The 144179-nt window shown below is 34.5% G+C and overlaps 5 protein-coding genes and 7 pseudogenes across 11 annotated transcripts; 6 read left to right on the forward strand and 6 right to left on the reverse strand.

Annotated features, from left to right (window-relative positions):
• Nucleotides 1-2660: 2660 nt before the first annotated feature.
• On the reverse strand, nucleotides 2661-3348 carry LOC120119858. Its single transcript, XM_039139659.1, has one exon. The coding sequence runs from the start codon at nucleotides 3248-3250 to the stop codon at nucleotides 2822-2824; it is 429 nt and encodes a 142-aa protein (XP_038995590.1). The 5' UTR covers nucleotides 3251-3348; the 3' UTR covers nucleotides 2661-2821.
• Nucleotides 3349-9176: 5828 nt separating this feature from the next.
• On the reverse strand, nucleotides 9177-19016 carry LOC120119408 (probable LRR receptor-like serine/threonine-protein kinase At1g07650). Of its 6 annotated transcripts, none has more exons than XM_039139217.1 (25): nucleotides 18797-19015; nucleotides 18291-18483; nucleotides 18079-18150; nucleotides 17753-17821; nucleotides 17474-17545; nucleotides 17311-17382; nucleotides 17129-17200; nucleotides 16965-17036; nucleotides 16815-16886; nucleotides 16632-16703; nucleotides 16471-16539; nucleotides 16045-16104; nucleotides 13642-13707; nucleotides 12942-13007; nucleotides 12827-12862; nucleotides 12662-12705; nucleotides 12154-12530; nucleotides 11883-12078; nucleotides 11377-11526; nucleotides 11121-11239; nucleotides 10837-11047; nucleotides 10483-10720; nucleotides 10192-10342; nucleotides 9634-9904; nucleotides 9177-9453 (listed from the first exon to the last, which is right to left on the reverse strand). In XM_039139217.1, the coding sequence occupies exons 1-25, from the start codon at nucleotides 18918-18920 to the stop codon at nucleotides 9425-9427; spliced, it is 2973 nt and encodes a 990-aa protein (XP_038995148.1). In that variant the 5' UTR covers nucleotides 18921-19015; the 3' UTR covers nucleotides 9177-9424. The 6 variants fall into 6 exon arrangements, with proteins under 6 accessions (XP_038995148.1, XP_038995147.1, XP_038995149.1 ...); XM_039139221.1 differs by lacking the exon at nucleotides 9177-9453 and adding an exon at nucleotides 10098-10138 and having other exon boundaries at nucleotides 9858-9945; nucleotides 10176-10342; nucleotides 18797-19016; XM_039139216.1 differs by lacking the exon at nucleotides 9177-9453 and having other exon boundaries at nucleotides 9563-9904.
• Nucleotides 19017-19748: 732 nt separating this feature from the next.
• On the reverse strand, nucleotides 19749-52276 carry LOC120119251 (annotated as a pseudogene).
• Nucleotides 52277-52951: 675 nt separating this feature from the next.
• On the forward strand, nucleotides 52952-68777 carry LOC120119409 (annotated as a pseudogene).
• Nucleotides 54305-55228, forward strand: LOC120119410 (cysteine-rich receptor-like protein kinase 28). The gene is made up of 3 exons (XM_039139222.1): nucleotides 54305-54557; nucleotides 54641-54791; nucleotides 54874-55228. The coding sequence occupies exons 1-3, from the start codon at nucleotides 54469-54471 to the stop codon at nucleotides 55204-55206; spliced, it is 573 nt and encodes a 190-aa protein (XP_038995153.1). The 5' UTR covers nucleotides 54305-54468; the 3' UTR covers nucleotides 55207-55228.
• LOC120119252 lies at nucleotides 56183-57122 on the forward strand (annotated as a pseudogene).
• LOC120119253 (probable C-terminal domain small phosphatase) lies at nucleotides 58359-59267 on the forward strand. Its single transcript, XM_039139092.1, has one exon. It carries the CDS (start codon nucleotides 58422-58424, stop codon nucleotides 59265-59267), a length of 846 nt encoding a protein of 281 aa, XP_038995023.1. The 5' UTR covers nucleotides 58359-58421.
• Nucleotides 68778-81339: 12562 nt separating the features above from the next.
• On the forward strand, nucleotides 81340-83271 carry LOC120119255 (annotated as a pseudogene).
• A 4642-nt stretch (nucleotides 83272-87913) lies between these two features.
• LOC120119256 lies at nucleotides 87914-89023 on the reverse strand (annotated as a pseudogene).
• Nucleotides 89024-93627: 4604 nt separating this feature from the next.
• Nucleotides 93628-96676, reverse strand: LOC120119901 (annotated as a pseudogene).
• A 32818-nt stretch (nucleotides 96677-129494) lies between these two features.
• LOC120119257 lies at nucleotides 129495-131798 on the forward strand (annotated as a pseudogene).
• Nucleotides 131799-131983: 185 nt separating this feature from the next.
• Nucleotides 131984-136320, reverse strand: LOC120119412 (probable alpha,alpha-trehalose-phosphate synthase [UDP-forming] 7). Of its 2 annotated transcripts, none has more exons than XM_039139224.1 (4): nucleotides 136310-136320; nucleotides 133268-135313; nucleotides 132889-133162; nucleotides 131984-132748 (listed from the first exon to the last, which is right to left on the reverse strand). In XM_039139224.1, exons 2-4 carry the CDS (start codon nucleotides 135247-135249, stop codon nucleotides 132437-132439), a joined length of 2568 nt encoding a protein of 855 aa, XP_038995155.1. In that variant the 5' UTR covers nucleotides 135250-135313; nucleotides 136310-136320; the 3' UTR covers nucleotides 131984-132436. The 2 variants fall into 2 exon arrangements, with proteins under 2 accessions (XP_038995155.1, XP_038995154.1); XM_039139223.1 differs by lacking the exon at nucleotides 136310-136320 and adding an exon at nucleotides 135608-135729 and having other exon boundaries at nucleotides 133268-135382.
• Nucleotides 136321-144179: the final 7859 nt, after the last annotated feature.

Raw genomic sequence — 144179 nt, forward strand, 5'->3', positions numbered from 1 at the left:
CTCTGCCCAGAACCTCTTTTTAACCCGAAAATCCATTCATTTTGGATTAAATCCTTCATGTTTCATCCTCTTTTTCCTTCTTAACTCTAGTACACATACTTAAACCAATATATACTCATTTATTTCATCTTAAACCTTAATATTCTCTCATCTTTATTAACTTCAAGAATCATACCAGATTTTTAACATGTTTTAAATCTAATTCTAACACTCCATATTCCTTAATTAGATTGATGACAAGTCAAATTCCTTCTCAAAATTCACTTACTAACTCTTTTCCAGAATTTCCTTTAAAAACTCATTTTCTTTAATCTTTCATAACTTCTTTATCTTTTGATTTTAGAACAACTTAAGCTTTCCATAAGCTTAAGTATTACCTAATGATCAAAACCCACTCTTAAAATTAACAAATAATCAGCTAACAAGGAATCTTGCCTTTGCAAGTTTGACTCTTCTCTCTCTCGTACATGAAGAAGAAGAAGAAGAAGAAGATGAAGAGAATATCTCTTCATCCTTATCCCCTCTAACATATATATCCTTATCATATCTATTTTTAATTCATTTATTAGTCAAATGACCATTTTGCCCTCTACTTCATTTGATAATTACTAACAACTTTTAGGATTTATTTCCAGATAAATCATTGAACTAATCCATTATTCTACTTTAATCACCAAATTTCTGAAACTTTACCATTTAGTCACTAACCCATAGTTTGGGATGTTACAAATTATTTGAAGTAAATTTTACTTTTTACGGTTTTGACAACCGCATCAATATGTGATAACTTCTCTTTTTATACCCGATATCTTTTGTAAAGAACCTATTAGGAGTTTTTCCTATTTTAAGACACCGTCAAAATTATTATTATTTTTTGCCACTTTAGACACTAATAAATTCACATCATTTCCCTTTATTACTCTTTTTATTTTTTATTTTTTTTAAAACTCATAAAACTTCAACACAAAATCCAACGGTTATTTTTGAGTTGTGAGTTTGTATGCTTTAAGGGGTTTGCTGTATTCGTCTAAAATTTTAAAAATAAGAAATATTTATTTAAAAAAGAAGAATAACAATATCTCAAAATTAACTATCAGATAATCATTAAAGATGATTATATGAAAATATTTTAGTTTTAGTAGTGTCACGACTTATGATCAACAACCGCAAGAGAAAGGTTAGGATATTTAGAAAAATGAAAATAAAAATATCACATCATTATGACATAAAAAGTTTAATAATAGAGTGAGAAAACACAATTTCAAAAAATTTAATACTATAATTATGAATTTTACAGTTTAGTGATCAAAAGAAAACTTGATCGCTATTTAATGACCGATGGTATAATTTATCCTTTAATCATTTTTCTAACTTAGTCAATATGTGACACTAATTGAGTCAATGATTTTATAATAACGTTGATAATAAAGATAAAAACTTAAATTGGAATATATCCCCTTTTAAAATATAAAAATTTGAAGCACCTCAGCGTTATTGGCGCAATGAATAACCTCTTCTCGTGAATATTCATGAAAGTGGGTGAGAAAAGCAGTTAAATTTGTATCTCATAAAAAGGTCTTGGAAATCGGGACACTTGAACAGAAAACACATGTAGCCATCTTTAAGCTTTATCGTTATTCCTCATGAATGCGATAAAAGGTTTCATCTATATTTATAGCGCCACCCTTTTCTTTTTCCTACCCGAAATTGCTGCAAAGAAGCAGGAAGGTTCCATCTATCCCAAAATTCCGGTCTCCTATACACAATTTGTTTTACTCTCTCACCAATGAGCCTAATTCTTACGTTTTTCGTTATACATTTCAAGGGGGAATGTGCTTAACACTAATCATTAACATAAACAAAACGTCTAAACTATGCTTATGTCTTGGAAATCACATGTCCAAATTATTGTGCCTAACCATCCTCCCAACAGCCTATCCATATCGTTAAAAAATAATTAAAACATGACATTTATAAATACTTTACGAATAACTCATCAAATGATTTCAATGATAAAATAAAATATTTTTTCTAAAAGTCACAAGTTCGAGCAGTTACGTTTACATGATGCGTGCGTTATCAATTGATTATTTTTTTGAATAAATATTTTAAAAATATATTTTATATATAAAACCCATCCAAAGATTTTAGTGATGAAGGAAATTGTTATTTTCCCTGAATCTCTTGGGTTCGAGCAATAATATATGCATATTGCAATCAATTGATTTATAAAATTTTAAACAAATATGTGAAATGAAAAATAATAATAAAAGGGTCATTACATAATAAAATTGGAATGTTTTATACTCTCAATTCTCAAACTTATCCGGTACAAGAAGGCAGAGTAGATTATCTAAAACATGTAGCTAACTGGCTCTGCCTTTATAACGAGAAACTAAAAAGAAAACAAGGTGTTTTAATGAAAACAACGATCTTTTTCTCACATTAAACCCATGAACCCACTTATGTCCCTTATCAAAAAAGCTCTCTCTCTCACCACAAAAATTGGCTGTTCTCCTTGGGGAAAACTTCAATGTCAATACAAAAATCTCTGACACCGGCGTTGTTTTTCCGGCGAGACGGCGGCTGTTTACTTGAAACAAAATGTCAAAGCTAAGAAATTTAAGCTTTGCACGGAAACTAAAGACAAAAACCAGATAATTAAGAAAAGATAAATTTTATTAATTGTTCTGATTGCATTCTTTTTTTTCCTGTAACAATGAATAAATTAAGAATCCCAAGGTGGAAAAACATGAAAGGACCCAGATTATACAGAAGGAAATCAATCTCTTTCTTCTTCTTAAATGAATACTACTAAGAGTCATGCTTCCAAAAATCCAGTCATTCTGAGAACTGAGTTTCGAACTTGACTCAAATCCCTTCCTTTAAGCGTCCTTCCATTGCCCGTACAAACCGAAAACGCCATTTTCCTCGCAATTCTCCTCGCTAAAACCGCATGGGGAGACTCCATTTCGCCGTCGTCGTATTCCTCGAATCCCACAGCTTCGCCGCCGCAATGGAAAGGAGCAGCACCGCCGTGATGACGTGGAATGTTTACAGGAAGCGAACTGGCGGCCGCCTTCTTGTCGGAATTGTAGTTACTTGAAACACGGCCGTTTTTGTTGAATCCAGGGTAATCGAAGTAACCATCGTCCTTACCAGCAGCAGCATCCTCGTCACGTGTGCTGTAATGGTTGCTGTTTTGGTCGGAAAACAAAACCTCGGACTCTTGGAATTCTTCCTTCGCCATGAAAAACAGATCCAATTCAAATTATATTTTATTTAGATCGAAGAAATTTGTAGAGGAATCAGGGAAAAAGGATAGAGGAATGGAACAGTAGCAAAAAATGAAAAGGAAAGGTATTTATAAGTATATCAATATTATTTTTTAACAAAAGTCAGTATATAGAATAATATATAAATATTTATACTTGCTAATTTTTAAATATTTCCAATTCATTAGATTATTCTATACTTAATTAAATGGGTAAACTATAAGTTTAGTATTTGAACTATCACTTTTGTTTTATTTTGGTTACTCTATTAATTTTTTCAAAATCATATTTAACGTAACGTTTTGATTTTATTTTGTTCATACATCATTAAAATATTAATAGAACTACTGATGTGATAATTTTTAATTTTTTAATTTTTTTTTCAAAAATGATGTGACACACCATTATTAATGTTTTAACGGTGAATTATTAAAATAAAACTAAAACATAACATCAAGCATAATTTTAACACAAAAAAGTAATTAAGATGACCAAAATGAAACAAAAGTGAAGATTGAAGTACTAAACTTATATTTTACCCTAATTAAATATATGAGTTTGCGTTTCAAATATAATATTAACGAAATATTTTTTGGGGGGGGGGGATGATGACGTCATTAACGTTTCCTTCCCCATGTTTTTGTACTTTTGTGTAAGTTAAATATTTCTTTTGTTTGCTCGTTTGATAGCGTGAGCGTTTTGTTCTGAGTTAGTCACCTTTTAATGGTAAATGTAAAATCAAATAGAAAAAAAAAATTAAATAAAAATAGAATGATTCTTAGTTCTAAAACTAAGTAAAAATCAAAATTGTCATCGATTGAACTTTTATTTTTATCTTACTTTTTAGAATTTTTAAGAATTGACTTTTAAGCATTTTTTATAAGTTTTTTTTTTCTTTATTCAATTATTTAAATCTAATTTTATTTTTATCAATTGACATTAAAGTAAGATAGTTCACCAAAGATGATTTTGAAATTTGAATATAAAGTTATTTATTTCATAACGTCGTCAAATCTCACCTAAAGAAAATATAAATAAAAGTACAATCAAACGATCGAGAAAGAAAATAAAAACCATGTTCATTAACGTAGAAAAAAACATGTCACAAATAAAAAATTATTCTTATTAAATAAAAAATAAAAAAAATGACAAACGAGAATTAACATCAAAATATATACTATCACCGAGTAAATAAAATAAAGGAATAATCTGATCTATATAAAACAACCCAAACTTAAAACAAATATACTTATAACTACAACGTGGGGAGAAGAAGTTTATTGCCATTTCTTACGACCAATTTCAAAAATAAAATACTTCAGGTGTGGTTGATATATTTATATAATTAGTTTTAGCTTTGGTTGTCCAAGTTGAATTCGGCTGCCTAAAACAAAAGTTTCTGTAATCTATTCTCTCCTTTACTTGCGGCTTACGGTATATTTCCACGTGTAATTTAATTTTCCCCTTTTATTTATTTTTTGTCTAATTATTATTTGATTATTTCTTTTTTAAACCAGGTATGATTTTTGAACTTCTCCACTTATATTTTTTAGTACTTCTTGTTCTAATTATTAGAAAAGGGAAAGATGAGTGTAATGTTTAAACTAAATTGAAAAAAAAAAAAATCATTTGTCTCTAAATTTTACTCGTGGAATTTATACAATGGCATTGTTTTTAAAGTATATTTAAATACAAAAGTTTAATTAAAATAATAGGCGACACTTTATTCATATATTTTAAATGTTTTTATATATGTTTAAAAAAACAATCAACAATCATAAATTTAAGAAGAGTCATTAAATGCTCAGCGTTGGGATGCTACCAATACCAAACCCAATTATAGATGATAATCAAAATAAAAATTTTAAGTTTTAGAATGAGTTAATTACATTATATGTCCTTAACCTATAATCTTCATTTTAAATTAGTCCTTAAACATTTGAAAATTCCAATTTTATGCCCAAATCACGGCCCTCGGTCTAAACTAGTCCTCAAGCTTATGAGCAATCCAGATTCATCCTCAAACTATCAATATATGCTAATCACACCCTTGTTTAGGGGTGAGTAAAGGTCGACTCGACTCAAAAATTGATTTTTTTTACAGTTTCAAGCTATTTTAGTCAAATTGAAATATCGAATCGAGTTGAAATTTAAAACTTTTGAGTCACTCAAAAAATTAAAATTTAGATGAATATTTTGATAGTTTTATGGTTTGGCCCCCTAATTTCCGAATTCCTTCAATTCCTCCTCAATTTTAACTTAATTTTCTTACCAAATTTGAACCACATGCTTCTAAACCATTTTAGAATATATGTGTATATTCAATTCCTCTTTTTATATATGATTATAATTAAATTTATTTAAAGACTCAAATAACTCAACTCAACTCACATTTTATAAACTCGACTCAAAAATTTTTAAATGAAGTTTGAGTTATAAAATTTGACTCGTCAACTCGAATTGACTCAACTTGATTGAATGCTCACCCCCTATGTTCATAAAACTACCATAAAAGAATTTAACTGCTGAATGGATGTGCCCCCTGTTGTTTGGATTAAAGCCAACTCGTATGGTGTTGTGAGAACAAACAACAACATACATGGTGACTGCTGGTGGTTTATTATGGAATTCTAACGAAGATTATATTTTCAGATTCACTCGGAGTTTGAGAAAATGTTCGGTTCTGATGCGGAACTCTGGGCTATACATGACATACTTCCCCATGCTTGGAGGTTAGGATATAGACGAATTGTGATGGAGACAGATAATCTTGAGGCTATAAGAATTTGTAATAATTCATCTGATGTCCTAGAGAACAGTGCTTTGGTGGCTACTATATCGAATATTCAAGATCGTGATTGGGAGTTAAAATTTATACATGTTCGTTGAAATCAAAATGCTGCTGCTGATAGAGTGGCAACTTTGAGTCGTGGAGCACACATTGGAGGAATTGAGTTTGTGGAATCCTCGACGAAAATTCTGGCAACACTACATGAAGAATTAATTGTTTCTGTTCTATCAAAAAAAAAAAAAAGAATTTAACTGCCATATAAACACCTATGTGTATTATGTATTAATATGATGTGACATAAGTGATGATTAATGTTAAGTTTAAATAAAATGATAATTTAACTTTGAAATATAGAATGATTTAAAGTGCATTTTCCCCTTGCCCAAGATTCGGGTTTTTAATTGTTTTGTTATGCGGTTTTCTTTCTTTGCTATTTCAGTTTCTCCTAGGGAGTGTTCTCAGTTTCTTGTTCTGTCTTTTTTCGTCTGATCTGTGTTTTGGTTTCTGCTGTGTCACATGGGAGATCTGTAACGAGGTTTGGAGGATTTAAATTTGAGGGAGGAAGAAGAGGAAGTTCTGACGCTTGATCAAACGGATGTTGAATGCCTTATATCGTTTGACAATTGTTTGGTGGGGATGTTTTCTTACTAAGGGGAATATTAAATTTCAGGAAATGAAAACGATGTTGGCTAATGTATGGCATTCAATAGGAGGTATCTCAATAACAAAATTGGGGGTGGCCGATACTTGTTTCGGCTTTATCATGAAGTTGATGTTAATCGAATTGACAAGGAAGAGCCTTGGTTTTTTAACTCACATATGTTGCTCATGCATCGTTCACAAAAGGGAGAGGACCCGATGGGAGTGGAGTTGCAGACGGTGGATTTCTAGGTTTTAGCAAACGATTTGCCAGTTTGTTTCGTGTCGGAACATGTCACTAAACTGCTGGGAAATTTTGTGGGGACTTTCTTGGAGTATGATTCCACAACCATATCTATTGGATATAGAGGTAGTATTCGATCCGGGCTCGTTTAGACGTTAATAAGCCATTGAATAGGAAGAAAAAGTTGGCATTACAGAACGGGAAATTCACATATGCTTCGTTTCAATAGGAGAAATTGAAGACTTTCTATTTTCTATGTGGTAAGCTAAGTCATGGGGAGGGCTTATACCCACTGCGTATTCTTCGAGAGAACCAATAATTTAATTTCCAATGGAATGCCTCTTTAAGGGCTTCACTGAGAAGAAAGAATTATACCCCTAAGTCCATGGTTACGTGAAGAGGGGATGGGGGAGATTCGACTGACAATGCGGGAAGGTTGAGTTGTGATTTCGGGGACAGTACAAGCTATATTCCCGCTATCGGCGCGAGGGGGATAATTCCAGTTACTGATGGTCCAAATTCCTCTAGTGATGTGATTATGGAGGGAGCAGAAGAAGAGGATCATATTTCAAAGCAAGATGGAGTGAAAAGACAACACAGTACTCCATCGATGCATGCTTTAATAAGGAAAACATTTTCAAAGCTGCTGTATTGAAACTGAATTGCAAAGGTTATATAATATGAGGTCTTTTTTAGTATTAACATACTTTGTGCACTTCTATTTGTTTATGAGTTAAAGAAATGTGATTCTCTTATTTGTAAGTTAAAGGGATATGAGTCACGTAATGTTGATGTGATCTCGAATTATATTATGATGTTTATTTTTTTTTGTATTTTTGATGTTTTTATATTATTTAAGATTATATTTGTTATCGTACCTACATATAATATAATAAAATTATTTATGTGACACTATGTTTATCGGCTTATCTTTCAAAATGTGTTCAACAACATTTTTTTTATCATAGAAGGACTTGAAAGAACCCATCCAAGCCATGCATTATTAATGAAGTTCATTACCCATTGAAGGAAAAAGCAGAAACGAATCTTGTCGGTTCTATCATGCTTTTGGCAGAAAGATTGAGCTTCTGGACCATCCCTAAAACCCACCAAAAATCTTCATAAGATTCATTAGCTTACTCAAATGAATCAGAATTTGGAAATTTCCATCAAACACATTCCATGTTTCAGTATAGACAACCATTTTGTTGGTTGAGGTTCAAGTCCTCCTTTTAGTGTTATTATTATTATTATTATTATTATTATTATTTGAGTGTTTTATCCCCCCCAGACAATCCAATATAAATAATGTAAAATATAAAATCCATCCAAATAAACAACTAATTATGGGGATATAAACAAATTTGTCCATGGAGAGTCAGTGGCCTATTAGCTCGGTTGGTTAAGAGTGTCGTGCTAATAACGTGAAGGTTTCATGGGCCAATTGTTTTCTTTTTCACCGTTTTTCCAAATGGCATCGTTTCCCTCGGTACTTGCACAATGTTTATTATTTCTGCTGATTAGGGAGGCCAATCCTCCGGTTGGAACTTCGAAGTAGTATGGAATCTTGCTGACCATAGTAGATTTTTAGTGCCGCGCTGTTTTTGCAGTGTAGAGCAGGAAAGGGACATGGTTTTGCTTTCAGGCTGGTTATAGGAAACACATTTTGCGTTTAGCTTTATTATTGTTATAATGTTCCCTTTTGAAGTTGGTAATGCTCTCTTCTTATGGGAAATAAAAATGCTTAGATGTTTGCTCATTAACTCTATAAAAGTTAAAGACTTGTGCTATTTCAAGTTTTCATTCTCTCTTCTCATGTGTTTTGTTCTGATTGGCCTTAAAGTCAACGTTGTTTATACTTGAAAAATAATACGTTTATTAATTTTTTTTTTTACTTTTCATATAGCAAGATTCTTGAAATCTCCTAGTTGCGTTGGTATGATTAAGGGTGTGTAAATTCGGATATCATATTCAATCCAATCTGAAAATTCAAATATCCGAAATTTTAGATAACTAAAATAATGATCCGAATTCGATTAGGAATAATCGAATATCCGTCAGATATCTTAATTTTTCGTAGAATATCTAAATATCCAATGCATTATTCAACTCGATCAATATATCTATATTCCTACGTAGAAATCAAAACACATTAGTAATCATGGCAAATTGTCTTATTTTGAACTTTTAAACAACTTGTAGTCCTTGCACATATATATATATATCCACTCGATCAATATAGGTTATTTTAAAGCCTACTTTTGGAAACAAGCAAGCACTATAGCTCACACGGATGAGGACGGTTTTGTTATTGTTTAGATACCGATCTCATACATAACCTCGACTTCATCTGCAACTTAAACACCATAGCGTACAAACTAAGAACAAGAGCTACTAACCTGTGAGCCATAGTGTTCACAAACAACATGTCTAGAAACTGGAAACCTTTCCTTGATTATTGCATCTGCATCATCACTAGGAGCTTGGAGCATCTGGACAAAAGCCTACATGGAACAATATGATGATCGGAACAATGTATTGAAATGACCCACATGCATAATTTAATTAATAAAAACATCCATGGATCTTAAAACAAGATTGACCATATTGAAACACAATCCCACATTCTTATCACAGGCCTTGAAGCATAGGTGCTGAATCTGAAGACTGACTACTAGTCATACCATTTAGATGTATTTGGTGGAGTTGCTCTCTCAGGACTCCAAATCTCTCCTCGTCACGAAAAATACTTGGATCCATGGTCACTTCAGGAACTAGGGTTCGACCTTCGAGCATGTTCACCACTTCGGACATGATTGGTCTTAGTGTTGGTGATGAATTACTGCATAATAAAGCTACTTTTATCATTCTAATGGCGTCTTCCTCATTGAACTCGGTCCCCAACCTTGAATCCACCAACTCGATTAATTTCCCAGTTTGTTGTAATACGAGAGCCTGATTATAAATCGAAGAAAATCATATAATGGAAACTATGAGGATCCAACGATCCATTACGGTATATACGAAGAGACTTCAACTCATACTTGTGAGTAGTCTCTTACGAGAAAAAATAAAGACACTTTTGGGCGCAAATATCCATGGTATAAGAGCTAAGATGGAAAACTAACGAAAGCATTATGATAGTAATACATAGGTGGACAATGGACATGTTCATGATGTCTCAACTTCAATGATAGTCTGAGAATGTCATTATATTTAAAACATCCAACATAAAATCTTACCAAATCTTGAAGGCATACATATCCCTCTTTCGATCGGTGCTTTGAATTGTTCTTTCCAGCAATGATTTCGAGTGTTACAATCCCAAAGCTGTAAACATCTGCCTTATATGTCAGGTAGCCCCACAATGCATATTCCGGTGCCATGTATCCTCTGAAAAATAGGATCTATAAGCACAATCTCAAGTACATCAAAATTTCTTTGCTGTTTTCCGCATTAGATTATGCGGTTAATGATATCTGATTTGGTAAGTAGATCCTTTAAATGAAAAACGGGGGAGAAAGGCAGCTCACATGGTTCCAGCGGCTGCAGTGCTCATATGAGTGTTTTCCTCCTCGACGAACTTGGCCAAACCAAAGTCGGAAATTTTAGCATTGAGATCCCTATCAAGTAGCACATTGGTTGCTTTGATATCCCTATGAACAATTTTTAAACTCGATTCCTCATGTAGGAAAGCTAGTCCTTTTGCAATGCCGAGACAAATTTTCTGCCTAGTTGGCCAGTCCAATTTCAGCTGGCTTTCATTAGGATCTGCAATTAGAACACTCAGACAAATGCAACACTCTAAATATGGAGTTCCCATAGCTTTTCTTCATATATTTGTTATGAAACTGGTGCAAAATTAGAGGAAAACGGTATTGGCTTACCGGACAAAGCACGAGCAAGACTATTATTTTCCATGTATTCATACACCAACAACAAATTAGTTCCTTCGATGCAACATCCATACAATCTGACAAGATTAGGGTGTTGTAACCCAGAAATCATGCCAAGTTCATTCAAAAATTCACGGTCTCCTTGCCTTGATATGGTGGAAAGTTGTTTGATGGCGATAATTGTACCATCAAGTAATACACCCTACAGTGCAGATATAAAAATCATTTGCATCTCAACAAGTAAAAGAAAAAACCATGAGATACAGGAGAAGTACCTTGTAAACAGATCCGAAACCACCTTCTCCAATCTTATTTGCAGGGTGAAAGTTGTTAGCAGCCGCTTTCATTTGTTTCAATGTAAAAAAACCGGCCTGCAGATCTAGCCCCCTCAGTACTTTGAAAGAGAAGAGGGAACATGGTGAATTACAGTCAGCAAGCAAGCCGTTCAAGCATGTCCTTGTACAAATACGTTACCGCAGACTAATTATGTGCTTGTAAAAAGGAATCTACGTTGAAGTTTATCTAGAGCACCTTGTTCCCTTGACATCTTGCCTCCCCCAAAATAGCCTCTCCTCCATAAAATGCCTAAGATCAAAACAATGAGGCACAAAGAAGAAACTACAGCTCCCACCACAAATTTCATCTTTATATTCCATTCCTTGGAGACTTGAGGCTTCGAATCTACAAGAAAAGGAGGACAGTAAAAAGGGTGATTCTTAAACCACTTCAACTTGAAGTAACACAATATATGCATCTATTGATAGAATGCCAAATGGATTCAATATTTCAAGAAATTAGCAGATGGAACATTACGGAACGGTTAAAGAACATGACGTATGTGTTAAGTTGCTGCATCGATTTGCTCAAGTTCATGCTAAATTTGGTTTCCTCATCTCAATTTATCCACATGCAGTCATGTCAATCAACCCCAAAGTACTAATAAAGTTCCACAATAATGAAATGCTAGGAGATAGAGCAGGAATGGTCATAAGTTTGCAACTAGAAACATGAAGGTCTGGTTAGAATACAGATCTTACCCGATTCAACTGAGATAGCTGATATTAAAGGACCATATACTCCTCTTTTGGGGGAAGAAGTTGTCCCCTTCCCAGCCCAGTGAAACCTTATGCTTAAAGTTTTGTCCGTAACAAGAGCTTTAAAACTCCTAATTAATTCCGTGTCAGCAACTTTTGCTGCATTTTTAATATTAAAATCCTTCAGTTCAAGTTTCTCCTGCAACAAAAAATTCGATCAAACCATTACCAGTAACATGCAGATTGCGTACTCATGCATAACATAACTACCAACCTGGATATAAACATTAAACACTCGCCTTCCAAGACTTTGGAAGGAGCTATTGTCCCTGATAACTATCTCTGCAAAGTGAAGTTTGACTGTATAACTTCCATTTGCTAAGCAGCGAATATAATAAGTGAGAGAAAGAGGAGACAGGCGTGCTCTTGTGTATAGTTCGGAGTTGTTCATCTTGAGAATGGAAACGTTTTGTGCTATATAGTCCTTCGATGTTACGGAGGTATCCCAAAAGTGTCCAGTGCTACTTGTTTCCCAAGTCTCCCTGAGAGGAAAATATTTTGCAGGCCCTCCTAAATCTTCATCCCCGTCATAATTGATGCCTCCAATTGTTGTTGATCCTCCACCACAATTTATATGTACCGAATACCAATCTAGAGTGATACATTGATAGAGATCAGGCTAATACGATATGTTATTTCAAGAACCCCTCTCAATCACAGAAGGCTCTCTCTAAAGAAACATTCTCAGAGTCTACAGTTGCATTTTAAACCAAAGAAATTACCTTTAGAACATGGAAAGTTCTTCAGGCAGTTACCTTGTCGACCTCTGGATTAGAGAAGTATGACAAAGAATCATCAGACTTGTTAAAGAGTGATCCAATGGGGAAACAGTAAGAAAAGCTAAAGGTGTGTAGCCTATTTGCACAGTCAATAAGTTATACACTTACAAGTTGTTGCTTCCTGAAAAGCTTTTGAACAAATTCCTGATAAAAACAAACCAGTCACCATCACCTTTCGAAAATGGTATTTTACCAAGGTAGGGAAAAGAAAGATTTTCCTTACAGATGTTCTGTACAAGGAACTGGCTCCAAACTTGAAGAGATATTATTGTATGACAGATCTATCTGACTGAAAAATGCAAGATATGTATTATAACTAACTATAAATCGAAGATTTGGGGCACATTGATGGGCATTAATATTTTCCAGAACTAAAAACAATTATAACTGATATGAAGATAGAAGGATTTTGCAGATAGGAGATAGCTGCCAAAGAATCTTTGTAGCATTAGGCATTTTCCCAAGCTTTTTACCATTCAGCCTCTAAAATGGACAAAAGATATCACTTGTACATACAAAGTTTAAAAGTAAATTCCTTATGTTTATTTTTAATTAACCTTGGGATTCAAAATATAAATTCTACCAGCATGTGGTTGTTAAATCACCTAACATTTGATGTAACCTTTACAGATCCATTGGCTTGGAGAGGGTTACCAGTAATTCAATCTGCCAGAAACTTCACGGACGATGTCTGCTCGTAATATTTGGACCAGTCTAACATTTTTGATGCAACATTTCTTATAGGACTAGATTCTAGTTATATTGTGATCACAAAACCAACATCTTTTTTTCAGTCGATAACAGGGCTTCATATCATGTAGTTGAGCCTTAGAGGTCCAAGACTGTATTGCAATGATCATAAGCTTGAAAACGTGTAAAATCAGTAAAAAATTGTAAAAGAACATTAGGACAGCAAGACATACTAATGGCTATCTCTCGTATTTATCCATTCTGTAATCGGTCCAGTGAGTAAGTTGCTTGTCAAATACCTATTAGATAAAAAAAAAACATAATTAAACCACAATTAAGCACTTCTGCTTGTACAAAACTGAGAATCTACCACAAAGGGAATAAATGAATAAATGATGAAATAGTGTGTAGAAGTTGTTGACAATTAGGAATTTTATTTCACTTAGAAGTTTAAATTATTTATAATTTATATTGTACGATTAGGATTCAGTTTCTTAGGAGATAAGACTCAGTTTAGGAAATAAAAATTAGAAATAAAAGAAGTCTAGCCTATAAAAATAGGTTGTGTTTTCTATTTTTTTCACTGAGAAAAAGAGTTCAAAAAGAGTTTTCTATTGCTCAGAGAAAAATAGTTCAAAAATGCACTAATCATCTACTGAGAGATATGTAGCCTACGAAAAACTGTTTCCATCATTCAGAGCATTCGGCACATCACTTGATAGCGTATAGACTTCAAAATCTGTTCAGGAAGCACTATCCAGCATGAAAAAAGACTTTTGAAGAAGAGATTAAGGCCTTAGAAAGTAATGGCTTGTGGATTCTCACAGAACTACAAGGCAAGAAAACAATAAGTTGCAAGTGGATATTCACAGTCAAATAGAAAGCAAACAGAAGTGTTGAAAGGTTTAAGATAGACTGGTGGCAAAGGGATTCACTCAGTCATATGAGATTGATTACTAGGAGACATTTGCTCCTGTTGCCAAACTAAACACAGTCGAGTACTGCTGTCCTTGACAGTAAATGAAGAGTGGCCATTATATCAACTAGACATCAAGAATGCATTTTAAATGAGGATCTTGAAGAAAAAGTTTACATGAAGATACTTCCAATCCTAGAAAGTTATGCTAATGTTTACAAAGTGTGCAGACTTGCAAAATCACTATATGATTTAAAACAACCTCCTCATGCATGGTTTGATAGGTTTACCAGAGTAGTGGTCAATTATGGATTCAATCAGTGTCAAGCAGATCACATTTTATGTGTGAAAACCTCATCAAAAGGTAAGAAGACCACTCTTATGACAAAAAGAATCATCAAGCTAAAAGGTCGACTTGCTACTGACTTTAAAATCAAAGATATTGGTAATCTCAAATACTTCCTAGAGATTGAGGTTGCTCGATCTAAAACAAATATTTTGATTTCTTAAAGAAAGTATGTTTTGAACTTGTTAACCGAGATTGGAATGCTTGGGTGAAAACTAGCAAAAATTCTCGTGAATACTAACATAAAATTAATGAAGAATGATGGAGTGACAGTTGAAAAAGAGCAGTATCAAAGACTAGAGGATAAGCTAATCTATCTTCCACACACAAGTTCGAACATTGCATTTTCAGTGAGTATCGTTAGCTAACATATGAATGATCCACGAGAAAAGAATCTAGCGGCTATAAATTGAATCCTAAGATACCTAAAGATGATACTAGGTCACAATTTACTCTTTAAAAGGAGTAAAAACCGTGAGGTAGAAGTATATTGATCCAAGTTGGGTTGAAGAGTTACTCCATTGTTTAGGGTAATCTTGTTACATGGAGAAGCAAAAAAGCAATCTGTGGTTTCAAGAAGAAGTGCATACGCTAAATTTTAATCTCTTGACTCGGGAATTTATGAAGGAATATGGATTCAAATATTGTTAAAAGAATTCAAGGTTGACTCTAAGGATTATTTCAATGTGAAAAAGTGGCTATCAATCAATCATAAGCATTGACAAAAATTGTGTTAAACATGACAGAATAAGGCATGGTGAGATTGGCACACTTTATTTCAGAAAACGTCAGCAATGAGACCGTTAAAATGAGCTACATTCCTACTCAAATACAGCTTACGGATATTCTTGCTAAAGCCCTTCTAAGAGATAACTTTGATGGAATCAAGTCCAAGTTGGGTTTGTATAACATATACATCCCAACTTGAGGGGGAGTGTATGAATTTTACTTCACTTAGATGTTTAATTTATTAATAATTTATACTGTACGATTAAGATCAAGTTCCTTAGGAGGTAAGATAAAGTTTAAGAGATAAAAGTTAGGAAGAAAAGAAACTTTAAGGACACCAACTAGTAATACATAGCCTATAAACCCAGATGGTGTTTTCTATTTTTTTCAATGAGAACTTGGGTTAGGAGTTTTCTCTCAGTTTGTTCATGTTTTATTCTCTCAATTTCTCACATTATGCTAACATAAGAATCAAAAGTTCCAAAGAACTAAAACTTTTTTGTTAACATTGACTTTGTCACATAGATAGACTTGTGAATGTATTAAGTTCATGAGGAACAACAAGCACAACTGTCCATATCATTGAGTTCAAAGATGTGATTTAGTGTTTCATGATTATGCGCCTCGAAAAGTCTCATTACTTACGTGAGTAATGCTTTTTCATTTCCAGAAAAGTTCCCTTCCAACTTGTTGAAGCTTAGATCTCTGGAGAAAAACCAAAGTCAGCAGGTATTCAATGACTACCAAGATAAAATCTGCAGTGATGGTTTACCCAACAAACTGATATCTATGAAATATGTAGATGAGTGCGGTAACAGAGTGTAGTCATAAGAAAGCACTAAACTAAATCATAATATACATATTTTCTGTAGTTCTCTAATAGCAGCTAATGAGGACATTACAGCAAATATTGTAGAGAGCAAGTTAAATTTTTTATATATCCTCCAAGCTCTAAAGCTTTGAGTTCAATAATGTTTATTAAAATCCACAAGAATGAAAAATGATATTTCAATTTCTAAATACGTAGGCAGGTAACGAATGCAAATTGAAATCAAACAAAAGAGTAATTACATGGTTTGCAACGGCATTTCCCATATATATGGTGGGATTGGTCCAGATATATTACAGCTCCTCAACATCCTGCAATTAAAACATCCTTATTTGAGAACAATTTACTTACAGTGGAGATTAATATGACCAAGAAGAGTTTCCCAAGAGAAGGAATTACTTACAATCTGCTTAAGTTTTTCTTGTTTTCTAGGTTTGGAAATCTTGAACCCTCTCCATGTAAATCGCTGATTCTTCTGAAGAAGATTGCAACATAAAGAATTTTTTATATGAACTTTGAAAGAACGTGACACTGCTGCAAATATTATGTCCAAAAGTACTAGAAGGTATCAAAAAGAAAAACTCACATTTCAACTAAGCCATTCGACAGACTTAAGTTGGAAGGAATCGGCCCTTCAAACCCACCGGCTTGAATCTCTCTGTCAGTGTAACAACTCAAATTGGAAATTTCTCAATGAAAGACTCACAACATGTAATTGAAACAGAATGAAGCTTACAATATCTGGAGTTGCTTCCAATTTTGAAAAATGTTGGGTAACTTTCCAGTGAAGTTATTACTGCTAATCCGACTGAAAAAAAAACCCGATATTTAAATTAATAGTAATTGGCCAATTATACATTCATAAGATTATAATCATGGATGATTCTAAAAACCACTTACAATTCCTTCATTCTGACCAAATTGGCAAGGGCCGTAGGCAACTCTCCTGTGAGATAATTAGCATTAAGAATGCTGCATTTACCAAATAAGAAGATTAGTCCATCCTTAACTTGGTCAAAGCTTTCCTGGTTACATTAAATTAATCATTTATGCATATGTAACAAGTGAATAAAAAGACTGACAAAATTTCCATGTTAACCAGTTTCCCCAGTTCGGGGGGAATAGTTCCAGAAAACAGGTTGTCTTCAAGACTCCTGAAACGTGATACCATGAGAAACCTCAAAATTATATGCAAGAACAAGGGAAGTAACAAAGAGAAAGATAAGTATGAAAGATGGACTATACAAAACTCTAAGAGTTGCAATGTTCCCCAAATAGCTTGGAACTGGCCCGGATAAGCGGTTCTGAGAAATTGACCTGAAATAAATTCATGCACATTCAGTTCAAAGTTTGGCAGCCAATTTCTATGGAAGCCACACCCAGCCTTGTCCATTTTGTCCGAAAACTTCCCGTTTTTTTCCAACAAAAATGTTTTTGTGGGATAAAACCATAAAGCTTTCGAGTCAAAACTGGCTTGGTTCTCTACACTTCCTAACCATAATCTACATTCAGTGAGTATCTTACACGAACTCCAGCTTCATAGTAGCCCATTCACGAGGTATCGTACCAGAGAGAAAGTTCCTAAAGAGAACACTGAAAGGAACAAAGGGAGTTTTACATTACATGAACTGAAAACCAAAATCTCATTCTAAAGAGCCAATGTATAACAATAACTATAACCAGGGATTTAAATAGCGCCCTGCCATATAACAGTAAAGGTGCCATCGGAAACAGTTATTGCATGGCTGCGATACTCGCAATAGCACCCGTTATGTCCGCAATTGCAGGAAACGCAACCCAACCGCAACCGCAGTTTAAATCCATGATTGTAACCTTGGCTACTCTCTTACATGTCTTTGAGGTAGGGTAGCTTCGCGAGTGAGCGTGGAAGAACACCACTTAAATCCTGCTCTGTGAGACGGCTGTTCATAAGAATATCAAAGCTTATTAGATACATTTCCGATTTCAGCTGATCAAAATCTCTGAATATATAAAAACAAAGCTACATTCAAGGAAAATGAAATAAGGGTTTTTGTTTCTATTACGATCATTGAAGACATACATGGTATAAATGTGGCATTGACCACCATTTAAGGTGCAATTGCAGGTGACACTGCTGTTTTTCATCACCCTTGGCCGAGGAACGTTGGATGGCAGTGGAGGCGTATACCAGCTCGACTTATTATTGCAAGGGTTCTCACTGAAATTCCAGTCTTTCTTTCCAAGCTCTGCTGCTATCTCATGAAGAGCTTGTACTGCATGGTGAAAAAGAAAACCCCATTATTTAGCAAACAAGCCTTGTTGCAATTAGAAAGGTGAAAATTTTATAATAAATGAAATCCTTAGTTTTACTAAATTGGATAACGTTGAAAATATCAGGGAGAAAGCCATATCCAGTAAAAGACAGACAAGCACATTAATTGACTAAATGAGTTATAGGCACATTAATTGAAACCATGATGGAAAGTAGTTAAAATCACAAACTAAAAGGAGAAACTCAGTACCATGGTATGCAAACTAATAGAAGATAAAGATTATATTTTAAGTGAATTTTAAACATGAACGTACTTTCATCATGTGGAGGACGAGGTGGCTCCATTTGAGATTCAACTTTGTTCTTCGATGCCATGAAGACGAGAAGTAGAAAGAAGCCAAATATGTAACTGGTTTGAAAGCTAGTGATTCTTCCCATGGCTCTTCTTCTTCTTCTTTTCCCCTGGTTTTAGATGCTCAACTTTCTTCGCTATATCCTTCTTATCTGAGTTTCAAGAACAATCATAGGTTCCATTATTGAGGGTCAACTTGGGCAATTTTTTTTCTTTTTTATGGTCAACTTGGGTCAAGTGGGAAAATAGTACTTCTGACATAACGGAAGTTAATATCTACTTTAAGGCACTGTCTTGGTGGGCTACTGTTACAAAAGATTGAAAGCCTTTTCCCAGTCCATTACCGCGTGCCTATATGATAATGCCATGAATATGACACTTACCATGGGGAATAAGCTTTTGCAAGTGATCCGGTAGAGTTGTTAATGGCCGTCGGCAGCACGTTTGGTGGCATAAACCACCTGACCTTTATTGATTTTTACAACAAAGTTTGTCGCTGAAATTCTAATCCTTTCCAAGTTGTGCAGCAATCTCATGAACAGCATGTACAGCAGACCCAAGATACTATATTTAACCATTTATATATTATTTTATTTCTAAATTTAGTTAAAATCCTACATCCATCCTGAGTGCATATCCTTTCTCACCTACAAAATTTCATTGATTTGATCATTATGGGCCCCCAGAAAAGATCTAACTTCAATTTTCAAATCAATGGAATCTTTTGCAGTAGGTTAAAAAAAGGATATGCAGAAATGAATTTCTCTGAAATTTCTTCTTTTGACACACAGCATGATTCCTTACATTTCTAATGACTAGTTTCCAGGAAAACCAACTACAATATTAATGTTCATTGATGTGGAAAAAAGAAATTAAAATAAGAACATTACAAGAATCTAATTTGTCAACTGAAACCCATAAATTTATGTTAAACCAATCATATTCAAAACGTGATGCTAAAAATATGGAACTATTTACAAATCCAAGGGCTGCCGGACTGTTGCAGTCAACAGACCTGTAGATCCAGGTAGCTCTTGGCGAGAAAAGTCATTCAACTAACATTCAACTGGAAAGGAGTCGGTCCCTACTATTAACAAAATCTTGAATCTGGTTTGATTTCATTGGTGTTATAGGATGTAGATGAAGAGTAGAAGGAATGAACAGTAGTTGAATTTTGGGTTTGGCTTGCCCTCGAACTTTGATCTTCCTTATGTCGAAGATGATCTCTCATGGCCTTGAACCTTAAATCTTCAGTATAGCTGCCTTATTCAGGTATCGAGTCGGGAACACTTGTTCACCCTTCAAGCATGTTTACCACCTCGGACATCGTAGGCCGAAGTGATGCCGATGCATTTGTACACAACAGAGCTACTTTTACCATGAGCTCGACTTCTTTGTTTTTGACTTTGGATCTTAACCTCTCATCAAGAAGTGCTGTCAAGTTTCCCGATTTTCGCAAATGGCATGCCTGCAATACAGATGCATATATAGATTTATCGTCATATTTCGGTATAGGATAAATCTGCAAACTAGTACAAAAGTCGTCCGACAAAAGAAGAAAGAAGATAAGTACACAATCCAAGAGAAAGACAAACTCCTCACTTGGCATAAAGTTATTGGTATTCTTCCCACTAACAACTTCCATTGTAAGAACTCCAAAACTGTAAACATCTGCTTTATGTGTTAAGTGGCCCCATAATGCATATTCTGGTGCCATATATCCTCTGCACATTAAAATGGTGATGTGTTAAGCAAAGCATGGTCTTTACGTATGTAAAGAAAGTAGGTATAAAGGTATTGAAGTTCGTTGGTTAGTTAAAAGGTAAGGAACTCACATGGTTCCGGCAACTCAGGTGGTGACGTGGGTCTTCTCCTCTTCATCGAGCCTAGCCAATCCAAAGTCGGATATTTTAGGGTTTAAGTCACTATCGAGAAGCACGTTAGTAGCTTTAATGTCTCTGTGAACAATATTGAGTCTTGATTCTTGATGCAGAAAAGCCAGACCTTTAGCTATACCGATACATATCTTAAGCCTTGTAGGCCAATCTAGTTCAAGCTGATTGCATTCTGAACCTGCATATTAAGTCAAGGAAGCATGCGTTACTGTATTAAATTTTATCCATGAGTGTAATAACCAATTTTTGTCCCCCATACTACTCCATACCTTGCTGTTCCCAAAGCTGTGCAGTTTCTCATGCCTGTGTTGGTCGACCACTACCATCAACCCCCATACCGTGCAGCTTCCCATACTCTGCTCACCCACGCTGTTGCCTGCTCCACCAAAGCCACGACTGCCCATGCCCCCATGCTTCCATCTCCACGTCAGCAGCCTCAAACGCAAGCCACCACACTATATATCAACAAAAGTCAGAAAACGAAAAGGGGGGGAAAAGGAAATCGAGAGAGAAAGGGAGACGATTTTCGAAACAAAAAAAGAACGAAGAAACTAGAGAGGCCGTGGAAAGCTTACCCTTTTTTTGTCCGACCACCGTGGTCCTCCTCGTCGGAGCCAAGCATCTTTAAGTTCTTAGAGGGTAACGCTCCTAAACTTTATATCGAAGGGAGATGAGTTTTGTTTAAGGGTCGTTTCTAGGTTCGGGATCCGAGAGGTTTCGTTTTGAACCATTTTCTTTTGCAGCGGCTATAGGGGTGGAGGAAAAGAACGGTGGTGAGGGTTGGGGAGAGCTCTCTCCCTTTGTTTTGTAAGAGTGGCCGTGGGAAAATGAGAGGAGATAGTTTAGGTTGAATAAAAATGGGTTAATTACCTTTTAAGGTTTTGAGTTCTTGCTTCCTTGTGTTAGAGTCGACTATTATTTATGAAGTTCTGACTTTTCCTTCTCATTTTACCTATATTATGTTTTAGTCCTTTTGCTTGTTTATATATTTGGTGCATGATTTTAATAATTTCTGTTTTAGTCCTAAATATAATTTTGTTTTTATTACCGTTCCAATGCTCCTGCCATATGGTATTTGTATCTGTATCTGTATCATGACTCCTGCTATGTTAATTGTTAGGCATTTAAAGTTTTCATCTTCTCTATTTAGTCACATGTTTATAAAGCTTACCTAGTTTATTTTTTTCTCATTATGATCTACCATGTTTGTATATTTACATTCCAGTCCATGTTATAATATCCATGTATATGTTATAGAGTGTAAGTACACATGTAATACTTTTTTTGTTATTTGTTTCATTACATGCACACATCGTATCCTATATACTTATATACATATATTTATTAAATCTATTCTACCCTTGTTATATTTGTGTTTTTATATATATATAAATTTGTATATATTTTCTTTGTCTTCTGGTTGCATAATTAATATTTGTAAGATCATGAATATTTTTATAATTTCAATGTCTCTCACTCGAATATTGTCAAGAATAACGATTTGTAGAATGGGCGTAGAAAGCATCACTTGATCGAAGTTGTGTAATCCGATACGACGTTCGAACAAATGTATACTTGAAATAAAATTGATTTTATTCTTTTATTTTAAGTTAAACAATGTGATGCATGTTGCTAAATAGCAATTTAATTTCACGCAAATGTTGATTGTCAATTTATATTTTTAAACCTGATAGGAATATTCTTTACAAATGAGAAATAATCGAGTTAGCTTTTCCGACAGATGATTGCTAATTTGAGATTTCTTTTCGAGTTAAATAATTTTCTCTAATTAATTGATTTGAAACAAATTAATCAATGTTCGATAAACAGATCATACTTAACTTTATATTCGATTTATATTTTCCACCATTTTGACAACGTGTAAGCGATTCAGTACCAGTTTTTGGGCGTTGTGGGGTGTTAATCCTTCCCTACGCGTAACCGACTCCCAAACCTATCAAATCGAATCTTTGGTAAACGCAGACCACTTCAGTCTTAAAAAACGATTTTTCCTTAAAATTGTTTTAAAAAGACGTTTGGGTATTCAGCCTACTTAATCTAAAGGTCGATGGCGACTCCATTTTCATTTTTATTCAAATCAATTCAAAAAGCGCCAAATCTTCCAAATTAAAGCTATGATCATTTTTAAAACTATAAATAATGGTTTCACCTAAAAATGGTTATGACATCTTGGCGACTCCGCTGGGGACGTTTTTAGAGAGTCAGGTTGTAGGTCGTTTACACATTGTCATTGTGGTGGAAATTATGAGTTCGAGTCTTTAGTTAACTTATGATCCTTTTATTGAAGTTTGTAATTACTTCATGTTTTTGTTATACTAACATTTTGATTTTTTGTTTTCAGATCTGTCCAAGTTTTTATCGAGTGGTTTCGTTTTTGTAACATCCTCAATATTGGGTTAGTGACTAAATTATAAAACTTCAGAATTTGGTGACTAAAGAATAATAATTGAATAGTATTATAATTGGTATAGTGTTAAATTGTAAGAAAGAATGAATAGAAGGGTAAAATGGTCATTTGCATAGGAAATAATTAAAGAATAGATATATTTATTTTAGCTACACGTGGAAGAAGGAAGAAAAACATAAGCTTCCAGAATTCTCTTATTCTCTTCTTTCCTCCCAACGTGAAAACTCATAGCAAATGTGAGATTTCTTATAAGTTGTTTGTTAGTTGAAATTTAAGGTTGGTTTTGCTCCTTAGATTCTAATTAAGCTTAAGGAAAGCTTAGGTTGTTGTAAAACAACAAGATGAAGAGTCTAGGAAGAATTAAAGTTATGAGCTCTTAAAGGGAATTTTTAAATAGAGTTCATATTTGAAATTGGAGGATGAATTTGACTTGCCATCGACTTAATCAAGGAATATAACGTGTTAGAAGTGTATTTAGAACATATTGAAATTTGGGTATGATTCTTGAATTATATATGAAGGATATGATTTTGAGGTTAAAGATGATTTTCATGGATATAAGTTGGTTTAAGTAATGATGGTTGGGTTTAATGACATAATAGGGGTTTAAAATAGAGGAATTGAGTGAAAAATTGATGATTTTCGGGCTTAAAATGCAATTTATAGGTTGTGTGCATCGATGCACTCTTAAATAAGGAACATCGAATGTCATTAATGCATCGATGCATAAGGACTGCATCGATGCACCTGTTTAATATACAAACATCGAATGAGATTTATGTACCGATGCATAAGTAGTGCATCGATGCACCTGTCAAGGGATGCATCAATACATGGTGTAGTGTATCGATGCATACCATCATTAAAAGTTGGAAATAACTTTCTTTTTAGCCTAAGGAGTGATAGTTTAGAATATACTAATTAATATACTGATTACTATCAATGTATTACTATGTAGATATAGAACATAATTTCGTTCCGGAACAAACAAAGGAATAAGATCAAGTCGAAACAAGCAAGGCCAAGGTGAGTGCATTTTATAGTTAAAGTGTATAGAGATAAGACTTGTGATAAGTCTATCTCTGATAGTTGAATTCATGATTTCATATTCATGTACTTGCATATAGGTATTATTTCTATAGTGATTTCATGCATAATTCATTATGTTTTAATATTATATTATGTGAACGAATGTCTTACAAGAGAAACAATTCAGGTATGTGGATTAATGGAAATGATTATATATGTGTTTATATGAAAAGTGATGAAAGAAATATGAAATGAAAAATGTATTCATATTTAAGCCTATGTTATATGATACGCGAGCTATAGGTATAATTGGCATGCCAAGAGTCGAGGGATAATCAGTGGTCCTTCGGGACACAGTGGTTCTTCGGAATAATCAGTGGTCCTTCGGGACAAATATTCAGTGCCCCTTGAGGGAATTATACGAGCTGTGGTGACAACATAGTACACAACCTCTATGTACTCACATACCTTTGTTCTCAATAATGTACATGGGTAATCCAAAGATAAATTAAAGTGCAATTGACATGAGAATGTATGTGTTATATGTACATGTTATCATCATATATATTATAGTGTAATCGATACATGAACATTGAAATGTCCTGATTCATGGTAAGAACGCATGTTCATAAATTCATGGTTATACATGTGAATACATACATTTATGTTATGCCTCACTAAGTCTGTGACTTAGCGTGTAAGTGATTTACACATAGGTACCAAGAATCAGGAAGAGCGAAAATAGGGTGGCAAGAACAGCAGCACTGCTAGCGGATCAGATCAGAAGTAACTGATAAAGTATGTATTTTGTCGTGTATAATATGTTGGCATGTAAGTAAAGTGTCAGTTATGAATGCTCTGATCAATTTTGGTTATTTTGGTCAATCCATGTAAATAAATCCCTTTTATTTTAATGAAAGTTTTAAATTTCCCTATTTTCTTTAAGTGTCAAAGTTGAAAAGTCAATGTGAGACCTCAGACTCGTATTCGGGTCCGATACGGGTTAGGGGTGTTACAGTTTTACTTTTGAGTCAGGGTTGAATGTTCCTCCTCACACACATTACGTACAATTGCATGACATGAGCTCTAGACATGAGCTCCGAACCCTTTTAAGTGGGGGTGAAAGCGACGCCTTCGTGGGAATTTATTCTCCGTATGGGCCTAGCAAGTAACCTTCAGTATTCATATACCTTATGTCTTCGTGTGAATTTATTCTCCGTATGGGCATAAGGGAATGTATCCCCTCGAATTGAACTCGATCCATTTAAGCCTATAATGGGTGAGGATTGAGGGTTCGGCAGTCCAAGGGGACACCGACATCAAAGACAATTCGAGTACCCTTTTCTCAGTAGAGCTGAACCATGCATACAGTGAACCGTAGAATGGTCAACATAGGTATAGTCATACCAAACCTCTGTCCGTCAGTAGGTAGCCAAATTAAGTATACACAAAGGAGGAGCGTTTCTGAACTTTTCCTTTTGCTTTAATTTTTGAATAATAGCATGCGAACTAGATATCATGCAGTTAGGATTAATTTCTTGTAAATACATCTTTGTGGGTTGAAAGCATGTTTGGGTAGGATTACTATATAATAAAAACATGCTCGGGTAGATATCATGATGAGTGTTGAAATCATTTTGATGTTTCGATATAACAAATTAAATTAAAAGAATTTTAATTTTGAAAATGACTTTTCTAAGCATATTCGATATATTAAATCGAATATCAAAATATTACTCAAAGTATTTCAAAGTTCATTTTAAATCCTTACTAAAGTGTAAAATTAAGTTTTAACTTTAAAATAATTTCAAAACAATTTTACAAAGTATTTCGAACCGTTTCAAAGCAAAAAATTACAGTTTGTCCAGAGGGAACCGATTCCCCCCCAAGGGAGTACCGATTCTCCCCTAAATGGTTTTGCTCCGAGAAAAATAGAATGCTCGGAGGGAATCGATTCCCCCCAGGGGGTATCGATTCCCCCCACTATTCAACGGTCGAATATTTGAATTTTACACTTAGGGAACCGATTCCCTCCACGCTTCAAGCAGAAATATTAATTGTTTTCACACTTAAACGGCTCCAATAACTTCATTAATGATCCCCAACATTCAGAAGTGATTCAAGGTGTATTTAAACAAGCTTAGAAGCCATTGATCAACAACAAGAAACATCAAGCAACTAGAATCAAGAGAGAATCAAAGAGAAAGCATCAAACCTCAAGTTTGTACATTTCAAGCCTATTTTTCATTCAATATTCATTTTGCTTTCAAGAACACTACTTGTACTCAATTGTATTCATTCTTGAGTGTTCTTTTCTTTGTTCTAGAATTGTACAAACAATCTACCTAGTGAGGATTTCCTTGTAGGTTTGTAAATTTGTAATATTCTCTTTGGGAAAGAGTGTTCTCAAGAATTGGGGTATATTCTTGAGGGTGTTGTAAGGTTATCTCTTTGGCCTCAAAAGAAAGAACAAATTAGTGAATTTGTTGGAAAATCCTTAGTGTGGATAGCTAAGGTAGTGAATGTAGACTTTGATTGAGAAAGTCGAACCACTCTAAATCGTTGTGCAATTACTTTCAATTTTCTACAAAAGCTTCCACAAAATTTTAATTACCAATTTACCCCCATCTTGGCCGATTCTGTCAATCGATTAACTCAAAAATTGGCATCAGAGCCTAACTCATTTGAAGGTTTAATCACCTCTTGAGTAGATTCGGGAAGAGTTACATCGATAATCAAAGTCATCAATGGCCTTTACTTCAAGCTTCGACTCCGGTCTAGATTCGATGCCCGTCAACAAGCCTCCTTTCTTCAATGGGGCTAACTATGTCTATTGGAAAAATAGGATGATGTACTTCATTCAAACAAGTGACATGGAAGCATGGAATGCCGTAGAAGAAGGATACATCAAGCCTCTCACTCATCCAAGATTGTGGAGTGAAGGAGAGACATGAATGTTCCAGCTCAACTCCAAAGCCATCCATATCATATTTTGTGCTCTTGGACCAAATGAATATGGAAGAGTTTCATCTTGTACAACCACCAAAGAAATATGGGACAAACTTCAAGTCACTCATGAAGGTACCGATGAGGTAAAGAAATATAAAATTAGTATTCTAACGCGTAGCTATGAAAATTTCAAGATGAAACCAAATGAAGATATCAAAGCTATGACGGATAGATTTTCAACGATTATCAATGGTCTCAAATCATATGGAGAGATCATTTCAAATGAAAAGCTTGTGAGGAAGTTAGTCTACTCCCTTCCAAAATCGTGGCAATCAAATAAGACGGCAATCATTGAGTCTAAGGACCTAACATCCTTAACTCTTGAAAAACTAATCGGTTCTCTTCTCACTCATGAAATGATGCTTGAAGATGAAGTGGACCTCGATAAAATTGACGAGACACCAAAGGAGAAGGAGAAGAAGAAAAATATTGGAGTTGCTCTCAAATCCACAAAAGATGAGAGTGATTCGAATGACGATGATGATGACGAGGAAATGACATTATTTGCCAAACGATTCAGAAAGTTGATGATACCCAACCGAGGAAGAAAATTCAAACGTCATGAAGGCTTTAAAACTGAATCGAATGAGAAAGACCCGATCATTTGCTATGAATGCAAAAAGCCGGGGCATGTCAAATATGATTGCCCACAATTGAAGAAAAAAGGTCAATCCAAAAAGAAGCACAAGGCTCATGTAGCTACATGGAGCGATGAAGAAGGTTCCGATGAAGATGAACAAGAAGTTGCAAACTTGTGCTTGATGGCTATCGGAGAAGATTCTAAGGTAACCTCTAACTCATTCGACTTGGATGAATTATCTTATGATGAGTTATTAGAGGATTATAATGGGTTGACTTCAGATTATAAGACTCTATTTTCAAAATACAAAAGTGATATTTCAAAATTGAAAAACGAAAATAGTCTTATATCCAAGACCAACAATGAGCTTGAAAGTAAGATCAAAGAATTGCAAATCAAAATTAATGATTTTGAAAAGAAAAATACTGATTTGCATAACTTACTTTCAAAAGTTCATGATGATCATCAAAAGAAGATTGATGATCTTAAAACTTATTTTAATAAGGTTGGAACAAAAAGTTTTGAAAAAGGTGAGAATTCAAAATCCAACTTTGTTAAGAAAAGTTTTAGAAGCTACAATCATAGAAATCCTCAACGAACCTTGAATGGTAAAATTGTTAGGAGTATATGGGTTCCTAAAGAATTCATTACTACTAAAGATAAGGATGTCCTTCATAAATGGATACTAAAGGGGACAAGGATTTTAGAAACTAATGAATATGGACCCAAAAGAATTTGAGTACCAAAAATTAGAAATTAATCTATGTTTGTAGGAAAAGGAGCATTGCTAGAAGGCACGGGAAACAAATCCAAATTCATGGTACCTTGATAGTGGATGCTCGAGACACATGATCGGAGACAAAAGCCGGTTCATAGAGCTTAACGCCAAAAATTGAGGAGAAGTGACTTTTGGTGATAATTCAAAAGGTCACATTGAAGGTATTGGTACTATAGGTAATACCTCTTCCATACAAATTAAAAATGTGTTATATGTGAATGGATTAAAGCATAATCTATTGAGTATTAGTCAATTATGCGATAAGGGATTCAATGTCATGTTTGAAATTAATGGTTGTAAAGTCATTGACATTGCATCTAATCGGATTATGCTTGTTGGTTATAGAATAGGAAACATATACATGGTGCATTTAGATTCTATTGATATGACTAATTTGTGCCTAGTTTCTAAGGATGAGCACGAGTGTTTTGCAACGGTTATTTCAAGGAGAATTGGTTCGAGGGCTGCCTAAACTAAAATTTGATAATGATAAAATCTGTGATGCTTGTGCTAAAGGAAAACAAAAGCGAGTTTCTTTTAAATCCATTAATGATGTATCAACTAGTAGAGTATTACAATTGATCCATATAGATCTTTTTGGGTCAACTAGGACTACTAGCTTGGGTGGAAAACAATATGCATTTGTCTTGGTATATGACTATTCTAGATATACTTGGGTTCTATTCTTAAGTACTAAAGATGAAGCATTAGAAAATTTTATCACATTTTCAAAAGTAATCCAAAACGAAAAAGGTTACTCTATCACTAGTGTTAGAAGTGATCATGACACTGAATTTGAAAATCTTGGATTTAATGAGTTTTGTAATTCTAATGGTATTAGCCATAATTTTTCAGCACCTAGAATCCCTCAACAAAATGGAGTTGTTGATAGGAAAAATCGAACTTTAAAAGAAATGGCTAGAACCATGCTTTGTGAAAATAATTTGACAAAATATTTTTGGGCGGAAGCCACAAATACCGCTTGTTATGTTGTAAATCGAGTAATGATTAGGCCAATTTTAAAGAAAACTCCATATGAAATTTTCAAAAATGAAAAGCCTAACATTAGCTATTTTCATCCTTTTGGATGTAAATGTTTTGTTTTAAACAACGGTAAATAAAACCTTGGCAAATTTGATGCTAAAAGTGATAAAGGAATTTTTCTGGGTTATTCCTTAAATTCTAAAGCTTATCGAGTATTTAATAAAAGAACTTTAGTTGTAGAAGAGTCTATACATGTTGTTTTCGATGATAATCTCCTTCCGAGGAAGGATTCTTGTGTTAATGATGATGTAGGTATTATAAATAAAAATGACGTTAGACATGATGCTGGAGAATCATCATCAAAGGAAGAAACGAAAGATGAGGAAACTCATGATCCTCTCGAGAATCCAACCATTGAAGAAAGGGAAGTATCTTATCCAAGAGAGTACAACTATGTCAAGGATGGTGAGATTATAGGTGATCCATCCAAAGGGGTAACAATCCGATCTTCTCTTAGAAATATTTATAATTATATTGCATTTATTTCATGCATAGAGCCTAAGAATATTAAAGAAGCATTAAATTATGAACATTGGATTATGGCTATGCAAGAAAAGTTAAATTAATTTGAGAGAAGTAGAGTATGGACATTAGTTGAAAGGCCTAGTAATAAATCTACTGTAGGTACTAGATGTGTATTTAGGAATAAGCTTGATGAGAGTGGTAATATAGTGAGAAACAAGGCTAGACTTGTTGCTTAAGGGTATACTCAAGAAGAGGGCATAGACTATGATGAAACATACGCTCCCGTAGCTAGGATGGAATCAATTAAAATGTTATTAGCATTTACATGTTTTCATGAATTTAAATTATATCAAATGGATGTTAAAAGTGCATTTTTAAATGGTTTTATAAAAGAAGAAGTGTATGTGGAACAACCTTCAGGTTTTGAAGATTCAAAATTTTCGGATCATGTTCTTAAATTAAAAAAAGCACTTTATGGTTTAAAACAAGCTCTTAGAGCTTGGTATGAAAGATTGTCAAACTTTTTAATTGAAAAAGGTTTTTCAAAAGGGAAGGTTGACACTACATTGGTTTTAAAGCATAAAGGTAAAGATTTATTAGTAGTTCAAATTTATGTTGATGATATAATATTTGGTTCTACTAATGATGTTTTTTGCCAAGAATTTTCTAAGCTAATGCAAAACGAATTTGAAATGAGCATGATGGGGGAGCTCTCATTTTTCTTGGGACTCTAAATCAAGCAAAAAAAAGATGACATCTTCATCAATCAAGCTAAGTACGTCAAAGATATGCTCAAGAAATTTGGACTGGAAAATGGCAAGCCTCATGACACTCCAATGAGCTCTTCAACAAATCTTGACTTAGATGAAGGAGGTAAATGTGTAGATGTTAAATTATATAGGTCAATGATTGGATCTTTACTTTATCTAACTGCAAGTAGACCAGACATTATGTTTAGTGTTTGCTTATGTGATAGATTTCAATCATGCCCTAAGGAATCACATTTACTAGCTGTTAAGAGAATCTTTAGATACCTTAAGGACACTCCTAGTTTAGGAATTTGGTATCCTAGAGACTCTAGCTTTAGCTTGCATGCCTTTTCTGATGCGGATTATGGAGGATGTAAATTAGATAGGAAAAACACCTCCGGTACTTGCCAATTCCTTGGAAATATGTTGATTTCTTGGTTTTCAAAGAAACAAAATTGTGTTGCATTATCTACCACTGAAGCCGAATACATTTCAGCTGGTAGTTGTTGTGAACAAGTTTTATGGATGAAACAACAACTTTTTGATTATGGAATTGAAGTAGGTACCATTCCTATCAAGTGTGACAATACTAGTGCTATTTGTCTCACTAAAAATCCCATCAAATACTCTAGAACTAAGCACATTGAAATAAGACATCACTTCATTAGAGACCATGTCACTAAGGAAGATGTAGTTCTAGAATTTGTTGATACTTTGCATCAATTAGCGGATATCTTTACAAAACCTTTAGACAATGAACGTTTTTGGACACTTAGGAGAAAATTAGGTTTAACTGACCTATCTTCACTAAGTGTTTAAAATAATTTTAGCACTTTAAAGAATAAATGAAAAATGCTTATGATAGTAATTTCTGATTACATTCATTGCTATTAGTTAGGGGGAGTTTATGATTCTTGATGAAAAATTAACTTTATGTTCAAATGTAGTTTAAGGATTAATTTGATTGATTGAACATAATTAATTTTTGATATATGAGTTGCCAATACCACTAGAGAAGATTGATTTAGCATTTTGAGTGTTTAAAATACATATTTTTGAATTATAGGGCAGAGGGAATCGATACCCCCTTGAAGGGGAACCGATTCCCCCTTTGAAGGGGAACCGATTCCCCCCTGTATGGGAATCGATACCCCCTGGGGTTTCTGGATATAACACGGCCAGAATACCTTTTTTCTCTCAAAACCTCTTCTTTTCCTCTTGCCGCCGTTCTCCTCTCTACTCTCTCTCTATCTCTATTATACCTCAAAACAACATTTTTAATCGAAATTCTCTTCAAATATCATCTCCTAAACCTGTTAGAATCATCAAACTAGTGCAAAAATCATCACATTCTCACAAAATCCGAAAATCTTCAAGGTATTTTTCTAAAACTTCTATTTTGTCAATTTTTTAACATAGGGCTAGATTTACTTAGTTCTAGATTGAAACAATGATTGGTCATTGATTGTTTAGTGTTTAGAAACTATATTTTACAACTAATTTCATCAAAATCTCACAACTTTTCAAATAATTTTTGAATTTTCAAAATATTTAAAAAAAATTATTCTTAAATTGTTGTGTTTTGAATTAATTGTGTTATTTACATGTTAACTATACATGTGTTTTTCAAACATTATTTTCAATATTTTTTTTTTCAAAACTTTGCCCATTAGATTTGTTTTAGAGAACCTTGAAATATTGAGGACTCAATTGATTTTTGGGATTGATTGAATTGCATACATGTGTTTTTCTAAATTGCAGGTTATCCATTCTATTCTGATTTATTAAACCATGTCAAAACAAGCTAGGTCTAGTCGTTCAAACCGTCAATCAAACCCTCCTCCAAACCCTCATCCTATCTCACCAAATCATATTCCTAATCCCATTGATCCTAATTTAACTATCCAAAACTCGTGCTTCAATCAATCTGGTCCTAGAAATCATCGTTTTTGGTATTATCAATATTTTGACTCGTATAAAATTAGAGAAGAACGTATCCCATCTCTTCAAACTATGATTGATATCCATTTTAAACATCTCCCTATCTTACGAGAATGGAAATTTGATAAACTCTGTGATCTTGAACCTAAGGTTTACCATCAGCTTGTTCGTATCTTTTATTCTAATGTTGTTTGTATTAAAAACCGAAATCAATCCGAAACAATAGGAGTTCATTCCTACCCTCTAGGACAATACTTCTATCTTGACCCGACTTACATAGCCAATGCATTAGGATTAGATAATGATGGTTTATCTAATGAAAAACAGTTATTAGATTCTCGATATAAAAGAAGAGATAGTGCAAGTGTCTTAGATCTTCATGAGCGTTTTCTTCATCTAATGATCACTTGGTGGTTTCGACCATCCGGAGGTCTTTACTCTACTCTTAGAGCTTTGGATCTTTGGTGGTTATATTGTTTTGAAAACAATATTAAAATAAATCTTCCTGAGATTATTTTTGCTAAAAACTTAGTTCCAAATAAGAAACTTTGTTCTTCTCTAGTTTATGGTTGTATTCTGAGTAATCTTTTTTCTAAAACCGAGCTTAGAGTTGGTCTAGATGCCTCCTTTCCTCTTAAAAAACAAATCAATATTCTTTCCTTAACGAGATCAGGATGGACCAAGAATAAAGAAACCGGTGAATGGGTTCGATCTTCTGAGATTACTCTGGGAGCTAGTTCTTCACAAGCTCCAGCAGAAGCTGACGACGATCCCGAGCTTGAACAATTAATACAAGATATTGACGAAGCAGACGATGAGCCGGAGCAGCACGAGGAACAAGCTCAGCAAGAAGATCAAGTGCCTCCATATTTTCAATCATTTATGGAGACATTTGATTTCCGTTATGCATCCTTGGATTCTCGCTTCACTTCCATAGAATCTCACTTCTCGACTATGGAAGCTCAACAATTGGAAATTCTCCGGGAGATGCGTGCAAACAATGAAGCAACCAACGCTCGTATTGATGCACTCACTCTTGAAATGACAGCTATGCGAGCTCATTTCCCTCCTCCCGATCCTCCTACGGATACTTGAACATTGATCTTTGCTTTGCTTGTTTGGATTGAACTTGGATATTTTCATTATTGTTAAAACATTTTGAATGCTTTTGGATTGTTTATTTTTGGTTGTTCGAACTTATGTTTAATACATTTGATTTGGATTTCGTGTTTATTTTGTATCTTTAGACATATATGACCAATTATCCATTACATGTTTATGAATATTGATTATGAAACTAATGGCTAACCTCTCTTTTGATTGTGTTCTTAGCAGCTTAAGCTTATATTTGTAACATCCCAAACTATGGGTTAGTGACCAAATTGTAAAGTTTCAGAATTTGATGACTAAAGTAGAAGAATGAAATAGTTCAATGATTATTGGATATATTTGATGAAGGTTATTTAGTAATTATTAAAGGAAATAAAGGGCAAAAAGGTCAATTGACCAAGAAATGAATTAAAAATGGGATTGGTAAGGATATATACACGTGGAAAGAGAGAATTCTCCAGAGTTCTCTTCTCCTTTCTTCTTATTCTTTACGTGGAAGCCAAGAGCAAAGGTAAGTTTGATTTAGCTTTTGATTTCTTGAAAGTTTTAAGTTGGATTTGAGTCTTTGAGGGTTATATAAGCTTAAGGAAAGCTTATATAAGTTTAAAACACCAAAGAGAGAGAATTAGAAAGGAATTTTTATTAAGGGTTTATAAATGAACTTTTGTTATAGAAAGGCTTTTGAAGTTCTAAAGTTGGATTTGACTTGTCAATGGTCTAATTAAGAAGTTATAAGCAATTGAATGAAATTTGGAACATGTTAGAAATTGAGTATGATTCTTGAATATTTATATGAAATATGGAATTTAGAGGTTAAAGATGAGATAAATGAATATTAATGAGTTTAAGTATGTATATAAAAGTTAGGAATATGAAAGGGGTTGAAATATGAAGGATTTAATCCAAAAAGAATGAATTTTCGGGTTCAAAAAGAGGTTTTGGGCAGAGTACATCGATGCACATTCATAGTGCAATGTGCATCGATGCATCAAGGTTAAAACCCAGAAATCGTTTAAAGGTGTATCGATGCACAGGAAGTGCATCGATGCACTCTTTTAAAATAAATACATCGAATGCAATTCGTGCATCGATGCATAACTAGTGCATCGATGCATCCCATTAATAAGGAAACATCGAATGCAATTAGTGCATCGATGCATAAGGCATGCATCGATGCATCCCAGTAATAAACAAACATCGAATGCATTTTATGCACCGATGCATCAGTAGTGCATCGATGCATACCTTCATTAAAAGATGAAATTACCTTTTCTCTTAGTCTAAAGAGTGAACCATTAGAGTATATTAGTTATAATACTAATATAGATCTATGTATGATGATGTAGTTATAGAACGTGATCCCATTCCGGATCAATTGAAGGATTATAATCGAATCAAAGCAAAGCTAAAGTGAGTGCACATTCTCTAGTATATGAGGTTCAAGGGAAAATAAGACTTATGATAAGTCTATTTCCAATAGTGAAAAACATGAATTCATAGAAGTATGTATTTGTTATGATTTATATGTGTGCATGAGTATATGTGTTATTGATATGAATATGGTAAGTAAAAGGGATTAATGGTGATGATAAGAATAATAATAAGGATAATGAAATGATAGGTATATGTGAATATAGGTATTGATATGTTTTGTATGTATTGTAAGATGATATGTTTATGTGATAACATGATAAGATGACAATGAGTTACATGTCATATGAACACATGAGAAATGTTATGAGCCATATGAAAGAGAAAATATATGTGATACATGAGGGTGAATCCTATGTTTATATGAATATGAACTCATATGAGAATTGACATGAACTACGTGATTACATGTATATGTGAATGAAACCATGAGCTTATATGAATATATGATATGGTTACATGAATATGTAAAAGGATATAAAAGATAATGCCCATGTTATGTGTCATGAGAGCTAAGGGTATAGTTGGCATGCCAAGAGTCGAGGGTCTATGTGGTCCTTCGGGACATATATGTATTCTTTGAAACATGTGTGAAGTCTGGTGAGACACATACTTGATCCTTGGCATATGTATATGATTCTTAAAGAATGATATGTGGTCCTTCAGAACATATATGTATTCTTTGGAACATGTGTGAAGTCTGTTGAGACACATACTTGATCCCTAGTATATGTATATGATTCTTAAGGAATGATATGTGGTCCTTATGGACATTATTATATGGCACTACAGTGCAATTCTACGCAGCACTCCGGTGCAATTCTACGTGGCACTTCGGTGCAATTCTATGAGCTGTAGTGACAACATTAGTGCACAACCTCTTTGTACTCGCATATCTTTAGTTCTCACATGTGTATCATGGGCTATTAAATAGATAATATTAATACAGTGATATGATAATATGTTTGTTTCCTTGTGGAATTTCATGTGTGATATTGATTGTACAAATGGTAACTTATAAGACCATATGATGAAAGGAATCAATGATTGTGATAAAATAAGAAAGAAATGAAGATGATAATATAATTGCTTGGGTGTACGTGTTTTATGATAGTATATATATATATGGTGTACATGACATGATATGTATATGTGCAATTGGTTATGGTATATGTTATATGATATGGACATAAGAGATCATAGGAACATGAGATAAGAGATATGAATGATAATGACACATATGTATGCATATATTTGTTACATGTAAAAGTATGAGTGGTATGAAATGATAGTAGTAATTGTTTAGGAATGATTATTAATTACCGTTTACCTTATATATTTATATGCCTCACTAAGTCTTTGACTTAGCGTGTAAGTGATTTACACGTAGGTTTCGAGAAGAGTAAAGAGCAATGTGGAGCAAGACATGTCAGTTCTCCTTACTAAAGGTCAGATCAGAAAAGATGTGAATAATATGTATTTTAGTATATAAAGTTCTAGTTGGCATGTTTTCAAAAGAATCTATTGTTTAAGCTATGAACAGTTTTATAAATGTTTCGAATAGTTATATATAAATAATAAGTGAAATATACATGCTTTGATTGGTTTTGTAATAATGAAAATGTCTTTTATGTAAATTAGTCATTTATATGTTATAAAAGTTTTAAATTACTCACTATTTTATACGAATAAATGTTTGAAAAGTCAATGTGACACTTCAGACTCGTATCCGGGTCGGATATGGGTTGGGGGTGTTACATTTAATGGTATCAGAGCTACGGTTTAGCCTATTCTAGGCTTAAATCGAAGTCAGAAGTGTTTTAAAAAGTGTACATGCCAACTCAAAGTGAAAAAAAAAATTCTGATATGATAGTGTAAGGAGTATGTTGTCTTGCTAATAAAAAAATAGATTATTATGTGATAATAGAAGTATAATAATAAGAGCTTCGAAAGAAGTGAAAGGTAATAAACCTGAAGGTAATAGCATTCACCTGCCCTGGCCAGGCAAGGAGAAGAGCGAACACCTCAGGAAGTGCCTGTATAAAATTTGGAAAATTATTCTTCATGTTGAAGAATGTTCTGATGTGTTTTCAATTTATACTTCTGTAACTCATAGAATGAATGTATCAAATTAATTGATAAAGTTGCGAGCACCCAAGTTCAAGGGTGGATTTGAGGAAGGTTCTATTGTTATAGACCTTTGGTTGAATGATATGATAGAAGGTTTTCATTTCTTCAAAGTGGAGATGTTGAATTGAGTAGTTTTGTTACTATTTTGGTAAGTTAGAGTATGGTGGACAATTGTCACCATAAGAACATTAAAAGATTAAATGATGTGATTAGAATTGTATAAGAGTTCAAGAATAAGTGCATTGATGACCAGTTTATAAGACAGATGAAACTGGAATACACGAGCTTGAAACAAGGGAATTACACCTTGTATGAGTATGATTATAAGTTTATTAAGCTAAGCAGAATTGCTGCTGAGTTAATTCCGACTGAAAATGATACATGTGATTTGTTGTTAGGACTTGCGCCTTAAAATTAAAAGAGTGTTACTGGTTTTGAATTTGTTATCGTTTCAAGAAATGGTTAATTGTGTTAAAGCTTTAAAGAGAAAAAGCTCAGAACGAAAAGTTTGGAGAAATAAAATCTTAGATGATTAAGAGAATTAGTGCTTCATAGAATTTAGCACCATCAAAGAAAGGTAGAGATTCTGGTTCAACTTTAAACCATACATGAATTAGTTGTATTCTCCGTCAGAGAATCAAATCAGATGAGAGTTCGACAGACTCTAACAGTAGGTTTGATCTTGAAAGATTAAACAAAGAGTTAATTGGGGATAAGTCAGGGTTAAAGACAAACCTTGTGAATTGGGTTAAAAGCTCTTTTAGAAGTTATGTAAATCGAAGCATAAGAAGTATTTTAAATGTATCAAGTGAGGTGGATACTGTTTTTGTATTTAAGATGGAAAGAGTTAGCGTGGGCTAACAAGATTATGGAACGAAATGTATTGAAATTACAAGATTTCAAGATATGGTAGGTTATGATAACCAAATATGAAGTGAATCTGGATACAGTTGTATACTGTGATTATAGTAAAGTGATAGAATAAAGGAAGTTAGAATGTTAAGCTTGAATAATGGAAGTGACATGGTGTATGAGATTGAATGTTTATTTGATTAGTTGAGTAAACTATTGTTGAAATAATTCTGACTGCAAAGAAGGTATATGAATGGTTCGATGAAGGTGTATATTTTAGATTGGAAGAATCGATGTTGACTAACAGAGTTATAAGATAGTAGTGTATTAAAGTTAAAGGATTAGAAGATGATTTTAGGGTAAGCTAATTATGTATGGTGTGGATTTAGATATGGTTATGTATTTTAATCATTGAAATGAGAGGTAATAAAGGAGACAAGGCATAATACTGTATATGAATGAGAGTATGAGTTCAATAAGTGAATTACACTGGGTTGATTTTAACTGAAATGATGTTTATGATTAATTTGATCAGGGCTTATGCCCTAGATTGAAAAAGTTGTTATTAATTAGCTGTAATGGCATGGATGTTAGAATTATCAGATTTGAAGGAAACATAAAGTAAGTTAATCAAATGAGATACGAATCTGGATGTGGTTGTGTATTTTGATCATATAGATATGATATAGGCAATGAGATAAATATTTATGTGTTTTAAAGAAAATTTTGAAGGAAAAAAAATACAAGCAAGATACGATAAGAATGAGGTTCTGTATAAGTGAAGTTGATTAGTAAAGTTATAAAGATATAATAAAGACTGGTAATCAGAGATAAGTTTAAGTGATAGGAAAAGAGTATGTGAACATGAAAGAAAGATATGATTGGTGTATAAGAAGATTTTGATTTATGAAGGAAATGAAAGGATGAAGTTTAAAGAATCAGATGTGATAAAGGTTATGTTGAGATATAGATTATAAGTTTAACCAGAAGTAAGAAAGGTATATCAGGTAATATGAGAAATTGTTTAGTTATGCAAAGTGTATGTTTAATCAGTTATGATGAAGATTTAAGGTTATGTTTCTTGGTCAAGTGGATGTAGTCAGAGAAATAAATAAAGATTTATATGTATTAAGGAAGTTTTGGAGTCAGTCAAGTAAGGATGAAATAAAAATTTGGTGATTCTTGAAAGACAATTGAAGATTGACAAGGAATTTGATTGATTTATGAGTTTGAGTAATAAGAATTAATGTTATTGTCTATCTGATAAGTGACATGATAGGAGATATAAAGTAAAAAGGTAGTCGAATAATTGGAAAGATAAGAACCAAGTTATTAAATATGATACAAAAGATTAAGTTCAGAAAGCAACATGAGAACGTTAGAAGATATGTCTTCTCAGGATGTGCAGTGAAAATTCGAGGACGAATTTTTAAAAGGATGGGAGATTTGTAACATCCCAAACTATGGGTTAGTGACCAAATTGTAAAGTTTCAGAATTTGATGACTAAAGTAGAAGAATGAATTAGTTCAATGATTATTGGATATATATGATGAAGGTTATTTAGTAATTATTAAAGGAAATAAAGGGTAAAAATGTCAATTGACCAAGAAATGAATTAAAAATGTGATTGGTAAGGATATATACACGTGGAAAGAGAGAATTCTCCAGAGTTGTCTTCTCCTTTCTTCTTCTTCTTTACGTGGAAGCCAAGAGCAAATGTAAGTTTGATTTAGCTTTTGATTTCTTGAAAGTTTTAAGTTGGATTTGAGTCTTTGAGGGTTATATAAGCTTAAGGAAAGCTTATATAAGTTTAAAACACCAAAGAGAGAGAATTAGAAAGGAATTTTTATTAAGGGTTTATAAATGAACTTTTGTTATAGAAAGGTTTTTGAAGTTCTAAAGTTGGATTTGACTTGTCAAAGGTCTAATTAAGAAGTTAGAAGCAATTGAATGGAATTTGGAACATGTTAGAAATTGAGTATGATTCTTGAATTTTCATATGAAAGATGGAATTTAGAGGTTAAAGATTAGATAAATGAATATTAATGAGTTTAAGTATGTATATGAAAGTTAGGAATATGAAAGGGGTTGAAATATGAAGGATTTAATCCAAAAAGAATGAATTTTCGGGTTCAAAAAGAGGTTCTGGGCAGAGTGCATCGATGCACATTCATAGTGCATCGATGCACATTCATAGTGCATCGATGCATCAAGGTTAAAACCCATAAATCGTTTGAAGGTGTATCGATACACAGGAAGTGCATCGATGCACTCTTTTAAAATAAATACATCGAATGCAATTCGTGCATCGATGCAGAAGTAGTGCATCGATGCATCCCATTAATAAGGAAACATTGAATGCAATTAGTGCATCGATGCATAAGGCATGCATTGATACATCCCAGTAATAAACAAACATCGAATGCATTTTATGCACCGATGCATCAGTAGTGCATCGATGCATACCTTCATTAAAAGATGAAATTGCCTTTTCTCTTAGTCTAAAGAGTGAACCATTAGAGTATATTAGTTATAATACTAATATAGATCTATGTATGATAATGTAGTTATAGAACGTGATCCCGTTCCAATTGAAGGATTATAATCGAATCAAAGCAAAGCTAATGTGAGTGCACATTATCTAGTATATGAGGTTCAAGGGAAAATAAGACTTGTGATAAGTCTATTTCCAATAGTGAAAAACATGAATTCATAGAAGTATGTATTTGTTATGATTTATATGTGTGCATGAGTATATGTGTTATTGATATGAATATGGTAAGTAAAAGGGATTAATGGTGATGATAAGAATAATAATAAGGATAATGAAATGATAGGTATATGTGAATATAGGTATTGATATGTTTTGTTTTATATGTATTGTAAGATGATATATTTATGTGATAACATAATAAGATGACAATGAGTTACATGTCATATGAACACATGAGAAATGTTATGAGCCATATGAAAGAGAAAATATATGTGATACATGAGGGTGAATCCTATGTTTATATGAATATGAACTCATATGAGAATTGACATTAACTACGTGATTACATGTATATGTGAATGAAACCATGAGCTTATATGAATATATGATATGGTTACATAAATATGTAAAAGGATATAAAAGATAATGCCCATGTTATGTGTCATGAGAGCTAGGGGTATAGTTGGCATTCCAAGAGTCGAGGGTCTATGTGGTCCTTCGGGACATATATGTATTCTTTGGAACATGTGTGAAGTCTAGTGAGACACATACTTGATCCTTGGCATATGTATATGATTCTTAAGGAATGATATGTGGTTCTTCGGGACATATATGTATTCTTTGGAACATGTGTGAAGTCTGTTGAGACACATACTTGATCCCTAGTATATGTATATGATTCTTAAGGAATGATATGTGGTTCTTATGGACATTATTATATGGCACTACGGTGCAATTCTACGCGGCACTCCGGTGCAATTCTACGTGGCACTTCGGTGCAATTATATGAGTTGTGGTGACAGCATTAGTACACAACCTCTATATACTCGCATATCTTTAGTTCTCACATGTGTATCATGGGCTATTAAATATATAATATTAATACAGTGATATGATAATATGTTTGTTTCCTTGTGGAATTTCATGTGTGATATTGATTGTACAAATGGTAAATTATAAGATCATATGATGAAAGGAATCAATGATAGTGATAAAATAAGAAAGAAATGAAGATGATAATATAATTGCTTGGGTGTACGTGTTTTATGATAGTATATATATATATGGTGTACATGACATGATATGTATATGTGCAATTGGTTATGGTATATGTTATATGATATGGACATAAGAGATCATAGGAACATGAGATAAGAGATATGAATGATAATGACATATATGTATGCATATATTTGTTACATGTAAAAGTATGAGTGGTATGAAATGATAGTAGTAATTGTTTAGGAATGATTATTAATTACCGTTTACCTTATATGTTTATATGCCTCACTAAGTCTTTGACTTAGCGTGTAAGTGATTTACACGTAGGTTTCGAGAAGAGTAAAGAGCAATGTGGAGCAAGACAGGTCAGTTCTCCTTACCAAAGGTCAGTTCTCCTTACTAAAGGTCAGATCAGAAAAGATGTGAATAATATGTATTTTAGTATATAAAGTTCTAGTTGGCATGTTTTCAAAAGAATATATTGTTTAAGCTATGAACAGTTTTATAAATGTTTCGAATAGTTATATGTAAATAATAAGTGAAATATACATGCTCTGATTGGTTTTGTAATAATGAAAAATGTATTTTATGTAAATTAGTCATTTATATGTTATAAAAGTTTTAAATTACTCACTATTTTATACGAATAAATGTTTGAAAAGTCAATGTGACACTTTGGACTCGTATCCGTGTCGGATACGGGTTGGGGGTATTACAATATTAATAAATCAATTGGCTTACTTTTTTCAAAATTCTTGTTTAAAACGTTTTTATAGGGTCTTTTTTTATTTAACAAAAAGGGGGAGAAAGTGTTAAAGTAAGGGGGAGTAGTATTTTTCAAAATCAAAATTCATTTTCAAATTAGAAAATCTTAAAATGTTTTGTTATATCAAAAAGGGGGAGATTGTTGAAAATATTTTGATGTTTCGATATAACAAATTAAATTAAAAGAATTTTAATTTTGAAAATGACTTTTCTAAGCATATTCGATATATTAAACCGAATATCAAAATATTACTCAAATTATTTCAAAGTTCATTTTAAATCCTGACTAAAGTGTAAAATTAAGTTTTAACCTTAAAATAATTTTAAAACAATTTTACAAAGTATTTCAAACCGTTTCAAAGCCAAAAATTACAGTTTGTCCAGATGGAACCGATTCTCCCCCAAGGAGGTACTGATTCTCCCCTGAATGGTTTTGCTCCGAGAAAAACATAATGCTCGGAGGGAATCGATTCCCCCACTGTTCAACGGTCGAATATTTGAATTTTAAACTTAGAGAATCGATTCCCCATGAGGGGTACTGATTCCCCCACGCTCCAAGCAGAAATATTAATTGTTTTCACACTTAAATGGCTCCAATAACTTCATTAATGATCCCCAACGTTCAGAAGTGATTCAAGGTGTATTTAAACAAGCTTAGAAGCCATTGATCAACAACAAAAACATCAAGCAACTAGAATCAAGAGAGAATCAAAGAGAAAGCATCAAACCTCAAGTTTATGTATTTCAAGCCTATTTTTCATCAATATTCATTTTGCTTTCAAGAACACTACTTGTACTCAATTGTATTCATTCTTGAGTGTTCTTTTTTTTGTTCTAGAATTGTGCAAACAATCTACCTTGTGAGGATTTCCTTGTAAGTTTGCAAATTTGTAATCTTCTTTTTGAGAAAGAGTGTTCTCAAGAATTGGGGTATATTCTTGAGGGTGTTGTAAGGTTATCTCTTTGGCCTCAAAAGAAAGAACAAATTAGTGAATTTGTTGGAAAATCCTTAGTGTGGATAGCTAAGGTAGTGGACGTAGACTTTGATTGAGAAAGTCGAACCACTCTAAATCGTTGTGCAATTACTTTCAATTTTCTACAAAAACTTCCACAAAATTGTAATTGCCAATTCACCCCCCTCTTGGCCAATTCTGTCAATCGATTAACTCAACAATGAGGTGTTATATAATATTTTTATCTGTATCGATTGTCTTATATGTACTGACTATTTTTCACTTCTTTTGTTTGTGTACACTAACCTATTTTTTTCTTTTGTCTATGTCATATTTCATCTTTTTTTCATTACATTGCATCGTCATAACATAATGCAAGAGTATTGATTAGCAAGGGGATATTCATGAGAAAATTTTCACAAGAAGAGATAAAAATTTTCAATCAAGCAATCATATACACAAACATACACCAAGGGCTAAAAGAAGTTCAGAGTACAACATTCGAGACTAAAATGATGATCCATTGATCCGAGGAGTAATCCAGCAGTGGTGACTTATCTACAATCATCTCATCGCTTACCACCAAAGAGTAACACACTGGTTTCAACATCGTCGAGGCATTAACATAGTTAGTTTACTGAGCTCAAAGATCATGCAACATTTGAGATCAAAATGACAATCCATCGACCCGAGGAGAAATCCAACAGTAGATTCTCATCTATGATCATCTCATCGCTAGTTATCAAGGAGCGACGCACTAACTTCCGCACCACTGGGGCATTAACAGAGTTAGGATACAGAATAGTTGAGAGGCATTTTCAAGGAAGAAAGTCCAATATGAAGAAGCGATCCACTTCAGACTCAATAGCTAATCGAAGATATGTCTGTAAAGTGATTGTCTTGTAATGTGAAAACTTTTATCACTGGTGAAAATTATTCTATGATATTCATCGTTGGGATCAATATTTTTGCATCTGCATCTGCATTTGCTTCTTTGCATTTCATTTTTAAGCATTTTCATAAAAACAACCATAAATATATTAATTTATGAACATTTATTTTGAATAAAATTACCCCGAAAACCGATAAAAACCAGTCCGAAGCCACACATTCACATAATACCAGAAGAAAGGCTAAGAAAATGGATGCTAAACTCGAGCAAGTGCAAAAGGAATTTCAAGAAAGAATTTTGAAGATGCAACAAGAATGGGAAGCCAAAATGGAGCAAGAGCAAAAAGCCACCATGAACCGTATCTTCCAAACCCAAAAAGACCTAGTTGATCAAATGGTAGAAAAATTTGTTGGGCTCAACCAAGAAAGGGGCAGAGAGAATATTTCCTCAATTATAGGAGCCTCCGAACGTATAATGGCCAATGCTAATCAACAGCTATTCATTTCACCCCATCAGATTCCAAGTCACCAAGTAGGTTTCTCCGCCACTGAAACGCAAGCAACCGTGTTAAATCCTCGGGGTAATTCCACTGGTCATAATATACTCGCTCCTGAGGTGACGAGAAGAGCCAATAATGAGATCCTGGAGAATTTGAAACAATGGTGCAGAGAGATATTCAAGGGAATGAGAGGGCAAAGCTCTCATAATGAAATGAATGCAACTGAATTAGTTTTAGTTCCCGACTTGGTGCTTCCACCCAAATTCAAAATGCCTGAGTTTGAAAAGTACAGTGAAACCAGTTGCCCTAATGTCCATCTCACGATGTTTATTCGAATGATTACTGGGTACACAAACAATGATCAGATGTTGATCCACTGCTTACAAGACAGTTTGATTGGACATGCCTCTAAGTGGTATAATCAGTTGAGTCATACTCAAGTCCACTATTGGAAAGATTTGGCTAGTGCTTTTCTAAGTCAATACAAACACATGACTGATATGTCCCCTGATCGAACAACACTTCAAAATATGGAGATGAAGAGTGATGAAAGTTTCTGACAATATGCTAAACGATGGAGGGATGTCGCATCTCAAGTACATCCACCAATGACTGAAAGAGAGTTTATCACTCTGTTTATCGATACATTAAAATATCCATATATTAACTACAAGATAGGAGTTGCCACTAAGAGTTTCTCTGACATAGTCATGTGTGGAGAAATGATAGAAATAGCTTTCAAGAATGGCCAGATAAGTGGCACTAGCCATACTGGCAATGAAGAAAGAACCAAGATTAACATCGTGGGATCTTACTTAGCTAATATTGGGACTAAACCTCATAAGGTGCGTCGTCGCATCAATCAAATTCCAATGACATATGAGGAATTACTTTCAATGCTAGTTGAGAAGAATCTTGTGACTCCAGTTCAATACAAACTAAAAGAGGCGTCATATCCTGAAGGCCATGATATTAACGCCATATGTATTTATCATATTAGGAGCTCGGGGAATACCACTGAGAATTATGGGGCCTTGAAGCGCAATGTCCAAGAACTGATCGATTCATGGGTATTGACGTTCAATGTGTAACGGGGGCATTCTGATCGGGAGTAGTCTAGAGCATCCTTCAGGAGTTTTGTGCATTCTCATACATATCATTTTGTTTGAACTTATTTTTTTCTTGTGAACTTATTAGGTCTAAATGTTTGTAATTCGCTTGAGGTTCGAACATTTTCAATAAAATGCTTTCTTATTAGGAAATGAACAATGAGCAAATTTCAATCGTGAAATTCTATGAATATCATTTTAATTAAAAGTCTTTTAATAATTGAGGTTGTAAATCTTTGACAAATGACAAGATTGAACCCTGCAAAACAAGGCCCTCTCGATCCTAATCTAGAACATACATCAGACTACATACCCTTCTCTTGAAGGGACCGGGCTAGTTTTCTCTTCTCATGAAGAGTCAATCAGTTTGACATTTAGGTATGTGTTAGGAGCGAACAAAATGGGGCATCTAGCACATGAAATTGCAAAGCTAATTGGTTTATACTTATGTTGATGATGTTCAATGATGATCATGATCTTCTCAGATGTAATGGTTGAGTGGGTGGATCTAGTTTAGGTCAGTTGCTTGGGAATTGAACTCTAACGATGATATTTTGTGACTTTCAACAAATACCTGGACTATAATGGGTTCTCCTCAACGAGCTTAAGAAATAGAATCTGTTTACCCAACAAAAAAATATATATAATATATATGTATACGATAAAGCTTAGTTATTCCGCTAAAGCAATTGGTTATAGAGGAAACTCGAAAGCCATGTCTTTATGAATAGACTACATTCAAACCATGACATTGATCGGGTACTCGATAATTCGGTGTATGCTCCATTGTGATTGTCAAGTCGAAGACCTTGTGACGACATGAATCCTTCAGCTAGCCGAACAAAGGCAATTATAAAATATATATACAATAAAGCTTGAGTTGTCCCTCTAGAGCAATTGTTTAAATGCCCCATCTTTATGGATAAGATTCAGCTAGTCAGACAATGACAAATTAAATGAAATTTACTAAGAAATGAGTTTCAATGAATATGGACTAAGAGAGTTGAGGAACATTTGTTATAGTCAACTTCACACGAGTACTCAAAAATCTCATTTTAGACAATATTTCTGCACTACCTTGACTAGGTGAGTCTACGAAGCTTGAACAAATGTAAGATTTCAGAGAACTGAAATAAAAGTATTCTGAAAGGTCTAGCTATTGATTATGCTAGTTGTGTCATTTTGTTCGCATCCGATTAAAATGTTAAATCAAGAAAGAGGGGCATGTTATGATCTTCACGATGACCAAATCGAGGAAGCAAACCTCAGAAACCAACTTTTCGACCTTGATATTTGTCAAAGATTTGCAGTTATCAAAGATTAAAAAAGTAGTTAATTCTTTTGATATCCAATCAACTCATGTTTTTTTATTTGTTTCAATTGTGAAACTTAGGATGAAGCAACATTTTCAAAATTCATTTTGATATTCTTCAAAATTTTGAAATTTCAAAGGAAGAAAAGCACTTTCAAACAAGATAAGTTCTCTGGAAGCATATCTTGGAATTCAACAAATATCTCTTCAAAGCTAAGGATAGAAGTTGGGGCAAGAGAAGCAAAGGGGCAAAATTTGATGGGGTAAAGAAATGAATTATCTCAGGTCGAGGTTTGAAAGAGTACGCTATGGTGTAAATAAAGACAAATTGAGTCAGGAATAGAACGAAGACTGCTCATGCAACTATTCCCCTCACAGATCAATATATACATATACATACATGACACATGAAATTTGCATCTTTACATTCATTATCATGCGTATCAAAGATATTTTCTCCTCTCTTGAGGAAAAATTCAATAAAACATCAAATCAATTTCATCCTGGCATCTATCATAGCATCTATGATAGTCAGTCAGGAATGCGCCATTTTGATCTATCAGGGAATAAAAGCTCAGAAATGACCAGATGTCTTCAACTTGAAAGAACAATGACATCCGCAGATTTCACTTCCTGAAGTCAATAATCAAATACGCTGAAGATATTTCCTCAACAAAAAGAAACAAGCAGACTGTCTATCATCTTTGATGGTGTTTTTTTCTTCTAAAGAATGAATTTTGTCTCACTTGAAACAATATCTCAAAACAAATTTCGTCTCACTTGAGACATTTTTTTCTTTGAGATATAAGTTTTGAGTTTGTTTCACATGAAACAAAGCTGATCACCTTTGAAATTGTTTCTCTGTAAACAAAGTTTTGTATTTCTAAAGACAGTTTCTTTAAAAAAAATCTTTGAGTTTGTTTCACTTGAAACAAATTTTATAATCTTTGAGTCAGTTTCTCTTGAAACACCCATATATAAGATCGTTTCTCTTGAAACGAATTTTATCTCTTGAGACATTTTATTTTGAAGGATCATCGTTGAGTTGTTTCTATTGAAACAAAAGTCTTGAAGTTTGTTTCATTGGAAAAAAATTAATATCTTTGAGTATGTTTCCATTGAAGCAAAACAACCATCTTTGATCGTTTCTCTTGAAACAAATCTTATTTTCCTTGAGACTGTTTCTCATGAAACAATAAATATCTTTGAGATCGTTTCCCTTGAAACGAATTTGGTCTCTCTTGAGACAATTTCACTTGAAACAAATTTTATAATCTTTGAGTCGGTTTCTCTTGAAACCATTATCCCTAAAGATGGCCAGAACTCTACATCGCGGATGAGCAGTGTCATCCCCCGACCAGATTTCCCCAACAGAGAGGAACCGTATCAACCTCAAATAACTAGCTGTCCCCAACAGAGTGGAACCGTGTTATCATCATCCCTAAAGATGGCCAAGAACTCTTCATCACGAATAAGTAATGTCATCCCCCGACCAGATTTCCCTAGCAGAGTGGAACCGTGTCAACCTCAGATAACCAGTCGTCCCCAGCAGAGTGGAATCCTGTTATCATCATTCTTAAAGATGGCCAGAACTCTTCATCGCGCATGAGTCGTGTCATCCTCAGACAATCAGACTTCCTCATCACGAAGGAATCGTATTGTCCCTAAATTATCACCTGATTGACCTGATTTCCTCAACGCGAAGGAACAACGTCATAATTTATCGAAAACGACCCGATCTCTTCAACACAGATGAGCAATGTCGTCTTCAACATCAAATTAACCCGATCTCCTCAACGCGAAGGAGCAATGTCACCTTTAGATAACCAGACATCCTCATCTCGAAGGAACCGTGTTATCTCCAAATTTACCTAAAAACGATCAGAACTCTTCATCACAGATGAGCAGTGTCATCTTCAGCAACAAATTATCTCCAAATTGACTAGACTTCTTTAACGAGAAGGAATTGTGTCATCTTCAGCAAATAATTTACATGAAAGCGATCAGATCTCTTCAATGTAAATGAGCAGCGTCGTTTTCAACCTCAACTAATGCCTTTAAAAAGAGAGTGAAGAGTTCACAATAAGAAGAATTCGGAGCTCGAGACTTGTTGACAGTCCAAAAATTGGTGTTTTATGTCTTTGTTCTATTCATGTTTTCACAGCAATGAGCAAAGAGGGGCAACTGTAGTAACCAATTTTTTTCCTCCGTACTACTCCATACCTTGTTGTTCCCAAAGCTGTGCAGTTTCCCATGCCTGTGTTAGTCGACCACTACCATCAACCCCCATACCGTGTGGCTTCCCATACTCTGCTCACCCACTCTGTTGTCTGCTCCACCAACGCCATGACTGCCCATACCCCCATGCTTCCATCTCCACGTCAGCAGCCTCAAACGCAAGCCACCACACTATATATCAACAAAAGTCAGAAAACGAAAAGGGGGAGAAAAGGAAATCGAGAGAGAAAGGGAGACGACTTTCGAAACAAAAAAAGAACGAAGAAACTAGAGAGACCGTGGAAAGCTTACCCTTTTTTTGTCCGACCACCGCGGTCCTCCTCGTCGAAGCCAAGCATCTTTAAGTTCTTAGAGGGTAACACTCCTAAACTTTATATCGAAGGGACATGAGTTTTGTTTAAGGGTCGTTTCTAGGTTCGGGATCCGAGAAGTTTCGTTTTGAACCATTTTCTTTTGCATCGGCATCGCATGCGACGACTATAGAGGTGGAGGAAAAGAACGGCTGTGAGGGCTGGGGAGAGCTCTCTCCCTTTGTTTTGTAAGAGTGGCCGTGGGAAAATGAGAGGAAATAGTTTAGGTTGAATAAAAATGGGTTAATTACCTTTTAAGGTTTTGAGTTCTTGCTTCCTTGTGTTAGAGTCGACTATTATTTATGAAGTTATGACTTTTCCTTCTCATTTTACCTATATTATTTTTTAGTCCTTTTGCTTGTTTATTTATATTTTGTGTTGTTTATATATTTGGTGCATGATTTTAATAATTTCTGTTTTAGTCCTAAATATTATTTTGGTTTTATTACCATTCCAATGCTCCTGCCATATGGTATTTGTATTTGTATCTGTATTATGACTCTTGCTATGTTAATTGTTAGGCATTTAAAGTTTTCATCTTCTCTATTTAGTCACATATTTATAAAGCTTACGTAGTTTATTTTTTCTCATTATGATCTACCATGTTTGTATATTTACATTCCAGTCCATGTTATAATATCCATGTATATATTATAGAGTGTACGTACATATGTAATACTTTTTTTGTTATTTGTTTCATTACATGCACACATCGTATCCTATATACTTATATACATATATTTATTAAATCTATTCTACCCTTGTTATATTTGTGTTTTTATATATATATAAATTTGTATATATTTTCTTTGTCTTCTGGTTGCATAATTAATATTTGTAAGATCATGAATATTTTTATAATTTCAATGTCTCTCACTCAAATATTGTCAAGAATAACGATTTGTAGAATGGGCGTAGAAAGCATCGCTTGATCGAAGTGGTATAATCTGATACGACGTTCGAACAAATGTATACTTGAAATAAAATTGATTTTATTCTTTTATTTTAAGTTAAACAATGTGATGCATGTTGCTAAATAGCAATTTAATTTCACGCAAATGTTTATTGTCAATTTATATTCGATTTATATTTTTAAATCGGATAGGAATATTCTTTATAAATGAGAAATAGTCGAGTTAGCTTTCCCGACAGAGGATTGCTAATTTTGAGATTGCTAATTTTGAGATTTCTTTTCGAGTTAAAGAATTTTCTCTAATTAATGGATTTGAAACAAATTAATCAATGTTCGATAAACGGATCATTCTTAACTTTATATTCGATTTATATTTTCCACCATTTCGACAACGTGTAAGCAATTCAATACCAGTTTTTGGGCGTTGTGGGGGTGTTAATCCTTCCCTACGCGTAACCGACTCCCGAACCCATCAAATCGAATCTTTGGTAAACGCAAACCACTTCAGTCTTAAAAAACGATTTTTCCTTAAAATTGTTTTAAAAAGACGTTTGGGTATTCGACCTAACTAATCCAAAAGTCGATGGCGACTCCCTTTTTATTTTTATTCAAATCAATTCAAAAAAACGTCAAATCTTCCAAATTAAAGTCATCATCGGTTTTAAAACTATAAATAATGGTTTCACCTAAAAATGGTTATGACAATGAGAAACATGACGACTGACATCAGTTAATCATGTATTGATCTTTAAATGTTACAAAGAATGAAAAGGAAAAGGACGAGTGCGTGATGCGAGACTCACCAAACAATGCACGAGCGAGGCTATTGTTTTCCATGTACACTAGTAGCAATTGATCCCCTTCAACACAATATCCGTGAAGCTTGACAAGATTTGGGTATTGTAAACAAGATATCATCCCAATCTCATTCAGAAATTCACGATTCCCTTGCCGAGATTTAGAGGAGAGCTGCTTTACTGCAATCTTGGTACCGTCAGGTAACTGACCCTGAACCCCCAAACTTTATCAGATTCTCAGATATTGAGTAAAATAAGAACTAATACTAAAAGGATCTTCATATAGCATTGAGCTAGGCACCTTGAAAACAGGACCGAAACCACCTTCTCCTATCTTGTAAGCAGGATCGAAGTCATCGGTAGCAACTTTAATCTGTTTCAAAGTGGAAGTACCTGCTGGCATGTAATCTTTGGTACTTGTCCAAAAAAGAGCCAAAAGTGTATGTGCTTGTTTCATGATTCCTTAAACTATGTTATCGACTATGATAGATTAATAAGTTCATTTTTTTCGTTTGAATAGTTGCATTTAATCTATATGATTTTTTTATTGCGACAATGCATATCCATTATTTTCAATGTTTATTTCATTATATGATAAGTTAATTTTTTTTCTTTGTTTCAATATTTCTTCTGTTAAAGGTATGTTTCATTATCATTATATCAATACTTTTAGTTATTGTTTTAACAGTTTTATGATAATCTTACGTTACTTACGTTATATTTTACATATCAAGTTTTAGTGTTATGCATTGATTTATATGATTTTATTTAGATTTGTTTAAAATTATGACACCGAAATTTAGAATTTCTAACACCCCTGAATTTCAGTAACAATCCGAATACAATATTGTAGTTCCACTGGCAAAAAATAGTGAAGGAGGGCAATGGGGACTTCCAACATTTCTTCTGTTTCATTGTTCACTTCTTTTTGCCCTTGCTGTTGTTGCTCTTTCAAAGCATCCTGCTGTTGATGTTTATCTTGAGCGCAGATGTAATGAAGCCAGTGGAAATTACAGCGCAAACAGCGCTTACGAAGCCAACCTCAATAGCATCATCTCTCGATTCTCAACTCTCACTGTATTCAGTTACGGCTTTTTCACTCTGTCGGAAGACGTTCCCTCAATGGTTGCAGGAGAGACATGAACCAAGCCGATTGCAAAACTTGCCTCAACTACACCGCGACCGAGCTCAAGCGATTATGTCCCTTCAACAAGGCCGCCACCGCTTGTTCCGAATTTTGTTTGGTGAGGTACGCCAACCGAGACCTGTACGGGCTGTTGGAGAACGATCCTCGCACATGTGCGCATTCAACCAGAGGAATGCGTCGAACCCTGATCACTTCAATAGCGCGTTAAGTGATCTATTGGACAACCTCAGGAACGAGGCTGCGGCTGCCGGTCCTCTTCGCAAGTATGTAGCTGGTAATGCATCGACTGGTAACCAGGAAAGGGTGTACGCTACGGTGCAGTGTACTGATATGAACCAGCTAAATTGCGATACTTGCCTAACTTTCGCTCAGTCTGAGCTTCTGAAGTGTTGCAATGGAAGAATTGGATGCAGGGTTCTTAGACCAAACTGTGTCTCGAGGTTTGAGTCTAACCCATTTTATAATGAAACTGCGGTTCCTCTGCCGTCTCCTCCGCCATCTCCAACCGGAGGTAAAAGATCGATTGAAGGCCGGCTTATCTTTGAAACATTGAAGTTTGACCTTTGAATGATACCCTTCTAACTCTGTGTTTTGTAGGAAATGAGGATGGAACAACTCCAACTGTAATAATTGTGATTGCTTCGGTTGTTGCCGTTCTCATACTAGTTTTCATCTCCACCTGTATTTTAATGAGACGCAGGAGAAACAAACCCGTACCAGTAAATGCTGAAAGTAAGTAAACTGATCATGAGATTCAAGTATAATAAACCAGCTGCAGAAGAAACTGTACAATAATTATTTGCTTTTTTGCAGCAGCGCCTGCGGATAGTGAGATGTCTGGCATTGATTCCTTGCAATTCAACTTCGATTCTGTTTTGGTAGCAACCGATAACTTCTCCGATGCTAATAAGCTTGGTCAAGGAGGATTCGAGCTGTTTACAAGGAAAATATCAGCATTTATTTATCAGAAAAGAGTAAATATCATATGTAAACTACCTTATGGTTCAATGGTATACTAATTTTCAGGGTCAGCTGACAAATGGAGTAGAGATTGCTGTGAAAGGACTGCCTAGAGGATCTGGACAAGGAGACAGAGAGTTTAAGACGGAGGTCGCATTAGTTGCCAAGCTTCAACACCTCTATTTAGTTCGGCTCTTTGGTTTCTGCTTGCATGGTCTGAAACTGCTTCTGATCTATGAGTTTATGCCAAACGCAAGCCTCGATCAAAGCATTTTCGGTTCAATTTTTTCGTTTTCCCCATCATATTTTTCCTTTTAACTGCATATCCACCAGCAAGCACTTATGTTAACACTGAATTTATTCAACTAATCTGAAAGTTTTGTGATGGTATAGATCGGATTAAGCGTCCTCAACTAGACTGGGAAACACGTTTCAAAATCACCGGAGGCATCACTAGTGGACTCCTTTACCTCCACGAAGACTCTAGGCTTCGGATTATCCGTCGCGATCTCAAAGCAAGGAACATCTTGTTAGATGCAGAGATGGTTCCTAAAATTGCTGAATTCGGGATGGTCAGGTTGTTCGGACAAGACGAAACGCAAGGCAGCACTAGCAGAATTGTAGGAACATAGTAAGTTCAAAGACTACATAGGAACTTCTTAGATGCTATACATATGTAAATGAGCTGTATTCATGAAGCTTTGCATAATGCAGTGGATATAGGGATCTAGAATATGTTATCAATGGACAATTCTCAGTAAAATCAGATGTCTTCAGCTTCGGCGTATTACTTTTCGAAATTATCAGTGGCCAGAAGAACAATTGCTTCCGTCACGGGGAGGATCAAGAATACATACTGAACTTTGTAAGTAAATGATTTCTAAAGGCTAATTTAAGCCATGTTAAAATGATTATGTTTCATTGTTTTAATTACTGGACATTAGCAGGCATGGAAAAGTTGGAGGGAAGGCACAGCTTTGGATCTGGTCGATCCGATGTTGGGCGATGGTTCGAGAATGGAGATAATGAGATGCATCCATATTGCATTGCTATGTGTTCAAGAGAACGTTGCAGCCAGACCAACCATGGCTTCGGTTGCTCTAATGCTGAATAGCTTCTCGACCACACTTACAGTTCCATCACAACCGGCGTTTGCTATGCAGAGCAACTTCGAATCCGACAGGTCATCGTCGTTTGCTTCAATTTCGAACAATTCCAACGCGGAGTTACTACCATTGTCCCGCAATGAGGTTTCCATTAATGAGCTATCTCTTAGGTAGTGTTGGGTTCGGAAATTGTCTGTAGTATATTTTCTTAATTTCCTGATGTTATGTCCAGACGTAGATGATATGTTAATTGTTGGGAATGACAAAAGGAAAATTGATTCTCTTAAGAAGACGTCAAACAATTCTTTTGTCATGAAGGATTTGAGATCATCAAAATAAATCATTGGAATTATATAGATCGCTTTCAAGAAATTGTTATAGTTTTCTTAAGAGTAATATATTGAGAAAATTGTTGGGAGACTCAACATAGACAAGCCCAAGCCAGTTAGAGTTGTGTTTGTTAGACATTAATTTCAAGCTGAGCATCTTGGGGTCTTGAACTGCTAATGAGTATCTTTTTTTCAACTGACAATATTATTTGATTCAATCATATAACCTTAACTAGCAGAACTCATATTGTGTAAGGCCAGCTTCAGTCTTTCGTTGTCCAACTTCAACATTCTTGGAATTGTGGAATTCCCATTGCACAAAATTTGGAAGCGTGAAACTATTACTTAAACTACAAAAATTCTATACTTCAGTCACGTTTCTTATTAAGGCATAGAAAACTAATCCTTTGCTATCATGCATTATTGTTGCCGGTACGGTGACAACCCTAACAAATAACTTCAATATCTGGGACTAGTTTAGTATTATGGTTGGAATTTTTTTTTTTTTTGGATATTTTTAAAATATGATGTAAAAAATAGATTTAAATATTAAATAAATATTGTTTTGAAGAAAATAATTGACCAAATTGGTTGGAAATCCAGCTTTTACTTCCGAGTTCCGACCTAACAGGGATCACCGTTGTACCGAACATTGCTTCAAAAGCTTTGTATCTAGTCTCGTCCCTCTCGGATCGGATCTCATCTCTTAGATTTTAACGTCGCTATTTTTTTTTGTCTGTAATTTTGTATGGTTTCGATTTTCTTCTTAACTCTCAGTAATTATTCCCCATCAGCTTCAGGTTAATATCGGCAGCCAGGAGATGACATTGAAGATGAGAAAAAAGGTGGAACCAAAGTCCATCACTCGCGGCGGCCATTACGGCCAGCATCACCAGCGGCGCCAGTTGCTTCCTCGCCACCTTGTTCATCATTGTAAGAGATCATCTACGTTGAAAACCAAATATTTCTCCGTCATTTCTTCCATAAAGAAGTCCATCCGAAAATGCCACCGTCGCCTGGTTGAGTTTTTCTGCAGACAGGAAGGCGCAAGGCGCCGAGGGCAAGGCTTCCTTCGGAGGGAAGAATTCGGCAGTGGCCTCTTCGAAACCCGATATAGACCTAGACTGCAACTCGAATTCGAGGCTGATTCCGATCTGACTAACGTTCTTGTATCAAGAAAAAGCAATAGGAAGTGGTTGCCTCCGTTAGTTTCCGACAACATGAAGACCATCGTTCTCGATTTGGACGAGACCCTGGTTCATTCAGTTCCAGACCCACCACCAGAAATGTATGATTTCATGATTAAACCAAACATTTTGAACTTCTACGTATTGAAAAGGCTCGGGGTGGATGAATTCTTGGAAGCAATCAATAAAAAATACGAGGTGGTGGTGTTCACCGCCGGCCTCGAGCCATACGCGTCGTTGTTGCTTGATGTTTTAGACTCCAAGGGCCTTATATCTCACCGCTTGTACAGAGATTCATGCAAGCAAATAGGTCGAGGACCTGTCAACGATGGGCAGAGATCTTGGTAAGGTAGTGATTGTTGATGATAACCCTAAATCATATTCTTTGCAACCTGCAAACGGGATACCCATAAAACGATTTGAAGATGACATGGAAGACACGGAATTGAAGAAACTGACTCAGTTTTTCCAAAGGTATTGCGATGATTTTAAGGACATGAGAGATGCAGTTAAGCAATATTATGGTGGTGATAAAACCACGCAGCCTCGGAGTTCATCAAAAACCTCTCAATGAAGCATATAAAAACATATATATATGATATATACATCTCTTCTGTTTGGATAAGGGTTTTTTTCCTTTTCCAAACTTTGCACAAAAGTATTACAGATTCTTTTTTCATCTGTAGTAATCAAAATGCCATGCACACACTTTTCCCCCTATTTATAACGATGAAGTGCCATGGGTTCTTTTTGTTTCTTTCAAACAAGTGTTTTTTGTTTGATATATTCGATAACTATTTTCCCAAGGCTCAGAAATAGCCTAAATTACTTGAGAATTAAACTTTGGGATCACTTATTCGTCTCTTCCTCCAAATTAGGATCAAAACCCAACTTTGCTATCCAAGGACACTGAATAAGTATGGAATCCCAAAAAAAAAGTGAGATGAAAGCTACAAAGACGATCCTCCAAACAAGAGAATCGGTTCCAATTGAATCATCACCTCAACTTCTAAAACAACTATGGGGTAACAACGATAATAAATTGACAAATCACTTATCAAATAATGACTTGATCAAATTTAATCTGCAATCACTTATCACAAGTTCAAACTCCTTAAGGTGGGTAAATGCATATTGAATTTGAAAGCATTCAAATATCTTCTCCTAAGATTTACCAAATTATCACTTGATCAATCTAGAATTCCATGCTCAGAAAATTGATTTTTGCCTCACGTTATTCTTAGACCCAAACAAGCCATATTAGAAATAAACTATTTTTTCAAGTTCCAATCATATTATCGTCAATTTTGGTGGGCAGTATGTAAATTTTATATAAATCCTAATTGGGTCTTAGATATACTCTGACCCTGGACTGGAGGAGTCACCCCTTACCTAAACTTTTTTGTATCAAAAAAATAAACTCTTACTAATGTATCTCCTCATCAAAACAAAGGTTCATATATTACTTTTAAATTTTAATTTATATATTTTATTTTTATAAAATTAATTTTTTTGTATTATTTTTAATTTTAAAAATATTGGATCCTCTCATAATGTTTGTTTAATTTTTAAACTAAATCATGTATATATTCAATTTTAAAACAAAAAAAAATACATAAACTCAATTCTATATAAAAAAAAATAAAAACATAAACTTTAAGTTTTGAAATAAGACAGAACCAAACCGGCCTGTTGCTCAGCTGTTGAAAATCCAGCTTGGACTCCGAACCTATCTTCATGACCGTTACTCCAAACCAATATTTAAAAAATAACGGACTACAAAGACGAGCCTCCCCTTTCTCCAAATACACGTTAAAGGAAAACTCAGTACCCTGTTTTTAAAATCTGTTTCTTCTTTCGCTTCTATGAAGAAATGGTTTCCAAGATTATTAAGAGAACTCCGCCACGATCCATCAAGCGCCACCGTAGAAAGACTTCTCCGACGAAGAAGAATGCTTCATCCACCGTCATCGCCTCCCTCAACAAGTCCCTCAAGACATGCCATCGCCGCCTCGTGAGGCTTTTCTCCAAGTTAGCTCGCATAGCAACTCCTTCGACCACCAAACGCCGCCTCCGCGGATTCAAAATCCTCAAAATAGGGAGCAATTCCATCGTTCCTCGTACCCTTGTATTCGACCGTTGCCTGCTTCCGCCGTCGATATTCGAGACGAAAAGAACCATCGTTCTTGATCTAGACGAGACCCTGGTGCATTCCAGCTCCGACGCGCCTCCCAAAATGTACAATTTTATAGTGAGGCCGAGCATGGAAGGTCAAATGATGAATTTTTACGTGTCGAAACGGCCCGGTGTCGATTCCTTCTTGGAAGAAATCAGCAAGAAATACGAGGTGGTGGTGTTCACGGCGGGGCTCGAGCATTATGCTTCGCTTGTTCTGGATAAGCTCGATCCCAAGGGTCTGATATCGCACCGGCTGTATCGGGATTCGTGCAAGGAAATGGAAGGGAAGCTGGTTAAGGACTTGTCTGAAATGGGGAGGGATTTGAGGAAAGTGGTGATTGTTGATGATAACCCTAATGCTTACTCTTTGCAACCCGAGAACGCTGTTCCAATACGACCGTTTGTGGAGGACGGTGAGGATAGGGAGTTGCAGAAGTTGGTGAAATTCTTTGAGTGGTGTGAAGGGTTCGACGATATGAGAGTGGCTGTCCAGCAGTATTTTAGAGGCGGCGGTGATGGTGGCAGCAGCGGCGGATGGTGATGGCTTTGTTTAAGTTTTTGTTCTTTGGGTTGTGGACAAGTAATTTATTTTGTTTAGTTAGATCAACATTTAGTCGTTGATTCTTCCTTCGGATATTTGATTTTAAGAGTATCTTTTTCATAACTATGTGCTGCTCAAAAATTAATTCAGCAACATATCGTATTCCGTCGTAAAAAATCTGTTTGTTGTTTTAAAAGGTCAAAAAGTATGCCGAGTTTTCTTAAAAAATAGTATTTTGATCATTCATATTTTTAATATACAATATTTAAATCATCTAAAAGCTAAATTTAGTCTGTTTTTGACTGATATGAGATATTAATAAAAGAGGTAAACTTTTAATTCTAATTTCTTAATTTTAAATAAAACATTAATTTCATCTTTAAATCTTAGATAAAACATTATTTAAATCTTCTAATTTTTAAAAAAAATATTAATTTACTCTTTAAACTCGACTAATGTTCCCCATCTCAGATCTTGTTTCTCCAACGACTCTTGGACTCTAAAATGTTCAATTTATTCCTTTTTGACCTCTTATAATTGGACGAACGGCTACGACATCGACAAATTGTGTTAAAACTGACCTATAGGAGATTCACGCGTTCAATGTTGTTCTTTCATTAGTTTGCGTGTATAGTTGGACCCATATTATATTCAAATCACACTTCACGTTCGTTGTTAACAAATTGTCCAGAGAAGAAGAAGATCTATCCAGATTGGGTTATCACTTTCTAGAAGCTTGTAAGTTTCTAGAGGCTATAATATACTTCAAGGTTTGTAATGTTCCTAGAATTAGTAATTTTGTGGCCCATACTCTAATTACATGAGCTTTTAGGTCTGGTAATGTTTTGTATTTTGATTAAATTTGCCATAAACTTATGTATTATGTTGTATCCAACGATTGTTTTTATGGTAATACAAGCTCCATTGACACTTTTTCCCTTATAAGTTTAGAAGGAGTTTAGAGGTTCGTTTTTCTTAAATAAAAAAATTAAAACTATTGACTTCCTTTAAAATTATCCTATAATAATAAATTTGTTATTATATGCACACTCCACGTATATAACTATTAATTATCAAAAATAATAATATTAAATATTAAACTCTAAGATGAAGGCATAAGGGTTGAAGATTCCATATTTATTGCAATGGATAAGAGAATCATAAGTCTCATGATGAAATATATCTCGACTTGAAATTTTTATTTTTCTTAATTTAATGTTATTTGAGTTAATTTAAAATCATTTTTAGAGTTCGAGCGGGGTTGAAATTTTAAAATTTCGAGTAACTTTAAAAACAGGAAATGTGGATTATTATTTTGACATATTTGCAATTTGGTCTTCAATTTCTTATTCATTCAATTCCTCCTTCATTTTAAGTCAATATTTATCAAATTTGAACCACATGCTCCTGAATCATCATAGAACAAACACAATTTCAATTTCTTTTTTGATAATATTTTTTTTATTTTTTCAATTTAGTCCCTCAACTTTGCATAATTTTCTCATTTCTTCAATTAATCTTTTATTTTAAGTTTACCAAATTTGAACCAAATGCTCTCCTACCATTATAGAATACCTATGTAACTTCAATTCCTTATTTTTACTAAAAATGTAACTTTTTTCAATTTGGTCCCTTAACTTTGCATTCTACTCAATTTAGTATTTTGACTATAATTGTTTGCAAAATTTTCTTTCACATCAATTTCTTGACTCCTTTATAGTCTCATCAATATTTTACCCTCAAAATACATTTTTTAAAATATAATATTGTAAATATATTTTGTAATTTTAGATTGTATTTGATTTATTAAATAACATTATAATATGCAAAAGAATATGAAGAAATATATATTATATGGTTGAGAAAGTTAAAAAATTAGAATAAACTTTTACCATAATATTATAAATAATTACAATAAAATTTTTATAGAAACTCAAACAACTCGACTCGAAAAAAATACAAATTAAGATTAAGTCATAAAATACGACTCTTTAACTCGAATAACTCAAAAATATTGTACTTGACTTGAATTAATCGAATATCACCCCTAGTGAAATCATATGAATCACCTTCTATGATCGGTGATTTCCATAATTTTAGTTTTTTTCCCTCTCTTTGGAGGTTTGTAGGACTTTGTTATTTGTATTCTAAATGTGATGTTCTTTTGGATTGTGGTGTTGAACTTTGCCATGGTTGTAAGATCTTTGTTTGCAGTTGGGTGTTTCTTGTGCGTTTAAGTATGCAACCTTTAAATGAATTATTCAAAGCCAACAATTTCACGGATCAAACAGGCGAATCAGTTGGTGATTCCATTAATTTAATCCTATTTTTTCATTTAACCAAATAGAAAGTTAATGTATTGTAGATACTCGTCTTGTCCGGGGCTCTCTTTCAAATTTTTACTCCATTTTATATATATTACTATTTAGTTAATATTACCAAGTCTTGCATATCTATTATTATTAGTTTATTATTGGCATGTGTGTTTAATTACGTATTGACCGTTCATTTAATTATATGAGTTGTTAGGCTTGTAGTCATGTATATATATATATAAGTATTTATGGGTATATGAAATTATATATATATATATATATATATATATATATATATATATATATATATATATATATATATATATATATATATATATGTGCATATAAGTATGTTATGATAAATGGATTTACTAAGTAATTGATTTTTACAGGCCTACATTAAAATACAACAGGCTCAAGCCCAAAGTAGCAGCCCAATATTACAGCCCATTTGAGGATACCCTAGACCCGTTAGGGTTTCCTGTCACCATCTCCATGCGCAGCTGAGCCTCCACCGTTGGATCTAGCTTCATGATCCAACGACTCTCAATCCTCCCAGAAGCCTCCACCGTTAGATCGGAGGTGATCCAACGGCTCCTAACGCACTCAGAACTCCAAGACAGTGTGTGAACCAACCGAGTGCTACCCACGTGAAGTCCCTCGGGTCCGTTCCCCATCGCCCGTGCCCAGGTTGCTGAAGCCCCGTGACCTGCTCGTTCCAGAGCCCTGCAAGCGCACCAAACGAGAGCAGAAACAGACGAAAACAAAACTAGAGAAGAAGAGATCAACTAGAAATAACGAAAGGGAGGGGGTAACGGGGCTCTCTCGGTCATCAGCAACAGAGAAGAACAAAAAAAAATAAAATCTAAAATTTCTCAAACATAAAAAGAAACCAAATACAACCCAAAAGAACACACAAAGGAAATACCCAGAAGATCATTCATCAACAACCAGAGAACAAAACGAAAGCAAAAGAGACTTACCCTTCCGATCCAGTAGCTTTCGTCACTAGGAATCCATACCCCGTCTTTGAGAAGGTAAAACTTTTCATCTCCCATTGATTTCGAGTCGTGCATGTTGGTTTTAGGTCTCGGGCTTTAGGGATTTGAAGGGTTCAGTACAGGATTGGTCATAGTTTGACCGGGTAACGGGGCTAGGGTCGCGTGGTTTAGCAGTAAGGTAAGGGTTTAGTTTAGCCCCTTTGGTTTTGGGTTTTTTTCGGAGAGGTGTTCTCGTCGGGGCCGTATGGAGGTAGCAACCATGGCGGTTGCTACGGTGGAGGCGACGGAGGCTCGACTTTCGCGTAGGGTTAAGCGAAGAGAGAAGAGAGGGATTTGAGAGGAAACGGCGGGGTATCCGGCCAGGGTTAAGAGGAAAAATGAGTTAGGGCTTAAAATTTTACCCTAATATTCAACATATTGAGACGCCAAAACGGCGTAGTCTCGCGAGGGTGTGAAACGGTTACGTTTTGCGGGGTGGGAGCTGTCTGTGTTTTGGGATGGTTGGGTTAATCGTGTGTGAGGTCCAGTAAGTTCAACCCGTTGCATGTTGGTCCCTAAATCCAACTTTATTGTAATGTTAATTTTGCCTCGTAATTTCCAGCGTGTTACATTTTAATCCAGAATCATGTTAGGGCTATTTTGATGTTGTTTATACATTGGATATGTAATTTGGAAAACCTGCAATTTAGTCCTATGCAATATTTTGGGTTATATTATGATTGCAGTACATGAAAATGGATTTTTTTATGAAAATGAACATGTTGTTTAACTTTTTTATTTTAGTCAATTGTTTAATATTTTAGGTTAATTTAGATTTATTTTAAGTGTATGCATGCATATTATTTTGAGCCTGTAATTCGCATAGATGTAGGTGTAATTTATTTTTATAAGTATGTTGAATTCATTTACTTTAATCGCATATTTAATTGATCTTTGCATTAACATCACTTTGTATGATTCGCATTATAGCCTCACGTGCATGATTCGACTCTTGCTACATAATTGGATTAAGGGTAATATATTTTTAATTTAAAATGTCGGAATGGCTTCTCTCAACTTACTAGAGAGTTGTTTTGACAATTTTAAATTAAAATTGTATCCCGTCAGTAACGCCTAATTAAATTTGGATCTATCACTTTAAAATTTGGGAATGAAAGAAAAAGAAATATTCGGCTATTTAAATTATTTGAGAAAAGATCGTTAGAACTCACCTAAAGATCTGGTCTCGATATTTTTAAATAATCGAATATCCTTTATCTTTCTAATGACTTGGTAATTTTAATTTAACTTATTTCGTTGTTTTTTAATGTTATAAAATTAGCATTTTTGTTGTTCAAAGGGATCATTAATCAAATTAAACTCGAACTTGTGAAATTCGTTGCAAATACATTAATTAATCGACTAGGTACCAATTTAGGGCGTTGTGGGGGTTCTAATCCTTCCCCACACGTAACCGACTCCCGAACTTGGATTTTGGTGACGTAGATTGTAAATTTGTCATTTTTAATTAAAATTAATTTTTATTTAAAATGATAACGTTTTTGGGTGCCCAATCACACCCTAATCAAAGATTGGTGGCGACTCCTCGAACCATATATTTTTATCGTAATGGAATTTCCAAATTTTTGAAACGAGAGGTTTTCTAAAATCGCATTATTTTTAATTAAAATTCAATCGTAAAGAAAATAATTAAAAATGACGCGGTTTTCAAAATCTCGCCCGCTCCCGTTTAAAAATCGTTTCGACAGCTTGGCGACTCCGCTGGGGACTTTTTTTTTAGAGAGTCAAGCCGATAGTCGATTAATTAATTGTCTTTGCAAACGAAAGTTATAAGTTCATTTTAATTTGGTTTTTGATCCCTTGTTTTTGTTGAATTTCTTGTTTTCATTTTTATTTGTGATTTGGTTTACAAATAAATAGTTGTACTAACGTGTGATCTACATGTTTCAGTTTTCTAACCTTTAGTTTGTTGAGTTTCTTGGATCGAGGCAAAGGATTATGAGTTTCCCCACTGTTGCTAAACCTTCAATATTCAGAGCCTTCTAACTGTGCTCTGTCCCATTAAGTAGGGTTGAAAGTTACGCTTACGTGAGAAAAATTATTTTTCTCCGCACGGGCTTTAGCTAGTAACCTCTGGGGTACATGCCTTATGTCTACGAGAAAACATTGAGTTTCCTCGCATGGACATAGGGAAATGTATCCTCTCAAAATTGAACTTGATCCGTTTTAAGCCTAAAATGGGTGAGGATCGAGGGTCTGGCAAGCTCAAGGGGGCACCATCAAAGGACAATTCGAGGACCCTTTTAGTGATACCAGAACTCTGCCCGTCTTATGCTAAATCTCTGTCCACAGACATGGAGGGGAAACTCATTCTAACCTTTTCCTCGAATTTATTTATTTTTGCAAAAAGTATGCGAATTAGAGATCATGTGGTCAGGTTCATTTTTTGAGCAAGCATGTGAATTAGATACCATGCGGTTAGGATTTTTTGTGAATAACGAAACCTGAGAGTAGATACCATGTTGGGTAGGATCTACTAAAGCATGATTGGGTAGATATCATGTTGGGTAGATATCATGTGAATAAGGTTTAAGATGTATATATTTTCTATCTCCATGTTGTTTATGTATTCTTCGACTATTCATTGTATATACTAACACAATTTTATTTTTGTTTGTGTTTTGTGTTTTATTTATTACTGCTGCATTGCATCATCATTCATGAAGAAATGTGTTGATTCACAAGGTGGTCATAAAAGTAGAAGGCGGTCATAAAATGGACAAGAGCTTTCATAACAAGGAAGTGGATAACGCAGAAGTGAGGTCGTGGTCCGAGGAAACTCAGAGGAAGAAAGGCGACAGTTTGACTGAAGATTACATATCAGTACTACCAGAGGTTGCTCCGGTCAGTCTAAAGCAAAACGATTTGCAAGAGTTACGCGAAATTTGGGAAAGTTGGAATTCTGATGTGAAATACTCTTTCTGGCAAAAGTATGGTGACATCGCCCTTCTGTTGTACGTGAAAGTAAACGAACCCCTAATCAAAGCTCTCATCCAGTTTTGGAATCCCGCATATAGCTGCTTCACTTTCAACAAGGAAGACATGACTCCCACGTTAGAAGAATACACCTCATTGTTTCATTTTGAGACGATACACTTGGACCGAATCTACTCAAAAGCCTCAAGGACACAATCCTTTAAGAGCAAGCTCGCAAGGATTACTGGGATGGGAGAGAAGTGGGTTGCTGATCGAATCCAAAAGAAGGGAGAGTCCGATTGCTTCCCTTGGTCATACCTCAAGGAGCTTATCGTCAAGCATAGCGATATCGAGAAGAGCATGGAGATGTTCGCCTTGGGAATTTATGGTTTGATGATTTCCCCGAAAGTTATTTATCACGTAGAAGCCGCAGTGGTCGATTTATTCGAGCGTTTGGAAAGGAAGGTAAACCCTGTTCCTACAGTTTTAGCCAAAACATGCAGAGCACTTAGCAATTGCAGAAGAGCTGAGAGTAGCCGCTTCACCGGGTGTGTCCAGTTGCTTACTGTTTGGATACGCAGTCACTTCTGGAAAATTGACCGATAGTATAGTCGACGGTTTTCTACGGCCTATTCACCCTTAAAAGATTTCCTCACTAAAGAGTGGCCAGAGCATCTCACCAGGAAGGATTGGGTTTCACTCTTTAGAAATTTACAGGAGCATGATATAGTGTGGCGTGTCCCCTGGTTAGCTTTTGTGGATGTGTTGTACAAATGTGGGGATTCCGATTGGGTAACCCTATTAGGGTTATGGGGTGGAGTAGGTTATGCGCCACTGATGGTACTGAGGTAATTTGGGGCACGCCAATTCGTCCCAGCTACATCCGGTCTGAAGGCATCTGAATTTGTGTACTGTGGAGATCACTACAAGAAGACTGCTCGTGTAATGTCAGAGGCGTGGAAGTCAACCTTTAGAACTGATTTCATAGCAGCTGAGGTCATGCTGACACCAGATTACGTGGCATGGAGGGCGGTGTGAAAGAATGATATCATTCCGTTGGCGGATCGTGACCAAACAATTCCTTTGGAAGCACAGTTTAAATACGTACCGTCTAAGTTGGAGATACTGAAGAGTGAATTCGAAGCGGAAATCGCCAGGAAGGAAGCAGAGTGTGAGGCCCTTAGACAAAAGAATTTCATGTTGGACATCGATAGGGGGTTCTATAATACACAGTTTGAGTTTATGCGCAAGAGAAAGGATGAAGTGGAGGCCAATCTCACTAGTTTACAGAGCGATTACCAAAAGATGAGTCGAGCACGGGCAATTGCTGGCCTCGGGAGAACTTCAGAGCAGTGGCGGTTAGAGCTCCGGGCTGAGAGGGATCGTCGAGTTAGAGACGTCAGAGCCGAGAGAGAGCACCGAGTCAGAGAAGTAGAGACAGAGAAGAAGAAAAGAAATCAAGAACTTGAGTCTGAGAGAAGGTCCTGGGTTAGGGCACTGAAGAGCGAAAGGACAGAGGCTAAAGAGTTAAGACAAAGGTACACATTGAGCAAGAAGCGAGAAGAAGAATTGCATGCTGATATTGAAGAACTCAGAATGAAGGCAAATAACATGCAACTTGAACTTGAGGTTATAAAGCAAAGAATTGACGAGCTTGAAACTGAGAAGAGGCAAAGCAAAGAAGAGCTAAAATTAGAAAGGCAACATCGGGAGAGTGTGCTCCAAGGCAAACAGGATGAAGTATTCCTCTGGATACAGAGGTGCGGAGCAAAGAACGAACGGATAGAGGTACTCAATCAAGAGATGCATGAAATGGAATCAAGGCATGAGGAAGAGTTAGCTCGAGCCAAGGCAAAGAATGAAGAGTACAGTGCCTACGTTATGCAGCTTGAAAGTTCCTTATCTACAGAAAACAGTCAGCGTTGCCCAGTGGATCAAAGGGTTAGCCTCGAGGAGAACGCTGCTTTGCAAAAGAAGATTCATGATTTAGAGGCTGCCTTACGAAGCTGCCAGACACAAATCGCTGGTCTCGAGCGCACCGTCCAAGGCACCAGACTGCAATGGCAAAACTCAAACGATCACTTTAGAGACTGGAAGACAAACGTGAATCACGTGATCCGAGAGACCATGAATCAGTTAAGCGGCGTTGCGAGGCAGTTGGGAGAGATGGACCTCCAAGCAAAAGTCATCCAGAGCTACACCAATCCAGCATCAGATGTAGGAAAGAGGGTCGATTGGCTTGTCAATCAGATAGTAGAGCTGAACATGAGAGCTAGGCATTTTCTGTAATGGACTTTTCTTGTAAAGATGATGCTTTTGTCCTAAATGAAAGTTGTTCTAAGACTGATCGCGTCTTATGAATCAATGCCTTTCTGCATGCATTTGCATTTTATTTACAATTTAAGTTTTGTGTTGCATTTTTTATCACACTTTACATAATTTGCATTCATCCTCAAAGCATTAAAATTAACAATAAGGGATACATTACAGAATACTGGGAAATTTCAAGCATCGCTATAACACAAGGAAGGCCATGGATGATAAGATTGCTCAAATAGAAAGAACTCAATTGCAGTTGCAAGATGATCTGAGGAAAATGCAAGAAGATATGCTTAAGGCTCAAGAGGATATGTTGTCTAAGTTGGCAAATATGCTGGGATGGAGAAATCCAGAGCACGGAAAGGCCCATGAGCAAACAAGTGAAGAACCACTTTACCCTCCAGGGTTTACCCCGGTACAGTCTCCGAATATCCAAGGAACATCTATCCATACCAAAGTACACATAAATCCTGACGGCATTGCAGTTAATCCGCAACCTGGATCTTGTTCGTATCCCGAAAAAAGCCCATATCACCAGGTCCCGGACCTTGATGAAGAAGCAAAGAAGAGCGAAAACAAGTTGTTGCAGGAGTAATATAAGCATCTAGCAAATGAAGTACAAGCTATGAAAGAAGATACCAGCTTGTATGGTCTCGACGCTAAGGAACTGAGTTTAGTTCCTGATCTGGTCCTACCTCCCAAGTTCAAAACCCCTGACTTCGAGAAATACGATGGTACCCAATGCCCTTCTGCCCATATCACAATGTTCTGCAGGAAAATGACTGGTTACGTAGGGGACGACCAGTTGTTGATCCACTGTTTCCAGGAAAGCTTAGTAGGCTCAGCATTGCGATGGTATAATTAACTAAGGAGAGTTGATGTCAGGACATGGAAAGACCTGGCCAAATCTTTTCTCGACCAGTATAAGCATGTGAAGGACGTCAGGCCTAACAGAATGGTGCTGCAAGCAATGGAGAAGAAGCATAATGAAAGTTTCAGACAATATGCTCAGAGGTGGAGAGAGGTAGCAGTACAAGTCCACCCACCGTTGGTAGAGGAGGAAACGAACTTACTTTTTGTTAATACCTTGAAGGCTCCATTTTTCTCACATTTTGTTGGTAATCCTTCTCGAAGTTTTGCTGATATAGTTACGGCGGGAGAAATGATTGAAATGGCGATTAAAAGCGGGAAGCTTGAGGGAGGAGATTCCAGCAAGAAACAGCCGATGAGGAAGAAGGAAAACGAAGTCAGCAACATAAGGCAGTATGATTCCCATAATATCACAGTGTCCCGACCACAGGGAACGGTAGCATCACCCCAAATTGACAATAGGCAAGGGGCAAGAGATCCAAGGAGAGAGAGGCCTCAATTTGATCCGATTCCTATGACTTATAAGGAGTTATTCCACGAATTATATGATCGACATGTAGTCTCACCTTATCATGTGGACCCTATACAACCCCCGTATCCCAAGTGGTATGATGCTAGTGCTAAGTACGAATACCATGCAGGGGTTTCCGGACATTCTATTGAAAATTGTCCCGCTTTCAAAAAGGTCGTCCAAGCTCTGAGAAGAAGAAACGTCATCAATTTTGGTGACAGTGAAACATAGCCCAGAATCCATTGCCAAACCATGCAGGGGCCGGGATTAATGCAGTCGCTGAAGAGAAAGGAAGAACGACTGTAAAAAATGTTAGGGAGGTGATGTTACCCATGTCTTGGGTGTGGTGCCAAATGGTCAAGGTAGGACTATTAAAGACTAATCTGCCATGTGAACAGTTCAACAATGAAGAGATGTGCCACTACCATAACTGTACAAGACACAGTATACAACAGTGTTCTGATTTCTTAGGGCTGGTACAAGAGATGATGGATAGTAAGGAAATCGAGTTCTTCAAAGAAGTGGCTGAGAAAGAAGAAGCGGAAGTTTACGCCTCTGAGGGATCATCCAAAGGGGTCTATAGTGCTAGTTGTCCCCTCGTCATTACTCCCAAGAATCGAGTGGCTGAGAAGGTAGCTCCAAAGGTGATTATTACACCTCCCTCTTCGTTCCCGTACAAAGACAATAAACAGGTACCCTGGAGATATACTTGTCAAATAGGAGAGGTGGCAAAGCAACAGGAAGAGGTAGATGAAGTGGGACACATGACCAGGAGTGGTAGATGTTATCACAAAGAACCTGAGAAGAAGATTGCTGTCGAGAAAGGAAAAAGTATCGATGTGCAGATAAAAGAAGATGAACCCATCGTCAATGAGCCAGTAACGGAGAATGAAGCGATGGAATTTTTAAAATTTTTGAAACATAGTGAATACAGTATTGTTGAGCAACTGCACAAGCTGCCTGCCCGTATTTCTGTCCTATCACTTCTTCTGAGTTCAGAGGCTCATCGCAACGCCCTGTTAAAAGTTTTAAACCAAACCTTTGTCCCGAAGGAGATACCCACAGAAAAGCTGGACCGACTAGTTGCCAACATCCAGGCCGATAATTTTTTATCTTTTTCTGAGGACGAGATCCCTTCTGGGATGATTGGCAATCATAAGGCTCTACACATCACGGTTAGGTGCAAAGGGCATGTTCTATCCAGAGTACTGATAGATAACGGTTCGGCGTTAAATGTGATGCCCTTGGTGACCCTGAAAAAACTGCCAGTGGACAGTACCCTGATGAGAAGCTGTCAAAGTGTGGTTCGAGCTTTTGATGGAACGAAGAGAGAAGTTCTAGGCAAGATTGATATCCCTTTGACTATTGGCCCGACGATATACGAAGTGGAGTTTCTTGTGATGGACATCATGCCTACATACAATTGTTTATTGGGAAGGCCCTAGATTCATCAGGCCGGTGCGGTTCCGTCAACGTTGCACCAAAGGATAAAATTTGCAATTGATGGGAGGCTTATATGCATTCATGCTGAAGAAGACATTATTGCTTCGATTTCTACTACTGCTCCATACGTTGAAGTGGAAGAACAAGCTGTTGAATGTTCTTTCAGATCGTTGGAATATGTCAATGCCATGTTTGTGGCAGAAGGAAAGAAGATCCCGAAGCCTAGATTGTCAAACTGCACCAAAATGGGGCTTAAGCTGACTCTTGGAATAGGAGCAAAAACTGGCAAAGGGTTTGGACGTCGGTTGCAAGGACTGGTGGGCCCAATCTACCCTGTAACTAAAAGAGACAGATTCGGTTTAGGGTATCACCCGACTTTAAAAGAAAAACTGAGAAGCATCAAGAAGATTCAGGAATTGAGAAAGGCAAGATTGACTGGTGAGGACCCAAGCTGGGAGCCCATGACATTCCCGCCATTGAGCAGCATTTTCGTATCAGGAGGATATATGTTTCAAGGGACTTTGGAAAGCAGTAAAGTGATAGTTGAGAATGCCTTGGAGGACTTGGGCATTAATGTCATAACCGATGAGGAGTTCAAAGAAATGAGAGCTACGGGCATTTACCCTGCGCCACTGGGCTTTGTGTTGAACAACTGGACTGCGGAGGAATTGCCTGTAGTTTACAAATATTTTGCAGAGTAATACACTAGAACTCTTCCCTATTGTTCATACCCTGGGACAGTAGGTGATTTGATGTAAAGGGTTAAGTTGTGTGTTTTTATTTGCTTTCAATAAAAGATGTGTTTTGTTAATTCCCAAATGGCAAACATTTCCTCATGCATTTTTGTTTGAATATACGCATATATTATTTCTTTCTATTTGTTTATATGGGAAAAGATTCTCCCATATGTATATATGTATATATATCTTCTTTTTCGTTATCCTTTCAGGAACTCAGATATCAATAATACGAATGCTAATGACTCTGACCCGGAGATTGATTTCGAGATGCCCATATGTCAAGGGGAAATCGAAGGTTGTGATGATGATGAGGGATGTGAACCACCCTCAGAATTACTAAAGATGGTGGAACAGGAAGATGAGCAGATTCTGCCTCACGAAGAGCTTACAGAGATCTTGAACCTGGGTACAGATGAGGATAGAAAGGAAGTAAAGATTGGTACCACCCTGTCTGTTGAAGGAAGGCAAAGCTTGATAGAATTACTTCAAGAATTCAAGGATGTATTTGCTTGGTCATACGAGGACATGCTAGGGCTGGATACAGAATTGGTTGTCCATAAATTACCAATAAAGCCTGATTGTAAGCCCGTACAACAGAAACTGAGAAGAATGAGACCCGAGATACTGCTCAAGATTAAAGAAGAAGTGAAGAAACAATTTGATGCTGGGTTTCTCACAGTGGCCAAATATCCTGAGTGGGTAGCAAATATTGTCCCAGTACCAAAGAAGGATGGGAAGGTACGAATGTGTGTCGACTATAGAGATCTGAATAGAGCTAGTCCAAAGGATAATTTTCCTTTGCCACATATAGATACGTTAGTGGACAATACTGCTGGAAATTCCTTATTCTCATTTATGGATGGTTTCTCCGGCTATAATCAAATTAAAATGTACCCTGAAGATATGGAGAAAACAACGTTTGTCACTAAGTGGGGGACGTTTTGCTATAAAGTCATGCCGTTTGGATTAAAGAATGCAGGGGCAACCTATCAGAGGGCCATGGTGACGTTGTTTCATGACATGATGCATAAAGAAATTGAAGTCTATGTCGATGATATGATTGTCAAAGCCAAGATGGAGGAGGAACATATCGAGAATTTGAGGAAGCTCTTTCAAAGATTAAAGAAGTGCCAACTAAAACTTAACCCAAATAAATGTACTTTTGGGGTGATATCGGGAAAACTGTTGGGATTCGTAGTGAGCCGAAAGGGAATTGAAATAGATCCCGATAAAGTAAAAGCCATTCAAGATTTGCCAGCCCCAAGAACACAGAAATAGGTTCGAGGATTTTTGGGGAGATTAAATTACATCGCTCGGTTTATCTCGCAGCTGACCGAAAAATGTGATCCCATATTCCGCCTTCTTCATAAGAATGATTCAGGAGAATGGAGTAAGGATTTTCAAGAGGCTTTTGAGGTAGTAAAGAGATATCTTTCGAATACTCCGACCCTAGCGCCACCTATCCCAAGAAAGCCTTTAATTCTTTACTTGTCCGTTTATGACAATTCAATGGGATGTGTGTTGGGGCAACATGATCAAACTGAGAAGAGGGAGAGGGCTATCTATTATCTCAGTAAGAAGTTCGCTGAGTGTGAGGCCAGATACTCACCAATTGAAAATTTGTGTTGCGCTTTAGTGTGGGCTACCAGAAGACTTAGACAGTATATGTTGTATCATACTACCTGGCTCATATCTAAGCTGGACCCTTTAAAGTATCTAATGGGGGTACCTACATTGTCTGGAAGGTTAGCCCGTTGGCAAATCTTGTTGTCCGAATTTGATATCCAGTATGTAAGTCAGAAGGCAGTTAAAGGGAGCGCCATAACAGAATTCATTGCGAGTAGGGCTTCAGAAGAATATGAACAGTTGAACTTCGATTTCCCGGATGAGGATTTAATGGCTATATCGGAGGAAGAAACAATTGCTCTCACCGGTAAATACTGGAAGATGAACTTTGATGGTGCTTCAAACGCCTTGGGGCATGGGATTGGGGCAATCTTGGTCTCACCAAGTGAAGAGCATTATCCTTTTACCAGTCGGCTCAATTTTGATTGTACAAACAATATGGCTGAATATGAGGCTTGTGTTATGGGTCTTAGAGCAGCTATTGAACTCAAAGCAAAAATGCTGAGGGTATATGGGGATTCAGCTTTGGTAATTTACCAGCTCAGAGGAGAATGGGAAACTAAAGATCCCAAACTTGTGGAATATCGTAAATTAGTTCTGAGACTTATTGAAGAATTTGAAGAAGTGACTTTTAATTACCTCCCCAGAGAAGAAAATCAAATGGCGGACGCCTTGGCTACTTTGGCAGCGGCCTTTAAGATGAACGAGCATTCAAATATGATGCCTATTGAGATGAAGGCTTATGAGTATCCAGCCCACTGCTTTAACATTGAAGAAGAAGATGATGAAGGACCTTGGTACTATGATATCTTCCAGTATATAAGATGTCAAAGTTACCCTGAACAGGCAACTGAGAATGACAAAAGGACCATTAGAAGAATGGCAGCAGGGTATGTGCTTAATGGTGAGATCTTATATAAAAAAAAGCATGGATCAGGTCTTATTAAGGTGTGTGGACACTAAAGAAGCGAAAATGATTCTTGAAGAAGTACATGAAGGAATATGTGGCACCCATGCTAATGGGCATGTAATGGCCAGACAGATTATGAGATTTGGGTATTATTGGTCAACTATGGAAACTGATTGCATCAATTATGCCCGAAAGTGTCACAAGTGTCAGATTTATGGGGATAGAATGCACACCCCTCCTCATCCGTTGCATGTGATGACAGCTCCGTGGCCGTTTTCTATGTGGGGGCATGGATGTTATTGGGAAATTTTTTCCAAAAGCGTCAAATGGTCATCGCTTCATTCTGGTAGCAATAGATTACTTCACCAAGTGGGTAGAAGCAACTTCCTATGCAAGTGTTACCCAGTCAACGATATGTAGGTTCTTGAAGAAGGAAATCATCTGCAGATATGGCTTACCAGAGAGAATTATCTCTGACAATGCATTGAACTTAAACAACAAGATGATAAAATCTGTATGTGAGCAATTCAAAATAAAGCATCATAATTCCACGGTTTATCGCCCAAAGATGAATGGGGCAGTGGAGGCGGCTAATAAGAACATTAAGAGGCTTATAGAGAAGATGACTGAAACTTATAAAGATTGGCATGAGAAGTTGCCATTTTCTCTGTTTGCCTATCGGACTTCTGTACGGACGTCAACTGGGGCAACTCCATTTTCTCTAGTTTATGGGATGGAAGCTGTCCTCCCTATTGAAGTGGAAATTCCCTCGCTCCGGGTTTTATCGGAGGTGAAGCTAAATGAGGCAGAATGGGTACAGGCCAGATATGACCAATTGAATCTGATTGAAGAAAAGAGATTGAAGGCTATTTGTCACGGCCAGATATACCAGAAGCGGATGATACGAGCACATGATAAGAAAGTTCGCCCTCGAGAAATCCACGAAGGAGATTTGGTGCTCAGGAGGATATTGCCCGTTCAAAAAGATTTCCGAGGGAAATGGATGCCCAAGTGGGAAGGACCCTATGTTGTCAAGAAAGCCTTCTCTGGGGGAGCTCTAGTCTTAACTGAGATGGATGGGTCTGAATTACCTTATCCAGTGAATTCTGACGCAGTTAAGAAGTATTTTGCTTGAAGAAAAAAAGAAGAAGAAAAAAATGAGTGAAAAAATAAAAAAATAATAAAATAATAAAATGAAAAATGAAAAAAAAATAAAAAAAATGAGGGTTCAAGATGAAAACTCGAAAAGGGCGTCTTGAAACCAAAGGAGGTCGAGTCGACAACCCGCAAAGGGCGATTTGAGTTTTAAATTCAGAGTTCGTGTATGGTGGAGGATCTGAATTGTTTTTGGAGAGTAGGAAGAGCTCCTGACATGGGTAACGACAATGGCCATTGGGGTTGAGACCAAAGATCAATGAGTCTCGATGGGGACAACCAGAGGAGGAATTGAATGCACGTGAGATTTAATATTGGTTTATGGCATCCAATAATGGGAGATTTTGGGGTCCAGAAAGGGTTTCGCACTCTTAGGTGTCATCACCATTTTGGAGGTCCTTTTGACAGAAGCTACACTCGAGTCATTCTGACGGCGTGCCAGTTCAAAAGCATTTGTGTTATTGATATTTGAAGACACCTATCCTTTTGTTCTTTTCCGATTAAAATTTTGTCATGTAGTTGCCTAAAAATTCTTCGCCATTTATATAAATGAAGAGATATTTTCCCTTCTTAATTTCCCTCTTACAAGCATCTAATTTTGAGAAAGTTAAAACGCATAGCTTAACTTGTGGTACATGAGATCATTTTGTATTATTATGCAAAAGGTTTTGGAAATGCATGTATTCTGAAGCTAGCAATGGTTTTACCCATAAGCTTGTATGGTTGCGAAAAGCTAAAACTTTGGAATTCACAGACAATCTTAGCCATTAATAGATGACCCAAAGAAATTGTCATTTATCAAGAAGTTGGTCATGTGTACCGGCAGGTTTCAAGAAAGAAAGAAGTCAAAGTCCGGTCGAGCCAAAAGATATGGTATTGAGAGTGTTAGCTGGGGTGAACTGGTCAAATGCTCTGTACCCGAAACGAAATCGAGTTCTATTGAAATCAAAAGATATGAGGTTCCTTCGAAGAAGAAAATGCATTAAATTGCACATTTGCATACATTTTAGGCATGAATAGGATCATGACATTGCATGATGACTTAAATATTTACAAGTTTCCCAACGATCGTTGAAGATTGTTCGAGTCTTATACTCTCTGAAGAAATAGGGGGCAGACGCGATTGTTGAAGATTGTTCGAGTCTTATACTCTCTGAAGAAATAGGGGGCAGACGCGATTGATGAATATTGTGGGTCTTATACTCTCTGAAGAAATAGGGGGCAGACGCGATCGTTGAAGATTGTTCGAGTCTTATACTCTCTGAAGAAATAGGGGCCAGACGCGATTGTTGAAGATTGTTCGAGTCTTATACTCTCTGAAGAAATAGGGGGGCAGACACGATTGTTGAAGATTGTTCGGGTCTTATACTCTCTGAAGAAATAGGGGGCGGACGCGATCGTTGAAGATTGTTCGAGTCTTATACTCTCTGAAGAAATAGGGAGCAGACACGATTGTTGAAGATTATTCGAGTCTCATACTCTCTGAAGAAATAGGGGGTAGACACGATTGTTGAAGATTGTTCGAGTCTCATACTCTCTGAAGAAATAGGGAGCAGACACGATTGTTGAAGATTATTCGAGTCTCATACTCTCTGAAGAAATAGGGAGCAGACACGATTGTTGAAGATTGTTCGAGTTTTACACTCCCTAGAGAAAGAGGGAGCAAACCCGTTTGAAGAAGATATTCGAGTTCTATTCTCCCTGAAAAAAGAGGGAGTGAACCCGTTTAAAGACGTTCGAGTTCCATACTCCCTAGATAAAGAGGGAACGAACCCGTAAGAAGAATATGTTCAAGTTCTATACTCTCTGAAGGACTGGGGTGCTGACGCGGTTTTTGAAGATGCCCCAGTTCTATTCTCCGGGAGAAAGAGGGAGCGAACCCGTTTTCAAAAGATTTTTTCAACTCTCACTCACCCTAGAGGAAGAGTGGAGCGGATGAGTCTATCAAAGTTCTTATGGTCGGACAAACTTGATCATCTCTTGGTCTTTGCCCTATTCTCGATGCACGATAATGAGCAAAGAGGGGCAGCTGTAGATACTCGTTTTGTCCGGGGCTCTCTTTCAAATTTTTACTCCATTTTATATATATTACTATTTAGTTAATATTACCAAGTCTTGCATATCTATTATTATTAGTTTATTATTGGCATGTGTGTTTAATTACGTATTGACCGTTCATTTAATTATATGAGTTGTTAGGCTTGTAGTCATGTATATATATATATATATATGCATATAAGTATGTTATGATAAATGGATTTACTAAGTAATTGATTTTTACAGGCCTACATTAAAATACAACAGGCTCAAGCCCAAAGTAGCAGCCCAATATTACAGCCCATTTGAGGATACCCTAGACCCGTTAGGGTTTCCTGTCACCATCTCCATGCGCAGCTGAGCCTCCACCGTTGGATCTGGCTTCATGATCCAACGACTCTCAATCTTCCCAGAAGCCTCCACCGTTAGATCGGAGGTGATCCAACGGCTCCTAACGCACTCAGAACTCCAAGACAGTGTGTGAACCAACCGAGTGCTACCCACGTGAAGTCCCTCGGGTCCGTTCCCCATCGCCCGTGCCCAGGTTGCTGAAGCCCCGTGACCTGCTCGTTCCAGAGCCCTGCAAGCGCACCAAACGAGAGCAGAAACAGACGAAAACAAAACTAGAGAAGAAGAGATCAACTAGAAATAACGAAAGGGAGGGGGTAACGGGGCTCTCTCGGTCATCAGCAACAGAGAAGAACAAAAAAAATAAAAACGAAAATTTCTCAAACATAAAAAGAAACCAAATACAACCCAAAAGAACACACAAAGGAAATACCCAGAAGATCATTCATCAACAACCAGAGAACAAAACGAAAGCAAAAGAGACTTACCCTTCCGATCCAGTAGCTTTCGTCACTAGGAATCCATACCCCGTCTGTGAGAAGGTAAAACTTTTCATCTCCCATTGATTTCGAGTCGTGCATATTGGTTTTAGGTCTCGGGCTTTAGGGATTTGAAGGGTTCAGTACAGGATTGGTCATAGTTCGACCGGGTAACGGGGCTAGGGTCGCGTGGTTTAGCAGTAAGGTAAGGGTTTAGTTTAGCCCCTTTGGTTTTGGGTTTTTTTCGGAGAGGTGTTCTCGTCGGGGCCGTATGGAGGTAGCAACCATGGCGGTTGCTACGACGGAGGCGACGGAGGCTCAACTTTCGCGTAGGGTTAAGCGAAGAGAGAATAGAGGGATTTGAGAGGAAACGGCGGGGTATCCGGCCAGGGTTAAGAGGAAAAATGAGTTAGGGCTTAAAATTTTACCCTAATATTCTACATATTGAGACGCCAAAACGGCGTAGTCTCGCGAGGGTGTGAAACGGTTGCGTTTTGCGGGGTGGGAGCTGTCTGTGTTTTGGGATGGTTGGGTTAATCGTGTGTGAGGTCCAGTAAGTTCAACCCGTTGCATGTTGGTCCCTAAATCCAACTTTATTGTAATGTTAATTTCGCCTCGTAATTTCCAGCGTGTTACATTTTAATCCAGAATCATGTTAGGGCTATTTTGATGTTGTTTATACATTGGATATGTAATTTGGAAAACCTGCAATTTAGTCCTATGCAATATTTTGGGTTATATTATGATTGCAGTACATGAAAATGGATTTTTTATGAAAATGAACATGTTGTTTAACTTTTTTATTTTAGTCAATTGTTTAATATTTTAGGTTAATTTAGATTTATTTTAAGTGTATGCATGCATATTATTTTGAGCCTGTAATTCGCATAGATGTAGGTGTAATTTATTTTTATAAGTATGTTGAATTCATTTACTTTAATCGCATATTTAATTGATCTTTGCATTAACATCACTTTGTATGATTCGCATTATAGCCTCACGTGCATGATTCGACTCTTGCTACATAATTGGATTAAGGGTAATATATTTTTAATTTAAAATGTCGGAATGGCTTCTCTCAACTTACTAGAGAGTTGTTTTGACAATTTTAAATTAAAATTGTATCCCGTCAGTAACGCCTAATTAAATTTGGATCTATCACTTTAAAATTTGGGAATGAAAGAAAAAGAAATATTCAGCTATTTAAATTATTTGAGAAAAGATCGTTAGAACTCACCTAAAGATCTGGTCTCAATATTTTTAAATAATCGAATATCATTTATCTTTCTAATGACTTGGTAATTTTAATTTAACTTATTTCGTTGTTTTTTAATGTTATAAAATTAGCATTTTTGTTGTTCAAAGGGATCATTAATCAAATTAAACTCGAACTTGTGAAATTCGTTGCAAATACATTAATTAATCGACTAGGTACCGATTTAGGGCGTTGTGGGAGTGCTAATCCTTCCACACACGTAACCGACTCCCGAACTTGGATTTTGGTGACGTAGACAGTAAATTTGTCATTTTAATTAAAATTAATTTTTATTTAAAATGACAACGTTTTTGGGTGCCCAATCACACCCTAATCAAAGATTGGTGGCGACTCCTCGAACCATATATTTTTATCGTAATGAAATTTCCAAATTTTTGAAACGAGAGGTTTTCTAAGATCGCATTATTTTTAATTAAAATTCAATTGTAAAAAAAATAATTAAAAATGACGCGGTTTTCAAAATCTCGCCCGCTCCCGTTTAAAAATCGTTTCGACATGTATAACATCATATTAAAAAATAATTTACTCAAAAATTTAATCGTCTAAACATTCTCAAAATATATATCGACGATTCAACCGAACACTAAAAAATAATATCTTATTTTTTAATTGATTTAATGTTCGGTCAAGATTTAATATATATATATATATATATAACTATTATATATTTTTTAAATGTTTTAATAAATTTAGTTCAATTTAATAAATAAAATAATTAAAAACAAAAAAGGATTTGGACTTTGGAGGTGGTCAGAACTCAGAGGAGGGGACCTGATAGGTGTTGGCACGCGCTTTAACACCCAACCCGTACCTTCAACTCCTCCAGCGAGACAGCCCTCGTAAGATATTTTCTTTTTTTAACCCACAAGGAAAACAGCAGGATTAGACTTCCACGCGTGTTACCCTTTATCCGAGATTTAATACTTATCGAGACTACTCATTTAAAAGCAACTACATTTACCTTTTCCCACACTATGCGGGATACAATAACAAATTAGATTGTTAACCGCGAAAGGAATGGGAGTTTTTACCGTGTTGTTTTTCCGAGTCTGTTCGAAGCTCCAGTTATGACTTGTACGTGGCAGTGATAACCATCTTCATAAATACCAAAGTTGTGCAACTTTTGTTTTGTTATCCCAAAACCAAAACTAGGTAAAATGCCCATAGCTTTCTTCTGTCGGTGGAACCACATTATATATGCTCTGCCTTTTGGAACCCCATTCATGGGGACCATAACCATTGCTGTTTCTTCAACCCCCAAGAATGGAAACAATAAACCACTTTCTTCCCTACCTAAAACATCAACCTTGCTTCAACAAGCTCCTTGTAAAGAAATCACATGGTGGTCGGTGTTGGATAAACGAAAGCCATTAATTTAAAACACTTTGACTTAATCGACTAAGATGGTTGGTTTTGTATAATCCAAGTAACCCTGTGAACAAATTGGGGAAAAGCAAGGAACAATTTTGAATGCATTCCTCCTTGTAATAACTGATTGATGTTATAAGAAAATAGCTGCAACTTGCTGTCTTACTTATGATAAACTCAAAGACTTTGTAGCTGAGGATTGATTCAGGATATTCAATGAGAAAAGAGGTTGCAGTTGATGAAGTAAATTCATGTATCTATATATATTCAATCTCTTGTTTACCGTAGTTTGTCTTATATCTTTGGTTTGCTTTAAGGTTGTTTTCTCATAAATGAACTTGATTTGTTCCCCCGGGTAAGCGACCCCTCCGAGAGGGTTTTCATAGGGTCCCCTACTGAGAATAAATTTGTCATCAAGTATAAACACCATAAAGTGGAGAGAAAAGGGTTTGCAAAGTGGTCACATGATTTAGGGTCACGGCGGGCCTTTCTTTTGAAAAAGAAAACCGGCACTAAAACCAGTATGAAACCCACGTTCCTATTTAACAGTCTGTCCCCTAACTGCTTGAACCTTCCATTATCAATGGAAATTCAGTCTTCTCGTCACTTTCACCTTCTTTCTTCCTGCTAGTCCTTCACAAAATCAATTACTTGTTCAAAGCAACAGGTTCCAGGGATTTTCTTCAGCGTGTTTTAACATGAAGTGGAGAAAAAACAAACCTTCATCTTCTTCTTCCTCCTCCTCAACCTCGTCTCGCTTCCGTCGCTTTCTCGCATGCTCCCCACCGCATGGCTTTCGTCGTTCAAGCGAATGAGTATCGATTCGGAAGCCAAATCTACAAAAGAGAAGCAAAAAGAGATGAAGAATTCAAAGTCACTGAGCTCATCAAAGTTTGCTGCTGCTGCTGGTGATGCTGAGGCATTTTGGAGGTTGTCATTTGGAGAAGATAGTTCTGATGGCAAGACTACTAATTCGGTGTCGCGATCGGCTTGGTACGATTCAGATGATGAACTCGATTTCATGCCCTCGAATTGCCGAACGTGCGGATCAAAAGCTATGAAGATGAAGGAGAAAGGGGAAGCTAAGACACTCAACAACATGGCTTACATTATAACAAAGATGAGAGAGTTTCGTAGGGATATGCAGATTTTACCAGGTACCAATATATACAAAGGAGAGAATGCGACATTACTCAAGACACCAAGAAGCAGGACGATAATGGCGAAAGACTCGAAGTCGAAGAAGACAAATGGAAGAGATATGGCTATGGAAAAGGAAAGGTTGAATAGACAATATAAATGTGTGGAAAAGAGCACCTTGGAAAAGGTAGATTATCAGAGAAAGCATCCATATCCTTCTACAATGAATCTAAGACCCTCTAATGTAACAACAATCAATGAAGACTATGGATTTAAAGCTCATAAATTCGTGGATAATGATGTGTTTTCTCCAGAAGAAGTTAGTTCGGAGGGGGGGAAGTGGAAAGAAAAAAGAATCGAAAAGCTGAAACAGAGAAAATCTGTTTACATGAGCAGAGAATTACCAAGGAGAAGAATGAAGCATAACAACAATTTCCGGGTTTTTTCTCCGAGAACAGCTTCGAAAATAAAAGCTCTTGAAGACATAAAGAAGGCCAAACTGAAGATGAAGGCTGAAAAACAGAACACAAACACAATTAGGCAAAGAAGAGAGTTGGAGAGATTTGGCATGGTGAAATGTTCCTTCGACCCGGAGAAGGATTTTAGGGACTCGATGATGGAGATGATCAAGGAGAACAGGATCAGTCAAGCAGAAGAACTAGAAGAGCTTTTGGTTTGTTACCTAACACTGAATTCTGATGTGTACCATGATCTCATCATCAAAGTATTTCAGCAGGTATGGCTTGAGATGGATCAGGCTAGTTCTGTAATAGACTTACAGAATGAGCAATGTGTTGGGGAAAACGGGTTATTTCCCACACGAACGTAGTTTTAAAATTGACCTAAAATGTCAAGATTAAAACCACCAAAGGTTGAACAGCGGATAAACCTGTCAAACTATTGAATATTGAAACACAATGGAAAAGAACCGAATAAAAAACAATAAAGGAGAGAACACACCAAATTTACGAGATTCGACGAGAATATCGTCTACTCCTCGGGCACTACACCGGATGATAACTTCACTATATTACCAATATTACAACAAATGGAATTCTTTGGAATTCCCAAAGTGGGAGAATGAAGAATACAAGAGGAAGAGAGAACTTGTTTTTGGGATGATTTCTAATGGAAATACTTAGGCCTATTTATAGTTGAGTTTCAATAACAATATGTTCAAAGTTTGGCCACCTACCAAAGAATTTTCCAATGTGTACAAGTTAGCCACCAAATATGAAATTCACATGTTCAAAGTTTGGCCACCAACCAAGATGAAATTTCCAATAAGTTGGCCACCAACCAAGATGAAATTTCCAACTTGTCAACTTAATTTCTAGACAAATCTAACAAATCTCCACCTTGGATTGAAATTACCAAGCCTACTCAATTTCTTCAACTCCCCAAATTTATAGTGTCTCTAATTGCGCTCACAAGCGCCACACACCCGAAGGTGTTCATATTTTCAGGATGTTATCTGCAGGATTTTCTGATGTCGTAATTTTCTGAAGTAGAATCTTTCCTTCTTCAAAGATCTCCCGCACAAAGTGATACCTCACGTCGATATGCTTAGTCCTTGAATGGTAGACTTGATTTTTCGCTAAGTGAATAGCGCTCTGACTGTCACAATAGAGACTAATGTGACTTTGAACAACTCCCAAGTCTTTCATTAACCCGTTAAGCCAAATTGCTTCCTTTACGGCCTCTGAAACTGCCATGTATTCTGCCTCTGTAGTAGACAAGGCCACCGTAGATTGCAATGTAGACTTCCAACTTACTGGGGCTTTAGCAAGAGTAAACAAATACCCAGTAGTTGATAGACGCTTATCCAAATCACCAGCATAATCGGAATCAGCATATCCAACCATACACTGACCAAGTGCTTCATCCTGTTCAAAAACTAAACCAACATCCACGGTTTGTTGGAGATACCGTAGAATCCATTTCACAACTTGCCAATGTCCTTCTCCAGGATCATGCATGTACCTGCTCACAACTCTAACTGCTTGTGAAGTGTCAGGACGCGTACACACCATTGCATACATCAAGCTCCCAACTGCATTAGCATATGGAACTTTTGCCATATACACTCGTTCTTCGTTAGTTTTAGGAGATAATTGAGAACTAAGTTTCAAATGAGAAGCCAATGGGATACTTACATGTTTGGTATTTTCATTCATGCCAAAACATTGTAATACCTTTCTCAGATACTGCTTTTGTGTTAAACAAAGCTTCCTTCTCTGTCTATTTCTGCTTATCTCCATACCAAGAATCTTCTTGGCCTCACCTAGATCTTTCATCTCAAACTCTTGATTCAACTGAGCCTTTAATTTGTCTATCTCCTTTTGACTCTTCGAAGCGATCAATATATCGTCAACGTACAAGAGAAGATAAATGAAAGATCCATCTTTGAGCTTTTGCAAATACACACAATGATCATATTTACTTCTAGTATACTTTTGCCTCCTCATAAAGCTATCAAATCACTTGTACCACTGCCTCGGAGATTGCTTCAATCCATATAGCGATTTGTTCAGCTTACAAACCCATTTCTCACAACCACCATCTTTGTATCCTTCTGGCTGTGTCATATAGATCTCCTCTTCTAAATCACCGTGCAAGAAAGCCGTCTTTACATTAAGTTGAGCTAGCTCCAAATTCAACTGTGCTACCAAGGCCAACAATATTCTAATGGAGGAATGCTTCACAACAGGGGAAAATACTTCATTGTAGTCGATTCCCTCCTTTTTAGCGTAGCCTTTAGCTACCAACCGTGCCTTGTAGCGAACATCTTTCTTGTTATGAGATCCATCTTTCTTTACAAATGCCCACTTACATCCAATGGCTCTTTTACCTTTCGGTAATTGTGCCAGTTTCCAAGTGTCGTTCTTTTGGAGAGATTGCATTTCTTCATCCATGGCACTTTTCCACTTATCACTTTCCAAGATTTGTATTGCTTCTTCGTAAGTGATAGGGATATCATCATCAACAACTGGAAGAGCATAGGCCACCATATCAACAAATCGAGCAGGTCTACGAATTTCTCTCATTGGCCTTGTAACTGCAAGTGTTTCTGGTGTCTCCAATGGTTCTTGGGTTTGAACCTCTTCATCTTATGATTCTTCTATTGGAGTTGAAGAATCAGCTACATCAACTTCTGGGATCATCATCTGCTGAAACTCCACCTGTTTTGGAGTATGCTCCACCTGTTGCGGAGTACTACTTGTCTGGACAGCTTCACTTGTTACCTTCTTTACTAGGGCAGATTCATCAAAGGTAACATCTCTGCTACAAATTATCTTCTTGGTGTCTAAACACCAAAGGAGGAATCCCTTCACTCCATAGGTGATTCCCATAAAGAGAGCCTTCTTTGCTCTCGGATCAAGCTTGGATTCCTTCACATGATAATAAGCAGTGGATCCAAATACATGTAAGGAATCATAATCAGTAGCAGGTTTTCCAGACCATACCTCCAATGGTGTTTTTCCTCCTATCGCTGATGACGGCAGACGATTAATGAGATGGTCAGCATATGTCACAGCCTCAGCCCAAAATGCCTTGCCTAACCTAGCATTAGACAACATACATCGAACTTTCTCCAATAGTGTTCGATTCATACGCTCTGCCACCCCATTCTGTTGTGGTGTATGTCTAACAGTGAAGTGTCGAACAATACTATACTCATGGCAAACGTCAAAGAATGGGTCACTTTTATATTCCCCTCCATTGTCCGTCCTAAGACGTTTGATCTTTCTACCAGTCTGGTTCTCGATCATATTTTTCCATTTCAGGAAAATTTGAAGCACTTCATCTTTAGACTTCATCGGATACACCCAAACTCTTCTGGAAAAGTCATCTACAAAAGTTACAAAATTTGCAATACCTTTTGTATTATGTATAGTGGTGCCAAACTTCACTCTCTTCTGCTTTCCCAGAACACAATGCTCGCAAAAATTCAATTTGCAAGCCTTTGCACCTTTCAACAATCCTTTATTTGCCAGAATTTGCAAGGATTTCTCTCCAGCATGTCCCAACCGCATATGCCACAACTGGGTTGCGTCCAAATCATCACCTCCGGAAGCTGTTGCAACTGCTCCAATAATTGTACTACCTTGGTAGTAATACAAATTATTTTTCCTGATGCCCTTTATCATCACAAGTGCGCCATATGTGACTTTTAAAACTCCATCTCTCATAGTGACTACTGAGCCTTTGGATTCTAAGGCTCCCAACGAGATGAGATTTTTCTTCAAACTGGGTACGTATCGGACATCCATCAGAACTCTGGTTGATCCATCTTGATTCTTCAATCGAATTGAACCTATCCCAACAGTTTTACAGGCATTGTCATTGCCCATATAAACAGCTACTGCATTTAGTTCCACTAAATCGGAGAACCACTCCCGATTAGGGGACATATGATAAGTGCAACCCGAATCTAATATCCACTCATCGGAATGGAATGTTGTTGATGAAGCAACCAATGATATGTCAGAGTCATGTGCATCATGCTTTGCAACACATGCATCTGGAGCAGTTTTTCCTTTCTTCTTCAGCTTCGGACAATATTTCTTCCAATGGCCTTTCTCATGACGAAAGGCACATTCATCTTTTCCCAGTCTGGACTTCGACTTTGATCTCCCTCTCCACTTTGGCTTTTGACTTTTCGAGCGATCTCTTGCCACCATGGCCTCTGCTGCTTCGTACTTGCTCTCCTTCTTGGTTTTCTTCCTGAGTTCATAACTATACAAAGCAGCAGTTACATCTTTAAGGGTAACATTATACTTACCATGAAGTAACGTTGTCTCAAGGTGCTCAAATTCATCTGGAAGAGATGACAACAACATCAAAGCCAAATCTTCATCATTGAAGGTTTCATCCATGCCCAATAAGTCTTCCACTAGCTCATTGAACGCAGTGATGTGTTCATTCATATTGGTGCCTGGTTGATAATCAAATCTGAACAATCTTTTCTTCATGTGGAGACGATTCTGAGAGCTTTTCTTTAGGAATTTTTCCTCCACATGCCAAAATGACTGGATCCATCGAACAACTCCATCGAGAAATTTGCATTTGACATCACCCTCCTCACCGATCCAGATGAAGAGCTTGATGTCTCAACTGATCCGTATTTTGGCATTTTAATTCTAACGAACAATATTCAATATCACAAACTATATCTTTTTAGCAACGGAACCACCAGGATAACCTCAACCGAAGCTCTGATGCCAATTGTTGGGGAAAACGGGTTATTTCCCACACGAACGTAGTTTTAAAATTGACCTAAAATGTCAAGATTAAAACCACCAAAGGTTACACAGCGGATAAACCTGTCAAACTATTGAATATTGAAACACAATGGAAAAGAACCGAATAAAAAACAATAAAGGAGAGAACACACCAAATTTACGAGGTTCGACGAGAATATCGTCTACTCCTCGGGCACCACACCGGATAATAACTTCACTATATCGCCAATATTACAACAAATGGAATTCTTTGGAATTCCCAAAGTGGGAGAATGAAGAATACAAGAGGAAGAGAGAACTTGTTTTTGGGATGATTTCTAATGGAAATACTTAGGCCTATTTATAGTTGAGTTTCAAGAACAATATGTTCAAAGTTTGGTCACCTACCAAAGAATTTTCCAATGTGTACAAGTTAGCCACCAAATATGAAATTCACATGTTCAAAGTTTGGCCACCAACCAAGATAAAATTTCCAATAAGTTGGCCACCAACCAAGATGAAATTTCCAACTTGTCAACTTAATTTCTAGACAAATCTAACACAATGTTCCATTTGATTAATAACTTTCTCAAATGAAGATAACCAAAATTGTATAATTTTCATCAATTCACAATTTTAGTTTTAAATTCATAGTTTAAGATCTTTACATGCATACTTATATCCATATCTCTATTAGAAGCAAAGTTCATAGATACACTAAAACTGGGGTTTATATCTTAAGAATATGTGAAGCAATAAAAAGAAATGTTATGGCAATTAGTAAAACTACATAACACCTAAAATGACTAAAAACAAGGGAGGTGAACATTTGATCATGGAAAGAAGAAGTCAAGTATAAATTATCTACATGTTCCTAATAGGGTGAGCAAAAGTCGACTTTAAAAAAAATCAATAAATATCAAGTTCTCTCCGCAGGAATAAGATGCCGCATCTGTTCTGCAAGGTTAGTTACCTTGTTCATATTCCACCAAAACCGGTTATGATCACAGGGTTTGCTTTCATTCTTTCTGCTATTGGAGTCTTTTCTATCCGTCCGGACTTCCTGAGCATCAGTAGAACCAGGATTTTCAGTCAAAAATTGTTCCCAGAAAACATCATTAACACCAGCTGTCACAGGTGAAGTGGTAACTGTGGCTTGCTTCTTTGTTGTAACCGGCTCAGAAGTAACAACCGTGGCAGGCTCAGAGTTCATGTCGATTCTTGGGGAGTTAGGCCAAGCATCAATGTTAAGCTGTATGCAAGATATTGCAGGACTCCTGCAGAACTTGTCGATTCATTCAATTCTCTAGCAATTAGGGAACTGCCTGTCTAATTATATTCGATCCCAGTTTCTTCATATAAGTAAGCAATTCTAGGCAATCTTCTCTTTCTGCCATTGGCCTCAAATTGTGCAGTCAGCTCTATGGAGAAGCTCAAATCCTTGCCACTCCAGCTCATGCCTCTTTAGCTCTTAAAGAAGAGACTCATTTTCATTCTCAAGTCTCGCAATCTTATCCCTGAAATTCTGCCTCTCTGATTCTGTTAATGGAGAAGCTCCTTGACCTAGGAGATTCTGCATGGAATGACTATAAACCGGTTTGAGTCTGTATGTTTTTCAACATGAATGTCTATGCCTTGTCTAATGGTTGATAGTTTCAAACTAATAACAGAATAATCATAGTTTCTTTTATTTTTCTTAATTTCGGCTTTGGTTCAAATTCATGAACTTTGTAATATCGTTATCAGGTTAAAAAATTTCGAGCATGTCCTCACACTTTCTAACATAATAGATTTGTCGAGAGGAAGCACATACATGTTGAAAGTACTTTAGTCTTGTTAGCTCAAGTGTTTATGCCGTTAAAGAACTGGACAATGCAATGTTAAGCACATATATCTTCAGTCCAATAATTAAATCCTTTACAGTTAATGTGTTGCTTTCATGGGTGGCTGCTTCTTATTGGTAGATTTACCTGGTCGATGCATTTCTTAAAGAGGACTTGACTGAAGATGCGTTCATGCAACAACCTGCTGGGTCGATGTGTCCATGTTACTTTATATTTGATGAAAAAACTCTCTTGGAGGGGTCCCCTACCTGATGGAACAAATTAATCAACTTCATTTATGAGAAAACAGACTTAAAGCAAAAACTAGAGCGTTCCATCAACTAACTAAATACTGAGCATGACACCATTACAAGAGATTGAATATATATAGATACATGTATTTACTTCATCAACTGCAGCCTCTTTTGTTATTGAATTTCCTCAGCTACAAAGTCTTTCAGTTTATCATAAGTAAGACAGCAAGTTGCAGCTATTTTCTTAGAACATCAATCAGTTATTACAAGTAGGAATGCATTCAAATTTGTTCCTTGCTATTTCCCAATTTGTTCACAGGGTTACTTGGATTATACAAAACCAACCATCTTAGTCGATAAAGTCAATGTGTTTTAATGGCTTTCGTTTATCCAACACCGACCACCATGTGGTTTCTTTACAAGGAGCTTGTTGAAGCAAGGTTGATGTTTTAGGTTGGGAAGAAAGTGGTTTATTGTTTCCATTCTTGGGGGTTGAAGAAACAGCAATGGTTATGGTCCCATGAATGGGGTTCCACCGACAGGAGAGTTATGGGCATTTTACCTAGTTTTGGTTTTGGAATAACAAAACAAAAGTTGCACAACTTTGGTATTTATGAAGATGGTTATCACTGCCACGTTTATGTTGGGGCGATTTTACCGAAATATCACCCTTACAGGAAATAATTATCTGTCGGGCACCCTTTTGCCTAATTTTACCGATCTAACATACTTTCCGGGATTTCATCCGAGCTGGCATCATGTCATGAAAAGCGCGAATGATCGCGAATGGTCATCCTCGCCTTATCCGAGCTGACACCACGTAATGACAGACGCAGATCGTCATCCGTGCCTTTCTAGGGCATTTGACACGCGTACGTAATGCGCGTATCACCATCCGCTCCTTCCATTATTGATTCCGAAAATCTCGGTCTTTAAACTCTCCCCTCACCTATAAATAACACCATTTCTATGCAAACATCACCACATCAATTCCTTCGATTTTTTGTTATAAGGTAAAATTATTTTTATTATATTATATTATATTTATTTTATATATGATTATTTGAAAAAAATTATTGTACTAATTATTTTGTATTATTTTTTGCAGTTGTAAAATTGGAAAGTGAGATCATACGTCGAGACATTTTCACCGATACGGTAACAATATAAAATTATATTATTTAAATTATTGAGAAAATTTTTAAAATTTTTTATTAGGTTATACTTTAATTCATATATTATTTATTTAATTATGCGTATTTTAGCTATTGTTTTTGCAATTATAAGACTCATAATCTTTCAAATTCTCAGAATGACGCGTATTTCAGCTATTGTTTACTATGATAGAGAAATTTGGGAAGATGAAATCAGTGTCGTGTTCGCATTAAATCATTCTATCAAAATATCCTTCAAGAGAAACAAAACTCTTGAGGAGCTGATAACGAAGATTTCAATGAAGGTTCCAGTTAGAAGTACTAGAAGATTGTCCTCACTTCAGTACAGATTTCCCACCGCAGTATTTCCATTAAATTATATAGCGTTAGAACTATCCAACGATGATGATGTTGCTATAATGATTAGTTCTCAAAATCATTATTCAGACGTCGATACAGAGATGTATGCGAAATTTGTTGAAGTGTTTGTTGTTCGTGGTATGTCATTATACTCCCACTATGTGCTGCCTCAACAAACTGATCAAATTGACAGCCCAACTCAAGTAATATGTAATGATTTTAACTGAATCAAACATCGAATAAATACAACCATACATTGATAGATATCTCTAACTTAAGATTACGAATGAAGTGATCTAATATATGGTCTCTCTCCTAATTTAATAAATATTATAGAAATAAAAAATAAACTAATATTAATCAAATTAAATAAATAAATTATTAACAATAATTAAGATTAAAATAAAATTTAAAATTGTTACCGTATCAACAAAATGCCTCGAGATATAATGTTCATCTAAACGTAACAAACCACATTCTATTTTATAACTGCAAAAATTAATATAATAAAATTTAATAAAATAATAAATTATTAATTTATTATAATAAAATAAAATATTTTATCTTCTTAATAGAATTTGAGTGGGTTTGAGCTTTGAGATGGTTAAAATATTTGTGTTTGGTGTGTGTTTGAATGAAGAATGGAGTGCGTATTTATAGGGAGAGGATAGAGGGGAGAGGGTTTAGCCAGATGGGATATTAATGTGAGAGATGTGAACGGTTGATGTATTAATGGAAGACGCATGTCAGAAACTCCAGAAATGCGCGGATGGCGATCTGTGCATGTCCTTACGTGGCGTCAGCTCGGATAAGACGCGGATAACCATCCGCGCCTTTCATGACGTGGTGTCAAATCGGACGAAATCTTACAAAGGCGCGAATGACGATCCTCACCTTGTCGGAAAGGGTACTAAATAGGTAAAATTAAAAAAAAGTGTGTCTAACAGGTAATTATTACATGTTAGATGATATTTTGGTAAAAAAGCCTATAATCGGAGCTTCAAACAGACTCGGAAAAACATGGTAAAAGCTCTGAGCTTCTTCCCATTCCTTTCGTGGTTAACAGTCTGGTGTACAAACTACAGGCTTTTGTATCCCTCATCGAGTGGGAAACGCGAAATGTAGTTGATTTTAAAGAAGCAGTTTGAAGCAGGCGAGCAAAGGAGGCGGGAAGACACCGTTGTAACCTCGATAATTGTGAAACCCTAAACCATCCTCGGTCTGGGGTTACCACGTGTGTAGGTATTTTCCTGGTGTTTCCCTCGTGTGGTCAAAAAATGAAAAACCAATACCCTACGAGTGCTGTCTCGCTGGGAGAGTTGAAGGTCCGGGTTGGGAGCGCAAAGCGTGCTATAACAGCTATCAGGTCCTTGCCTCCGACCACCAACCCCTTCTTAAAATTAGGTAATACTGAATGGTGTTTTGATGTTAGTTATTTCTCGTGTTGTGTAAATATTCAAACTATTTTAAAATTAATGTTTGAAAATAAAAAAAATTAAATTTTTTAAAGAAATAAAAAATTGTAAAAATACAGATAAACATATTAAATTTATTCAAATCTGTAAAATTTACAACAAAAACTAAAAAATTAATAAAAATAAAATAATTGATGTCAACTAAATATCTATCATTTTTTATTAGCTCAATAAAAATAAAAATTAGAAGAGAAGAAAATTTTAAAAGTTTAAAATAATTTGAGTGCAAAAAAATGTTAGAAAAGCTTCTTGAATAATAATGTGAAAAAATTACTTATATAAGGTATAATACAAATTATTTTCTGAATTAGCACCTTTGCTACAATATTAAACGGAAGTAAGATTATACAGTAATGTTTAGAAAATATATGGGTTGTTGGATGACTTTTCCATACTAACGACTAGAGGAACATGATTTTCAACAAAATTTATTGTTAATCTTACTCACTTCCATGGAATACTAAAAAAATAATTGACAAAAAGGCCTCATAAGTATTTGTAATTTAAAAAAATCAATATAGCTCTTGTATTGTTTTTTCTATCAATATGATTCTTTAATTCAGAAAATAAGTTCAATATGAACTTTTGACCAACGTTTTTTGTTGTTGACCGTTACGGTAGTAACGTGGTAATTCACGTTGTTTACGTGGTGGCCTACAGTATTGATGTGACAATCTATGGTGGTTGATAACATAATGAATAATATGACAAATGGACTAAATTGGTAACTCATACGTGGTAGATGGACTGTCATGTCACTATTATGGACCATCATGTCAGTACCGTGCCATGTCAACACCGTAACATTCAAACGATGAAAAACATTGGTCAAAAGACCACATTGAGTTTGTTTTATGAGTTAGAGGGTCACATTGAGTGAAAAAAATAATACGAGAATCACATTGAATTTTTTTCAAAAGTACGGAACATTTGATCCCTTTTTGCCAAAATAATTTCTATTACATTTTATGCAAATACTTTTTTCTCACTCTGGTTTTCAAGTAAAATTATCCATTGTATAATAAAACAACAAAAAGATGAATTTAAGTGTTTGAGGAAAGAGAAGGATAACATGAAGAACGGTCACGGTGTGACCATATAATTCATTGGCCGCCCCTGGTTACAGAAAGAAAAAGAATTCCAATTGCATCCAAAGTCAGCAATAAATTAGTTTGACCACTGAAATTATCAACGCAATTAGGTAAGTAAACAAAAAACTATGTTTTAAAATTTGAGTCGGTTGGCTGTGGGCTCATCACTGGCGAGTATGATCAAAAAGCATCGCACCGAATCAAATAGCTGAAAACTGAAACCACTTTTAATTTGGTATTAAATGAAGGGGCCTTTTTTTTCTAATTTCTTCGTTTCATTTGTGATTAACAGACAACGGTCCAAACCAATTCGGTAAAGAAACAACAGCCGATTCTGCATTTCATACAGTCTCCCAACACATGATCACATATTCTCACTTCTGTAATGGTTTTTTCCATATCTGAATTTCAATGAAAGAATATATAAATATATTACCAACAAAAATGACAACATGTATATAAACCACATTGTGATGCATGCCTTTACAAAACCTGCACAGAGATGGACATAGGCACCGAGACATCGTCGGCTAATCGTGAATCCCTGTTCGAAGCTGTCGAGTTGCCTGCAAATGCATATCCCACACCCTGCCCACCGAAATGCAAGGGTGCGTTATCGCACCTCTGAAACACTCTAGCAAGCGATGCAGCCTTTCTTCTTGCCCGCTTCGTACCCGTGAACAACAGTGTCTGAAGCAAGCCGGCCAATGCTGGGGCCTTTAGCACTCTTTCGGTCGCATCAGACCCACCAAAGCGGCACAACTCAAGCAGTGCTGCCACTGCATTCTCTTTACCTCTTGCGGTTCCGCATCTCATCATCATTATTAACCCCGTCGCTGCCATTTCTTCCTTCCCCACAGCTTCAGCCCCGATTGATTGCCTGACGATCAGGGCCAATGCACCCGCAGCTTCCTCCGCAGCCCCTTCATTCCCCAAAGCTCCTACTAGTGCTGTAACAGTTCCGGCTTCGATCATTCTTGCACCATTCTCCAAATGAGTCGACAGATTAAATAAAGCAGTTACAGCATCCTTCTTCCCTCTCGGAGTCCCCACTCTCAACAACCCTGCTAAGGCTTCGATTGCCCCTCCCTGATCAGCTATTCTCTTCTTATAGTCATGCACTGCTGAGAGGCTGAACAGTGTTGCTGCCGCATTTTCCCTAGCCTCCGATGTGAGCCCCAGCCTCAAGACTTCGACAATTGAACCTAGACAGCCATCCTCGCCCATAATCCGGCTTTTGTTTTGATCATAAATGGATAAGTTCAGCATTGCAGTAACAGAATTCTCTTGAGCAAGGGTTTGAAGACGACAGCAACTTACATAAGTGTGGTATTGCTCCAGCCTCTGCAATAAAAGCACGGTTTTCCTTTCCTGTTTTAGCTAACAATCGTATCTCACGAGCAGCAATAGCCTGAGCTCCCTGAGATCCATTGGCTAGATGTTGAACGAGAAGCGTTGTTGTTGCTCTATTGGCTTCGGTTGCAGCTCTGATTGGCAAAGCTTCAGCAAATGACTCCGTGGATCCATCTGCAGTCTCCACATGATCATATGGGACATTATGAGCAGGGCACCACTGCATGATCAAGCTCTTCAAAGCTCGATTAGGAACAAGGATAGTATGGATGAGCCTTTGCCCCGTCTTTGGACAAGTACAATGGCCTTCCTCCATCCACCTAACAATTGAGCTCCGATCATAAGTCTGCCTGTCGAAATTATCACTGGATCGGTCATCAATTCCAAAGATATCGGACAACAGAAGTCCTTAGGGATAGTTATAAACGTATCGGCAATCTCCCGGGTAATCAACCCTTTTATAGGTCTCTTCTGGTTGCCAAAAGGTAGATTCAGCTCATCTTCCTCAAAACCAAATAGAAAAAACCTACAATATCTGGTAATTGCAACAAATCCATTAAGCACACAAGATGTAGGCTCAACATCTCCCTCATGATTCACAATCTGTTCTTCCAAAAACTCAATTTCGGACCTACAACTTTTTGCATCCCCAATTCCCAATCTTTCAACAAAAAACAATCTTAAATCCACATGATTAGGTATCCTCCCTTTCTCAAACTCATCAAGAACCGAAAAGAACCTAACCCTTAAATTCTCATCATTTTTATCAACATACAATTTAGCCTTCCTAGCATGTTTCTGCAACAGCTCAACCTGTTCCCTAACATCATCACTCAATCCAACATCATGTATTGGGAAAACATCCAAAAGGCTAGAAATTTCTTGATTAAGATCATGGAAATGGCCTGAAATCGAATGGTTTTGAAGCAAAAGCCACAACTTGCTGGATTGAGCACAATAATCAAGCAGTATCTTTGATCTGTAGAGCAACAAATAGAGTTCCTTGAAGCACAAAATGGCTGTTGAAGGCAAGTTTGACATGGACCCTGAACTTGAATCCCTCAGATACTCCAATAAAACAACGAAAACTTCCATCTTCCGAATCAAAGATCGAGAATTCATCCGCTGAAAGAAGAAGACCTGGTTGGCAAAGCAGGACATAAGCCCGGATGAAACGGCTGCTAGGGTTTGAACAAGAGCCACCTCAGTTAAGTCAACCGGAGCCAAGAAAGCCTCGAGAGACGGCGATCTTCTCCTCCTTAGAGAAGAGAATATAGCAGCCGAAAGGGGTGTTCAAATAATCGAATTAATTCGGTTAACCGATCGAATCGGATTAGTTCGGTTAATTCGGTTATGTTATCGAATTAGTTCGATCGGTTAACGGTTAAGAAAATTTTTAGAATTCGGTTAACGGTTAATTTGGTTCGAATTCGATTAATTAATCGAATTAACCGAAATTAAATTTTAAATATATTATATATAACATATAGGCTCAGCCCAAACCATTTAAAACCCAATTAATAATTTAAGATCTAATAACTTTTAAACCTAAATCAATATTAATTAATTAAAAAAATTATATAAAATTTTTATTTTATAATTATATATTATTTAAATTAATTGTAAACTGTTTTTTTAATTAAAAAATATTATATATATTATATATAACATATGGGTTAAGCCCAAACCATTTAAAATCCAATTAATAATTTAAGATCTAATAACTTTTAAACCTAAATCAATATTAATTAATTAAAAAATTTATCTGAAATTTTATTTTATAATTATATATTATTTAAATTAATTATAAACTTTTTTTTTAATTAAAAAATATTTAATTTTTATATAAATTAGAAAATTTTAAAAAAATTCGGTTAATTCGAAAATTAATCGAATTAACCGAAATTTATTCGGTTCGGTTAATATATTTGAAAAAAGTTCGATTCGATTAACGGTTAAAGAAAAAAAATTGATTAATTCGGTTATGATTAATTCGATTCGATTCGATTCAATTTTTATCGAATGAACAGCCCTAACAGCCGAGGCCATGGTTGATAACTCCAAAGCTCTGCAAAAATGAAGAAGAGCAAAGGATAATTTTTCAGCCTTATTCAAGCTCTGGGTTGTTGGTTTGAATCTTCAAAGGATGCTGTCAACAAAAGCTAGCCAAGATTTTATCTTTAAGATAGTAGCCAAGATAGCCAGGATGACTATCCATGTTAGTTGGTAGAGTATAAGGTTCTTAATCTTGAGGTTGTGGATCGAGTCTCACGGATGACATTTTACAATTTGGAGGTCTTCTAAGGAAGCTGCTCTCAATCTGATGTTGGAGACAACCTACTATCTTACCTCTCCTTATTCAATTACATATGAGAACAAGAAACAGTCATTTTTTTTAAATAATAAAAAAAAAGTCTTCTTTAAGAAATGGGATTCTTTGATTTGTGTAAAAAACCAAATTCCCGTTTCGGAAGAGGAAGGGAAAAGGAGGTGAATTTTCCCTCAAAGACTTTATTTTTATATAATTTGCATAAAACATATTACCACAAAAAAAAAAAACGTTTCCCTTTCCCTTTTGCTTTTGGTTTTCTTTGTTTGTCAAAGAATTTCAATGCAGTTGCAGTGAAAATGACTTGAATGGCTTTGATTGTGCAGCCGTTTCTTCTACTCTACCGTTTAAAGAGATGGTAGTGGTGGTTAAAATGCGCCATCAAAGGCGCCAGCATTTTTCCATTTCAAGAAAAGTTCATTTTTTTCTTTTACCATTTTCACAAAATCTATCCTAATGTTAAATTTATTTGATTTAGTCTAATTTTTAATTTATAAATTAAAATGTGATTAATCTAATTTAATTATTTTTATTTATTTCTTATTTTTTTATAAAAAAAATTAATATTAAAAAGTATATTTAAATGGTTAAAATAATTTTAAAAATTACTATTTGAATTTCTTTTACAAAATCAACTAATAGAACTGACTGAAATAGTTTAAATTCGTTTCAAAATAATTCATTTTATTTTAAATTATTTTATTTTATAACTGTAATTAAAATCAATACATTTGTCTAATAATTGTAACTAAAACTAATATATTATGTGTAGTTAAGAATGACAATGAGACGAGTCCGATTGACCTAAATCGATCCGACTTGAATAAATATACATAATAAATTATTTTTATTAAATAAAATAAAGACATATTGAAAGAAAATAAAATATAAATAAATATTATTATAATTATACCTAAATATATAAAAATAATAATAAATTACTCTAATTCGAATTTGACTCACCTACATTCCATTCTAAAGAAACTAGACCCAGGCCAAATTTAAATTTTAAAATAAAAAATCAATATAACATGATTTAAATCGTAATAAAACCTATCAAATCTGAATAAAAATACATTCATATTTGCGATAAGTAATTTCCCACGGATTTTTAAAAATAGTATGATCTTCATTCATTTTTGAATTTGAAAATTTTCTTATTTTTAATCATTTTAATAATATGAAATTATTTCATGTGATATATTCTTAATGTGTCACATCATTAAAATAATAAACACTTTAAAATTTAGGGAAATTTAGTTTAAAAACTAAATTAAAAGATATTATATGATTAAAGGACTAAAAGTTACTTTATCCCGAAATAAAAACGGACACCAACAAGAAGTTCAAAGTAAAGAACATATCTTTAATCGACAAAAGTTTTTTTCCCCTTTCTGTAGAGTTCAAGAAAATCGTTTACTAAGGGTTTTTTACTATATATTTAATTAGATCCTTTAAAATTTTGATTTTACTTTATACCTAATCTTTAAATCATTTGAAACATGATTGCGCCAAAACTAAACCACCCGATTTATATATCAATGCAGAAGTTTTGCCGTACAACTTAAAATTATATTTTTAAATTAAATATTTTTAATTTAAAAACATAATTTTAAATTAAATATGTTATAAAAATCAAATATTTTAAATTAAATATGACTAACAAAGTTATATTTTTCGTAGCATTGCTCTTTTTAGACATTCGCTCTTTTAAATTTTGATTTCATATTTTACTATTAAGGATAGATTCGACACAAATTCAAGAATTTTACATTAAATATATACGAGGTGCAAGTGGTGGTACGACTGGAAGGAAAAGGACAGATCCGATCCACTAGGCTTAACAGATGGTTGGTCTTGGAATCCACGAAAAGCAAGTAGAGTCGTTGTTTTAGGCCGAACGAAACGTCTATTTCAGTTACTGGTTTGGTTTTGTTTGATTTAGGGTTTTATAGGTTGTTAGGGGGTGTTAGGGTGTGTTTGGTTAGGGGAATGTGAAATTATCATGGGAATAAAATCCAGATTCCCCATTTGATTAGCCGGGAATGTCATTCACGGTAATCTTACATTACCAATAGTGGATTTTTTAGGGTATATTACTGGAAATGTCAATACCTCACTTTCTTTAGGTATTGTTAGATTATTGACGTTTTGGACTAAAATGCCCTTTAAAAAATCTTTCAAAAATATATTTATTCTGTCATTAAATAATAAAAAATTTACAAATATTAAATTATAAATTTATCCTTAAACTATTTTAGATTTACAAAAAAAAATCTATAATTAAAATTTTATATGAAGTTCAGGTATTAAAATAAAATTTTACCCTTTCATTAAACCTTTTTATATTTTCAATTTTGTAAAAAAAATTATATAAATTTTTTGAATTTAAATTTTTTTAAAGAAAATATATAAATATTTTCCAACTTGTTAAAAAAACAAATATATAATAAGGACAATTTGGTTAAATATACATTCCAATAATCTTTTATTCCTTTAACCAAACACGGTAATCTTACATTCCTATTAAACCAACCAAACACAAAATACAACATTTCCAGTAATCATATTCCCTAATAATATTTTATTCTCACTGGTAATCTTACATTCTGTGAATCAAACATACCCTTAGGATATTGCAATTTGCCTCCACAACTACTTTTACCAATAATACACACTTCCGTATGCCTTAACCCGTCATTTAGGACCATACGTGAGATGGAATATTTCATAAGTCATTTGAGTTTAACTCTATAAAATTTTAATTAATACTTGAATTGAATGAACTTGATTCAAGTTTAAATTTAACTTGAGTTTTTAACGAGCCAAACTACTTGATGTCTAACTTGAAAAGTTCGTGAGTAACTTGAATCGAGATCGAGCTTCAATCAGGCTAAGTCTAAGAATGTTTCGAGTTTAAATTTTTTTTTCAACTCGAATCAAACTTGAAAATTTTAAGTTCACGAGCTTTTGAATCGAATTCAATAATACTTGAACTCCACTCAACTCGTTTATAATCCTACAACCATCAATCCACCTATAACAATTATTATTATCATTATTTAAACAAAATATTATTACAAAATCGTTTAGGTAAGGTGATAGAAAAAAATGTATTTATACAAAGTATACCAAAAAGTATTTCTTCAATTAACATGATTGTTATAGTTTTTGATTGATCTCGACATGATATACGATTATTCTTAGAAAACATATTAGGGTAAATTACATCAATCATCACTGAACTCTACTATCTATCTTATTTCACTCACTGCACTTTAATTTCGTTTAATTTCCTCTTTGAATTTAATACAATTAGCATATTTGATCACTTGGTCGTTAAATATTTAACTATGTTAAAATGACGCCGTTTTAGAAAAACAAAATTTTCACCAAAACGACATCGTTTTGCATCTATATAACATGTTATTTATAACACCGTTTAGTGAGAAAACTACTAAGTGACCAAAAATGTTAATTGTGTTAAATTTAATGAGGAAATTGAACGAATTTAAAGTATAAATTATTTTTTTAGTAGCTAGTGATGTACTGTCAAAGAATCCATGAATGCAGATGATTTTTGGGTTATTGTCTGATATCATGACTCTCTAAGGAACAACTCTAATTTAGTTTGCTTTAGATTTAAATAATTTGTTGCATAGTACATTTAACTCTTACAATAGATTTTCATTTTCCCTTTCGACTGCCAGATAACTATGTTGGTGTCGTTTGAGATAGTTTTTACACTTGGTATGAATTATCGGTTAGGATTAGTGATATCGTTTCGAGTCTCGATTAGGATTTGACTTGTGTTAATTCCCCAGAAAATGTTGCAAATAAAATAAGCTAAAGGTGTTAATCTTTGATCAAATCAAGCCAAATATTATGGAACAATGGTAGGATCTTCAAGCAATTCGATTCTGAATGATATCAATCGTGCCAAAAAGTTTCAAATGTTTGAAGTTCTAACTCTTTAGTCTTATGGTGATAACTTCTTCCTTTGCCTTTCTGCAAATGCATAATGGCCAAGCAAGATACATCAATAATTTTGAAAGATGAAAATGGGAAAAAATATAAAGTATCTTATATTGCACAAAGTAAAACATAGAGTACCGGATGAAAAGCATTCTCAGCTATACATAAATTAGTCAAATAGGATGTTTTGGTTTTCCATTTGGTCACTTCTTCGAAGTTTAAGGTATTGTTCGATTTATTTCTCTTGTATTTGTGTGAAGGATTTTCTTTATTACCATCTCAATGAATTTACTTCCATTACATTCTTATAAGTTTACGTAGTTAGAGCATTCAAATCAAATCGAGTAGACGATCTTTTGGTTCACTAGATGCGGATATTCATGTGAAACTGATTCGCTCGAGTATGTTCTTTCCTTTTTCTCCTTTTCATTTTAGTAAGTTTAAAGTTCACTAACATTGTCGTCCCAATTGTGCCCATTGTTTTTTCAGAAATGTTAAACTTGAGTCAACAATAAAAGTTCACACAAAGTGGACAAAGAAACCCCCTAAGAAAGCCAAGTGTTTGCGAAACTCAAAGAGGCTACGCGTGAGCTTGATCTCGAGATAAAAGCTTTGAGAACAAATGTCAAAAGACGTGAGCTCATGTTTCAGAAAGAGGTTGTTGTCGTATGGTGATCACCGACTTTCCTCATCGTTTTCAAGTTTTTCCAGGAGATATAATTTAATGCTCTCCATGATATATAAATGTGTATCAATTCATATAAGCTTATATAAGGAAATTGTTGTAAAAGTAGTTTTAGTTTCTATTTGTTGAATGAAATGCACCGGTAAGGAGTTTATTACCTCTTTAACATATTTGTTGGTTATTGGAAATATCAATATGCTTTATATTTGTTTGCTATTACAACTGTTAGGTTTTGAGTTTGTTTGATGTTATGTTTTGAGTTTGTCTGGTGTTATATTTTGAGTTTGTTTGATTATAAAAACTGTTGATTATAGAAATTATTATTCATATTATCTGTATTTATATAAAAGAATGAGTAATATTAAATTTTAATTTGGTATACTTATAAAATTAAAATATTATAATATATATAAAAAATTGATTTATATACTTAAACAGGAAAAGAAACGATTAAAATATAAGGATATTTGTGGACAAACAACCAGCGTATTAAACAAATATAACCCTAAAACTTGTATTTATCATATCATTAACTCAACCTCTTTTCTCTGCGCCACTTCTCCTCTTTCTTCCCCTGACATCTCCCTCTCGCTCACAAGAGGCGCCGTTCCCCTCTTTGCTCTCTTCCTCCTGTTTTTCAACATTCATCACACAGTCGTGGATTTCAACGGCTACCTCCCAAGGCCGCCGCTCCGATCGGCATCGAACCAGCCCGAGAAGCCCGATCAAACAACCTTAAACGGATGACACCCCTAACCTGGCTCACTCTTGGTTATATTCTAACCCTTTCTTTTTTTTTACCTCGATCTAAAACTATGGAACCCGACGCTACCAACCTAACGCTTAAAGCTCAGACGATTTCGGTGAGCTTTTATCTCCTATTTTGTTTTATTATTTGCGTTTCAATTCCATATACACGCACACACAAGCACTGTAAAGTAAAAAAAATGAAATGAAAGAATACCTTTATAAATTTTGTGTTGCTTTCGATGAAAACGGGGAAGACCCCGGTTACACTGTTTATGTGGGTTTCACAATACCCTCGTTACAAGAACAAAGCTTTCTTTTCGTGTTTCTTACTTGCTCTTTGTTACTGTTGAAAAGTCGTGCCTTCCTCTGGTTTTTGTGTTTTTCTCCCTTCCTCCCTCGAAAACGTTTTCATGCTTTTATAGTGGAATTTGGTTGTTGTTTAATGGATGCTCCACTGGTATAAGAGTAGTGGTAGGGTATATTAGGTAAGGATACCTATTTTCTAAGATTTTATTTGATTAAAAAAATGGATTTAGTGGATGGCTTAATTTTTTGGTTGATTTCGGTTGCTGCTTGACATAGGTGATGACGATGATAGCTTTGGATGGCTTCTAGAAACATTCGACGGTGGGAATCTGGATGGTCACCGGTGGCGGTGGCAACTTGTTTTAGGGTTAGAAAACCCTAGTCTAAAATGAGTAGGTTCGGGTCTTCGGGTCTGGGCTTCAGCTGGATCTTGTAATTGAATCTTGTAATTTGGGCTGTAATTGGACTTCTGTTGAGTCTGGATCGGGCTTTTGTTGAGCTTTATAATGGGCTCTGGTTTTTTTTATTTGGCCTGCATGTAAATTAATAATAATAATTAATAATAATAATAATTTAATAATATTATTAATATTTTTGACCCGAACAAAAACGGGTGTCTGCAGATTATAAAAATTGTTGATTATAGAAATTATTATTCATATTATCTGTATTTATATAAAAGAATGAGTAATATTAAATTTTAATTTGGTATACTTATAAAATTAAAATACTATAACATATATACAAAACGTTGTAAAATTAAATTTATAATAATAAAATTAGTTCAATAAAAAATAAAAGATAAAAAAATTACATTATGTTTTTAATTTCAATAAAAACAAATCACAAAAATATTTTTAGTAAAAATTGCCAAACAGAGGAAAATGAATTATACAACATCATTCAAACAACAGAAAATACTTTTCAAAATTTATTTTCCATAAATTATAATTCATTTTCCAAAAAAACTAATTATAATGAGGTAAAGGGACCCCTAGTTGGTGTTGTTGCTAGGCCTGTAAATAAACTGAACGTTCAGCGAACCGTGCGGTGGGAAGTTCGTTTATGTGCGTTTATTTATTAAATGAACGAACATGAACAAGATTTTGTGTTCGTTTAATTAAATGAACGAACATGAACATATGTCTCGTTCGTTCATTTACGTTCGTGAACGTTCGGTAATGTTCCTTCGGTTATGTCCGTTTATGTTTATTCATTTATGTTTAACCCAATCTTCTTAAATCAATTTTGGTGACCAATTTGTAAGTATATTAAAAATATTAATTAATTTGATATTCTGATGACCAACTCCATAATTAACCCAATTTTATTTGGAAAACCCAACAATATTAACATGGATTAGTTCTTTTTGAATGATCCATAAGCTGCATATCCAACACCGTCAACATCCACTGCGCCAAAACCCTATGTGACTGCGCCACCAGCTGGTTATCCGATGAGCAAAGAGGAGTCCCAATTTTCAACTTCTATATAGCACGAAGTTAAGGACATGTTTGTTTGATCCCCAAGGATTAAGGTCCGCAATCACATGAAACACAATCTGTGTTCATCTCGACTGTTGTTGAAGGAGAGGGGAAGAAAGAAAGTGGAGGAACGTTATGCAATCTCACATCAGTAGCAAACAAGCAGCTCGGGGTTGGTAACTTATATAAAAGAAGATGTGGGAGAATATGTTTAAGCATCTTTGCACTTGGGGCAATGTCGAGCTTGAATCAAGCTTCAATCGAGCTCGAGTCTCGAGTTTTAATCGAGCTCTTAATTTTTTTTTGAGTTCGAGCCTTTTCGAGTTCGAGTCGAGTTTCAATATTATATTTCGAGTTCGAGTCGAACTTGATAATTTTAAGCTCGCGAGTTTTCGAGTCGAGCCGACTTTGAAAGTTTTTTCGAGTTCGAGTTGAGCTCAGCAATACTCGAGCTTGACTCGGCTCGTTTACACTCCTAGGTAGGGTCTCCAACGTTTATGTTCGTTTATGTTCATGTTCATGTTCATTTATGTTCGTGTTCGTTTATGTTCTTGTTTGTTTATGTTCGTTTATTTATTAAATGAATTAACATGAACAAGTTATATTCCTTAATAAATGAACATAAACAAAAAAAAGTATTCGTTTATGTTCGTGTTCATTTATTTATTAAATGAACGAACATAAACATATTTCTGTTCGTTTACGTTCGGTTCGTTTACAGTTATGCCTCTATCTTCCTTATTCTATGTTCGGGTTGCATCTTTTGCAGTTAGTTTGCGCCCAAGTACAAGTAGCATGAAAAAGATGTTGTGTAGTCTACACGTTTTTCAAAGATCATGGGTAGTCTAGACATTTTTTTTATAAATTATTGTGTACCGAGAATTACCTAATACTTTAGCAATCATCCTAATTGAAAGAAGAGTAATTTTCCATCACATTATCCAAATAATTTTCTTAAATATAATTATAATTATTATATTTTTATGATTATAATCAAAATTAATTAATATAATATATAAATTCATATATTATGATTATAATTAATTATTAAACTTTATAAATAAAATATACTTCAATTTAAATTAATATAATTTTGATTTAATCTAATTATCAAAAACTTTTATACATATGTGTACGTATGTATGCTGAAATTTGAATAGGGATATTTAAATTCACGTGACCTAATTGACACTGGCAATTTACCAGTTTTCAAGTGACTAACTAAAAATCCATACTTGCTACAACTATATTTGTAGTAGTGGAATTCAACAATATTCATGTGAGAGGGGGTATTTTAAAAAATTGAGCAATCCAATAATATTGATAATGCGGTGACATTTTCTTTGAGAAAATAGATAATTAGATAGATGAATCTGATATAGACTTGCATTCAAGTATGTTCGTCAATTTTTTTTCGTTGATTAATTGAATATTTTTATATTGACGCATGTAACCCGAGATCACATTCTATAAATAAAAGATTAACGTTTTTAACTTCAACAACCAAAGAAAATGTTGACTACAACTATAATGTGCAAGCCTTAGAGTTTTCGATGACATATTAGTTTCTATGTTATCAATATTTTTCTGAAATAAGAATATAATATTTTTTGTTTCCTCATGATTTCACACAACCTAAGACATATAACCATAAAAATATATTAAATTAATTTTATAACAAATTCACATAATATATAAATTTAATCAATAAATTTTAAGAGTTATATTTATAGTTGTATAATCAAGATATTTAGAGGTCTTTTAAAACATTTTCATATATATATATATATATGTGTGTGTGTGTGTGTGTTAGGATCTACTTGCACTATGTAAAACTTTTTTAGTTTTACACCTTTGAGGGAAATCAAAAGTTGATATTAACTCCTTGTTTTTTCCTAGTGAATATCATCTTATTTTATGCAACTAATCTCATTCAATTATACTAAAATATGTAAAAATAATATATGGGTTAGGATCCACTTACAATGTGTAAAACTCTTACTTTTACACCTTTTTAGGATCGTTGGATTGAGAGAAATCAAAGGCTGAGATTAGCTAACTTCTTGTTTTTTTCAGTGAATATCTTATCATTTTCTACTATTAATCTCAGTCTTTAATTTCTCTCATCCAACGATTCTAAAAAGTGTACAACTATAAGAGTTTTACACAATCTAATTGGATCTTACCCATATGTTTGTGTAGATTTTTTTAGAGATAAAAAATCATGAACTCACATAATATATATATATAGTAGTAATGCTATTGCGATCGCGGTCACGGTATCACGGTTGTTGGTGTTACGGACGTTATGACACGATTTATTTCCTAAAAATAACAATGATTTTATGTTGTAGATGCGGTTTGTAGTGTCACAGAGACATTGAAAAACGTACGATACACAAATTACACTATGTTACGGCCTAAAACTATAAATATAAATTGAATTGAAGAATATTTTTTAAAAAAGTATCTTCAATTTAAGTGAAATACTTTATAATTTGATTGAAGTCATAAATTCAAAGACAAAAAGACACATAAAGTTTTTATATTTTAAAATAAAAATGGCAAAGGAAAATAGATGTTAGCTCTTTTAATAAATAATATTTAAATAGTTTTTATATTCTAAAGCAATATACATATTTTTAGGGCAACCAATATTTTGTTAAGTAGAGTGGTATTACATTTCTAATATAAATATGGAAATTTGAACCCACACAATATGACAAATGAGTATTTTTTACTACAGACCAATAAATCTATGAAGCAATCAAATTTAATAATTTGTTATACATGTTTCTTGAGGGTGCCAAATTTAATATATTAACATATATTATATGTAAATAAATATATATTTTCTTTTGGCACAAAGGCACCCAAGACCCTTAAAAAAAAGTCAAAGGGTAACTTTTGCTTCTATAATAGACATAATTTATCACTTTTGTCCATATTGTATTTTTGTATCAATTTAGCCTCGAAGTTGCTCAATTGCATAATTCTATAACTTACCCTTAACTTAAACCCTCAAATTATAATCCCTAAACCATAACCCCATACACTCTAACCCATAAACCCTTAACCTAACTCTAACTTAGGGTTATGATTTAGGGTTTTAAGTTAAGGGTAGGGTATAGAATGATGAAATTAAGCAACTTTGAGGACTAAATTGATGCGAAAATACGATAGGGACGAAATAATAAATTGGGTCTACTATAGGGGTAAAGGTTACCCTTAAGCAAAAAACAATGTGACTCGTATTATTTTTCTCTCAATGTGGTCTTCCAACTCAGGAAATAAACTCAATGTGACCCTTTGACCAACGTTTTCTGTCATTAACCGTTACTATGCTTATGTTACAGTTCACAAACCTAACATGATACTCCACAATGCTGACATGGCAGTTAGGGGTGGGAATAGGCCAGGCTTTAATAGGCCTGAGCCTGGCCTACGATGATATTTGTAGGCCTGAGCCTGACCTGTAGCCTGTTAAAGGCTTTTATTTGGGCTCGGCCTGTCTTATTTAAAAGCTTGTTTCATAATAAACATTTAATATTTCCAGTTTAGTCACTAATTTTATAGTAAAGTCCCTATTAAGTCACTCTAACTTAGTGTATTTTACAAAGTAATCACTTTAAATAAGCTGACCTATCAGGCTTATAAGGCTTTTTAATAAGCCTAAGTCTGGCCTATTTAATTTAATGGGCTTTTATAAAGGCCCGAGCTTGTCCTTTTTATTAAATAGGCCAGGCCAGGCTTTATATAGGCCAGGTCGTAGGCCGGCCTGGCCTATTCCCACCCCTAATGGCAGTCTACTGTGGCATATGACATGTGGGTTAAATTGGTTTTAGTTTTTTTCGAAAATGAAATTAGTTATTCTTTTTAAAGTTAAAGAGATTATTGATTTTATAAAAAAGTAAAAATTATTTTAAAAATTATTCAAATATTTATAAAATTAAATATAAAAATAATAAAAATAAAAATTAAATTATTAATTATATATTCATATTAAAAATACTAAAATTATTATAAAAATGATTTTTTTTAAAATATATATCATAAGTTATAAAATGATAATTTATAATTATTTTAAAAATTAAAAAAATTAAAAGATATTATATATAATATATAATTATAATATATAGGCATATCAACAACACTTATACAAAGTATTCTTATTGCATTAATCGATACTTACAAAATGTAAATTAGTCAAGACTTACAAATTTTAAATTAATCAAAATTTATTATATAATTATCTTTTAATTTAGTTGGATATAATAATAATAATAATAAACATAAAAAATTCAAGTAATTCAAACATTAAATAAAAATATTTAAAAATATAATTATGTAAAATTTATTGAATCATTCAATACAATATAGAATAATGTGTTGAAAATCGGTGTTAATACGCGTTCTAAACTCAACAAAGTCAATTCGGGAAAGACCAATTCACATTGATGTTAATATTTTTGTTGGTAATTAATAATCATTTAAAGAAAATAAAAGTTCAGACAAATTGCATTTTAAAAATAAAGTTTAATATTTTTAAAAAATATTAAAATTCTTCCACCTAATTAACAAAACCGTGTCGAATATTTTTGGCGGCCTAAGCAAAAAAAAGGGACCTAATAGAAGGAAAGTATATTTCATTACTTTAAATAATTAATTTAATATCGTAGAAAAACGATTAAACTTTTTCTAACATTAGTTTCATTGTTTTGTTAAGAAAACACTTTAGATACGACTAAGAGAATAAAAAATTAAATGTGAGTATGAATTATGATATGGAGTTTGATTCTGAATAATAAATTTTAAAAATAAAGTGTAGACACCCGTTTTTGTCCGGGTCTTTTTTTATTTATTATTATTATTATTTATTATTATTATTTTGTTTATTGTTATTATTAATTATGTTACATATATATTTTTGTAGGCCTAATCCCTAAGCCCAACAGCAGATACAAATGAACTGGCCCAATCCCGCAGCATACCCAACAAGCTGGAGCCCAGACCCGGTTCAGGCCCAATACCAATTCTAGCCCCGACTAGTGACCCGACCCGGTTCCATAGGGTTTCTAAAACCCTAACCGTTCAGCAGCCGCCCCAACAGAGGAAAGGATGCCACGCCGCCGTTACTGTTCCGGCCCACTCCGATGGTCCAGCCGCCGTTCCCACGTCGCCAGCGTCATCTACAATGCAAAATATCACCCAAATCAGTCACAAATTAAATCAAATCCAAAACCCATTAAAATAATACCTAAAATCCCGATAAATCGAGAAAATTGTCCCCTATACATAGATATCATTATTCCTACCAAAAATCAAGGATAAATGAAGCAAAAAAAATAGCATACAAGAGGAGGATTCGGTTGGGGTTTGAAAAAAACAGAAGGAACCAGAGAAAACCCGAAAAAAATGAAAAAATAAAAAGAAAAGGAAAGAAGAGATTACCTTTCGAGATACCTCTGCCGTGGGCTTCGCCGAGACCAAAGCTAGGCCACCGTACCGAAGGTAAACAAAAGGGGTTATCGTTTTTGGTTTAGGGTTGAGTGTTTCAAGGGTTTTGAGCGATTTAAATAGAGGATAAAGGGAGAGTTTAGGGTTTTATTCGTATAACCCCGTGGCCACCGATTCACGGTGGCCGGGGTTTGCTTTTCTCTTTCGGCAACAAGAAAGAAGAAGAGGGAAAATAGAGAGAAAATGGTGAGAACGGTTGTGGGGGGGGCTTTGAAATGAGAATGGGTTTCTAAATAACCCTAAAATGGGATTATATCCCAGTTTCAAAAACGACGTCGTTCAGTGGGTAGAGGGATTCAGCGTGTTTTTAGAAAAGGGCTAATCTCAACTTTAGTCATTGCTCCTTTGTAAACACATACATGTGTCCTGGGCTATATGGGGTAAATGTCAAGTTTGGTCCCCAGTATTTTGTAATCATTTTATTTAATCATTAAATGTAATTTCTAATGCTCTGTTTTAGGCATGTATCTTTCAATAATTATATTCCATTCACTAGTTTGTTTATTTTGTTATGTTTGTGTATGTTTTACTTTAGTCATCAAGTTTTCAGTTATTTTATTTTAGTCACTTGTAGCCTGTGTTGTGTATTTTTGTTGACATTCGAATCTGGCCATGTCATTTGTATACATTTTATTTTAGTCACTAGTTAGCTTATGGTTTAATTACATTGTAAGGGGCCCCGTGTTTTGTAAGTTTGTTTAAGGGTTTAGTGTATTTTATTTATTTTGTACTTCAAGCCCTATATTTTGTAAAGTTTACATATTGGTCACTGGAATAGTTATTGTTAATATTTCGTAAAGTTTAGACATTGTACTCTTTGTTTATGAAACTTTTATTTTGATCATTACTCTCATATTTTGGGTTAAATATTGATTAATGTCTGTTTATTTTACTTTCATTATATTTTAGTCCTTATCTGGTTTATTATAACATTTTTATTAGAGTTCGAATTTGGCCATGTTATTTTATGCATGTTTCATTTTAGTCCGTGTTTAACATTTAGCTTAATTATTGTTTAGTTCTTTAGGTTTTTTTTATTTCATTTTCGTCCCTCCAGTTTCTGCATTTATGGTTATGGTCCTTTAATTTCTTATTTACTGTTCAATATTTTAAATTTCTGTTAGTTATATTTTAGATCCTTAAATGTTTTTTAATATTTATTTTGGTCTATAATATTTACTGATTTGTATTTTAGTCATTTATGTATGGATGTGTATTTTACTCATTAGTTAATTATTTGGATTGTGTAAATAATGTGTTTGATTTCATTTAATGTAAATATTTGTATTTCCAATTACATTTATTTTCATTATATTTTTATCTATGTATGAAATATTCGAATAATTTCAAGAACACATATTTATAGAACGGGCGTGGAAAGTATCACTTGGTCGAAGTGGTACAATCCGATACGACATTCAAACAAATATGAACTTGGAATAAAATTGATTCTATTTTGTTAATTAATTCATCTCATATTTTAATTCGAATAACGTGATGCAAGTTATTTTATTTCACACAAGTGTTTATTTTCAATTTATATTACATTCTTGTTTTATCGAATAGGGAATATCCTTTACAAATAAGAAATAGTCAAAATAGCTTTCCCGACGGAGGATTGCTAATTTCAAGATTTCTTTTCAAGTTAAAGAATTTTCCCTAATAATTATTTGAAGCAAATTAATATTCAATAAATGGATCATAATTTAATTTTATATTCGATTCATACTTTCCACAATCACGACGATATGTAAGCGACACAGTACCAATTTTGGGCGTTGTAGGGGTGTTTATTCTTCCCCACACGTAACCGACTCCCGAACCTGTTTTAAATGAATCTTTGGTAACGTAGATCAAATTTTTGTCTTATAAAACTATTTTTCTTAAAATTGTTTTTAAAAGACGTTTTTAGGTATTCGACCTACCTAACCCAAAGGTCGATGGCGACTCATTTTCAATTTAATTTTAATTAATCCAAAATCACTCAATTTTTTCAAATAAAAGTCATAAGTGTTTTTTTAAAATAATATAACATTGTTTTACCCAAAAAAAATGGTTATGACAGCTTGGCGACTCTGCTGGGGACTTTTTTTAGAGAGTCAGGCTGTATGTCGTTTACATATTGTCATCTTGGTGGAAATTATGATTTCTAGTTTTTAGTTAATTTATGATCCGTTTATTGAAATTTTTAATTGCTTCGTTTTTTGTCGTACTAACATTTTCTTTTTGGCTTTCAGCTTTGTCAGGATTTTATCATTTTTCCTTGTTTTGTTTTCCTTTTGGGTCGAAGGTAGGTATGTTCCTCCTCACACACATCACTCGCATTGGCATGACATAAGCTCTAGACACGAGCTTCGATCCAAATTAGTTGGGGTGAATGCTTTACTCTCGTAAGAATTTATTCTTCGTATGAGTTTTAGCAAATAACCCATGGGATACATACCTTATACCTTCGTAGGGATTTATTCCTCGTACGGGTATAAGACAGTGAATCCCCTCGAATTGAACTCGTTCCGTTTGAAACCTGTAATGGGTGAGGATCGAGGGTCTGGCAGCCCAAGGGGGCACCGACATCAAGGACAATTCGAGTCCCTTTTTTCCAGTTAGAGCCAAAACCATGCATATAGTGAACCGTAGAACGGTCACCCTAGGTATAGCTATATCGAACCTATGTCCGTCAGTAGGTACCCAAACTAAGTGTACACCAAGGAGGAGCGTTTCCAAACCCTTATATTTTGCTAGGTTCGTAGAATTTATTTTCTGTTCAAATAAAAGCATGCGAACTAGATACCATGCGGTTAGGATTAATTTCTTGAAAAAAAATCATTTTGGGTAGATAACATGTCTAGGTAGGAATGTTATTTATTGAAAGCATGTTCGGGTAGATATCATGACGGGTAGGTGTTATATTCATCTCTGAATAACATGTTTATCTGTATCGATTATCTTACTTGTACTAACTAATTTCTTTTCTTTTGTTTTTGTACTAATTTATTTCTTCTCTCTTGTTTGTGTCATTTTTCATCATTCTTTGCATTACATTGCATCGTCATGACATAATGCGAAAAGTGTTGATCCGCAAGGCAATATCCGAGAAAAAAAATTTCACAAGAAGAGATAAAAGTTTTCAATCAAGCAGTCGCATACGCAGACATGCACCGAGGGCTAAAAAGAAGTCCAGAGTACAAGAATGAGATTTTCTCGAAGATCGTGCATCATTCGAGATTGATATGATAATCCACTAATTCGAGGAGTAATCCAGCAGTGGAGTTTTATCTATAATCATGTCATCACTAGTCATCAAAGATCGACGTACTGGCTTCAATACCGCCGATGCATTAACAGAGTTAGTTTATAGAACATTGAGGGGCATCAGTTCCAAATACAAAGATCCAAGACGGAGCAGTGATCTCGAAGATCGTGCAACATTCGAGACTAAAAAGATGATCCATTGAGATAAAGAGTTACAGAACGCTTGAGGGGCATCGTTTCAAGGACGAAGATCCGAGACGAAGAAGTGATCTACTTCAGACTCAACCATCTAAGCGAAGTCAAGTCTGTAAAGGGGACTGTCTTGTAATGTGAAAACTTTTATCTCTGGTGAAAATTGTTCTAAAATATTCGTCGTTGGGATCAATATTTTTGCATCTGCATTTTCATCATTTCATTTTGCACAACATTCATTTAAGCATTGTTACATGCATTAATCATACCTTGCGGGAAACTTTAAGAAAATACTTCTAACTGTGCAACTGCATTCACACAGTACTGAGAATGGATGCAAAATTCGAGCAACTGAAGAAAGAGCTAGAAGAGAGGTTACAAAAGATGCAAGCTGAGTGGGAGGTTAAAATGGAGCAGATGCAAAAGACCACCGTGGATCGTATCTTGCAAAACCAAAAGGACATAGTTGGCCAAATGGTAGCAAAAATGGCTGAGCTTAACCAAGGAAAAGGCAGAGAGAAAATTTCCTTGACCCGTGAAACAGTTGAATGTGTGAAGGCACAGGCTAATTCACAACCACTTATCTCGTCCAACAGGATTCCTAGTCACCAAGAGACAAGAAGAGCCAAGAACGAGATCCCAGAGAATTTGAAACAGTGGTGCAGAGAGACATTTCAGGGAATGAGAGGACAAACCTCTCACAACGGGATGGATGCAACAGAACTAGTACTAGTTCTCGACTTGGTGCTCCCGCCCAAATTCAAGATGCCCGAGTTTGAAAAGTACAGGGGAACCAGTTGCCCCAATGCTCACCTCACGATGTTTATTCGAAGGATAACTGGATACACTAACAATGATCAGATGTTGATCCACTGCTTTCAAGACAGTTTGATTGGACCCGCTTCAAGGTGGTACCACCAACTGAGTCGTTCTCAAGTCCGCTCCTGGAGGGATTTGGCTAGTGCTTTTCTGGGCCAATACAAGCACATGATTGATATGGCCCCCGATCGAACAATGCTTCAGAATATGGGGATGAAGAATTATGAGAGCTTTCGACAGTACGCACAACGATGGAGGGATATTGCATCTCAAGTGCATCCACCAATGACTAAAAAAGAGTTCATCACTCTATTCATCGATACATTGAAGTCTCCATATATCGACTACATGATAGGGGTTGCCACTAAGAGTTTCTCTGACATTGTCATGTGTGGAGAAATGATCGAAAGAGCAGTCAAGAATGGCCAGATAGGAGGCACTAGTCTTTCCGACAATGAGGAAAGAGATGAGATTAACATTGAAGGATCTTATCTAGCTAATCTGGGGACCAAACCTCATAAGACATTCCGTCGCATCAATCCAATCCCAATGACATATGAGGAATTGCTCCCAATGCTAGTTGAGAGGAACCTTGTGACTCTAGTTCAATCCAAACCAAGAGAGACCCCATATCCTGAAGGCCATGATATTAACGCCATATGCAGCTATCACATTGGGAGCTCAGGGCACACCACGGAGAATTGTAGGACATTGAAGCGCAAGGTCCAAGATCTGATCGATTTAGGGGCATTAACGTTCAAGGTGTGATGGGGCATTCTGATCGAAATTCGGCCGGGCATCCATCTTGAGATTTTGTTACATTCTCATGCATGTCATCTTGTTTGATCTTGTTTTTCTTTCTTATGTTTAAATGTTTGTAAATCACTTGACTTTTGAACAATTTCAATAAAATGCTTCCTTCTTAGGAAATGAACAATAAGAAAATTTTAATCTTGAATTCTTTGAATATCATTTTAATTAAAAGCATTTTAATAATTGAGGTTGTAAATCTTTGACAAATGACAAGATTGAACCCTTGAAAAATAAAGACCCTTTGATCCTAATCAATCATACATCAAAGCAAATACCCTTCCCTTGAAGGAACCAATCTAACCATCTCCTCGCATGAACAATCAATGATCTTGGCATTCAGGTATGTGTTAGGAGCGGACAAAATGGGGCAACTAGCACATGAAATTGCAAAGCAAATTAGTTTTTACTTCTGTTAGTAACGTTCAATGATGATCATGATCTTCTCAGATGGAATGGTCAAGTAGGTGAATCTAGTTTAGGACAGTTGCTTGGGAATTGAACTCTAACGATGAGATTTTCTGACCTTCAACAAACACCGAGACTATAACAGGTTTTCCTCAGTGAGCTTAAGAAATGGAATCCGTAAACAAACAAAAAAAACATATATGTATACAATAAAGCTGAGCTATTCCGCTAAAGCAATTGGTTATAGAGGAAACTCAAAAAAACCCTGGCTTTATGAATAGATTACATTCAAACCATGACATTGATCGGGTACTTGGCAATCCGGTGTATGCTCCATTGTGGTTGTCAAGTCGAAGACTTTGTGACGACATGAATAATTCAGCTAGCCGAACAAAGGCAATTATAAAATATATGTATAATAAAGCTGAATTCAGCTAGCCAAACAATGGCAAATCAAATCAAATTTACTAAAATAAGGAGTTTCGGTGAATATGGACTAAGGGAGTTGAGGAACACATGTTATAGTCGAACTCACACGAGCACTCAGGAATCTTATTTTTAGACCGATATTTTTGCACTACCTTGACTAGGTGAACCTACGAAGCCTGAACAAATGAAAGATTTCAGAGAACTGAAATAGAAGTGTTCTAAAGAGTCTAGCATTTGATTATGCTAGTTGTGTCATTTTGTTCGCCGCTGATCAAAATGTCAAACCACGAAAAAGGACATGCCACGATCTTCACGATGACCAAATAGAGGAAACACACCTTAGAATTTAGGTAGCCAACCTCTAAACCCACCTGTCGATCTTGGTATTTGTCAAAGATTTGTAACTATCAATGATTAAAAGAGTATTTGATTCTTTTGATATCCAATGAATTCATGTTTTATGATTTGCTTCAATTGTGAAAATTAGAAGGAGGTAATATTTTTCAAAATTTTGAACATTCAAAAGGAATAAAAACATTTTCAAACAAGATAAGTTATCCGGAAATTTCTTGGAATTCAACAAATATATCTCCGAAACTCAGAATCGAAGCTGGGGCAAGAGAAAGCTAATTTTTGGACAAAATTTGATGGGACAAATAAATGGTCTCAGGTCAAGGTTTGCAAGAGTACACCATGGTGGAAATACAGACAAATTGAATCAATGATAGAGTGAAGACTGCTCTCGCAACCATCCTCCTTACAGATTGAGAAACATACATCAACTCATACATACATATATATATACATCAACACATACATGCATGTTACATGATTTTGCATAGTTGCATTAAACATTTATCATCAGGTGCATTAAAGACATTTTTCTCTTGAGGACAAATTCAATAAAAAAATCAAATAAATTTCATCTTGACATCCATCATAACATCCAATATAGTCAGTCAAAAATACATCATTTTGATCTCTTAAGAAATCAAAGCTCGAAAATGACCATATGTCTCTAACTTGAAGAAACAATGACATCCACAGATGTGACTTCCTGAAGTCAACAATTAGGACATTTCATCCGCCAGCAGGAACAAACAGACTATCAGTATCCTTTGATATTGTTTCTATCGAAACAAAATGTTATCTCACTATAGGCAATTTCTTTGGTAAAACAAATTTTGTCTCGCTTAAGACAGTTTTCTAAAAACAAATTTTGTCTCGCTTGAGATAATTTCTTTCAAAACAAATTTCGTCTCGCTTGAGACCTTTTCCCTTGGATATACAAATTTCGAATTTGTTTCACATTAAGCAAAGTTAATATCACTTGAGATTGTTGTTTCTTTTAAAACAAACTTCGTCTCGCTTGAGATATTTTTCCTTTAAGATACAAATTTCAAATTTGATTCACTTAAAACAAAATTAATCTCACCTTAGATTGTTGTTTCTTTCAAAACAAATTTCGTCTCGCTTGAGACCTTTTCCCTTTGAGATCCAAATTTCGAATTTGTTTCACATTAAACAAAGTTGATCTCACTTGAGATCGTTTTCTCAAAAACAAACTTTGTCTCGCTTGAGACAATTTCTCTAAAAACAAATTTTGTCTCATTTGAGACTATATCTTAAAGCAAATTTTGTCTCGCTTGAGACATCATTTTCTCTCATAATACAAATTTCAAGGTTGTTGTACTTAAAGCAAAATTAATATCACTTGAGATTTTCAAAGCTGATTTGTCTCGCACGAGACAGTTTCCCCTTTAAACAAATCCTGAAATTGTTTCATTTGAAACAAAATAAACACTTTTGAAAACACCTTTGAGATTATTTCCATATAAAAAAAATCGACAATCTTTGAATCTTTTAAAACAAAGTTTTGTCTCTCTTGAGACAATTTTGTGAAAAAAATCTTTGAGATTGTTTCTTTTGAAAAAAATCTTTGAGTCTATTTCTTTTGAAACAAAGTTTTGTCTCTCTTAAGACAATTTCGTGAAAAATCTTTGAGTCTGAAACAAAGTTTTGTCTCTCTTGAGACAATTTTGTGAAAAAAAAAATCTTTGAGAGTTTCTTTTGAAACAAAAATCTTTGAGTCTGTTTCTTTGGAAACAAAATTTTGTCTCTCTTAAGATAATTTCTTTTGAAACAAAAATCTTTGGGTCTGTTTCTTTGGAAACAAAATTTTGTCTTTCTTAAGATATTTTCTTTTGAAAAAAATCTTTGAATATGTTTCTCTTAAAATGAATTTTGTATCTCTTGAGACAGTTTCTCTTGAAGTAGATCTTTGAATATGTTCATCTTGAAAATCTTTGAGTTTGTTTCTCTTAACAAAATCATCTTTGAGTCTATTTCTTTAAAAACATATGTTATCTCTCTTAAGACAGTTTCTAATGAAAAACTAACTTTTGAGATTGTTTCATTTGAAACAAATTTGGTCTTACTTAAGATGTAATCCATCTTTGAGTCTGTTTCTTTTGAAACAAAATTTTATCTCTTAAAGGCAATTCCTTTTGAAAAAAAACATTGAGTTTGTTTCCTTTGAAACAAAATTTTGTCTCTCGAGACAACTTCTTTTGAAAATACCCACCTTTGAGATCGTTTCTATTAAAACAAATTTTATCTCGCATGAGACAGTTTCCTTTCAATGTCATCTTTGAGTCGTTTCCCTTGAAATGAATTTTGTCTCTTAAAACATTTTCTCTTAAAACAAGATCATCTTTGAGTTTGTTTCTCTGGAAACAAGGTTTTATCTCTTAAAACAGTTTCTTTTGAAGAAAAATCTGAGTCTGTTTCTTTGGAAACAAAATTTTGTCTCACTAAGATACAATTTTCTGAAAAACAAAGTTTTGTCTCTTATGAAAATGTCTTTAAAAAAAAATCATTGAATCTCTTTCTTTGGAAACAAAATTTTGTTTCTCTCGAGACAGTTTCTTTGAGAAAAATCTTTGCGTTTGTTTCTTTGGAAAACAAAATTTACCATCATTGAATTTGTTTCCCTTGAAACAAAACAAACATCTTTGAGATCATTTCCCTTGAAATGAATTTTGTCTCATTTGAGACAGTTTCCCATGAAACACAAATATTTGAGAACGTTTCCCTTAAAAACAAATTTTGTCTCGCTTGAGACAATTCCCTTTAAACGTCATCTTTTGAGTTGTTTCATTTGAAATGAATTTTGTCTCTTTCGAGACAGTTGCTTTTGAAACACATTATCTTTGAGCTTGTTTTTCTTGAAACAAATCTTTGAGTCTGTTTCTTTTGAAACAAATCTTTGAATTGGTTTCTCTTGAAACCATAACTCCTAAAGATGGCCAGCCGTCCTCATCATGTAGGAACCATGTCATCCCCAGACCAGATTTCCTTATCACGTAGGAGCCGTGTCAACCATAGATAACCAGCCGTCCTCATCACGTAGGAACCGTGTTATCACCTTTAGATGGCCAGAACTCTTCATCACGTATGAGCCGTGTCATTCCCAGACCAGATCTCCTTATCACGTAGGAGCCGTGTCAACCATAGATAACCAGCCGTCCTCATCACGTAGGAACCGTGTTATCACCTTTAGATGGCCAGAACTCTTCATCACGTATGAGCCGTGTCATTCCCCGACCAGATTTCCTCATCACGTAGGAACCGCGTTAACCTTAAAACGACCCGAACTCTTCATCACGTATGAGCAGTGTCGTCCCCAACAACCAAAATTATCTAATTTCTAAGGGAGAGAACCAGACAAAAACGTGATGTCTTTTCATCTTTGCCCTATTCTTGTTAATACAAGAATGTGCAAATAGGGGCAGCTGTAGACACCCGTTTTTGTCCGGGTCTTTTTTTATTTATTATTATTATTATTATTTATTATTATTATTTTGTTTATTGTTATTATTAATTATGTTACATATATATTTTTGTAGGCCTAATCCCTAAGCCCAACAACAGATACAAATGAACTGGCCCAATCCCGCAGCATACCCAATAAGCTGGAGCCCAGACCCGGTTCAGGCCCAATACCAATTCTAGCCCCGACTAGTGACCCGACCCGGTTCCATAGGGTTTCTAAAACCCTAACCGTTCAGCAGCCGCCCCAACAGAGGAAAGGATGCCACGCCACCGTTACTGTTCCGGCCCACTCCGATGGTCCAGCCGCCGTTCCCACGTCGCCAACGTCATCTACAATGCAAAATATCACCCAAATCAGTCACAAATTAAATCAAATCCAAAACCCATTAAAATAATACCTAAAATCCCGATAAATCGGGAAAATTGTCCCCTATACATAGATATCATTATTCCTACCAAAAATCAAGAATAAATGAAGCAAAAAAAATAGCATGCAAGAGGAGAATTCGGTTGGGGTTTGAAAAAAACAGAAGGAACCAGAGAAAACCCGAAAAAAAAAATGAAAAAATAAAAAGAAAAGGAAAGAAGAGATTACCTTTCGAGATACCTCTGCCGTGGGCTTCGCCGAGACCAAAGCTAGGCCACCGTACCGAAGGTAAACAAAAGGGGTTATCATTTTTGGTTTAGGGTTGAGTGTTTCAAGGGTTTTGAGCGATTTAAACAGAGGATAAAGGGAGAGTTTAGGGTTTTATTCGTATAACCCCGTGGCCACCGATTCACGGTGGCCGGGGTTTGCTTTTCTCTTTCGGAAACAAGAAAGAAGAAGAGGGAAAATAGAGAGAAAATGGTGAGAACGGTTGTGGGGGGGGGGCTTTGAAATGAGAATGGGTTTCTAAATAACCCTAAAATGGGATTATATCCCAGTTTCAAAAACGACGTCGTTCAGTGGGTAGAGGGATTCAGCGTGTTTTTAGAAAAGGGCTAATCTCAACTTTAGTCATTGCTCCTTTGTAAACACATACCTGTGTCCTGGGCTATATGGGGTAAATGTCAAGTTTGGTCCCCAGTATTTTGTAATCATTTTATTTAATCATTAAATGTAATTTCTAATGCTCTGTTTTAGGCATGTATCTTTCAATAATTATATTCCATTCACTAGTTTGTTTATTTTGTTATGTTTGTGTATGTTTTACTTTAGTCATCAAGTTTTCAGTTATTTTATTTTAGTCACTTGTAGCCTGTGTTGTGTATTTTTGTTGACATTCGAATCTGGCCATGTCATTTGTATACATTTTATTTTAGTCACTAGTTAGCTTATGGTTTAATTACATTGTAAGGGGCCCCGTGTTTTGTAAGTTTGTTTAAGGGTTTAGTGTATTTTATTTATTTTGTACTTCAAGCCCTATATTTTGTAAAGTTTACATATTGGTCACTGGAATGGTTATTGTTAATATTTCGTAAAGTTTAGACATTGTACTCTTTGTTTATGAAACTTTTATTTTGATCATTACTCTCATATTTTGGGTTAAATATTGATTAATGTCTGTTTATTTTACTTTCATTATATTTTAGTCCTTATCTGGTTTATTATAACATTTTTATTAGAGTTCGAATTTGGCCATGTTATTTTATGCATGTTTCATTTTAGCCCGTGTTTAACATTTAGCTTAATTATTGTTTAGTTCCTTAGGTTTTTTTTTATTTCATTTTCGTCCCTCCAGTTTCTGCATTTATGGTTATGGTCCTTTAATTTCTTATTTACTGTTCAATATTTTAAATTTCTATTAGTTATATTTTAGATCCTTAAATGTTTTTTAATATTTATTTTGGTCTATAATATTTACTGATTTGTATTTTAGTCATTTATGTATGGATGTGTATTTTACTCATTAGTTAATTATTTGGATTGTGTAAATAATGTGTTTTATTTCATTTAATGTAAATATTTGTATTTCCAATTACATTTATTTTCATTATATTTTTATCTATGTATGAAATATTCGAATAATTTCAAGAACACATATTTATAGAACGGGCGTGGAAAGTATCACTTGGTCGAAGTGGTACAATCCGATACGACATTCAAACAAATATGAACTTGGAATAAAATTGATTCTATTTTGTTAATTAATTCATCTCATATTTAATTCGAATAACGTGATGCAAGTTATTTTATTTCACACAAGTGTTTATTTTCAATTTATATTACATTCTTGTTTTATCGAATAGGGAATATCCTTTACAGATAAGAAATAGTCAAAATAGCTTTCCCGACGGAGGATTGCTAATTTCAAGATTTCTTTTCAAGTTAAAGAATTTTCCCTAATAATTATTTGAAGCAAATTAATATTCAATAAATGGATCATAATTTAATTTTATATTCGATTCATACTTTCCACAATCACGACGATATGTAAGCGACACAGTACCAATTTTGGGCGTTGTAGGGGTGTTTATCCTTCCCCACACGTAACCGACTCCCGAACCTATTTTAAATGAATTTTTGGTAACGTAGATCAAATTTTTGTCTTATAAAACTATTTTTCTTAAAATTGTTTTTAAAAGACGTTTTTAGGTATTCGACCTACCTAACCCAAAGGTCGATGGCGACTCATTTTCAATTTAATTTTAATTAATCCAAAATCACTCAATTTTTTCAAATAAAAGTCATAAGTGTTTTTTTAAAATAATATAAAATTGTTTTACCCAAAAAAAATGGTTATGACATAAAGAATAACATATTGTGTTATCGTTAGATTGAGATTGAAGAAGAGTAAGAGTTAAAGAATATTTGGTAAACTGAAATATAAGATTTGTAAAAAAAAAAGACAAATATGATTAGATTTAATTCAAAATTAAATAGATTAACGAGAGAGATGGAGAAAGTGATGAGAAATTGAGAATTTTATGAAATTGAAAAAATATAGGCCTTAGTTATAAAGGTAAAAATTGAGATTAAAAAACTTAGGGCCTCAACTATAAAAGTAGAAATTGAGACTGAAAAAACTTAGGAGCCTCAATTAGAAAGGTAGAAAGAGAGATTAAAAAAACTTAAGGGCCTCAATTATAAAGTTAAAAAGTGGGATTAAAAAATTAGGGGTCTCAATATAAAGGTATAAATTGAGATCGAAAAAACTTAGGGGCTTCAAATGTAAAGGTAGAAAAGATAGGAAGTGAGATTGAAAAGACTTAAGGACCTCAATTATAAAGTTAAAAAGTGAGATTAAAAAATTAGGGGCCTCAATTATAAATGTAGAAAAGGTAGAAAGTGAGATTGAAAAAACTTAAGGCCTCAATTATAAAGTTCAAAATTGTGTTTAAAAAATTAGGGGCCTCAATTATAAAGGTAAAAAAAATGATTGAAAAAAATTAGAGACTTAAATTATAAAGATAAAAGGTAAGTTTGAATAATATTAGAACCTCAATTATACAAATAAAAAAATAAGATTTAAAAATTAAGGACCTAATTATAAAGATGAAGAAATGAGGGCCTTGATTACAAAGATAAAAAATGGGGCCCTGAGCAATGGCTCAGGGCACTTCCCTAATAGCCAGGTTTGCTAATTAATCTTGTAAAATCTACATTCGATCAACTTCATTTAAGAATGTTTCTCCAAACGAATTTTTTTAACGAAAAAACATCACATTTTTTAGTTTCTTAGTTTGAGTCAATAATAAATTTTTAAATGTAAATTTTAGCTAAAATGAAACGTTTGAGATTGTTTTTGCATTCCAAACGAAATTTTAAGACAAACATTTCTATAAACTTTACCAAACAAGAAGATTTGAAAAATTTTAACAATTAAGTCTTGATGATTTTTATTTATTATTGTCTATCGTTACATTATAATTTTACCAAATAGCATTTATTTATATATATATATATATATATATATATATATATATTTTGATCAGATACATATTTTAAAATTCGCGGTATTACAAAATCTATTTTTAAATTATAAAAAATCTAAATAATTATTGAAAAACCTGATTTTATAAAAAATCATTAAATACATTCAAATATTAAAAATTATTTAATATCAAATAAAATAATAATTAATCGAGAAAATTACATTTAATTGATCAGATACAGATTTTAAAATTCGCGGTATTACAATCATAAAAAATTAAATATCATTTATGTAGTTATCCTATTTTTATATAATTTCATTTTAAGTTTTTTTTTCTTCTAATAAATATAGATTATAACACATGAAAAATATGCTTCAATCACCTATATGAACACATGTATATCAAAGTATAAAAATATTAAATATCCCAAGACTGAAACCTCAAATAAATAAAAATGTAAAAATTGTATGTTGAGTAATCTAATTTATACACATGTAAACAAATATATTTAGCTTAGAATTTGGCACGTATGATGGGTTCGTATGAGTATAATAATGACTAACCCTAATGGTAAAACATATTTATTAAATTCTTATATATGGTTGGTGGCTGCAATTGTTTACCTTTGTGGTTTTGCCCTTTGCCCTTGCCCTTGCCCTTGCCCTTGCCCTTGCCCTTGCCCTTGCCCTTGCCCTTGCCCTTGCCCTTGCCTTCACCTAATCCTCAGCCTTATTTATTAAAACATGTGCCTTGCATGGACCACCTACTACTAACCCTGTCCTGCCTCCATTTCAACTCTTCAGCCTCATGCATTTATCACCTCTTGAATTTTCTTTATTTTAATTAAATTTGGTTTTTTAACTACAATTTAATCGTTTAGTATAAAAATAATTCGAATTCATTATTTATATGTTAATTAAATTTTAATTTGTTTGAATATTTTTAATTAAGTCCCTTTTCAAAATTTTAAAGATTATCCTCAAGTCTCAAGTTTTTTTTTAAATATTTTAAAATCATAATTTTTTCAAATATTTTAAATAAATCACTTATTTAAAAAAATTTAAAAAAATTTAAAAATATAATTTCTTTTAATATTTTGCTGTTATTTACATGGCTGGACGTGATGGAGAAGTTCAAAGTTCAATTTGTCAAGGAGAACGATGATGATTTTGATTAAAGTTGGAGGAGGGTCTGAAATATTTCCAAAAGCATACATGTGAACCCCTTTGGTGCTTCTTATTTGGTCGGTTGGGCAAGGGTCGGACGTTATATTTTTAGGATTAATTTATAAAATTTTATGAAATTAAAAATTAAAAATAATATATTTAAATTATATAAAAGATTAAAAAATTTAAAGGTACGCTTCAGATCTAGGGATGGCAAACGGGTACAATTTCGTGGATTCTGCACCGTACCCGCTTCAATTGGGGCGGGGATGGGTATAACTTTAGTGGGTAGTGGGTGGGTGTAGATTTAGAAAGTGGTACCCGTCGCGAGAAATGGGCGAGTGATGGGTTTAAGATCTTACCCGACCCGCATCCGCCAGCCCCACATCCGCCCGCCCACTAAATATCTATTAAATTTTGGATCATTATGAATTTATGTATAATTTTAGAGACTAATTTATAAATCTTAATATTGTATAAGATATAACTTATAATTTAACCAAATATTATGGATAAGTTTATGAATCAATTTTTTTTTATTTCAAACCTCTCGTGCTTGCTAGTTACTGCGTCGACATTCTGGTAGTTATTCTTCTCTAAGTTTCAAACTCTGGTTTCCAGCTCATTCAGGTATGCCTTCTTCCACTTCTTTACTCTGGTCACCTCTGCGGGTAGTAGAGTTGTATGTCACCTTATAAAACAGATCCAAAATCACCTTCCCCAATCTTGTTTGCTGCATCGAAGTTGTTTGTGGACGCTTTAATTTGTCGTAAGGTGAATACTCCAATTTTCAGATATAATCCTCTTAGTTTTGTTTTGATCTTCTTTTTATGGATTGGGCTAATGCAATGATAAATATCCAAACACCAGGCTATATTTTACGCATCCTGAATCATTTGCTTAGATTTGTATAAGCTTTTTTGGTTGCTGGTGTGGGGAAAGAGGTGAAATCAAAATACGGTGTCCCTCGGTTCAAGAGCGGAGAGAAAAAAGACTTTAACAATGAAGATGAAGAAATTATAATTCTAGGACAATCTATGTGTCTCAAAAGACAAAGGAATTCTAAACCTGTTTCGAACCCTTGCAAACAGTTAGCTGCCGAGCCCAGTTTGGAGCAACAGTGAGTAACCGTCCGTTCATGGGGAAACCAATGGCTAGAAGAAGTGGATCCGGATGTGGATGAAATTATGAAAAAGGAAAAGCAAAGGCAAATATTAGGATTTGAGCTTATTGCTTCCGAAAATTTTGTGTGCCGAGCTGTGATGGAAGCATTGGGAAGCCATTTAACGAACAAATACTTCGAAGGAATGCCTGGAGTCAGGTACTATATTGGCAACTATTTTATAGATCAAATCGAAACCCTATGCCACGACCGTGTATTGGCAGCTTTTAATCTTGAATCCGAGAAATGGGGTGTCAATGTGCAACCTTATTCATGTACCTCTGCGAAATTTTCTGTTTATACCGAACTTTTGTTGTCAGGCGGGTTTAGCCGGATACGTCTCCAGTTGGGTAGTGGGTGTTGGGATGGATTTGAGAATGTACCCGCGTGGACGGGTGTGAATTTGAAAATTTTTACCCATCATAGGTGGTGGGTGGGTGGTGGATTGGAAAATATTAGGTAGGTATGGGGATAAGTGAGGGGGTATCCGCACCCGACCCGCCTCGTCCGTTTGCCATCCCTATTCATGTTTAGAAACTAGAGACAGATGTAGAAATCTATATAAGATGTGTGAACTTAAAAATTTATATTAAAAATTTTGAAGGTGAGAATTTATAAAATTTTAGAAAATAAAAAATTAAATAATCAAAAAAATATAAGAAAATTTGATATTTTGCACCCTAAACAATCTCCTTTGTCCATCACTAATTGTACCAAAAATGAGATTTTTTTAATCGTAACCTAATTATTAAGAAACAGTTAATTGTTAATGGTTAACCATTATTAACGGTTCGGTTATAGGTTAACTTATTATAATTATTTGGCAATGTTTTTTTCATAATTCATACTACAAAAGAATGTAGCACTTAACGCATACTTACTCCGGTGTAAGTGGATAAAACAAAAAAATGTAACACTTAACACATGCTACACCGATGTAAGTGAATATAATAAAAAAATATAGCACTTAACACATACTTACAACGGTGTAAGTAAATAAAATAAAAAATTGTAGCACTTAACACACACTTACACTGATATAAGTATGTACATTTCCCAATATCTTAGTACTTAACAATAAACATATAATTATATTAGTGTAAGTATGCTTATGTAAAAATATATATACAAATTTTAAAAATATATATTAAATTATTTGTATACAAATTTTATTAAAAATATATATAAATTATAAATAATATAAATTTATATTAAGTTATTTATGTAAAAAAAATAGTAAATTAAAAATATATTATCAAAATTTGTAACTGTAACCTTAACCGTTAACTATTATTTTTAACAGTTCGATTAATTGAAACTATTTAGTATTAATGGTTCGATTAAATATAACAGTTATATCAATTAACGGTTACGATTAACAGTTTCATCTTTTTTTTAACACCCCTAGTAATAACATTTAGTTTTTGATATTTTGATTCAAACAATGATTTTAGGTATTTTTTTTTATATATTATGTTATGTTTATTTATATTTATATTTGGACAAACTATACAAATGATCATTTTTATTTGAATTTTATAAACTTTGTCACTGAATTCAATAAACATAATATATAATCACTTTTATTTTGTTTTAATTAAGATATTATTTTGTTTTAATTAAGATATTAACTTTTGTTAGCATCGACATCACACAATGGTAAAATGATTTAATTTTTATTTAACCTTTGAAATTTATATAAAATACTAATTAGGGATTTTTTATAAATTCAAAGTAGTATTGGGACAAAGTTCTAATTTACCCTTTTCTTCTTCCCCTCTTGCCGTTCATCTTCTTTGCTTTCATCCATAAGCCAAGCCTGGTTTTGCATTTCAAAACAAAAACCAATATCAAATCAATTCCCAATTCGATTGAACTAATTGTGCTCATCGTGTGTGGAAGATTAATTTGGGATCTTGATGATCTGGGTATTACTATTTTGATTGAAAACGAAAGGGTAATCGTTGAATTTTCACAATTCTTCTGGGCTGAATTGGGTATTAACATCAAGGAGGTTTTTTTAGAAAAAGGGTAAGCGAGGTTTTTGAAGCATGGATCTTCTTTCTTTTAGAAATTCAAGAATAGGGTATTTCTTGTTTTGATATGAATTGAGTTGGGTAGAAACCAACTCAGGGTTTTATCGATTAAATAATAACGAATTCATATTATAATTCAAGAACCCTAATATGAGAGAATTTTGAAATCGGAGAATGAAATCGATAACTAAATATTAGCTATGGATGGGATTTTGAAAAGAGTGGTGAAAACAAGGAAATCGACAAACGAATTAAGGAGCAAAGATTGATGAATTTTGTAAATTGGGAGATGAATCGAGGGAAGTTGAGAAAGTTCGAGAAGGCTTTTATTTTGATCAAAGCTTTTTGATATTTTATCACTTTCGTTTGGGGAAGTTGAAGCAGTGGCGGTGGAGAAATAGGTTTGTTGAGGAAAACATATGAAAAATTGGATAAATTGATATCTTATCTCTAGATTATATTGAGTTTATAAAAAGACTCATGAGGAATAATTTATTTAAATTTTAAGGGTTTAAATAAAAATTAAATATTTTTATTAATATATCACGTCATTAAATTAATAGAAATTAACGTATCATTGATTATATCTTAATTAAAATATAATGAAAGCAATCCTATATTATATTTTTTTAATTTAATAATCATAAATTTATAAAACTCAAATAAGATTGATCGTTTGCGTAGTATGTCACTTATATTTTTAAGAGCATGATTTATGTATAAAATTTTCAAAAGATGTCATATCCTTTTAAATCACTTTTAAATATTTTTAAGAATATTTTTATTACAAAGTTTTGTGCATAATCGTTAGATTTTATCAAAACGAAACTTCTAAAACTGATTATATTGTAAATAATTTTGTATTTTTTTAAAAATAGTGTTGCTTGTAAAAATCATATGTTTATTTCTTTTTACCTTCCGGTTTATAAGGTTCCTTTTTACCTTCTATGAGTGAGTCTTCCGATAGAAATTTTGTGCATTCGCAAGGACGCGAACTCGAAACCTACTTAAACGGAATCAAGCTACATACCACTTAAACTAATATTATACTTATTGTACAATAAATTTAGTGAAAATTTCCTTTTTTAAAATTTAGCAATAAAACTTAGAATATATGTACATGAATTAAAATATTATCAATATATTTTTGAAAAAATTAGATTTGATTAACCGTTAAAGAAAAAAAATTAAATTAAATTATAAATAATTTAATCCAGTATGTGGTCAAATTAACTGTTTCAACTACCTTATATATCCATCGGTGTCGTGACAAAATAAAAATCAAGCAAACATTTCCATTTTTCTATAAATTAATTATGAATTTCAATTTATATTTTGGTTATAAAATACACCATTTTCTCATTCAGCTGCAACCCAGCACAGGGTTTTATTTTTCTTTGAAAAATCCGAAACAATTTTCTAACGGGTATTTTACGGAAATTAAACAATTGTCATATATATATATATATATATATATATATTATTAAGGTTATGTAATGTAATATTAATATTTGTGAAATTTAAATATTAATTTAAAATTAAATGTGAGATTTTCTATAAACGGATAAACAGGTCCAGACTCGATATTTTAGTGTCAGATTTGGACCCAGATCCATACTTTATTCATAGGATCTAGATCTGGTCCGGATCCGTTGGCTCCAAAATTTTAGGATCCAGAGCCTATAAAACGGATAAGAATCTACGGATTCGAGTCGGGTCCAGGATCCATTGCCATCCCTAGATGAGTTATTTAGAGATTGAGATCAAGTTGGATAGTAATTAGGATAAGAATCATTAAATTTGTGTTCTAATTTTGTGCTGAACCTTAGGAAAATGTTTCTATCCTCCCAGTAAATTCATGGCCTTAGCTTTTTCTTGCAATCTCTTAAATTCAATATAATAGTTGCAGGCTCCTTTACTGACAACCCGTTTCTGAATTGTTGGTGTAATTCAGTTATGAATTGAAAATATGGGAGGAGGGTTTAGAGTGCTACATATTGTTCGACCATTTCTTTCGTTTCTGCCGGAAGTTCAGAGTGCTGACAGGAAAATTCCCTTCAGAGAGATGGTCATCTACACTGTGATCTCCCTCTTCATCTTTCTGGTGTGCAGCCAGCTTCCACTTTATGGAATACATTCCACGACCGGTGCTGATCCATTCTATTGGATGCGTGTTATACTTGCGTCAAACCGTGGAACTATCATGGAACTTGGTATCACCCCATTGTGACAGCGGATTGGTGATGCAGATCCTGGCTGGTTCGAAGATCATTGAGGTGGAAACAAGTGTTCCTGAGGATCGTGCACACTTGTAAGTGTTTTCCACATTATTGTCTATTTTAGCATTTTAACATGTTACTCGATTCATGGAACTTTTTACTGGAAAGATTTTCATTTCTATATTTGATTTATTCGGCAGCTAGTTTCACTTATAAAATGCAACAATACATATGCCTTTGTTGCTTTTTTGTTCAGTACTGATTTGTACTTGCTTGTGATATCTAAGACCATATCTTTATATATCCTTTATGATCTTTATATGCATATTATATTCTTTTGTGCTTTTATGTGTACTTCGCAGAAATGGGGCTCAAAAGTTGTTGGGCATCCTGATTGCCGTGGGTGAAGCAGTGGCATATTGTCTGGTATGTATGACAGTGTCGGTCAGCTTGGTGTCGGGAATGCTATCTTATTATTATTCAACTTTGCTTTGCTGGAATCATTGTGATCTGCCTGGATGAACTTCTCCAGAAGGGATATGGTTTGGGATCTGGTATCTCACTCTTCATAGCCACCAATATCTGGTATTTATCGCTTTGTTTTAGCCATTTTTTGACTTGATTCAAATGCATCAGTCTGAGAATATCCTAAATACCATTTTGCTTGTGTAGTGAAAACATAATCTGGAAAGCCTTTAGCCCTACAACCATCAACAGTAGCCGTGGGGCTAAATTTGAAGGTGCTGTCATTGCTATGTTCCATCTATTGATAACCAGGACGGACAAAGTTAGAGCACTTCGCGATGCTTTCTATGGCAAAATCTTCCAAATGTTACAAATTTACTAGCTACAGTATTGATTTTCCTTATTGTCATCTACTTCCAAGGTTTCCGTGTTGTTTTTCCTGTAAGATCAAAGAATGCTTGTGGACAACAGGGGTCATATCCAATTAAGTTATTCTACACTTCCAACATGCCTATCATCCTTCAATCTGCTCTTGTTTCAAATCTTAATTTCATCTTCCGGTACCTCCTCTACACCATATGAATGGTAAAAATGAAAAGCCTTTCATCTTACTTTTAATGTTGAACTTCGCCGATGCTGTTTTCTCTTGTGCAGTTGCTGTACAGCAAGTACAGTAGTAACTTCTTTGTGAATCTGTTGGGCAAGTGGACGGAACCTGAATATTCAGATGGTCAGTTCATTCCTGTCGGTGGTTTAGCATACTATGTTACTGCACCTGCGAGGTTAGAATCAATCTTGTTTCTCTTGCATCTATTTTAACACATTCAGTGTGCCAATGCATCACATTCCGGAAGTCTGCATTTTCATTCGTTAGGTTTTTTTTTTTTCTTTCTGGTTATTGCCTGCAGCTTGGCAGACATGGCAGCAAATCCCTTCCATGCTCTTTTTTAACTGGTGTTCATGCTTTCGGCCTGTGTTTTGTTTTCAAAAACTTGGATTGAAGTTTATGGTTCCTCAGCCAAAGATGTGGCTAAGCAGCTCACGGTAACCTGACTACTAAGTAGCGTAATCTTGTCTGCATCATGCATGATAATGGGCATTGTTTATCATGAATTCCCTTGCTTAGCATGTGATGGGACGATGCCAAAGCTTAATTGCTCTGTTGGTTACACATTTCCTTGTTGCCTCTTTCTTATATTCCTTCTTTAAGCCGAGAACTTGATAGAAAGAATTTTAGAAAGAACTTAAAAAGTTTTCGGGATTGAGTTTTCGAAGTTCAGAACTCAAGAAGCTCCATGTGATGTATCTTTTAGTGTTTCTGTGTTTTGTGGTTCTGTTTGCAGGAACAACAAATGGTGATGCCTGGACACAGATTCGAATCTGCAGAACTGAACCGCTACATACCGACAGCAGCTGCCTTTGGTCGAATGTGCATCGGTGCATTAACTGTATTACCCGATTTCATGGGAGCCATTGGTTCAGGGACTGGGATATTGCTTGCTGTAACCATCATATATCAGTACTGTTAGTCATTTGAGGAGAGAGCCAGCGAACTGGGCTTCTTCGGCCTCTGTGCTCTATCAATCTGATTTAGGTCCCAATTAGGTAGGGAAAAATTGTTACTCTAATGTTGGAGAATGATGACAGTTCTGATTATAAAATTCAAAGATTTAAAGTAGGTTCTACCTTTGTTTTTAAAAGAAAAGAACGTCCCTCACTTTACCAATGAGACTACTCAATAGGTTCTTCGATCACTATATATATATATATATAATCCAACACTTGGGTTTTAATTGAATGTAAACATGGAAAAGCTAGTTTCAAATATGCAATGTTTCTATAACATTTACAGAATTCAATGAAGAAGCAATGGATTCAATGTGCAAACAAAATAACACTCAAAAAATAAGAAAAAAAAGGTCAAATTTGTATACGGATGACTCTTCAACCCAGCTGAAACACCCACCACCCCCAGAAGAATTTGATTCAGTGTTTTTTTTCTCTAATGATACCCGACTGTACCCCAATTCAATCTTTTTGTGACTGCACAAATAAAACTTATTCCGTACCCCGTCTCCATATGGCTACACAGAAGGCCCCTTTCGTGTGAAAAAGTTAATCACTTTGTATATTTTGCAATGGCCAACAATCTTTTTCATCACAGGTCAAGCAACGGCATTCTTCCTAACACGGCGGAAATTTTACATGAAAGCCATGGAGGGATACTTCACAGGGTGCCTTCTGATTCGCTATCCGTGAAGGGTTCAGGGTCTGAAGCTTCTGCAAGACCTTTTAGCATGAGTAAAACCTCCGCCGGGTCATCCAAATAATACTTGGCTTTGCTAGGTTTCTGACCGACTGTGCACGCGAACACAATTGTTCTCGACGACAGGATACCACTGGAAATCGCGCTACTGATGATCTCAAACATCTCCTCATCGGATCTGTCATCCCCAATGCAGAGTACAAAGTCAGCCTGCTTTCCTTTCTCAGACATCGTCGTGAAGATCTTTTCACCCACCAAACCTTTACTGACTCCCTAAAAGCAAGATTGAAAGTTGATGAATCTCAAGCATTCATCCAAATCAACAAAACCAATGTTCACGATCGTTAAGCATACATAAAGTCGGAATCTCAAATAAACAAATATAATATCAAAACCGAAGTTAAAGTATATACCTGTGGTTTCACTTCAACAATAAACTGGCCCGCTTTTACAGCCACGGGTTCATTTGCTAATACACTCTCGAGATGGTCTAACATCTCCTTCGCCTGGCTAGATCCGAACCCCAGGTCTGCATCCCGATGGTGCCAGACCAATGCACTCTCCTTGGATTCAATAGAGGAGCCATCAGTGGCCTCTGTATACAATTGCATAACAGGCTCAGCCATTTCTTTCCACCCAAATTCACTGTTATGCCCACAAACTTCCCACTCATCGTTACTAGACCACCTGAAACATCAACAACTTCGAGGTAAGTGCACCTATAAAGCAGCACTAAAACGGGAACTCGGGAAGAAACAAAAAATGGAAAGGAGGCACAAGGAAACGACATACCTTATGAAATAACCATGTTCAGCTGCAATTCCTAGCTTCTTACATGGAGAAAACCATTTGCTTAAGCTATCTTTTCCTCTTCCACTCACTACAAAGACTGTATTCTTTGGATCACCAGAGAGTGTATTTATGATTGAGATAACCTCTGCACTTGGGGTCTTGTTATGTGAAGTTTGAGGCATTATGGTTCCATCATAGTCTAATAGTATAGCCCTATTTTTGGACCTTAGATACACAGATACAATGTGATCGATAGACAACTTTCTGAAGTTAGGATCAAGGGCTACAACTCTGAATCCGAAGCTCAAACCAATTCCCCAACATCGTCTTCTAAAATGGTCTTTACATGTCCTTTCCATATCCTGGAAGAAACTTCGAGACCAATATGCTACATCGTGAGTGCTAACGTATCTATAATGCTTCTCATGTCGCAACTGCTTCTCAGCATCCGCCATTGAGATTGCATCACTCATTGCCTCGGCAGTTGCTTCGATATTCCAAGGATTTACCCGAATTGCACCACTAAGCGAAGGAGAGCAACCAATAAACTCCGATACAACTAGCATGCTCTTCTTAGGTCCACTTGATTCTGAGGATGAGTCTGATTCAGGGACTCCATGTCGGCACACAATGTACTCGTAAGGAATAAGATTCATCCCATCCCTTACAGCTGTGACTACAACGCACTCAGCTACAGTGTAGTATGCAACTCTTTCGCTAATGGATACTGGCCTATCAATAAAGACAATCGGTTCATAGCCAGGTTGTCCAAAAGTCTCGTTGATTCTCTTGCAGCTTGCCTGTATTTCGACCTCTATCTCCTCGAGATCTTTCCCTTTTCCCCGGGTCGGGTTCGTGATCTGTATCAGAACTGCTCTTCCCTGCCACTTTGGGTGCTGTTTCAGCATCTGCTCCATTGCTAAAAATTTCAAGTTGACTCCTTTAAAGACATCCATGTCATCAACTCCAAGCAATACAGTCTTTCCTTCAAACTGTTGTTTAAGCTCTCCGACTCTCCACTCCTTATCTGCGAGTCTCAATGCAGACTGAATCTGCCCCATATGTATCCCAACAGGCATGATCTTTATCCCAATTGTCCTTCCATAGTACTCCAGTCCAATATAACCCCTCTTTGACTGATAGTCCAAACCTAGCATACGACTACAACAAGACAGAAAATGTCGAGCATAGTCAAAAGTATGAAAACCGATAAGGTCTGAATTCAAGAGAGCCTTTAGGATCTCTTCCCTCACGGGCGAAGTCCTATATATCTCGGATGAAGGGAACGGACTATGTAGGAAAAAACCCATTCTCAATCTATTAAACCTTCTCCTTAAGAAGGTAGGCAACACCATCAAATGATAATCATGGATCCATACATAATCATCTTCTGGGTTAATAACCTCGATCACCCTTTGATAAAAAATCTTATTTGCAGCAACGTAAGCCTCCCACAAAGACCTATCGAACCTGCATCCATGATTTGCTGAAAACGGAAGCATATAATGGAAAAGTGGCCATAAATGTTGTTTACAGAAACCATGATAGAACTTTGTGAAAATATCAGGCGGTAGAAACGCTGGGACACACTTAAACCTATCCAACAAAAGCTGTGATACGTCATCTTGTTCGCTGGGATCGACATCAACATTCAAAGAACCCACATACAAAACCTCCAAATCTTCAGGCAAACCATCTTTTAACTGTAATAACAACGAATCGTCATCCCAACTAAAACTCCACCCTTTATTATCAGGCCTACGTTTAGCTTTAACTGGCAGTTGATTAGCTACGATGATAATCCTGTCCTGAATAACCGAGGACTGTACATCTGAGGCGACACTATTAGCCTGCTCATCATCGAGCTCCGAAATAACACCGGCCACAGTCATCACCCGCGGCAGCCGCTTGTGTTCATTAGGTTGACCAAGGAAATTACCAGACGCTAGATCTAAGAGATTGGTATATGATCTTGATATCATCTTTAACCCTCCTTTTAAGTTAGCACCCACAACAAGAATCAATCACAAAGATCTCAAAAACACACTACAATAAATAAGAACACTCAAAGATTTTCGTTTCTGTTCCCAAAATAGTCTTTTAATTCAGCACAACCTGCATTTAGTATCAACAAAAAACATCATCTTTAAACGAGAATCACAGAAAACAAAATAAACCCATGAATAAATCCTATCCAAAATATAGAACAACCCGATTGAATATTATATCAGAATTCAAGCAAAACAAATCTAAAAAGACAATAGCTTTCTGAAATCAAATCAATTCAAAATTAATGGGAGCAAGTACTGAAGCAATATAATATGAAACTTTGAAACTAACCTCTCCCTTCAAAGCACAAGTTTATGCCTTTAATGGGAACCCTTTGGATCCAAAAATGAAATATTTGAGGGGAAAAATATGGAAAATTCTAGGGTTCGTTTTGGACCCTTTTTTATATATATAAAAAAAAATCAGTCACAATGACAAAATCCCCTCCTTTCTTTCTTACTTCCTCTTTCCTTTGTATTTTATTGATATTGTTTTTGCAAACCATTGTGATCTTGTAACGCCGTTTGTGAAAAAAAGAAGCAAGCTTTGTTTCCGCCAGGATGCTTCGGCCGTTCGATTTCATATAAATTGATCACATCCGTTCTTTAAATAATAACTGATTGAGCAAGTTGCAGCTGAATCTTGTGGGTCCCTTTGTCATTCTTTTTTTCTTAACACAAAATTTGGGAAATAAGTTTTTTATTGAATAATTTGACAAATCCATCACCGCAAAAAAATAAAGAATAAAATTTATATGAATAATTAATAGCTATTTAGATAAAATTTATATGGATCAACCTAAAATTATTTAGGATAAACAAAGTATTTAGTGAACTTTCTATTCTCATGGTTTTATTTCGGTCACTTAATAACTTTTTCAAAATCATATCAAATATTACATTACGTTTTAGTTTCGTTTTGATTCTTAACGATGATATTAACGTATCATAATATTATAATTTTACATCATCATTGAAAAAATTATCACATTACCAATTCTGTTTATTTTTTAATGATAAATGACTAAAATAAAATAAAAATATAACATGAGATATGATTTTTGATAAAAGAAAATTATATGATCAAAATAGAATTATGAAAATAAATAGGTGACTAAATAAATAATTTAACCAATTATTTAATATCTTGCTTAGTTTGAAAGTTCATTTTTTTTAGGAAAAAAGTGTTACAGTGTAAAAAAGCATAGGAGAGGAGGATAAGGTTGGCCAGTAGATTATCCAGTAAAAACAGCTGGCAAATTTGAAAATTTTGGCCGTCACGGCAACCAAGGCTGACTATTACGTGGCAGCCAGTCAATATCTCCACGTGTTTCTTAAATTTAATGAATCCCAATTGTCCCACGTGTCATCTTAAAAAAGGCAATCACGTGTTTTCATGGATGGATAGGCCTGGTATCTTCATTCTTCAACACGTAATAAATGTCTTTGGGCTTCACCTTACGTGTCACTGAATCGTTGAAAGGGACCTGGATAGTGATGTGGTCCAACGCTGTATCTGAATATACCCACATGAGACATCCGGTCCCTTCATTTAAAGATGAGTAATAGATATTTTTTTATTCAAATGTTGATTTAAATCCTAATTAAACAATTTGTTTTAGTTGCACGAATAAATTTTTTTAAATATTTAATATTATTATGCTATTTCCTAAATACTGCTTTTAACGAATTTAAATTTTAATCGATCACTCAAAATAAATACAAATAATAAAATATTTAAAATATAAAACATATTCGCATTTTAGAATTTACATGAAATAATCTGTTGTCCTCCTTTGCTGATAGGAAGCTGAGCTGGAAGAAAAACACGTCACCCGTGAAGTCTAATGATGACGTGGCAGGATTTGGTTTGAGGGAGGTCTTTATTTGTTGGTGCATATGGATTCAGAAAAATTGTGGTTGGGATTTGGGAGGCGAAAACCTATTTTGCCTTTCTTCTTTAAAGAAAATGTCATTTAGGCCCCTGTGAATTGTAAATATTAACATGGAAGGACGGTTTGGAATGGATGGAATTATATGAAAAGAATGGGGTATTTAAATGAATACAGGTGGGGTTTGACCAGCGCTGAGCTGAGAGTCCAGGCTGGTTAGGGTCAGACATTGGTGGTTACTGCCGGAGGCAATAAAATAATGACGACGAGGACGACCACGACGATAATAAAGTAATAGTAATAATAATAAATTTATGAGTTAATTGTATTATAAGTCTTTAAACTATAATTTTTATTTTAAATTAGTTTTTAAACTTTTGAATGTTTCAATTTATACTTAAAACTTTGAATCTTATTTTAAATTAGTCTTCAAATTTTTTAACGTCCAATTTCTTCCCAGACTATGACACTCGTTCTAAATAATACCACATACATATGAACATTTCAATTTCATCGCAAACTATTTATATATTCTAACCATGTATCCTAATAATAAAATTATTAGGCCAAGCTATACTATTACACGTATAAAAAAAATGAAATTTACGTTAAAATATGATTGAAACTAATTGTATGTTTAGATGAATTTGTAATATTCAAAAGTTTGAGGACCAATTTAGAATGAGGATCATAGTTTGATAATAATATTAGAACATTTAAAAGTTTGAGGATTAATTTAAAAGTTTGGGAATAAGATTTAGGTACAATGACAACTTTTGCATAACATGCTTTCCCACTTCTTCATTATTTCATTTATGGAAAATAGATTAATATGGTAAACCATATTCTTTATTAGTTAAATTTAGGGTAAACTACATGTTTAATATTTCAACTATCACCTAACTATATCTTTGCATCAAACTTGAATACATCATCCATTGAATTCAAATATTTGGTCAAAATATTTCTTAAGTCCTTGTTAATTTATAAGTGGAGCAAGTCGATCCTTCAAAAAATTATAATTTAATTTGCATACATTTTGAAAATTAGCAAATAAAGATTATTTATGACGACATTCAATTTCTTTATTGATACGTTACATGTGCGCTACATTGATTTGTCGATTTCTTAAAAAAATGATAACTTTATACAATATTTTAAAATAATTATTAAAACAATACGAAATTTTAAAAATCATTAAAATTAGTGAAAATTCAATAAAATTTTCCAAAAATTCAAATAAAACTATTAAAATAAAAATGAAACATTAATTAAGAAATAAAAATATTATTTAAAAGTTCAAAAAAATATAAAATTTTGAAAAGAAAATTATAAACAATAATATTCACGAAAAAAATTACACTTTTGAAGGATTAAAAATATTAAATAAAAAAAATGTCTTTAATCAATTTAAAAATATGAGTAGAATAAAAACATCGAACATAAAACTAACATGATTATAAAAATATATATAATAAAGATAACTAAAATAGTGAAAGCTGGAAGAACATTACTTATAATCACAAGTCACAACGATGGTTTTTATTAGGCTTAAAGTATAATAAGTATTTAAATTATGTTCGTTTTTTTATTTTTAGGTATTTAAATTATTTTTTGTCAAATTAGATATTTAAATTATTATATTTAAGTATGTATCAAATGATCTCCTTGATAAAGACATTGTTGTTGTTCCTTGAGGATCCGGGATCGAGAACTATAGATGTCAGGAGTGTGAGTGTTCAATGTCAAAAGGTTGAGAGTTATCTTTGAACAAATATTTTCATTTACTTACCCCATATTAATAGAAAACTATTATATTTAATTATTTTAAATTTTAATATTTTCTTAGTTAAAAAATTATTTTTATATCAATAAGATGTTGACACGTTATACAAAATTAAGTGCTTGTTTTTACTAAAAAAATATTTTAAGTGCTTAAAGAAAAAAGGTATAATTTAATGACTTATTTTGATAAACAAAATAGTTGAGGTACTTAAAGTAGTTATATATAGTAGTTTAAGTACCTGGTTTGATCAAAAAAATAATTTAGATACCTAAAGAAAAAATAACATAAGTTAAGTAATTTTAATTTAAGCCTTTTTATTATTAAATTAATATCATGTTTTTATTGAGTTCATAATAATTTAATATATTTTTAAAATTTTATTATATCTTTAATAAAATTTATAAATTTTTTAACAATTTAAAAGTTTTAAAATGTTTAAAATTCATAAAATTATCCAATCACAGTTGAATATCGTAAAATATTATTTAATTTAATTTATTAATTAATAGGAACTTAAGAGATATTTAGATTGATATTTAGTCAAAAAAATTAATTTTTTAAATATACATGGATTAAAATATTTATTTTAATAATAAAAGGGGTAAAAAAATAAATATAATAAATGGATTCCTAGTAGAGTTTGACAAGAATTATTCTATTTAATTAAAGTAATTTTAAAGATAGGACGTGCGACTTCAAAGACATGTATGTACCTATTCCAATATTCTTTTTTATTTAAAAACACTTTTTAAAATAATAATAAAATATTTGTCATACCTATCTTTACATTATGCCATTCATGCATGAACCAATCCAGCTAATAAAATCAAAATATTATGGAGTACTTGAAGTCCACTATGCCATGGTACACAACTTTTTTAGTACATTTGATTATGTGCTGAACAATCAAACAATAGCTTTTTATATAAAAATATGAGAATTTGTAATTTTAATTAAATAGTACATCATATAATAAATTAAATGAATAAAGTAAACAAACGACAATAAATCAATACATATATTGAATTGAATAATGAATACAATGCTTTTCTTCGTCAATATCCATATACATAAACATATTATATATATTTGAGTAGACCCTCAAGCTTCTGAATGGCATATTCCAAATGTATATAATCATGATTCTAAGCTCTACCCACCCGGGATGGATGTATGATCATATGTTAGAAGTGAACTTGGATTTATAATATGTTAGAAGTGAACTTGGATTTATAAAATTTTAGGGGAGCGAACTTGAACTTGTAAAATTTTAGGGGGCTACCCATGTGCCTCTACTAGGTCCATCCCTGCTACCCACGTCCTTCACATTGTCGGTTTGGCTTACTCTATTTTTGTAACATCCCAATCTATGAGTTAGTGACTAAATTGTAAAATTTCAGAACTTGGTGACTAAAGTAGAAGAATGGAATAGTTCAATGATTCATTTGGAAATATTACTTGAAAAAGGTAAGTAATTATTAGATGAAGTGAAGGGTAAAATGGTCATTTGACAAGGAAGATTTTTATTTTTCCCTTATAAGATAAGGAAACCACGTGGGAAGAGGAAAAACGGTTCCATAGTTCTCTTCTCTTCTTCCTTCTTCATACGTGAAGGCTTGAACCAAAGGTGAGTCTTCTATTTAGATAATTTCTGGTTAAATTTAAGGTTGAGTTATGATCATTAGATGATAACTAAGCTTAAGGAAAGCTTAAGTTATCTTAAAATTAAAAGATAAAGGAGTTAGGGAAGATTAAAGATTTGGAGTTCTTGAGTGAAATATTGAAATAGAGTTTATAATAAGAATTGAAAGTTGAATTTGACTTGCCATCAATAAGAATAAGAGATTTATGAAGTTAGAAAGGATTAATATTAAAGTTGAAAGTTTAGTAAGATTCTTAAATTTTAAGAATCATGATGAGACATGGAAGATAAAGATGTTTTATATGGATATTTGGTTTAAGTAATGGTAGTTTAGTTTAATGACATGATAGGGGCTTAAAATAGAAGTATTGAGTGAAAAGTTGATGGTTTTCGGGCTTAAAATGCAAATTCTGGGCAAGGTGTATCGATGCACATTCAATGTGTATCGATGCACTCTTTAAAGAAGAAACATCGAATGCAATTAGTGCATCGATGCATAAGGAGTGCATTGATGCCTTATGCATGAATGCACTCCGTTAAAATGAAAACATCGAAGGTGATTTGTGTATCGATGCATGGGTAGTGCATCGATGTACATGTTAAAGAATGCATCGATGCACTGTAGAATGTATCGATGCACCTAAAGAGGAAATAGAAATAGATATTTCTTTTGGTCTAAGAAATGATAGATTAGAGTATATCAATGAGATACTGATATATATCAATGAGATACTGATATGTATCAATGTATGATTATGTAGATATCGAACATGAACAAGTTCCAGAACGATTATCAAGTTAAGATTCGATCGAAAGAAAGGAAATCATAAAAGCGGTATTGACTAGTGAGGCCAGGTGAGTGCGCATTATTTTATATATGATGTTTAATGGGAAATAAGACTTGCGACAAGTCTATTTTCTATAGTATTGTGCATGAAGTATGAACATGAACATGTGTTTGTTATGAGTGTCTGAGTTATATGTTATGGTATGTGTTGACATGTTATTGTATATGTATTTCATGGTTGATGTGAATATATGCTATGTTATGATGATATAAACTATAAGATATGATAAGAAATTATATGAATATAAAAGAGAAGTTATGTGATAAGATCTTTGAGATATATAGAAATGAAATATAAGACTACGCGAATACATGATATGGGATAAATTAGGTAATAATATGAGAATATGGTAAAAAGTGAGTTTAGAAGAAATGATATGAATGAAGTAAACAAATGTAAAGGTTATATAAACAATAAGAATGCGAGTTGGGAAAGTACATAGTGGTATGATCATTTATGTGAAATAATAAAATAGAATTATATCATTGAATGAGAATTGAAACAAGATAGATAATATTGACCTATATGATGATATGAGAATAGTATATCAAATAGGAGACTTGAACATAAGTGATAATAGGAAGATATAAGATGAGCTAGATGAGAAAGATACATATGCTTAAATAAAATTATGATATATGGGTTGTATGATAGAAATCTACGGAGTCATATTAGAAAGTTATATGTACTATATGAATTGAATTAGGTAAATAGATTATATTAGTATATAAATGAAATAATAGAAGTGATATATGTTTATAAGTATGACATATGTGATATGATCTAGGTGAATATCATAGATTGAGGTATAAGCTATTTGATATGATATAAGTTATTTTATACATATATGATATAAGTTATTAATCAGGACATATGAGATTATGAGAAGGAGAATATAAATGATGTGAATACAAGTATAGGAAAGATGATATATATATATATATATAAAGATGAATTAAATGAATACACATTTAGATGATGAAATGATTGATTATATGAACATGTGAATATATATATATAATAAGACATAAAAATAAGATATAAGCAATGTGACAAGAAATGTGAAATAGCATAAAAAGTTGATATGAGCTACGTGATATGTGAAAGTGATCTACGTGATTATACTTATATGTGATTCAACTTATGTGGCATAATCTACGTGCTATATGAAAGTGAACTACGTGTTTACGTGAAAATGTGAAATGACATAAATGATAATGTTCATGTTATGTGTCATGAGAGCTAGGGTATAGTTGGCATGCCAAGAATCGAGGGTCTACGCGGTTCTTCGGGACATATATGTATTCTTTGGAACATGTGTGAGGTCTTTTGAGACACATATTTGATCCTTGGCATATGTATATGATTTTTAAGGAATTTTCTACGTGGTCCTTAGTGACAACCTTATATGGCACTTCGGTGCATTTCTACGCGGCACTACGGTGCAATTCTACATGGCACTTCAGTGCATTTATATGAGCTGTGGTGACAGCATTAGTGCACAACCTCTATAGACTCACATATCTATAGTTCTCATATGTATATATGGGCTAATAAAGAAATAGCAACAAACATATTACATTTGACTTGTATGCTTTTGTGCTATGAATGATATTATATGATTTATATGATGATATGTGGATTGTATGATTAAATGAGTCAAATGTTGGTTAAAAGGCTAGGTATAAGAGGATATGTATTAAGTGATATAAACGATAATAATATTGATAACGAAATAAGGCTAATGATGGAAATGATGGGTGATGAGTATATGTGTGTGTATATGTTCTTACATGTAATGATATATTGCATATGTGTTATAGGGATTTGTTACATGAATAAAGGTATGAGTGATAGCAGTAACTGTTCGTGCATGATTACAAGCTATAGTTTATATTATATGTTTATTTGCCTCACTAAGTCATAGACTTAGCGTGTGATTGTTTCACACGTAGGTTACAGAAGTGAGAAGAGTAAAGAGCAAAGTGGAGCAAGACAGGTCAGTTACTTCTTACCGAAGATCAGATCACAAAAGATGTTTTGAATTAGATGTATTCTGTACCTTGAAAATAGTTGGGATGTAATTAATGTTTTGAATTGAATATGCTCTGATCGGTTTTGCAAAAACATTTAAGCTCTGAATAGTTCCGGAAATCTTTTGAATAAGTTACATGTATAAAAATTTTAAATTACTCACTATTTTATACAAGTAAATGTTTTGAAAAGTTAATGTGACACCTATGACTCGGATCCGGATTTGGTACAGGTTGGGGGTGTTACAATTTTTTTATCCGTTTGTTAATAAATATATTTATCAATATTATTAGTTATACATTTTTTTTGAAAGATAAGTGGGTCTCATTAAAAACTCTTTATACCAAAACTAGGTTGGATCTTATAAGGGGAAAAGAGCGCCCACCATTTCATTAATCAAGCCGATAACAAATCGTTTTTTACAATATTGACAAGGAACTTAGGCAAAGCCAACTCAAAAAAAATAGGAAGCATTACATTTAAGGTCCCGCTTAGCAAGCTCATGAGCAACCCTATTTGCTTCCCTCCGAACATAGCCACAATGCAAATATTAAACTTATTACAATTATCACGAATAGGTTGCATATGTATATCTATCGTAGAGTTAGCACCACTCACACCGTTGAACATATTGACAATCATAGTGGAATCAAGCTCAATGA

Source organism: Hibiscus syriacus, unplaced genomic scaffold, assembly GCF_006381635.1.
Source record: "Hibiscus syriacus cultivar Baekdansim isolate YM2019G1 unplaced genomic scaffold, ASM638163v2 tig00110332_pilon, whole genome shotgun sequence".
Classification (NCBI taxonomy): domain Eukaryota; kingdom Viridiplantae; phylum Streptophyta; class Magnoliopsida; order Malvales; family Malvaceae; genus Hibiscus; species Hibiscus syriacus.

Bases quoted from the DNA above. Each gene is read 5' to 3' on its own strand.
- LOC120119858 (XM_039139659.1), bottom strand. From the start codon at position 3,250: ATGGCGAAGGAAGAATTCCAAGAGTCCGAGGTTTTGTTTTCCGACCAA.
- LOC120119408 (XM_039139216.1), bottom strand. From the start codon at position 18,920: ATGGGAAGAATCACTAGCTTTCAAACCAGTTACATATTTGGCTTCTTT. The intron at 12,531-12,661 runs GTAATTTCTTTG...GTATCACTCTAG, and splicing joins GAACTTTCCATGTTCTAAAG to ATTGGTATTCGGTACATATA. The intron at 12,079-12,153 runs GTTGGTAGTTAT...TTTTTGTTGCAG, and splicing joins TGTTTAATGTTTATATCCAG to GAGAAACTTGAACTGAAGGA.
- LOC120119410 (XM_039139222.1), top strand. From the start codon at position 54,469: ATGGTTCCTAAAATTGCTGAATTCGGGATGGTCAGGTTGTTCGGACAA. The intron at 54,558-54,640 runs GTAAGTTCAAAG...TGCATAATGCAG, and splicing joins AGCAGAATTGTAGGAACATA to TGGATATAGGGATCTAGAAT. The intron at 54,792-54,873 runs GTAAGTAAATGA...GGACATTAGCAG, and splicing joins AAGAATACATACTGAACTTT to GCATGGAAAAGTTGGAGGGA.
- LOC120119253 (XM_039139092.1), top strand. From the start codon at position 58,422: ATGGTTTCCAAGATTATTAAGAGAACTCCGCCACGATCCATCAAGCGC.
- LOC120119412 (XM_039139224.1), bottom strand. From the start codon at position 135,249: ATGATATCAAGATCATATACCAATCTCTTAGATCTAGCGTCTGGTAAT. The intron at 133,163-133,267 runs GTATGTCGTTTC...TTGATGTTTCAG, and splicing joins GAACATGGTTATTTCATAAG to GTGGTCTAGTAACGATGAGT. The intron at 132,749-132,888 runs GTATATACTTTA...TCTTGCTTTTAG, and splicing joins TTGTTGAAGTGAAACCACAG to GGAGTCAGTAAAGGTTTGGT.